The sequence below is a fragment of the Symphalangus syndactylus genome, chromosome 7 (genome assembly GCF_028878055.3).
Source record: "Symphalangus syndactylus isolate Jambi chromosome 7, NHGRI_mSymSyn1-v2.1_pri, whole genome shotgun sequence".
NCBI classification, from domain to species: Eukaryota; Metazoa; Chordata; class Mammalia; order Primates; family Hylobatidae; genus Symphalangus; species Symphalangus syndactylus.
Genome location: NC_072429.2, coordinates 36231222 through 36372379, shown reverse-complemented (window position 1 = coordinate 36372379; position 141158 = coordinate 36231222). Strand labels below are relative to the sequence as shown.

The 141158-nt window shown below is 50.9% G+C and overlaps 2 protein-coding genes and 1 non-coding gene across 17 annotated transcripts; 1 reads left to right on the top strand and 2 right to left on the bottom strand.

Moving 5' to 3' along the window:
• Positions 1 to 33099: 33099 nt before the first annotated feature.
• LOC129486158 (cytochrome c oxidase subunit 5A, mitochondrial-like) lies at positions 33100 to 38686 on the bottom strand. The gene is made up of 3 exons (XM_063643175.1): positions 38549 to 38686; positions 37877 to 37947; positions 33100 to 33770 (listed from the first exon to the last, which is right to left on the bottom strand). Exon 3 carries the CDS (start codon positions 33721 to 33723, stop codon positions 33271 to 33273), a length of 453 nt encoding a protein of 150 aa, XP_063499245.1. The 5' UTR covers positions 33724 to 33770; positions 37877 to 37947; positions 38549 to 38686; the 3' UTR covers positions 33100 to 33270.
• NDST1 (N-deacetylase and N-sulfotransferase 1) lies at positions 38412 to 111884 on the top strand. Of its 15 annotated transcripts, XM_063643167.1 has the most exons (17): positions 38536 to 38671; positions 60105 to 60276; positions 61947 to 62026; positions 74630 to 75529; positions 81499 to 81993; positions 86558 to 86645; positions 88458 to 88612; positions 89289 to 89474; positions 92824 to 92952; positions 93683 to 93865; positions 95171 to 95267; positions 96432 to 96555; positions 99003 to 99177; positions 101852 to 102022; positions 103349 to 103458; positions 105432 to 105534; positions 106894 to 111884. In XM_063643167.1, exons 4-17 carry the CDS (start codon positions 75017 to 75019, stop codon positions 107011 to 107013), a joined length of 2649 nt encoding a protein of 882 aa, XP_063499237.1. In that variant the 5' UTR covers positions 38536 to 38671; positions 60105 to 60276; positions 61947 to 62026; positions 74630 to 75016; the 3' UTR covers positions 107014 to 111884. The 15 variants fall into 15 exon arrangements, with proteins under 15 accessions (XP_055141590.1, XP_063499239.1, XP_055141593.1 ...); XM_055285617.2 differs by lacking the exon at positions 60105 to 60276 and having other exon boundaries at positions 38526 to 38651; XM_055285614.2 differs by lacking the exon at positions 60105 to 60276.
• LOC129487113 (small nucleolar RNA U13) lies at positions 97170 to 97269 on the bottom strand. Its single transcript, XR_008659234.1, has one exon. It is a non-coding gene; the product is annotated as a small nucleolar RNA U13 (small nucleolar RNA).
• Positions 111885 to 141158: the final 29274 nt, after the last annotated feature.

Here is a 141158-nt window from a genome sequence, read left to right as displayed (position 1 = left end):
TTTTAACCATTTGCATCTCTTCTGTGAAATGTCTGTAGTTTTTGAAGGAGAGGGCATTTTTGTTTTAAGTAATGAGCTTCCCAGTATATTAGCAGAGACTGGAGTATTGTGGAGTGAGTTCTGCTTTAAGAGTTGTATTAAACAGACCTCCAAACCTCACATGGCTTCATGGAGGGAGCAAGCCTTGATCTTATGGCTGAAGGCAGCCCACACAATCACCTCAGGACAAATTTTTCCATAGGGAAGCCTTATCTTTATCCCAGAAACCATCAAAGTCACTGCTTTCAAACTCCACTTTATTTAATCAACATATTTATTGTTTCTGCAGTTATTAGCTATGGGTCTTCGGGCAAAAATTGTAACCTTTCTGGGCTTCAGTTTTCTCATCTGTGAAATGGGATGATAATACTATATTTTTATTTTTATTTATTCTTTTTTTTTTTTTTTGAGACAGAGTCTCACCCTGTTGCCTTCACCTGCCTCAGCCTCCCTAGTAGCTGGGACTACGGGCACACACCACTACGCTCAGGTAGTTTTTTTTTTTTTTTTTTGTATTTTTAGTAGAGACGGGTTTCACCATGTTGGCCAGGCTGATTTCGAACTCCTGACCTCAGGTGATCCACCCCCCCCCCCCGTGGTCTTCCAAAGTGCTGAGATTACAGACATGAGCCACCACGCCTGGCCGATAATAGTGCATTTTAAAATGTATATTGAAAACTGCAGGGCTCAGTGGCTAACGCCTATAATTCCAACACTGTGGGAGACTGAGGCAGGAGGATCACTTGAGCTCAGGAGTTGGAGACCAGTCTGGGCAACATGGTGAATCACCTTCTCTACAAAAAATAGAAAAATTAACCAGGTATGGTGACCTGCACCTATAATCCCAGCTACTTGGGAGGATCACCTGATCCTGGGAGGTCAAGGCTGCAGTGAGCTGTGATCACACCACTGCACTCCAGCCTGGGCGATAGTGAGACCCAATATATATATATTTAAAATGTATACTGAAAACCTGTATCTTTTGTTTTGTTGAGACCGAGTCTCACTCTGTCGCCCAGGCTGGAGTGCAGTGGCACGATCTCAGCTCACCACAACCTCTACCTCCCGGGTTCAAGCAATTCTCCTGCCTCAGCTTCCCAAGTAGCTGGGATTACAGGTGCCCTCCACCACACCTGGCTGATTTTTTGTATTTTTAGTAGAGACGGGGTTTCACCATGTTGTCCCGGCTGGTCTTGAACTCCTGACCTCAGGTGAGCCACCCGCCTCGGCCTCCCAAAGTGCTAGGATTACAGGCATGAGCCACTGCATCCAGCCAAAAACTTGTACCTTTAGTGGGCGCTTACTCTTTGTCAGGCACTGAGATACAATCATGGCATTTGAACTGAGACTTGAAAGTAGAGTAGGAATTAGCTACGTGAAGGTGTGAAGAATGGTCTGGGCAGGGAGAATAGAATATGCAAAGGCCCTGAGGTGGGTAGGTGTTTGGAGAACTCAAGGAATTAAAAAATGGCCAGTAGTACTGGGGTGTCGTGAATAAGGGAAAAGGAATGGGGGCTGAGGCTGGAGGGGCGGCACAGCCACTTTCCGTGGGGCCTCACCTCCCTGTTGCCATGTCTGCGTTCCCCACCCCACCGCACCCCTGCACTGTCAACACTGCCAGCACAGGGGTGTGCTTACTCTCCCCTCTCAGTGCTCACACACTCAGGGAGCACTCACTGAGCACCTAGGATGTGTCTGACGTTGTAAATACTTGGGATACATCAGTGACAAAAACAATGGTCCCTACCCTCTCAGAGTCTACATTCTGGAAGGAAGGGCAGACATAATGTCTGTGTAAGCTTTCTATTATATTAGAAGGGGGTCAGTCCCGTGGAAAGAAGAAAAAGTTGGCCAGATGTGGTGGCTCACGCCTGTAATCCCAGCACTTTGCGAGGCTGAGGTGGGCAGATCACCTGAGATCAGGAGTTTGAGACCAACCTGGCCAACATGGTGAAACCCCGTCGCTACTAAACATACAAAAATTAGCTGGGAGTGGTGGCAGGTGCCTATAATCCCAGCTACTTGGGAGGATGAAGCACGAGAATAGCTTGAACCTGGGAGGCAGAGGTTGCAGTGAGCTGAGATCGCGCTGTTGCACTCCAGCCTGGGCGACAAGAGTGAAACTCCAACTCAAAGAAAAAAAAAGAAGAAGAAGAAAGAAAAAGTCAGGCAGGGCGAAGGATACTGAGGGTCTGAGGAAACGGGTGGGGTGGGTGGCTCAATTAAAGAGAGAGGGCCAGGCAGCCTTGCTGAGAAGAGATTTGAGCAGAGCTGTGAGGTGGTGAAGGGGTGGCTTGCCCCTCCACACCTTTGGGTGTTTCTCGTAGGGTGGGACGAGAGACTGAGAAAAGAAAGAGACATAGAGACAAAGTATAGACAAAGAGTGCCAGGGGACCAGCGCTCAGCATACTGAGGACCCTCGATGGCACCGGTCTCTGAGTTCCCTCAGTATTTATTGAGCATTATCTCTACCATCTCGGAGAGGGGGATGTGGCAGGACAATAGGGTAATAGTGGGGAGAGGGTCAGCAGGGAAACATGTGAACAAATGTCTCTGTATCATAAACAAGGTTAAGAAAAAGGTGCTGTGCTTTGATGTACACATACAAAAACATCTCGGTGCATTAAAGAGCAGTATTGCCGCCAGCATGTCTCACCTCCAGCCTTAAGGCAGTTTTCTCCTGTCTCAGTAGGAGATATATGTATATATGGAATATACAATCGGGTTTTACAACAAGACATTCCATTGCCCAGAGATGAGCTGGAGACAGATGCCTTCCTCTTACCTCAACTGCAAAGAGGCGTTCCTTCCTCTTTTACTAATCCTCCTCAGCACAGACCCTTTACGGGTGTCAGGCTGGGGGACGGTCAGGTCTTTCCCTTCCCACAAGGCCATATTTCAGACTATCACATGGGGAGAAACCTTGGACAATATCTGGCTTTCCTAGGCAGAGGTCCCTGCCGCCTTCCGCAGTGTTTTGTGTCCCTGGGTACTTGAGATTAGGTATTGGTGATGACTTTTAAGAAGCATGCTGCCTTCAAGCATTTGCTTAACAAAGCACATCCTGCATAGCTCTAAATCCATTAAACCTTGAACCGACACAGCACATGTTTCTGCGAGCACAGGGTTGGGGGTAGGGTTACAGATTAACAGCATCTCAAGGCAGAAAAATTTTTCTTAGTACAGAACAAAGTGGAGTCTCTTATGTCTAATGCTTTCTACATAGACACAGTAACAGTCTGATCTCTCTTTCTTTCCCCGCAAGGTGGGAGAGGGAGCCAGCCTTGCAGGTATCTAAGGGAAGATGGTTATGGGCAGAGGGAACAGCATGTGCAAAGCCTGGAGGTGGGAGTGTGACTGGCATGTTCTAGGGACAGCAAGGAGGCCAGGGTGGCTGGTATGGGGTGAGCCAGGGCAGGCAGGTGAGGAGATGTGACGAGAGGTCACTGGCGGTGGAGAGAGATTGTGTAGACCATGGAGGCCTTAGAGTTCTTTGGCTTTTACCGAGTGGAGCCACTGGAAGATTTTTTTTTTGAGATGGAGTCTTGCTCTGTCGCCCAGGCTGGAGTGCAGTGGTGCAATCTCGGCTCACTGCAAGCTCTGCCTCCCGGGTTCACGCCATTCTCCTGCCTCAGCCTCCTGAGTAGCTGGGACTACAGGTGCCCGCCACCACGCCTGGCTAATTTTTAGTATTTTTAGTAGAGATGGGGTTTCACTGGGTTAGCCAGGATGGTCTCGATCTCCTGACCTCATGATCCGCCCGCCTCTGCCTCCCAAAGTGCTGGGATTACAGGCGTGAGCCACCGCGCCTGGCCGCCACTGGAAGGTTTTAAGCAGAGGGTGACAGAACTGACTTATGTTTTAATAGGTGCACTCTGGGTGGTCTGTGGGGTGGGGTGAGGGGCAATAGTAGAAGCAGGGATGATGGTTAGGAGGCTTTTGCAATAAAGCAAGTGAAAGATATTGGTAGCTAAGATGGAGGAGGCATCGGTAGAGGTAGAAAGAAGTCACTAATATTTGGTTTTATTTTGAAAATGGGGGCCGATCGCTTTTCGGCCTTTTGGCTAAGATCAAGTGAAAATGGTGGCCGAATGCAGTGGCTCACGCCTGTAATCCCAGCACTTTGGGAGGCCAAGGTAGGTGGATCAATTGAGGTCAGGAGTTCAAGATCAGCCTAGCTAACATGGCAAAACCCCATCTCTACAAAAAATACAAAAATTAGCTGGGCATGGTAGCACGCACCCATACTCCCAGCTACTCGGGAGGCTGAGGCATGAGAATCACTGGAACCCAGGAGGCAGAGATTGAAATTGTACCACTGCACTCCAGCCTGGGTGACAGAGTGAGACTCTGTCTCACAAAAAACAAAAGAAAAAAAGAAAAAGAAAAGAAAATGAGAAAATGGATCCAACAGGATTTACTGATAGATTAGACTAGACATGGGGCATGGGAAAAGAGTGTTGTCAAAGATGATTCCAGCATTTATGGCTGGAGAAACCAGAAGGATGGAGTTGCCCTAAGCTGGGGTAGGGAAGGCAGAGAGTGGAGGAAGTTTTTAGGGGAAGATCAGATGCCCACTCATAGGCCTGAGTTTGAGCTTTTTATTACATATCCAAGTGGAGCTGTCAGAATGACAGCTGGGATAGATGAATCTGGAATTGAGAAGTGGATCAGGGCTGGAGGTGTAAATTTGGGAGTCTCCAGCATACAGATGGTATTTAAAATCACGAGACTGATTTTAGTCATGAGTCCCGCCAAGGGACTGCGTGTAGATAAAGAAGAGGCTAAGGACTGAGCGTTGAGAGCATGGGGATAAGAGAAGGAGAGAGCCAGGAAAATAAGCCATGAACGGAAATGAGAGGAGACCAGGAGAGGGCACATCCAGAAGGCAACTGGAGAAATGCAGTCAAGGAGAAGGGAGTGTGCACCTGTGCCATCGCGCTTAGAGGTCAAGGATAACAAGGGCTGAGGATGACCGTTGGATGTAGCAACATGAAATACTGGGGACTTTGACAAGAGCAGCTTGATTGGGAGGCTGGGCAGGGGGAGTGCAAAAGTGTGAATGGAGTAAGAGAGGGAGGTCCACACCTCTTGGACAGCTCTTTCCAATATTTATTTTATTTATTTATTTATTTATTTATTTATTTATTTTAAGACAGAGTTCCTCTCTGTCGCCAGGCTGGAGTGCAGTGGTGTGATCTCAGCTCACTGCAACCTCTGCCTCCTGGGTTCAAGCAATTCTCGTGCCTCAGCCTCCTGAGTAGCTGGGATTACAGGCACACGCCACCACACCCAGCTAATTTTTGTATTTTTAGTAGAGAAGAGGTTTCACCATGTTGGCCAGGATGGTCTCAATTTCCTGACCTCGTGATCTGCCCACCTCAGCCTCCCAAAGTGCTGGGATTACAGGCGTGAGCCACCACACCTGGCCCAGTTATTTATTTTTTTAATTTTTAAAATTTTGTTATTTTTGAGACAGAATCTCACTCTGTCGCCCAGGCTTGAGTGCAGCGGTGCAATCTCGGCTTACTGCAACCTCTGCCTCCCAGGTTCAAGCGATTCTCATGCCTCAGCCTCCGTATAGCTGGGATTAGAGGTTTGTACCACCATACCCGGCCAATTTTTTTTTTTTTTTTTTTGAGACAGAGTCTGGCTCTGTCCCCCAGGCTAGAGTGCAGTGGCACCATCTCGGCTCACTGCAAGCTCCGCCTCCCGGGTTCACGCCATTCTCCTGCCTCAGCCTCCTGAGTAGCTGGGACTACAGACGCCCACCACCACGCCCTGCTAATTTTTTTGTATTTTTTTTTTTTTTTTTTTAGTAGAGACAGGGTTTCACTATGTTGGCCAGGATGGTCTCGAACTTCTGACCTCGTGATCCGCCCACCTCGGCCTCCCAAAGTGCTAGGATTACAGGCTTGAGCCACCGCACCCAGCTATACCTGGCTAATTTTTTGGTAGAGATGAGGTTTCACCATGTTGGCCAGGCTGGTCTCGAATTCCTGACCTCAAGTGATTCACCCGCCTCGGCCTCCCAAAGTGCTAGGATTACAGGCATGAGTCACCGTGCCTGGCCCTCATTTTTCTTTAAATACTGAGTCTCCCTAACTTGCACAGGTTGGTCTTGAACTCCTGGGCTCGAGTAGTCCTCCCGCCTCGGCCTCCCAAAGTGCTAGGATTACAGGCGTGAGCCACCGTGCCTGGCCCTCATTTTTCTTTAAATACTGAGTCTCCCTAAGTTGCCCAGGTTGGACTTGAACTCCTGGGCTCGAGTGGTCCTCCCGCCTCGGCCTCCCAAAGTGCTAGGATTACAGGCGTGAGCCACCGTGCCTGGCCCTCATTTTTCTTTAAATACTGAGTCTCCCTAAGTTGCCCAGGTTGGTCTTGAACTCCTGGGCTCAAGTGGTCCTCCCACCTCGGCCTCCCAAAATGCTGGGATTACATGCGTGAGCCACCATGCCCAGTTCCTTCATAGACAGCTCTTGAGTTTTTCTGCAGAGGTGTGCCAGGGGGCAGATGGAGAATGGGAATGTGGGATCAAGAGGTTCTTTTTTTTCTTTTTTAAGGTTGCATCAATAACAGATATTTAAACACTGCTGGGAATAGTCTAGAAGTGAAGGAAAAACATGCCGGAGCCCTGACATTGAGCAGGTAATAGGTAAAGGCCTCTGCTGCGCATGTGGAAGCATCGGCTTTAGGCAGGAATGTGGACAGCTCACCTCAGGTGCTAATGAGGAAGGAAGATGGTGGGGGCAAATGTGGCAGCAGGAACTGGAGAAAGTTCTCATCCCAGAAGTGGAAAGCAAGCAGCTTCCTCTCAACAACCACAGGAGGTAAAAAATGTTTAATCCCTCCAGTTATAACTGAGGACACGAGTAAATGGTCAACAGCTCTAAGTGGGGCACCAGGATCTGGGCCCAAGCAGTCTGACTCCAGAGCTCAATTCTTGTAACCTCAGGTGCAGGTGTTTTGTAAATATCTGTTGATTGGATGAAGCAAGAGCAAGGAATTAGCCTGCAGCAAGCAGAAGCCAAGCCCTTTCCTGGATCCTCAAGCTCAACCTGGAAGGCCCCATGCTCCCCATTCTTGGCAGCAGCTCATACTGTCATTTGTCCAGGAGCTGTATCCCCTCCTCCCCTTGAAGGGTAGTTTGCAAATGCAACAGAGGAAGGGTGGGAAGAAGCTGTGGCTCAGAGAGGGTGAGTTTGCTCACCAAGACACACAGCCAGGAATCAGACACCAACTGTGGCCCAGGTGGTCCTGGGACTTGGAGGGAGGACCTTCTCAAAAGTCTTGGCTGCTGTGAAGCTGTCGTGGAGTCATGGGTCTGTTGCTGGTCTGAGCCCCAGAACACACATGAGCTCTAGTCTGCATGTGTAAGTGTGGCACACAAGGGAGAGCGGCGTGTGTGTTGGGGATTAGGCCAGGTGCACACCCTCCAGGGGAGGAGGGGCTACAAAAGGCCTGGAGATGGCTACCTCTGTAGCAATGCCTCTCTAGAGACCGGCAGGCTTCATCCTCCAGGGCTGTAATTCACCTGCTCCCCATGCTCACAGGACTCACATGCGGTCTGCGAGCAACTAATGGGAGCCCCTATGTGCCCCAGGACCTGTCATCTCAGCACTCGCCATACAGTGACTGTGTCAGGGCCTGCTGCCAAGGGGCTTTGTCTAGCAGGGAATATGGGCAAGAAACAAGGACAAAGTAAGGAACGGGGGATACAGAAGGCTCTGGCTTGCTCAGGGGCCTTGCTGGAGGGCCCAAAATGGGAGTAGGAGACAGCCAGGACAGGAAGAAGAGGGTGGGAGAAAACTCCCAGCTCAGGCCGGGCGCAGTGGCTCAGGCCTGTAATCCCAGCACTTTGGGAGGCCGAGGCGGGTGGATCACGAGGTCAGGAGATCGAGACCATCCTGGCTAACATGGTGAAACCCCGTCTCTACTAAAAAAAAATACAAAAAATTAGCCAGGCGTGATGGCGAGCGCCTGTAGTCCCAGCTACTCAGGAGGCTGAGGCAGGAGAATGGCGTGAACCCGGGAGGCAGAGCTTGCAGTGAGCCGAGATCGTGCCACTGCACTCCAGCCTGGGTGACAGAGCAAGACTCTGTCTCAAAAAAGAAAAAACTCTGGCCGGGCGCGGTGGCTCACGCTTGTAATCCCAGCACTTTGGGAGGCCGAGGCAGGCGGATCAGGAGGTCAGGAGATCGAGACCACGGTGAAACCCCGTCTCTACTAAAAATACAAAAAAATTAGCCGGGCGTGGTGGCGGGCGCCTGTAGTCCCAGCTACTCGGAGAGGCTGAGGCAGGAGAATGGCGTGAACCCAGGAGGCGGAGCTTGCAAGTGAGCCGAGATCGCGCCACTGCACTCCAGCCTGGGCGACAGAGCGAGACTCCGTCTCAAAAAAAAAAAAAAAAAGAAAAAACTCCCAGCTCACGAAACAGCCCGTGGAAAGGTCTTGAATCAAAGGGGACCTGGGATCATTCAGGGATTCGGGAGAAGTCCCTGTGCTGAGGGGAGGGGGTGGGTGGGAGGTAAGATCAAAGGTTGGGGCCTGGGCCTTGGGGGCGGTGGGTGAGAGGTCTCCCTCGCTCTGACCCAACGGAGGCGGATCCTCGGTTTGATCCTGGGCCCAACTCTGCCCAGTGAGGAATGTCGGGGCGGGGTCCCGGGGTGCGGCCCCACCCACGGTGCGTGGAATACAGGGGCGGAGAACGCCCGCTCTTCCCGAAGTGCCCGCTAGATGGCGCCGGATCTCCGTGCTGCAGGGAAAGGACCCTCCTCGACCCGGGCAGGTACACTTGGAGGGCGGAGGGCGGAGGGCGGAGGGCGGAGGGCGGAGGGCGGGCGCAGGGTGAGGTTTCTAAGCCCAGAAGATGGTTGGGACGTCCTAGGATGTGGTTGTGATGTGATGACGGCCTTGATATACATTCTCCCTTTGTGTCCCATCACACCCCAGGAGCTCAGATTATTATTCTCATTTTACTCAGCGGGAAGCTTTAAGTGGGATGAGGTCAGGGCTGCGCCCAGGTCACTCAGCTGGTTCAGGGTGGTGAAGTGGACAAAGATGGCACCCGGCCTCTGTGTGCCCTGCCTGTCGCAGGCCAGCTCGCAGAGGGCCTGCGCTCAGTCCATCCAAAGGGAAGGGCAGGACCTGATGGGCTGGCAGTGCCAGGGCATGGATCCCAAGTCATTTATTCATTCAGCGAGTTTATTGAGCACCTACTGTGTACCAGGCACTGGTGAGTGATAAAGCAACGGATAACACAGACATGGGTCTCCTTCCCCACGGAAGTGACAACCTAATGGGGAGACAGCCAGGCGTTATACAAATAAGCCCGCCAACAATTTTATTATTAGAGATTGTGGTAAGGGCTATGAAGGAAATACACACACCTGAGAAGGTTCCAAGGTAGGCTCACTCTTGAGGTGGACAGGGCTCAGGCGCAGGGAGGGCTCAGGAGGAGATATGGAAGCTGAGACCTGAAGCGTGAGAGGTGCAGCCATGAGGAGGGCTGGAGGAGCAGCCTTCCAGGCACAGAGGACAGCAGTGCACAGGCTGCCAAGATTGGGAGGAGCCCGAGGAACTGCAAGGAGGCGGGGCTGGGGCCAGGAGAGAGGAGAGTGGTAGGGCTGTCCCTGAGGGCAGGGGCCAGATCCTCTGGGCCTGCTAGACTCTGCCTTGTCAAGGAGTGTAGATTTATTATTATTATTGTTGTTGTTGTTGTAATATTGTTGTTGTTTTGTTGTTGTTGTTGTTATTATTATTTTGAGACAGGTCTGCTCAGTCGCCCAGGCTGGAGTGCAGTGGCGCAATCTCAGCTCACTGCAACCTCTGCCTCCCAGGTAGCTTGGATTACAGGCACGTGCCACCATGCCCAGCTAATTTTTGGGGTTTTTTTTGTTTTGTTTGTTTGTTTGTTTGTTTTTTATTTTTTGAGACGGAGTCTCGCTCTGTCACCCAGGCTGGAGTGCAGTGGCGCAATCTCGGCTCACTGCAAGCTCCGCCTCCCGGGTTCACGCCATTCTCCTGCCTCAGCCTCTCCGAGTAGCTGGGACTACAGGCGCCCGCCACCACGCCCGGCTAATTTTTTGTATTTTTAGTAGAGACAGGGTTTCACCGTGGTCTCGATCTCCTGACCTCGCGATCCGCCCGCCTCGGCCTCCCAAAGTGCTGGGATTACAAGCGTGAGCCACCGCGCCCGGCCTAATTTTTGTATTTTTAGTAGAGACAGGGTTTCACCATGTTGGCCAGGCTGGTCTCAAACTCCTGACCTCAAATGATCCACCCGCCCCGGCCTCCCAAACTTGGGATTACAGGCGTGAGCCACTGTGCCCGGCCAACTGTAGATTATATTCTGATTGCATGAGAAGGCACTGAAGAGCTTTAAGCAGGGAGCCACATATTCTGATTTGTCTTTAGAAGTCCGCTCTGGGCCAGGTGTGATGGCTTGCACCTGTAATCCCAGCACTTTGGGAGGCTAAGGCAGGAGGCTCGCTTGAGCCCAAGAGTTTGAGTCCAGACTGGGCAACTTAGCAAGCAAGACCTTGTCTTTACAAAAAATAAAAATAAATAAAAAATAAAATAAATGAAAGTCTACTCTGGCTTTGGAGAATTGGCTGAAGGTGAGCAAGAGAGGGAGCAGGAGGAGGTAGAGACAGTCATGCTGGTGAGAGGTGATGGGGGCTTAGACCGCGATGGCAGCTGTGAAGATGGAGAACAATGGTCAGATCTGAGAGATACTTTGGAAGCAGAATCTGTAGAATTTTCAGATGAATTGGATGGAGGGGTGAGGATGATTGTTGGTTCTAGGCTTGAGCAACGGGTGGATGATGGGGCTATTAACCAAGGTGGGGAGAGCCAGGGGGAGGTCACAACTTGGGTGGAGGCTGGAATCAGGCTCAGGCCCTGCTATTTTTGGAGCCTTCTGTGTGATATCCTAGTAGAAGGATGGGGCGAGCAGTTGGAGCTTATTGGGAAGTTTAGGACTGCTGATGTAACCTCAGGAGCCTCTAGGTTGCATTTTATGTCAAGGGATTGGATGAGATCCCTTCACACAGCCCACAGTCTGGCAGGTAGTGAAGGCCTCATCACTGGAGGTGTGCAGGACAGGCTAGCTGATGCCAGTTATGGCCACTAGAGAGAGGAGGCCTCTTTGAGGGGAAGTGGAACAAAATAGACCCTGAGGATGCCAGATATGAGGACTCGGTGCCCCTGGAGCCACACGGAGGAGCTGGACATGCTGGCTCTGTCTCTTTGTCTGGTTGGAGCATCCTCTCCCTTTGGCACCCTTCCCCCACTACCATCTGGCAGGGCCCAGAGACACACAGACCCTGGGATGGGGTGAGGGACAGCCTCAGGGATGGGGCTGTAATTTCAGCTGAGGGCAGGGCTCCTGAGTCTCAGCCACCTGGTGTGAGGTTCCTCTTTCCGGCACCTCCTCATGACTGTCTCAGCTGACAGCCCCGTCCCCCACAACTGCAGCTACTCAACACCTCTCAGGAGGAGGCCCAGCCCAGGGAGCAGCTCCCTGCTGTGTCCCACCTGGAAAGGCATTGAGTCTGGTGGCCCAGCATCCCTGGGGGTGGGGGAGGGAACTAGAGGCGCTGCCAAGCTTAATTAGTAGTTGTGAATCCCCGAAACCTGCATCTAGAGAGGCCCCCCAGACTTTCATCTTCAAAACCTCCCCACCAGCCTGGATGAAAGGGCCAGGGAGGGGCCAGGTATTAATAGTAATTATTAGTTTCACTAATAAGGAGAAGAAATGGGATTATCACAACGCTCAACAAGTTCTCCCCTCTTTGTCTACCTCTTTTCTCCTTCCTGTGGGCTCCTTTTTCCTTCCTCTCTTCCTCCTCTTTTTTTTTCTCTTTTTTAATTTGTAGAGATGTGGTTTTGCCATGTTTCCCATGCTGATCTTGAACTCCTGGGCTCAAGCAATCCTCCTGCCTCAGCTTCCCGAAGTGCTGGGATTACAGGCATGAGCCACTGGGCCTGACCTTTCTTTTTCTACTCTTCTCTAGGCCTTGCCACTTCCATCTGTCCTTGTTTCAAGGCCTTGGGATCTGCCTGCCTCTCTCAGTTCCCTTGCTGTCTATTGGGGTGTCTTAGGTACCAGGACATTCGGGGAACACTTGTGTTCATCTGGGTTGCCGAGGGAGAGATGTAAGGGTGAGAAAATGTTGTTAGGATGTCGGTGTCCATTCATTCATTCATTCACTCATTCACTGTTTTATAAATAATAATAATTATTATTTTATTTATTTTTTTGAGACAGAGTCTCTACCCCCTAGGCTAGAGTCCAGTGGTGCAATCTTGGCTCACTGCAACCTCCAACTCCCAGGTTCAAGCGATTCTCCTGCTTCAGCCTCCTGAGTAGCTGGGACTGCAGGCGCCTGCCACTACTGGCTAATTTTTGTATTTTTATTAGAGGCGGGGTTTCACCATGTTGGCCAGGCTTGTCTCGAACTCCTGACCTCAAATGATCCACCCGCCTCGGCCTCCCAAAGTGCTAGGATTACAGGTGTGAGCCACCACGCCCAGCCACAAATAATTATTGAACACATACTGTGAGCCAAGCACTGAATTGGTTGGGCTCTGAGGATTCGGTGCTGAATAGGACAGATGTGGGCCATGCCTGCCCAAGTCAACATCCTAGCAGGGAAGATGGACAGTAAACAGTAAACTGACAAATAGACATAAGGTCACAGAATGTGGTGCAGACTATAAAGGGAATAAATTGCAGACAGGATGGAGAGCTATGTGGGTGGCTACTTTAGGCTGGGGCACCAGGGAGGTGACATTTCAGCAGAGACCTGAATTATAAGAACTCGGTTATGAGGGAAGATTGGGAAAGGGTTCCTGACAGGAAGAATAGTCTTCGCAAGAGCCCTGAGCTTAGCATGAGGATGTGAAAGGAGGATAAAGTGGCCAGGGGTAAGCGGGAGAACCAGAGGGAGAAGGAGCGAGATGAGCTGGAGACAGGGCTGGCACCACGAGCCTGTGACCTCTCTACAGTTGCACAGGGCCCACGCTTGGTTGAATGTACCGTGGTTGCTGTCCTGAAATTCTTTTTTTTTTTTTTTTTTGAGACGGAGTCTCACTGTGTCTCCCAGGCTGGTGAGTGCGGTGGCACGATCTCTACTCACTGCAACCTCCGCCTCCCAGCTTTCAGCTATTCTGCTTCAGGCTTCTGAGTAGCTGGGACTACAGGCACATGCTACCATGCCCGCGTAAGTTTTGTATTTTTAGTAGAGATGGGGTTTCAGTATGTCGGCCAGGCTGGTCTTGAACTCCAGACCTCAGGTGATCTGCCTGCCTTGGCCTCCCAAAGTGCCGGGATTACAGGTGTGAGCCACTGCGCCAGGCTCTGAAATTCTTAATAATGGTTGAACAAAGGCTTCTGCATTTTTATTTTGCACTTGGGCCCTGCAAATTATGTAGCTTGCGGTGGTTGGGAGGTTGGCAAAATAACTGGGTGTCTGTGCATAGAGATGTGAAGGCTTCTTGGCTGGTGTTGAGTGAATGAATTAATCTGCTTTTGCAGAGTTCATCTATGAAGGCTGTCAGAGGGCCACCTTTGCCTAGACCAGGGGCTGCTGCTGTGCAGAGAGGGGTCACATTCACACATGGCCCCAGAGTGCCCCCCAAATCCTGCAGTACCTGTTAGATTCTCCAGGGCCCACTGCCTGCAGGATTCCCAGGGCTGTGTGCACCAAGCCTGAAGCAGCATCATGAACAGGTGGGTAAAGTCAGGCTTACCCCACCTCCTGCATTGGGAAACAATAACTCCTCCACCCGAGGTAGAATCTTGCCTGTGAAGGCCGGGCGCGGTGGCTCACGCTTGTAATCCCAGCACTTTGGGAGGCCGAGGCGGGCGGATCATGAGGTCAGGAGATCGAGACCATGGTGAAACCCCGTCTCTACTAAAAATACAAAAAAATTAGCCGGGCGTGGTGGCGGGCGCCTGTAGTCCCAGCTACTCGGAGAGGCTGAGGCAGGAGAATGGCGTGAACCCGGGAGGCGGAGCTTGCAGTGAGCCGAGATTGCGCCACTGCACTCCAGCCTGGGACACAGAGCGAGACTCCGTCTCAAAAAAAAAAAAAAAAAAAAAAAAAGAATCTTGCCTGTGAAGCCTCAGACTTTAGAGCCAGACAAACTTGAGTTCAAATCTGGCTTTTACATTCTGATTAGTGGATGTGACTAAGTGTACTTTATGCAGGTGATTTGCTTCTCTGAGCCTCAGTTCCCTCATCTGTAAAATAGGGATCACTACTTAGAGTTGTTGAGAGGATTAAATGAGGTAATAAGAGGAAAGCTTTTAGCACAGTCAGAACTTAGAAAATATTTGCAATAATAATAGTATTATGGCTGGGCGCGGTGGCTCACACTTGTAATCCCAGCACTTTGGGAGGCCGAGGCGGGTGAATCACCTGAGGTCAGGAGTTCGAGACCAGCCTGGCCAACATGATGAAACCCCGTCTCTACTAAAAATACAAAAATTGGCCGGGCACGGTGGCTCATGCCTGTAATCCCAGCACTTTGGGAGGCCGAGGCGGGCGGATCACGAGGTCAGGAGATCGAGACCATCCTGGCTAACACCATGAAACCCCATCTCTACTAAAAATACAAAAAATTAGCCGGGCGTGTTGGCGGGTGCCTGTAGTCCCAGCTACTTGGAGGCTGAGGCAGGAGAATGGCGTGAGCCCGGGAGGCGGAGCTTGCAGTGAGCCGAGATGGCGCCACTGCACTCCAGCCTGGGGGACAGAGCGAGACTCCGTCTCAAAAAACAAAAAACAAAAATTAGCCAGGTGTGGTGGCAGGATTAGTCAAGATCGAACCACTGCACTCCAGCCTGGGCAATAGTGCAAGACTCCGCAAAAAAAAAAAAGTATTACTTTACAATCTTTGCAGAATTGGGTAAACATTTGCTTTTGCCCCTAAATGTCTACGTAGTCATGAACAGGTCACTAAATCCTCCTGACCCTGTTTCCTCTTCTGTTCAATTGGGATGATAACAAGCTAACCCATCTCTAACTGGGATGGTTGGGGATGAACCAACAGGATCACTGGATCACTGTGGAGCTTCTTTGTAAATTGATGTGCAGGTGTGGGCTGCTTGCACATTCCAGACCCACCCCTATCTCTCCCATCTCAGGGCAGGCTTTCTCCAAATCTGCCCACCCAGAAGGAAAAGCACCCTTCAGTTCTTGGCAGTCTCTGGATTCCCAGCCCTGAGTTGCTGCTCTTACACTGGGAAGTCGGCCTGGGAGTGAACATTAAGTTCAAGGTCCCTGGTTAGGCAAAAAAAGGCTGGTCCAGAAGTTGGAATAGGGGAGGGGGAGGATGAGCTGAGTGAGGACAAAGGAGCTGGAGCCAAAATCCCTGTTGGCCTTGCTTCCTGCCTCACTCTGAGGCAGGAAGCAACCAGAAAGCTGCAGAGAATTAGTCTCTGACAAAGGACCTGAGCAGCAGTCTCGGGCTGGGCAGACCCCCACTTCATCTCCCACATACGCTCCCCAAGGCTGATTTGCAGGAGCCTCTAAGACCATTGGGAAGTCCTAAGCAGCACCAACCTGAGAAAGGGAGTCTCACCCCACAGGAGTCCCTGGCCAAGGAAGCGGGAAGCCGGGAAGGGGAGGCTAAAAGCCCCCAGAGCTGGGTGCGGTGGCTCACGCCTGTAATCCCAGCACTTTGGGAGGCCAAGGCCGGTGGATCTCTTGAGGTCAAGAGTTCAAGACCAGCCTGGCCAATATGGTGAAACCCTGTCTTTACTAAAAATTATAAAAATTAGCCAGGCGTGGTGATGGGCGCCTGTAATCCCAGCTACTTGGGAGGCTGAGGCAGGAGAATCGCTTGAACCCAGGAGGCGGAGGTTGCAGTGAGCCGAGATCATGCCACTGCACTCCAGCCTTGGTGACAGGGTAAGACTCCATCTTAAATAAAAATAAAAATAAAAATAAAATAAAAGTCCCAAGAGCCATCCCAGAGCAAGGAACAGGGGCTCTGGGGTCAGGCTGCTTGAGTCCAAGTCTAGGCTCTGCCACCAACTAGCAGTGTGACCTCAGGGTTCTGTGGCCTCTCCATGCCTCAGTGTTCCTCATCTGGAGCCCAGGGATAATAGTCATAGCTCCTGACAGTGCTGCTGGGAAAACCGAGTGCTCTGCAGTTCCCAGCAAAGCCTGATACGTAGTGAGTGCTTTAGAAAGGTTAGTTATTATTATATATTATTTTAAAAATGAGGCCACCCAGCAAGTTCTGTCAGAGTCTGCTGGATCTCCTGATAGATGGGTTCAAAGCCTTCCCTTATATTTTGGGCTGGCAGCATTCATTTATTCATTTGTTTATTCAATAAATATTTATGGAGCATATTTATGGCAGCAAAGAGTGGCAGATGGGGGCCCTAGGACCTGATTGCTTCCCAGAGGGGCATTTGAGTGAGAACTAGCATTTATTCAGCAACTATAGGCTTAGCTTATATACACTCAGATTCTTACCAGAAATGGGCATTGCCCAGGTAGAGGAGGGAGCCCAGGTGGAGCCATGGACATGGGGCCACATAGCCACTCAGTAGCAGCCCTGGGGACTTGAATCCAGGCCATCTCACTCCAAAGCTTGTGCTTTTTCAAATCTAGATTCCAGGCCTGCCTTCCTGCTGTGCCCCCCATCTCCCTCCCCAAACCAGACTTTGGCCGAGCCAGATCCCTAGAGGCCAAAGGCCAGGCTGTTTTCTGTTGCCCTCTGTGGCAGGATCTCTGTCATTTCCTTCCCAGTTCTCCTAACCATGCGGAACAACCTTGGGGCCTTCCTCCGAGGGGAAACCCAGCTTGGAAGCATCCCGTGGAAAATGTGGCTGTCAGTGACCTCTGATGTTTGTCTCTTCGGCCGCCGAGGGTCTGGGTGCCTGGGAGCGCAGCAAGGTGGGGGGCTTCCTCAATAGATGATGCCCACGACTCTCAGGAGCTTACACTCAGCCTCCCTCTGGCTCTGTAGCGTGGGACAAGTCATAGCCCCTCTCTGGGCCTCAGTTTCCCCATCTGTAAAAAGGGGAATAGGCCAGGCATGGTGATTCATGTCTATAATCCCAACACTTTGGAAGGCTGAGACAGGAGCATTGCTGAAGCCCAGGAGTTCAAGACCAGCCTCGGCAACATAGTGAGACCCTGTCTATACAAAAATTTTCTAAATTAGCTGGGTGTGGTGGCTTATGTCTGTAGTCTCAATTACTTGGGAGGCTGAGATGGGAGGATTGCTTGAGCCCAGGAGGTCGAGGCTGCAGTGAGCTATGATGGCACCACTGTACTCCTGTCTGGGTGATAGAGAGAGTGAGACCCCGTCTAAAAAAAAAAAAAAAGGAAGAGGCATGGCATGGAGTTGAGGAGCAGTAGCGAAGTTCTCACACTGGCCCTCTGACTGGGAGTTTATGTGCTGATGTCAAGTCCCCTGCCTTCTTTTCCTCTTGGGTGCTTGTGAGGTTAAAATGGGACTGTGGCTACAAAAGGGCTTTGGAATGGAATTCAGAGCTGGAGAGCAGAGCATATGTAGAAGGAAGCTGATTATTGTTGATTGAGACCCTCAGCACTTAGCTCCAGCTTCATCACACCTCACCCAGGCTGCTGCCTGTGGCCAAGTACCCATTCCCCAGACCCTCTGCAGGACCCACGGTTCCGGGCCAAGGGAGAGCCTGGGGCAAGGTTCTTTTTTTTTTTTTTTTTTTTTGAGACGGAGTCTTGCTCTTTCGCCCAGGCTGGAGTGCAGTGGTGCAATCTCGGCTCACTGCAAGCTCCGCGTCCCGGGTTCACGCCATTCTCCTGCCTCAGCCTCTCCGAGTAGCTGGGACTACAGGCGCCCGCCACCACGCCCGGCTAATTTTTTGTATTTTTTAGTAGAGACGGGGTTTCACCGTGGTCTCGATCTCCTGACCTTGTGATCCGCCCGCCTCGGCCTCCCAAAGTGCTGGGATTACAAGCGTGAGCCACCGCGCCCGGCCTGGGGCAAGGTTCTAACCAGGAGGTTTCTGAGCCTGACATGAGCATCCTGCTATGGTGTGAATGTTTGTGTGCCTCCCAAATCCATGTTAAAATCCTAACTGCCAAGGTGACGATATTGAAAGGTGGGGTCTTTGGGAGGTGATTAGGTCACAAGGGCAGAGCCCTCATAAGTGGGATTAGTGCTCTTATAGAATAGGCCCAAGGGAACTCATTCACGCCTTTCACCATGTGAGGATGCAGTGAGAGGGTGCCATCTACAAATGGGGAAGCCAGCCCTCACCAGACACCGAATCTGCCACAGCCTTGATCTCAGACTTACCAGCCTTTAGAATGGTGAGAAACAGGCTGGGTGCAGTGGCTTACACTTGTAATCCCAGCACTTTGGGAGGCTGAGGCAGGCGGATCACTTGAGGTCAGGAGTTGAGACCAGCCTGACCAACATGGCAAAAGCCTGTCTCCACTAAAAATACAAAAAAAAAAAAAAAAAAAATTAGCGCCGGGCACAATGGCTCACACCTGTAATCCCAGCACTTTGGGAGGCTGAGGTGGGTGGATCACTTGAGGTCAGGAGTTCAAGACCAGCCTGACCAACATGGTGAAACCCCATCTCTACTAAAAATACAAAAATTAGCCAGGCATGGTGGCAGGCACCTGTAATCCCAGCTACTCAGGAGGCTGAGACAGGAGAGTCGCATGAACCCGGGAGGCAGAGGTTGCAGTGATCCAAGATCGTGCCATTGTACTCCAGCCGGGGCCACAGATCAAGACTCCGTCTCAAAAAAAAAAAAAAAAAAAAAGTTTAGCTAGGTGTGGTAATGCACACCTGTAATCCCAGCTACTCCAGAGGCTGAGGCACAAGAATCGCTTGAACCCAGGAGGTGGAGGTTGCAGTGAGCCGAGATTGCGCCACTGCACTCCAGCCTGGGCAACAGAGCAAGACTCTGTCTCAAAAGCAGAAGAAAAGAAAAAAAAATAGAATGGTGAGAAACAATTTCTGTTGTTTAAAAACCACCCAGTCTATTTTGTTATAGCAGCCCAAACCATAAGACACGAAGACATATCCCAAAGCTGAGAAGTCACCCACCTGGACACAACAGCTATGGGGGGGCCTTCCTGCAGCCTCCCTGACGTTCGCCATGCCAGATTTGTGCCTCGACTTCCTCACAAGTGGGGATGGGAGAGGGAGCTTGGGAGTAGGAAGAGAAGCCTGCAGCTACCCAGGGGACATTCCTTCTGGCAGAGCATGACACTCACCTTGTGCCTAATTTGGGCAACCCCTTCTGTTCTTGGGTCTCAGTTTCCCCATCTGCACTGTGAAAGAGGCCATCACATGCCCTCAGAGAGCCCTTCTGGCTCTCCAAGCCCCAGACCGCGGGCCTCTGACTTCTGCCCTCCCCAGGCTCCTGAGGGATCCAGCCTTAGCAAATGGAGATCAGTTCTATCCTCAGGAGATTCCATCTGGGATTTTGACTCCCTGCTCCATCTGCCACTGCTGCCCCCAGATGCCCCAGAGTGGACAGAAATGAAGGGAAGGAAGCAGGGGCACACCCCCTTCCCAGGAGGACTGGAAGGCAGGACCCTCACTTCCAGGCACACATGGATGGAGAGGTGCCATGCTGGAGGGATGACAGGAGAGGTAGTTCTGCAAGGAGCATGCCCATCCCCTCTCCCACAGGCTGGCCAGATGGTGGGGGCAGCCAAGGAGGGCTCCTTGCTCCCGCCCCACCCCACAGGCTCTACAGGGATCTAGATTTCTTTCCATACAAAACGTGGGTAGAAGCCTTCAAGTGCAGATTTGAGGCTCATGAAACATTTTTTTATTTTTAATTTTTTTTGTTTATTTTTACTTTAAGTTCTGGGATACATGTGTAGAACGTGTATACCTATGTAACCTGCTTTGTTACATAGGTATACGTGTGCCATGGTGGTTTGCTGCACCTATCAACCTGTCACCTAGGTTTTAAGCCCCACATGCATTAGCAATTCGTCCTGATGCTCTCCCTTCCCCGACCTCCCAGACCCTACCTACAGGTCCCAGTATGTGTTTTTCCCCTCTCTGGGTCCATGTATTCTCATTGTTCAACTCCCACTTATGAGTCAGAACATGTGGTGTTTGGTTTTCTGTTCCTGTATTAGTTTGCTGAGGATGATGGCTTCCAGCTTCATCCATGTTCCTGCAAAGGACATGATCTCATAAGGCTTTTACACTGTTGGTGGGAATGTAAATTAGTTCAACCACTGTGGAAGACAGGAATCATCCTCAAGGATCTAGAACCAGAAATACCATTTGACCCAGCAATCCCATTACTGGGCATATACCCAAAGGAATATAAATGATTCTATTATAGGCCAGGCACGATGGCTCACGCCTGTAATCCCAGCAATTTGGGAGGCCGAGGCAGGCGGATCACCTGAGGTCAGGAGTTTAAGACTGGCCTGGTCAACATGGTGAAACCCCATCTCTAATGAAAATACAAAAATTAGCCAGGCCTGGTGGTATGCACCTGTAATCCCAGCTACTCGGGAGGCTGAGGCAGAAGAATCACTTGGACCTAGGAAGCAGAGGTTGCAGTGAGCCGAGATAGCACCATTGCACTCCAGCCTGGGTGACGGAGACTCCATCTCAAAAAAAAAAAAAAAAAATTTTTTTTAATCATTCTATTTTAAAGATACATGCACATGTATGTTTATTGCAGCACTATTCACAATAACAAAGACATGGAACCAACGCAAATGCCCATCACTGATAGACTGAATAAAGACGATGTGGTTCATGAAACATTTTAATCCGGTGGAAGCACAGTTGTAGCATTTCAGAACCTTGGTATGCTGCAGAATTTGAGAATCTCGGAGGTATAGCATCCTAGAATTTTACAAAACTGAGTCAGAGGATTTAAGGTTTCTAAACTATGCTGTCCAGCACTGTAGCCGCTAGCCACATGTGGTCATAGAGCACTGAGAATGTGACTAGTCCAAGTTGAGATGTGCTTTAAGTAGAACACACAGTGGATTTGGAAGACTCAGCACAAAAGAAAGAATTTAAACATCTCATTAATCATTTCGTTATATTAATTACATGTCAAAATGATATTTTGGGTATGTTGGTTTAATACAATATATTTCTTATTTTTAAAATTTTATGTATGTATGTACGTATTTATTTATTTATTGAGATGGGATCTCGCTCTGTCACCCAGGAATGCAGTGGCGCAATCTTGGCTTATTGTAGCCTTGACCTCTGGTTCTCAAGCAATCCTCCCACCTCAGTCTCCTGAGTAGCTGAGACCACAAGCACACACCACCACACCCCACTAATTTTATTTATTTTTTGTGGAGACAATGTCTCACTATGTTGCCCAGCCTGGTCTCAAACTCCTGGGCTCAAGTGGTCCTCCTGCCTTGGCCTCCCAAAGTGCTGGGAGTATAGGCATTAGCCACCCACTGTGCCCAACCAAATAAAATATATTTCTTATTTATTTATTTTTGAGACAGAGTCTCACTCTGTCACCCAGGCTGAGTGCAGTGGAGGCGATCTCAGCTCACTGCAACCTCTGCCTCCTGGGTTCAAGTGATTCTCCTGCCTCAAGCCCCTGACTACAGGTGCATGCCACCACGCCTGGCTAATTTTTTGTATTTTTATTAGAGACAGGATTTCACCATGTTGGCCAGGCTGGTCTTGAACTCCTGACCTCGTGATCTGCTCACCTTGGCCTCCCAACGTGCTGGGATTGCAGGCGCGAGCCACCGCAGCTGGCCTATTTATTTATTTTTATTTTATTTTATTTTATTTTATTTATTTATTTTATTTTATTTTTGAGACAGAGTTTCGTTCTTGTCACCCAGGCTGGAGTGTAATGGCGTGATCTCGGCTCACTGCAATCCTCGCCTCCTGGATTCAAGCAATTCTTCTGCCTCAGCCTCCCGAGTAGCTTGGATTACAGGCAAGGGCTACCATGCCCGGCTAATTTTCATATTTTTAGTAGAGATGGGGTTTCATCATATTGACCAGGCTGGTCTCAGACTCAGCCACCTCAGATCACCTCAGGTGATCCGCCTGCCTCGGCCTCCCAAAGTGCTGGGATTACAGGCCTGAGCCACCACACCTGGTCTTTATTTTTTTAAATAATTAGAGGAGTCATTATTTAAAATAATGAGGCTATATATCAACATATAACCTCACTATGTTGCCCAGACTGGTTTCAAACTCCTGGGCTCAAGTGATCCTTCTGCCTCGGCCTCCCAAAGTGCTGAAATTACAGGTATGGGCTACGGTACCCAGCCCTTGTTTTTTGTATATTTATTTTTTTTCAGAGACAGGGTTTTGATCTGTCACCCAGGTTGAAATGCAATGACACAATCACAGCTCACTGCAGCCTGAAACTCCTGGGCTCATGCGATCCTCCTGCCTCGGGCTCCGAATACCTGGAACTACAAATGCTCACACCATGCTGGGCTAATTTTTTTTAATTAATTTTTTGTAGAGACAGTGTCTTGCTATGTTGCCCAGGTTGATCTCAAACACCTGGGCTCAAGCAACCTTCTCACCTTGGCTTCCCAAAGTGCTGGGATTACAGATGTAGGCCACCTTGCCCAGCCAAAATATATTTCTAAATTTAATTTCACTTGTTTCTTTTTACTTTTTAAAATGTGGCTACTAGAAAATGTGACTGTTCATATGTGGCTTGCATTATTTTTCTTTTTTTTTTCTTGAGACAAGAGTCTTGCTCTGTCACCCAGGCTGGAGTGCAGTGGTGCGATCTTGGCTCACTGCAACCTCCACCTCATGGGTTCAAGCGATATTCCTGCCTCAGCCTCCCAAGTAGCTGGGATTACAGGCGCCCACCACCACACCAGGCTAATTTTTGTATTTATAGTAGAGACAGAGTTTTGCCATGTTGGCCAGGCTGGTCTTGAACTCCTGACCTCGTGATCCACCTGCCTGAGCCTCCTAAAGTGCTGGGATTACAGGCGTGAGCCACTGCGCCCGGCCAACATTTCTAATGAACTAAGCAGTTTTAGAAAATTAGAATTATATTTAGAAAATTAATTATATTTAAAATCTCAGAATCAAGAAAAAATTGTGGCATTTCAGAACTTTAATGTGACAGAATTTTAGAACCAGATTTCTAGATCATGACATCGCTGACTGTGAATTTTAGCACTAATTCTCAGAGCCTGGAAGAACTTGAGAAGAATCCTGGTCCCTTGCCCACCCAAGGCAGGGATCCTCCTAGCCCACCCTAAGCAGCGGTGGTCCAGCCTCTGCCTACCCCTCTCCATTGCTGGGTAGAGAACTCCCCCCTGACAAGGCCACTGGGTGTTTTGAATGGTTAGGGAGAGTTTCCCGATGCTGGGTGGTGCCTGCTTCCCTCAGCTTCTCCCATGCTCTCGGTGGGTTCCCACACCACCTGGGGGGGCTCACAGGACAAGCCTGAGTCTTCCTTCCCAGCAAAGGCAAGAGTGCTGGGTCCTGCCTCTCCCCTTCCCTGGGCCACTGTCCTACAGGCTACAGGCTCTCCCTTGACACCACTCTCTGCAGGTGGGCTTCAGGGACCCACACCAGGACTCTCAGCTCCTGGCAGGCCTCTCTGCTTCCCTATCCCTCGGCAAAGCTGTTCCTGAGACCCCAGTAGTGCAGGGGTCCTACCAGCTTCTCCCGATTGGTAGATTACCCTTTCTTTCCATCTGGGTGACTGGCGCCTACCTCCTGGTCTCTCAGTCCTGTCTGGTCCCAGCCCTGGGGAGATGTGGGATGAGTGACTACAGGTGCTGGGGTGAGGGGTGGCACAGGAATCTCAGGTCAATTTCAGGAGCCCCAGGTCTGCCTGAAAAAATGCTTTTTTTTTTTTCAACTTTAAGAGACTGAGGAGGAAGAAGGAAGAGGCTTTCTCATTGACAGAGTCACGAATTCCAAGGCAGTGCTGAGGGGCAGTGACTCACCCAGAGGTCTCCACACAGAGCAGAAAGGCTGGAATCAGTCAGGTGGGGTCCTGGCGGAGTAAAACTAGAGCTGGGACTTGAAGGAAAGGGGTGCTGGGACTGTGATGAGGTGGAGGGGAGGGCATTCTGGGCAGAAGGAATGCTGGACACATGACCTAGTCCCAGCCTGCCTGGATAGAGGGGTCAGAGAGTGACAGGATGGCCACGTAGGTCAATGACTGAGGGCAGCCTGGAGGCTAGTCTCGGGTGTGTGTGTGTGTGTGTGTGTGTGTGTGTGTGTGTATGAGAGAGAGAGAGAGAGAGAAAGAGAGAGAGACAGACAGAGAGAATGAGAATATCCCAGTGACCTATAGGGGAGCATTAGGTAAAAGTAACAGTAACAACTATAGTTTGGCTGGATGTGGTGGCTCACACCTGTAATCCCAACATTTTGGGAGGCCAAGGTGGGTGGATCACCTGAGGTCAGGAGTTCCAGACCAGCCTGGCCAACATGCCAAAACCCCGTCTCTACTAAAAATACAAAAAAGAATTAGCAGGGCGTGGTGGTGTGCACCTGTAATCCCAGCTACTCAGGAGGCTAAGGCAGGAGAATCGCTTGAACCCGGGAGGCGGAGGTTGCAATGAGCCGAGATTGTGCCATTGCACTCCAGCCTGGGCAACAAGAATGAAATTCATCTCAAAAACAAACAAACAAACAAAAAACTATAGCTATGCCAGGCATAGTGCTAAGCAATTTCCTAATATTTCATTTAATCCTCTCAACAACCTTATAAGGTAAATACTAGTATCCTCCTCCTGCAATAAACAATTGAAACCAAGTTAAATGACAGTAAGTGAGGGCTGACCCTTGATTCTAACACAAGACAGTCTGATGTCAGAGGCCAAGCACTGGATGGAGGGCGAGTTGCAGAAGAAGGGAGGTGAAGGCCGGGCGCGGTGGCTCATGCCTGTAATCCCAGCACTGTAGGGGGCCGGGCGCGGTGGCTCACGCCTGTAATCCCAGCACTTTGGGAGGCCGAGGCGGGCGGATCCCCAGGTCAGGAGATCGAGACCACGGTGAAACCCCGTCTCTACTAAAAATACAAAAAATTAGCTGGGCGTGGTGGCGGGCGCCTGTAATCCCAGCTACTCGGAGAGGCTGAGGCAGGAGAATGGCGTGAACCCGGGAGGCGGAGCTTGCAGTGAGCCGAGATCGCGCCACTGCACTCCAGCCTGGGTGACAGAGCGAGACTCCGTCTCAAAAAAAAAAAAAAAAAGAAGAAGGGAGGTGGGATTTGTATGGGGCATGCAGACTCTGATCATAAGTGAGTGTGACCGCATGCTTTGTGTGCTATGGGACTTATCCCTGCCGTTCCCCTTACTCTTCCCACCCCCAGCCCCAGCTCCATCCCACCCCAGATACAGCCCAGACAGGTTGGAGTGAGGAAAGGGCCTTGGAATGATAAGAATGTCCATGCCTGTTGGAGCACAGAGCCCCAGACAAGGGCTGGCCACCACACCGGTCCCAGAGCTGACTTTCCACAGGTCAGCACTGCTCCCTCACCCTCTGCTGGTATGTCTATAAGCACCTAGGAATGGCATCTGGGCTCAACTCTGGGAGTCCTTACCAGCTTCCGAGATATGCAGGATAGGCAGAGGGGAATGCTGATAGACATTCTTCCAGGTCTAGTCCCAGCTCACCTGCTGGCCACCGCTGGACTAGGCAGGCCCCTCTGACTCCCTGGGCCTCAGTTTCTCCATTTCTCTTTTTTTGTTGAGCCGGAGTCTCGCTCTGTCACCCAGGCTCACTGCAAGCTCTGCCTCCAAGGTTCATGCCATTCTCCTGCCTCAGCCTCCCAAGTAGCTGGGATTACAGGCACCCGCCACCAAGCCCGGCTAATTTTTTGTATTTTTAGTAGAGACGGGGTTTCACCATGTTAGCCAGGATGGTCTCGATCTCCTGACCTTGTGATCCGCCCGCCTCAGCCTCCCAAAGTCCTGGGATTACAGGCTTGAGCCACCGTGTCCAGCAGTTTCTCCATTTCTATAAGGAGAATTGGACGTGTTCGGGGACAGGAGAATAACTCAGAGAAACAAAGTGGGCATGTGTGTGTGTGTATGGAGTGATAGGCATGGAGAACTGCAGACAACCTCCAGGCCAGGCAACTTCAACCACCCCTTCCTGCATCACTCATTGGGAGCATTTTTGGATTCTGCTGTGCAGACACTGGGATCCTGAGCCAGCCACTTAACCTTTCAGTGTCCATTTGAACCCTTCCCCTCTTCTGGGGGTTAATCTAATGTTTTGATTTGAATGATGTCAAAAGTGTTAGTTCTAAAGTGAAGAGAATCAGAATCGCTGAATGAGGAGGTCAGATGGTGGAGGAGTGGATGAGAAATGGCCTGTGGTGAGGGCAAGTCCAGGGCAGAGCCCCTCTGACCAGCAGCTGAGAGGATGGGAAAGAACAATCCCTGGATGGCCCTTCACACCTACCGCCCTGACGGCACCTGAGCCTAGCACTCTGCTCGCCAGGCCGGACTCAGCCCTGGGCCCTGGACCAGGCCTTATCCTCAAGGGACTTTGAGCCTCTAGATGATAAGGGTCATCTAAAGACCATTTGTGCTTGGCAGTGTTTTACTTTTGTCAGGTTGTAATTGGTGCATTACAATGAACACAGTAAAAGGGGAAATGAACTGATTGACATTTATTTGTAGAAGCTGTCATCTTCTCTGTGTGAGGATTTTGTAGATCTTTTGGCCTCCATTCCTGTTCTCTTAGTCAAGCTAAATGGTCCAGGGACTGAAGAACCCAGTTTAGCCACAACTTGGCTCTTTTGCAAGGTGAGGGGATCTCCCGCAGGTTGGGCAAAGCTTCATTTTCTCTTCTGTACAATGCGGGTGAAAAAAATCTCTGCTGTGTCTACCTCGCAGGGCTGCTGTGGGGCACCAAGGAATTGGTGTACAGAATGAGAAAGTTCATTTGTTCTTTCTATTTTTTTTTTTTTTTGGGACGGAGTCTCACTCCGTTGCCCAGGCTGGAGTGCAGTGACGCGATCTTGGCTCACTGCAAGCTCTGCCTCCCGGGTTCACCCCATTCTCCTGTCTCAGCCTCCCCAGCAGCTGGGACTACAGGCACCCGCCACCACGCCCAGCTAATTTTTTGTATTTTTAGTAGAGACGGGGTTTCACCGTGTTAGCCACGATGGTCTCGATTTCCTGACCTTGTGATCCGCCCGCTTCGGCCTCCCAAAGTGCTGGGATTACAGGCGTGAACCACTGCGCTTGGTCTCTCCCTCCCTCCCTCCCTACCTTCCTTCCTTCCTCCCTTCCTCTCTCTGTTTCTTTTTTTTTTTTTTTTTGAGAGGGGGGTCTCACTCTGTTGCCCAGGCTGGAGGGCTGGAGTGCAGTGGCGCAATCTTGGCTCACTGCAACCTCCGCCTTCCAGGTTAAAGCAATTCTCCTGCCTCAGCCTCCCAAGTAGCTGGGACTACAGGCACATGCCACCATGCCCAGCTAATTTTTGTATTTTTAGTAGAGATGGGGTTTCACCATATTGGTCAGGCTGGTCTTGAACTCCTGACCTCATGATCCACCTGCCTCGGCCTCCCAAAGTGCTGGGATTACAGGTGTGAGCCACCTTGCCTGGCTTCTTCCTGGTTTTTAGAAAGCACTTTCTGGCCAGGCGCTGTGGCTCACGCCTGTAATCCCAGCACTTTGGGATGCCAAGGGTGGCAGATCACCTGAGGTCAGGAGTTCGAGACCAGCCTGGCCAACATGGTGAAACCCCATCTCTACCAAACAAACAACAAAACAAACAAACAAACAACAAAACAAACAAACAAACAAAATTAGCTGGGCGTGGTGGTGGGTGCCTGTAATCCCAGCTACTCAGGAGGCTGAGGCAGGATAATTGCTTGAACCTGGGAGGTGGAGGTTGCAGTGAGCTGAGATCGTGCCACTACACTCCAGCCTGGGCAACACGAGCGAAACTCTGTCACAAAAAACAAAACAAAACAAAACCAAAACCAGGAGGAAAGTGCTACATGTGAAATGGATTGTGCTAGCAGCACCCAGGAGTGAGGGATGAAGGTCTGGGAAGGCACAACATGCATCTTTAGGCTCTGCCTGAAACAGGAAACCTGGATCCCAAGGGGATCTTTGGGAACCCACTGGAAGTGCTCTTCAAACAGCAGTGGCACTGATGAAAGTGGTGTGTAGAAGGAAAGGCACAAGGGAATTCCGTGGAAGTGAGGGAAGGAGGCACAGAGCCTAGGTGGTCTTGGCGAATTTGGGGGCTTATGGCCCCTAGGTACTGGGAGGTAGTGTGAGTGGTGACAATAATTGCATGTTTTAGTTGGATGGACCCAGATTCCAAACGTCTTCTGCCACCCCTGTCTGTGTGACCTGGGGGAAGTTGCTGTACCTCTCTGGGTTGCTGAAGTAACAGATACAAGAAAGCAGGGTGGCATGCATCAGAGTCAGTAATTAATTGCTGTGAATTACCCGCATCCCCTATAGCAGTCTTAGGTTTCCACATTTGATATCCATTGTATGGCTGAAGTAGGGATAGCCTGCCCTTTTTTTTTTACATTTTATTATTATTATACTTTAAGTTTTAGGGTACGTGTGCACAATGTGCAGGTTTGTTACATATGTATACATGTGCCATGTTGGTGTGCTGCACCCATTAAGTCGTCATTTAGCATTAGTTGTATCTCCTAATGCTATCCCTCCCCCATCCCCCCTAGCCTGCCCATTTTACAGATTTTCTCTGCTGTTTGTTTAACAGATATCAAGGTCTGCCAGGAAGAAAATAGTCCTAGCACTTGAAAAGTTCGGTGAGTGTGTGTGTGTGTGTGTGTGTGTGTGTGTGTGTGCTGGGGGAGGGAGGGCACAGTGGGGGGCGGAGGGAAAGAGGAAACTGTTACAGCATGTGGTCAATGCTGTAATTATGGTGACCATGTTCTCCAAACCACAAATCAGGTCACGTGGTCTGACAGAGGCTATTTTCTGCCTCCACTGAAGTCCAAACATGAAATCACATGTAGTTACACATTCATTAAATCACCTTTTCTTTTTTTAAAGAAGCAAATGACATGAAATTTGGATTGTCCTTGACAAATCCTGCTATATTCCCAGAAAATCACTAGAGCTGTGACTGGGGCCCATACAGACCTCTAGCAGGAGCAAGAAGTTTTCCTGGACCAAGCGCTACTTAAGTGGGACCTTGAAGGCTAAATAGGTTTCCAGGCAGAGAAAAAGGTGGTGGCCTGGATGCCCTTGGGACAGGACTTACTCTTCCTGCTCTAAAGACAGCCCTGGCCGGGTGTGGTGGCTCATGCCTATAATCCCAGCACTTTGGGAGGCCAAGGTGGGAGGATCACTTGAGCTCGGGAGCTCAAGACCAGCCTGGGAAACATAGGGAGATCCTGTATCTACATTTTTTTTTTTTTTTTTTTTTTTTGAGACAGAGTTTCACTCTTGTTGCCCAGGCTGGAGTGCAGAGGCGTGAATTTGGCTCACTGCAACCTCTGTCTCTCAGGTTCAAATGATTCTCCTGCCTCAGCCTCCCAAGTAGCTGGGATTACAGGCACCTGCCACCATGCCCGGCTAATTTTTTTTCGTATTTTTAGTAGAGACGGAGTTTTACCATGTTGGCCAGGCTGGTCTCGAACTCCTGACCTTGTGATTCGCCTGCCTTGGCCTCCCAAAGAGCTGGGATTACAGGCGTGAGCCACTGTGCCCGGCCTTTTTTTTTTTTTTTTTTTTTGAGACGGATGGAGTCTCGCTCTGTCACCCAGACTGGAGTGCAGGCAGTGACGCAATTTCAGCTCACCGCAACCTCTGCCTCCCAGGTTCAAGCAATTCTCTTGCCTCAGCCTCCCGAGTAGCTGGGATTACATACGTGCATCACCATGCCTGGCTAATTTTTGTATTTTTAGTAGAGACTGGGTTTCACCATGTTGGCCAGGGTGGTCTAGAACTCCCGACTTCAGGTGCTCCGCCCGCCTTGACCTCCCAAAGTTCTAGGATTACAGGCGTGAGCCACTGCACCCAGCAATTCTTTTTTTTTTTTTTTTTTTTTTTTTTAGAGACAAGGTCTCACCCCGTTACCCAGGCTAGCGTGCAGTGGTGTCATCATGGCTCATTGCAGCCTCCATCTTCCAGGCTCAAGTGATCCTCCTACCTCAGCCTCTCAAGTACCTGGGACCACAGGTGCACAACACTATGCCTAGAGTATGTATGTATGTAGAGACGGGATCTCCCTATGTTACCCAGACTGGTCTTGAACTCCTGGGCTCAAGTGATCCTCCTGCCTCAGCTGAGCCACTGTGCCCAGCCTCTGCAAAATTTTTCTTTTTAAATTAGGTGGCACGTGCCTGTAGTTCCAGCTACTCAGGTGGCTGAAGTGGGAGGATTGCTTGAGCCTGGGAGGTCAAGGCTGCAGTGGGCCATGATCACACCACTGCACTCCAACCTTGGCCACAGAACAAGACCCTGTTAAAAAAGAAAGGAAGAAGGGAGGGAGGGAGAGAGACAGAAAAGTAGCTTGCTGGGAACTGGTGGTGCTGGCTAAAGTAGGCAACAGTGTTTGTTTTCAGTTACTTTTCACTTTTATTGTTCCAAAGACCAGCCCCAGCCTCCTAGGAAACAAAATTGTTACATACTAAAACAACGTGGTTACACTGCACTGTATCTTCCTATGTATTACAGCACTTTCTCACAGTGGACTGTATAGTTTTTGAGGACAGGAACCACATCTATCTTATTCATCTCTGTGTCTCCCTATTTCTCTTCTGCCACCAGGATGGTGTGAGGAAGACTATAGAAGAGGCACTAATAATTGTTGAATGAAGAGTGAAGTACCATTGATGGGCATTTTGTTAGGTAGACAGTGTCCGCTGTTTCATGATGAATCCGTGAGCTTTCATTTCATCTGTTTATTCAGCAAGTATGTGCTGGTTGCCTACAATGTGCCTGGTGCTGTTTGGGGCAATGGGGCTCAGGGCGTCTGAGACACACACAGTCCTGCCCACATGGAGCTCACAATCTAGAGGGAGAGAGTGGCAGCTGACAGGTAACTATGAGGGTGATAAAGAGGGAGATGTGAAGTGTATACAGGAAGCCTGGTTTGGATTAGGGTCTGAGGGAAAGCCCAGGAGGAAATTAAGTTTAATCTGAGACCTATAGCTGGGTATGGTGGCATGTACCTGTAGTCCCAGATACTAGAGATGCTGAGATGGGAGGATTGCTTGAGAACAAGAGTTCGAGGCTGCAGCAAGCTGTGATCTTGCTCACTGTACTTCAGCCCAGATGACACAGCGAGACCCTGACACATAATTAAAAAAAAAAAAAAAAAAAGGCTGGTAATCCCAGCACTTTAGGAGGCCGAGGCAGGCAGAGACAGGCAGATTGCTTGAGCCCAGGACTTCAAGACCAGCCTGGGCAACATGGTGAAACTCTGTCTGTATAAAAAATTAAAAATTAGTTGGGCTTGGTGGCATATGCCTGAAGTCCCAGCTACTTGGGAGGCTGAGGTGGGAGGATTGCTTGAGCCTGGAAGGTCAAGGCTGCAGGGAGCCGTGATCACACCACTGCACTCCAGCCTGCAGGAAAAAAAGAAAAAAGAAAAAAAGAAATCTCAGACCTAAAGGATCACAATGAATCATTCATCTAACATTTAAGCAGTCAACCCTCTGTACCCACAGATTCTGAATCTGTGGATTCAACCGACCATGAATCGAAAATATATTTTTAAAAATTGTCTGTATTAAACATGTACAGACTTTTTTTTTGGGTCATTATTCTCTTTTTTTTTTTTTTTTTTTTGAGACGGAGTCTCGCTCTGTCGCCCAGGCTGGAGTGCAGTGGCGCAATCTCGGCTCACTGCAAGCTCCGCTTCCCGGGTTCACGCCATTCTCCTGCCTCAGCCTCTCTGAGTAGCTGGGACTACAGGCGCCTGCCACCACACCCGGCTAATTGTTTGTATTTTTAGTAGAGACGGGGTTTCACCGTGGTCTCGATCTCCTGACCTCGGGATCCACCCGCCTCGGCCAAAGTGCTGGGATTACAAGCGTGAGCCACAGGGCCCGGCTGATTGGGTCATTATTCTCTAAAAAATAGAGCAACTCTTTGCATACAATTTACATTGTATTAGGTATTATAAGTAATCTAGAGATGATTTAAAGTATATAGGAGGATGAGCATAGGTTATATGCAAATACTAAGCCATTTTATATCAGGGATATCCACACATTTTGATATCCATGAAAAGTCCTGAAATCATTCCCCCATGGATACTGAGGGACACTGTAACTGTACAGTGCTTGTCCTGTAACAGATAACACACTAAGGGCTTTACATATTTAACTCATTTAATTCTCACAACAGCCCTGGGAGGTATGTTGTACTATAATTATCCACACTTTAGAGAGGAGGGCTGAGCACAGACAGTTTGAAAAACTGGCCCGAGGTCACACAGTTTATATGTGGCAGAGTCGGGATTCAAACCCAGGAAGCCTGGCTTGAGTCCATACTCTATTTTATTTATTTATTTATTTTTATTTTAAACTCTAATCCCATGGCATATTATGGCATCCATACTCTAAATGGGAAATTAGGTAAAGGGGACGGTGGAGTATACTGCTGAGGGCGGTGGAGCCAGTAAGGCAGGACAAGGCAGATAATTTATCCTGGGAACTATGGGCCATTCTTGTGGTTTTAATTAGGAAATGGTCATGATGAGGTTGCAATAGAGTCAGAGAGAGGGAGACACACAGTGAGGAGGCTGTAAACATGGTCAGGGCAGAGACTTGTGCAGCTTGGACTAGGGTGGTAGTGATAAAGAAGAGGGCCGGGTGCAGTGACTCACACCTGTAATCCCAGCACTTTGGGAGGCCGAGGCGGATGGATCACGAGGTAAGGAGTTCAAGACCAGCCTGGCTAAGATGGTGAAACCCCATCTCTACTAAAGATACAAAAAAATTAGCCGGGCATGGTGGCGGGTGCCTGTAGTCCCAGCTACTTGGGAGGCTGAAGCAGAGAATTGCTTGAACTCAGGAGGTGGAGGTTGCAGTGAACCAAGATCGCGGCACTGCACTCCAGCCTGGGCAACAGAGCAAAACTTCATCTTTTTTTTTTTTTTTTTTTTTTTCAGTTCAAACTCATTTCCCTTTTATTAAAGTCCAAGTTACCATTACATGGCTTGGTACTCAATAAAGGAAAACTTGTTCAAATAAGGTAATATGTTATCATCAGTATTTCCAGGTAACTGTTCACACTCAAGTAGCAATGTCAATAAATCCTTGGGGAAGCCCATCCATGGGGTTTACACTTTGTCAAGGCCCAGTTCCTCCGGAGTGGAGATTCCCAGTTCATTTAAAGTTGGTCTAAGTTCCTGGATGACATAGGGGTAGATTTCCTTATGAGGTCCTGCTTTGTCCTTAACAGTCTCTAGGATACGAACTGTACTAGCAAAATCATTTAACTGTCTGCATGCCCGCAAAGCAGCATCAATGATTTTGGGCTCTGGAACCATATCATAGGTAACAAGTGTGTTTATCCCTTTACGCAATTCCCAGGCATCTATATCTGGCTTGTTGAAGTATGTTACCCAGCGAGCATCAAACTCCTCATCTGTCTCCTGTGACCCATGGGAATAGCAGCGAACTGACTGGATAGCTGCGGCGGGGCCGGGGGTCCGGGCGGAGTGCAGGTGGCCTCGAGGGCCGGCCCAGGTGGTTGCGGCCACAGCGCAGCGGCGGAGAGCGGCGCCCAGCATGACGGCGATGGCGGCGCGCAGGCTGAAGACAGAGAGCAAAACTTCATCTTAAAAAGAAAAGAAAGAAAGAAAGAAAGAAAAGATGGGGTTGGGTTAGAGAAAAAAACTGGACATAGGACCTATGGGACTGGCTCATGGATGGGATGTGGGGACGAGCGGAGCGTCAGGTTTTAGGACCGAACATGTGAATTGGACACACAGGAGGAAGAGAAGAAGCAGGTTGGTGAGTTCAGCCTTTGACTTGTTGGGTTGGAGCTGACTTTGGGACAGCCAGCGAGGATGTGAAGTGGGTAGTGGGAGCCACCTGGGGTCGAGGATGGAGTCTAGGCAGGGGGCCCCCTCAGCAAAAAGATGGTCCTGTGGAGAGGGAGGAGCCAGGCCCTCGAGCAGTCTTCCTCAGAACCTCCCAGGGTGTGGTTAGAAATGTAGGTCCCATGCTTCACCTGTACCCATGGCAGCCACCTCCCTGGGTGGGGCCCGGGCCTCGCCTCCTTATAGGTTCTCCAGGTGACAATGAGTTGGAAGGATTTGGGCGCAGCTCGGTGAAGAGCAACTCCCAAGACCTGAGAAGATGAGCAAGGGCTGCCAGAGACGTGGAGTCGCCCCAACTCACAGGCTGCCTCCAAATGCTGTGGATCTGCCACTCCCCTAGTGAGCCAGGGGAGCTCAGCTCCCTGACCTGACTGGCCTGTTGGCTTCCCGCCCTTCCCTTCCACTCCACATTCCCACAGGTTACTCTTATCACCTCTTTCACCTGTCTGCTCATTCTGGCAGGCCCTCAGGATAAGGTCTAGTCCGTGGACCTTATCACACACAAGGTCACTCATCATCTGCTCCTGACCAGCTCTCCAGTTTTCTTGCTCATTTTTTCCTCCCTGCTTCCTCCATCCCCTTCCCCCATGCAACACTCTGCTTTTCCTGAGCCTTCCATGTGGCCTTTGCACGAGTTGTTCCTTGTGCTGAGAATGTCCATCTCCCCACCCTGATCCCATCCATTCTTCCTGACCCTGCTCAGAATCTGCCTCTCGTAAAATCTCCCTCAATATGCTCCCCTCTGGCCTGGCACAGTGGCTTATGCCTGTAATCCCAGCACTTTGGGAGGCTGAGGCGGGTGGATCACTTGAGGTCAGGAGTTCAAGACCAGCCTGACCAACATGGTGAAACCCCATCTCTAATAAAAATACAAAAATTAGCCGGGCGTGGTGACAGGTACCTGTAATCACAGTTGCTCTGGGGAGGCTGAGGCAAGAGAATCGCTTGAACCCGGGAGGTGGAGGTTGCAGTGAGCTGAGATCTTACCATTGCACTCCAACCTGGGTGACAGAGCGAGACTCCATCTCAAAAAAAAAAAACAAAAAAAAACCCAAAAAAACAAGGCTCCCCTCTCTTCCTTAAGCCACAGCATTATACTATATCTCACCAGCAGGCTCCACCAGCCTCTGGACATAAGGAGGGACATGCAGGTCATCTCCAAACAAATATGGACACTTCTTGGGAGTGCAAGCTCCTGTCTCAACTCTGCATCTACCTTACCAGGAGCACAGTGCCTGGCACAGAGAAGATGCTCACAGGGCCTCATGTAGCTGGAAGGGACCCTCTAAGGCAGAAATTAGCATGACAAAGATCCAGACCATCTTCAAGGATTTTAGACTGCTGAGCACAGGAACACATTACCAAGGAGAATTTGCTGGTCTATGCTGATTACCCTCATAAAACTGGTAGAGTGACAGGACCACGTTCTAGGAAGTCACAAGCCTATCTCTGTATGTGGCCTGCAGTTTGGGCTTGTGGCCATCACCATCAGGTCCAGTCCTATCTGACTATACCCAGTCTAAAGATGTCACATGGTCACATATGGAAGTCAGAAGCTTGGTCCAATCTCCCAGCATCTCACTTTGTTAAGGCCTCCACTTCTTTCCCCCTCTGAGATATGAGTAGGCTGACAGAAAGCCCCTTTCTTCAACACAAGGAGGTTGGCTTTTGGAGGAAACAGGAGTCTGTCCCACCCTTACGTGTCTGACTTGGCTTCTCTGTCCTCCTTTGCTTTGCTCTGCTGGCTTGTATATTTTTTGAGCTTTGTTCCTACAGTTAGATAATCTTGAGCCTCTGAAGGTCCTTAGGATTCCACCAATCCACTGTTTTCCAAATTTGTCCCAGCCTTACAGATTCAGGGACTCCAGGGGCCTGGCGATCTGCATCCTTAGCAAGCCCCTTAAGGGATTCACTCATCTAACCCCACCCACTCTTTTTTTTTTTTTTTTTTTGAGCCAGAGTCTCTCTCTGTCACCCAGGCTCACTGCAAGCTCCGCCTCCCGGGTTCATGCCATTCTCCTGCCTCAGCCTCCGGAGTAGCTGGGACTATAGGCGCCTGCCACCAGGCCTGGCTAATTTTTTTTTTTTTTTTTTTTTTTGAGACGGAGTCTCGCTCTGTCGCCCAGGCTGAAGTGCATTGGCGCAATCTCGGCTCACTGCAAGCTCCGCCTCCCGGGTTCACGCCATTCTCCTGCCTCAGCCTCCCGAGTAGCTGGGACTACAGGCACCCGCCACCATGCCCGGCTGATTTTTTTTTTTTGTATTTTTAGTAGAGACGGGGTTTCACCGTGGTCTCGATCTCCTGACCTTGTGATCCGCCCGCCTCGGCCTCCCAAAGTGCTGGGATTACAAGCGTGAGCCACCGCAGGCCTGGCTAATTTTTTTGTATTTTTAGTAGAGACGGGGTTTCACCATGTTAGACAGGATGGTCTTGATCTCCTGACCTGGTGATCCAGCCGTCTCGGTCTCCCAGAATGCTGGGATTACAGGCGCGAGCCAGCGTGCCCAGCCTTTTTTGTTTTTTGAGACAGAGTCTCACTCTATTGCCCAGGCTGGAGTGCAATGGTGTGATCTCGGCCCACTGCAACCTCTGCCTCTCAGGTTCAAGTGATTCTCCTGCCTCAGGCTCCCCAGTGGCTAGGAGTACAGGTACGAACTACCACACCCGGCTAATGTTTGTATTTTTAGTAGAGACAGGGTTTCACCATGTTGGCCAGGCTAGTCTTGAACTCCTGACCTTGTGATCCACCACCTTGGCCTCCCAAAGTGCTGGGATTACAGGCATGAGCCACCACACCCAGCCCCCCCCTTTTTTTTTTTTTTTTTTTTTTTTTTTGAGACAGAGTCTTCCTCTGTCACCCAGGTTGGAGTGCAGTGGCATGGCTCACTGCAACCTCCACCTCCTGGGTTCAAGTGAGTCTCTTGCTTCAGCCTCCTGAGTAGCTGGGATTACAGGCACCTGCTACCATGCCCAGGTAATTTTTTTTTTTGTATTTTTAGTAGAGATGGGTTTTACCATGTTAGCCAGGCTGGTCTCCAACTCCTGACCTCAAGTGATCCGCCCGCCTGAACCTCCCAAAGTGTTGGGGTTATAAGCATGAGCCACCACACCCGGCCTTGTATATTTTTCGAGCTTTATTCCTACAATTGGATAATCTAAAATTTTTTTTTTTTTGACATGGAGTCTTGCTCTGTCACTCAGGCTGGGGTGCAGTGGCACGATCTCGGCTCACTGCAACCTCCACCTCCCAGGTTCAAGTGATTTTCTCCTGCCTGTCTCCTGAGTAGCTGGGATTACAGACATGCGCCACCACCCCCCGCTAATTTTTGTATTTTTAGTAGAGTGGAGGGTTCACCATGTTGACCAGGATGGTCTTGAACTCCTGACCTCATGATCCACCCGCCTCAGCCTCCCAAAGTACTGGGATTACAGGCGTGAGCCACTGCACCTGGCCCAGTTGGATAATCTTGAGCCTCTAAAGGTCCTTAAGAATCCACCAATCCAGTGTTTCCCAGACTCAGGATCTCCAGGGGCCTGGTGATCTGCATCCTTAAAAGCTTCTTAAGGGATTCACTCATCCAACCCCACCCTGCTCATTTTACAGGCTAGCTCATGGATGGCAGAAAGCCCTCCACTGGGAGCAAGCCGATCCGAGCGCCAGCCTAGGCTCTCATTAACCTGCCAAATCATCTCATCTCTCTGAGCCTCATTCTTCCCATCTGTTTAACGGGAACAACCACTGTCATCCTGCCTAATTTGCAGAGTCCTTGGGATGGTTAGAATAACAGGGGTGGGGGGTGGGAGGCAGGCTCAGCGGGAGATTTGCACAAGGTCATTTACCTCTTCATCTGCTTGTTTTGTGCCAGGAGAGAGGATTCTGCTGGGAACAACTTGTTGGGAAAGATGACATTCTAGTAAACAATGAAACCAGTAAATGAACCACATAATCACGATAAAGGCGTTTTCGAGAGTCAGGGCAAAGGTGTGTGTTGGGGGAGGGAGGGTCTGTCCAGGAGGGGTCACTCTGGCAGGGCACTGGTGGTCGGGGAGCTGTCCCAGGAGGTCCTGGAGAGCTGTCACAAGCCCAGCAGTGGAAGAGCCTGGAGGCCCTCTCGAGCCCAGCCAGAGCGCTCCCAGGGCCCTCGGAGCCGCCGCGGGCGCGGGTCTTTGTCTCCCACATTCTCTCTGCTGCCTCTCCCGACCCCCAGCGCTGTTTCGTCTCTGACCCCGAATAACTTGTTGGTTTCCCCCCGGGCTTTGTTTCCTGGGGGTCACCGCCTGGGGGACGCCGGGCAACCGCCCCGGCCCTCGTGGGTCCTGCATCTGACACCCCCTCCGGCCCCCGCCCCCTACCCGCTCGGAGATAGGGGTCAAAGGCAGCCCGCGTCACGTGGTCGCCGAGCAGCACCGAATCGGCCGGGAGGGCCGAGGGAGAATCCGGGTGGAAGTCGAGAAATCCAGCCCCGATAGCAACGCTCGGTCCCGCCCCGGCCCCCGCCCCGGGGCGCTCACCGCACGCCCGCCGACCGCCCCGGCCTCCGGAGCTCGTCTCTGGCCAGCACCCACGCGGCATCACGGGATCGAACCCCGCTCCCAGCGGCCGCGATTCGGGGAGGTAGGCGCTGGGCCGAGGAGGTAAGGGGAGACGGGCTTGGGGGCTCTCGGCGCACGGGTACGCCCCTCTGGGCTAAGGGGCGAGGCAGCGCGCCCCAACCTCCAGTCTCCAGGGTGACCCCTCCCCCCCGCGGGACGAGGGTGAGGCTGCGAGCTGCCCCGGCGCAGCGCCGGGCCGGGACTGGGGGCTGGGCACCGGGAGGGAGCGGGAGGGGGAGGAGAGCGGGCGGGAGGAGGCGGCGGCGGCGGCGGCGTGGAGCGCGGGTGGGAGCGGCGGGAGGCGGCCGCGAAGGGGTTAACCCTGGCCCGGGCCGGAGCCCGGAGGCGCATGCACGGCCCGGGGGACCCAGGCGTCCCGCTCCTCGCCGGGAGCGCCCCTTCCCCCGAGTGGCGCCCCAGCCGTGGCAGGTAAGAGGCCGGGAGGGCCCGGGCCTGCCAGTCCCCTGTCGCCCAGCCGGTGGGGCCCGAGCCCGGCGTGCAGGCCGCGCGGGGCCCCCAGCGGCCGCCGGCGCAAGTTTGGTGCGGGCGGGCGCCGGGCGGGCGGGTGGAGTCTGCCGGGCCCCGCGCGCGGGGGTGGGAGGACAAAGGGTAGGGGGCCGCGCGGGGCCGGGGGCAGGCTGGGGTGCGGGCGAGGGCAGCGCGGCAGCTGTAGGTCACGGATAATGTCACTCACGAGGAATGCCCCCTCCCCCTCCCCTGCTCCCGAACAGGGGAAACTTTTGTCTAGCGAGGGAGGGGGTTAGAGGCCGGGTCCTGGCTTCGCGAAGGCTGAGGCAGCCGGACCGGTTTTCTGCGGGCTCTGAGCGGCCTGCTCTCTAACTCCCCTTCTCCCTCAGGGTCTCAGGAGCAAGAAGTTCTCCCTTTGCACGCAGCTCTTTAACGCCCTGGGACAGGGGTGAGGAGGGGGCGCCGGTGGGACGGGTGGGCTCTAGGACCGGCCGGGAATCCGGGGACTGGCCACTTGGCTTTTTGCAGATTCGAGCAGCCCGCTGTGCCCTGCGAGGCTAAGGGAATACAGAGCCCCACCCCCTGAACGATCCATTGTCGCCCTCCCCACCCAGGAGAGCTTTCAGAATGGCCTGCGGGCAGTTTTGCCTCCAGGTCTCTTCAGAGCGACCTGGCTGTTTGTCAGTTTCCAGCGGTGTGACCTTGAGTGGGTTCCCTACATTCCCCTAGCCTCAGTTTCTTCACTTGTAAAATGGGGAGAATAGTATTTGCTAGAATAAGGATGAGAGGAGTGTGTGGTATTTCAGTAAATGGTGGCATGCTTATATTCAACAAGTACATTTCACGTTTACTGTGTGTTAGGCGCTGGACGAATTCATTGCTTTACATACATTCTCTCATTTAATTCTCCCACATTACTATTAACCACATTTTACGGAGGGGCAAACTGAGGTGCAGGGTTGTAAAGGTCACACAGATAGAAAGTGGTGGAGCTTGGGTTTTACCTCCCTCTCTCAGCCTGTGTCTCAACCACAGATCTCTACAGTGTCTTGCTGTGACAGCTCACAGTTTACTTCTCCTTTTTTTTTTTTTTTTTTTTTTTTTTTTTTTTTTACAACTTTGGCCTTGTACAGTTTCATTTTCAGTTTAAATTATGGGGACATCTGTCCTCTTCCTCATTTTTCCCACCTGCAGGTAATGCTGTCTTCTGCCTGGTACTTGTTCCAAGTGAGGTCTTGTGCCCTGGCTCTTGTTAGCATGGGCAGCTGGAGCAGGAGGGATGTCAGTTGGAGACTGGGCCTGGAACTCCGTAATGGTCCAAGTGCTGTTGCTGGCTGCTGGGTCTATGGCAGTGCGGGTGGTGCAGGGAGAAGCCCGTCTCCCTGGCTCTGACTGGAGACAGCTGGTGGCTTTGTCAACAAGCCTCTCTCCCTACCACCCAGGGACAGCCGAATCTTTACTTTTCATTCAGACCAGGTTACTTTCAGATCAGCAGGGGGCAGAGGTAGGGCAAGGGTGTTCTTGTGTAACTTGGCCATGGCAGGGGTTCTCATTGCTAACTAATAGATGGGTCTGGATGCCCAAAGTCCTTGAGGATAGTAATAGTGTCAGGATTGCAGAACCCTAATGGAGAATGCATGTGTGTACAGGTCCCTGAGCCTAGCTAGCTCAGTATTGGGCACCCTGTAGGCCCTCAGTAAATATCCCACAAGTGAATGTGTGAAGTGGCTTAGACTTCTGCTGGCTTTCACACCCTGGGCTGGCCCAATCATTTGGTGGGGGGTGACATCTTATGAGTACTGATCAGGCTCTGATTGAGGTCCTTGAGTAATTACTTTAAAAATGGAAAACAAATTGCAATTTAATTAACAACATCTTAAATCTAGGGCTGAGAGAGAGTGTGGTGGGTGGGGGTAGATAATGAGAGAAGTTCTTGGGGAAGGAAAGTTTGTGCATTTCAGCCTGCTCCGAGGGGTGTTCCAGCACTGTGTCTGGGTTTTGCAGGGTTTGTAGGCTTTTTGAGGGCCGTGGGAATAGGGGGCCCTCCTGGGCTGATAGTTCAGCTTGTAGGAATAAATGTGGAAATTCCGTTGCTTTGCTGGACATTGAGGGGTCTCAGAAAAGCAGGGCATTGAATGGAGGAGTTGGAAGGCTGACTCGTCATATGGTCAGACTGTCCTTGTCATTGTGGTCAGAGCAAAAGGAAAGGCCTCTGGGGGAATCAACAAGTAAAGGGAGGGCCCCAGCAAGCAGCAGAACATGGATAGTGAGCCTCCTGTCACAAGGAGGTATGCGAGGAACAGTTTTGTAATCACAAGTTGAGGATGTGGTCAAGAATTTAAGATCATAGGCTGGGGGTTGGCATCTGACAAACTCACAAATGGGCTCTGGTCTAGGCAGCCCAGAGCTCTCTCTGCCCTGGGCTTTGGACCTGCTTGGCCGTGCTTTGGCCGCCCTTCCATGCTTTGGGACCAAAGCCAGGCCTGCAAGTCTCTAGAGGCTGGGCCGACTTCTACTGGCCTGGAATTTGGATTTGAGTATAGCTTGAAATATCTGGACTGTTTGGAGGACTTGGACATTCTTTACTTGAAATGGAACATTAGGGTAATTTGTGAAATGTGTATGGAAAATGTCTGTGGCTGAGGGTGACAGGGGACATGAAATGGGGTGCAGTCCTGCTGGATTCAGGAGAGGCTGTTCTGATGGGGGACAGAAGACAAGGATTCAGATGATGGCTATGGGGCAGGATCTGATCAGTTATAGATGGGTTTTGGAAGGTCAGCGGAAGGAAACGCTTTCTGCTTATTAATGTCAGCAAGGCTTCCTGGAGGAGGAAGTGTTTTCGAGGGTGCAGACTGCGGGAAATGGGACAATAGGAGACAAGATTAGGTCATGGGGAGCCTGCAATGCCCTGCTCAGGAGTTTGGATTTTATTCTGTAGCCTATAGAGAGGACAGAGGGTTGTAAGTAGCTCATTGACTTGATGCCTGTTCCTGTGCCTTGTGTCAGGCACCATGCCAGGCTCTTTACAGACACCCCATTGAAATCTCACAATACTCTGCAAAGTAGCTGCTGCTGCTGGTCGCCTATCCCTGCCCCATTTTCAGATGGGGAAATAGAGGCTCAGAGGGGTGGAGTCACTTATAGAGCTGGAATTTGAACCCAGGCCTGAACTATTTCTGCTTTACTGTGTTGCTTCTCAGGGGTCTTTTGACCAAAGATGGTAGCAAGACTGGCAGGGTTAAGACCAGGCCAGAGATTGCGCTCATCATGGTCCTGCAGAAAGCTGACCACAGGCTGACTCAGGCGGTGGACTGAGAGGGAAGGGGGGAAGCTGCAGGACTTTGTAGCTGTCTTGGCATTTGGGATCGTCACAGGTGGTCTTAAGGTTTGGGGAATAACCCTTAAGGGGCAATATTACTGCTTTCAAATCCTTGAAAGGCCCTCTACAGGTAGGGGGCATAGTCTTGTCCTTCAGGGTTCCTGAGGATGGAGAAAGCAACAGGGGTGACAGCTCCAAGGAAGCTAGTCCGGAAGTAAGCTGCCCAGAAAGAAGGCGAGAACAGCATGGCTGAAGGTATGCAAAGAGCCTGGAGAGCTGCAGAGGCGGCAAGAGGATGCATCAGCAGGGGCAGGCCTGGGTGGCCACTCTCAGTTCCCTTTTCACCCAAGAATCTCAGCATTTGGATGGTGCCCGGCCCACTTCCACCCCCTGTTTTCTCATAGCTTTGGAGCTGCCCTTCCTGCACATCCTGGGGAGTTCCATATGGCCTGGCCTGCAGAGCTCCACTGGGAGAGTCCTTGCCCTTTGGAATACACTCAGTCCAGCTGACTGTCAAGGGGCCCTTTGGGGATGTCTGGAGCAGTGGCCAGAGCTGGGCTAAGGACTGTGCTTTCACAGAGGATTTGAACCCTCTGCTTCCATTTCTCATCTGTGAAATGGGGTCAGTCTCTTTTTCCTCACCTGTGAAGAAATAAGGCTAAATCATGAATCAGGCTGAATCAGTAGGGCTTAGGGCAAAAGGGCTGGTGAGTTTGTGGATTTGAAAGTGAAGATGCGGGGGTTGTGCCCCTCCTTCCCTGCAGTGGAGGTTAAAGGAGGCCCTCTTGGTTTCTGGGGGTCACCAGCAAAGTTGCTTTCTCTGTCTGTGGGGCTCTTACAAAGCTCTGCCTGGCAGCTTTTGTCTTGGAGGTGTGGAGCTCAGTGGAAGAGGTGGATGTTTGGGGGGCAGCGGTCCTGGACCCTGTGGCCTCAGGGCTAAAGCCAATTTGCCATCAAAATCCTTATCTAGATGGAGGGGAGTTTGTGCTAAGTTGCCTCCTGGCCCTTTTTATTTCTAGTCACCTTATTTCTTGAATACAGATTGGATTAATCTAATTTTAAAATGTGCATGACGAATGAGCATTTGTTTATTTGAGGGCAATGTATGGGAAGTGCCTGCTGTGTGACTGCAGGGCCCCCTCTCCCACTCCCCCTCAACCCTCAAGCAGAACTGGCCTCTTTCCCTCTCCCTGGCTGTGCTCCTGACCCCTCCTGCCTCTACAAATCTGCTCATGGTGAAAATGCTGCACTCCAGTCACTTCCCCTTGCTCACCCCAAAATCCTCCCTACCAGTACCCAGCTCCAGGGTCACCTCTTCCATGCAGCCATCCCTAATTCTCCAGAGCTGGCATTGCCTGCTCCCTCCTTTACATGTGTAGAACCTGTTACCTGGACCTCTCATGGGCCCTTCAGCTCCTAGCTTTGAACTCTAGCTTCCTAAAGACAAGTCTCATCTCCTCTAGGCTCTGTGCTCTGGAGGCAGGGGCTGCACATGACCGATTTCCAATGGGGGTGGGCAGTGTTGTAGAGTGGAATCAAAAGTCCTGGGCTCAAATCACCATTCTGCCGCTATTAGTTGCGTGATCTAGGGTAAATTACCTAAATTTCCCTGGACATCAGTTTCCTCAACTTCACAATGGGGATAATAATAGTTCTGTTTTGTTAGGGAGGTTAAGGAAATCAGTGCTTTGACATAATAAGTGTGCAGTAAGTAGAAGCTATTCAAAGATAACAGTTGTTATGATTATTGTTTGTAGCTAGAGGGGATCTGTCCTTTTAGAGATGAGAGAAAGAATCCCTGGAATTTGAGTTTCTGCGTAATGGCCCGAGATGGCATGTGCAGATGAGGAAACTGAGGCCTGGAGAGATAGAGCAATTTGCATGGCATGTGGGAACATCTGGTCTCATCTAGGAAGCTGGACAGGATTTCTTTTCTTCGTTATGCCTCTGTTTTTCCTCTTCCTTCCTGTCATCAAGCCTAAGGTGCTCAAGTTCCATGGGCTCAATCTCCTCCCTGGTAACCATGTTGAAGGATGTCTAAAGATTACACCAGATAAATTGGGCTGGCGGCCCTGTGGCTATCCTCGTAACCAGGGACGCGTACCCCAGACTGCATGGGCTGGAGCTTTTTGAGGCCTCCCACCCAGTCTCACTTTGCCTGGGAAGGGGGAGAGGATGGTGGCAGAGACAGGTGACATGGGCTTGGTCTTGGGGCAAGTGACTAGAAGATCCAGACAGAGCAAAGGTTGAGAGCCAGGCTCTGGAGCCAGGTGGCCTGCGTTCAGGTCCCTGCTGGGCTGCTTCCTATGTGTGAGACTTTGGGCAAGCTGTTTAGCTCTTCCTCTGTACAAAGGGGATGATAATTGTCCCCATCTGACAGGATTTAGAAAGATAACACACCGTGAGCCCAATCTATGTGAGTTATCATTATTATTGTAGTTGATATTATTGACTAAGGAGCTCATTTAATCCTCACAACAGCAATGAGAGATAGGCACTATTATTATTCCCTTTTAGCAGATGTAGCAACCAAGGCTTAGAGAGGTAGGTGGCCAGCCTGGAGAAGTTTAGTCCCAGGGGATTACAGTCAGGGCCCACTGCTTTCTGAGGGGTTGCTCTGGCCAGAGGAGGTAGACTTGTTGTGTGAGGTGCTGGAAGGCAAATCCAATGGGTGGATGGGCCAGGAGAGGCTGACTTCAACTCAGTGTAATGAGGAGACTTAAAAAAAAAAAAAAATTAGAGCAAGCCAAGATGGAAGGGATTGTGTCTGCAGGGAGCGAGCTCCCTGTTTCTGGAGGTGGGAGCAGAATCCTGGAGCTCATGTGATTAAGATGTGGTGGGGATTCTGGCCTCATTCAGACCTGAGGTCTGGCTCCACGAGGGAGGGCTTGGATTTTTATCATCCCAGGCTGTCCAAGGGATTGGCCTGTCTGGGCAGGTCCCAGGGTGGCATTAGGTGGAGGTTTGCTATAGTCATCACTGCACAGCAGCCACCTCTGGTTTACACCACCAGCCTTGCAAGTATGACCTGCCCAGGCAGAGGCCAGATGAGGAGAAATGAGTGTTGTCATAGCAGAGCCTTTACTCATGCTGCATCCTCTGCCTGCATTCATTCCCTCCCCCTCTCCTTATGCCTGGGCAACTCCTGCTAATGCTTCTATGAGTGTAAGCACCATCTATTCATGGAAGCTCTCCCTGATCCACCTGCAGGCTAAGTCAGTGGTTCTGAAAGTTGGGTTCTGGATCAGTAGCATCAGCATTACCTGGGAACTTGTTAGAAGTACAAATTATCGCCGGGCGCGGTGGCTCACGCTTGTAATCCCAGCACTTTGGGAGGCCGAGGCGGGCGGATCACAAGGCCAGGAGATCGAGACCACGGTGAAACCCCGTCTCTACTAAAAAATACAAAAAATTAGCCGGGCGTGGTGGCGGGCTCCTGTAGTCCCAGCTACTCGGAGAGGCTGAGGCAGGAGAATGGCGTGAACCCGGGACGCGGAGCTTGCAGTGAGCCGAGATTGCGCCACTGCACTCCAGCCTGGGCGAAAGAGCAAGACTCCGTCTCAAAAAAAAAAAAAAAAAAAAAAAGAAGTACAAATTATCTAGCTCTATACTGGACCTGCTGCTGAATTAGATACCCTGGAGGGTGGGATTCAGCAATCTGTTTTAAGAACCTTCCTGCTGATTCTAATGCATGCTGATTTTTTTTTTTTTTTTGAGGCAGAGTTTTGTTCTTGCTGCCCAGGCTGGAGTGCAATGGTGCGATCTCGGCTCACTGCAACCTCTGCCTCCCAGGTTCAAGTGATTCTCCCGTCTCAGCCTCCCAAGTAGCTGGGATTACAGGTGCCTGCCACCATGCCCAGCTAATTTTTGTATTTTTAGTAGAGACAGGGTTCCACCATGTTGGCCAGGCTGATTTCGAACTCCTGACCTCAGGTGGTCTGCCCACCTCGGCCTCCCAAAGTGCCAGGATTACAGGCATGAGCTACTGTGCCTGGCCACATGCTGAATTTTAAGAAATACTAGGATATATCATTAAAAAAAAAAACTGATGCCTATTTCCTTGGGCTCTCTTGTTTTCAGCATATTCAGTCACCCAGCAGATGTGGGGGACCCAGAGTAAAGCCCAGGTTCTCACCACCCTGTCTTCAAGGAGCCCCCATCTTGTAACAGCTCCCTATCCCCCAGGAAACAATCTCGTGACACAATGATGGGATACAACAGAACCCCAGCATGATTATAGGAGCCAGTGCTGGGGCAACATGAGGAAGGCAGGATTGGGGAGCTAGAAGCGCAGGGGAGATTTTGTGGGTGGCAAGCATGGGTGCCAGGGACATGGCAGCTCTCTTCTGGGGCTGGGGCCAGGGCAGGGGTTGGGCAGAGAGCATGGGCTCTGCCTTGAAGAATAGTGTGCTTAGGGCCGGGCGTGGGCAACAGAGGAAGACCCTGTCTCTAAAATAAATAAATAGGCTGGTCATGGTGGCTCATGCCTGTAATCCCAGCACTTTGGGAGGCCGAAACGGGTGGATCACCTGAGGTCAGGAGTTTGAGACCAGCCTGGCCAACATGGTGAAACCCCATCTCTACTAAAATACAAAAATTAGCTGGGCATGGTGATGGGTGCCTGTAATCCCAGCTACTTGGGAAGCTGAGGCAGGAGAATCGCTTGAAACCAGGTGGTGGAGGTTGCAGTGAGCCGTGATTGTGCCACTGCACTCCAGCCTGGGCAACAGAGCAAGACTCCATCTCAAAAAAAAAAAAGTATAGTGTGCTTAGGTGTGTATATACACACGTGTGTGTGGTGTGGGGGCACACATGTGCGATTACAACGGCCATATGTAGTCTGAGAGGGCTGAGTGGCCTTAACTTCTATCAATCCAGTGGTTTTAAGCATCTCAATAATTTTTTTCCTTTTGTTTTGAGACAGGGTCTCACTCTGTCACTGAGGCTGGAATGCAGTGGTGCGATCTTGGCTCACTGCAACCTCTGCCTCCCAGGTTCAAAGGATCCTCCCACTTTAGCCTCCTGAGTAGCTGGGACTATAGGTGTGCACCACCATGCTCAGCTATTTATTTGTGTGTATTTTTTGTAGAGATGGGGCTTTACCATGTTGTGCAGGCTGGAATCCAACTGAGCTCAAGCGACCCTCCCACCTTGGCCTCCCAAAGTGTTGGGATTACAGGCATGAGCCACCGTACCCGGTCAGCATCTCAATAATTTCTTTCTTTCTTTCTTTTATTTATTTTTTTTGAGACAGAGTCTCACTCTGTTGCCCAGGCTGGAATGCAATGGTGTGATCTTGGCTCACTACAACCTCCGCCTCTCAGGTTCAAGCGATTCTCCTGCCTCAGCCTCCCGAGTAGCTGAGATTACAGATGTGTGCCACCACACGTGGCTAATTTTCGTATTTTTAGTAGAGACGGAGTTTCACCATGTTGGCCAGGCTGGTCTCGATCTCCCGACCTCAAGTGATCTACCTGCCTTGGCCTCCCAAAGTGCTGGGATTACAGGCGTGAGCTACCGCGCCTGGCCTCAATAATTTTTTTTTTTTGAGACGGAGTCTTGCTCTGTCACCCAGTCTAGAGTGCAGTGGCATGATCTCAGCTCACTGCAACCTCTGCCTACTGGGTTCAAGTGATTCTTCTGTCTCAGCCTCCCGAGTAGCTGGGACTACAGGCACACGCCACCACGCCCAGCTAATTTTTGTATTTTTACTAGAGACAGCATTTTGCCATATTGGCCAGGCTGGTCTTGAACTCCTGACCTCATGATCCACTCGCCTCGGCCTCCCAAAGTGTTGGGATTACAGGCGTGAGCCACTGTACCCGGCCTAATAATTTTATTTTTTTTGTTTTTTATTTTTTGTGTGTTGGAGTTTCACTTTTGTTGCCCAGGCTAGCGTGCAATGGTGCAATCTGGGCTCATTGCAACCTCTGCCTCCCGGGTTCAAGCAATTCTCCTGTCTCAGCCTCCTGAGTAGCTGGGATTACAGGCGCCTGCCACCACGCCTGGCTAATTTTTTTTTTTTTTTTGAGACGGAGTCTTGCTGTGTCTCCCAGGCTGGAGTGCAGTGGCGCGATCTCGGCTCCCTGCAAGCTCCGCCTCCCAGGTTCACGCCATTCTCCTGCCTCAGCCTCCCGAGTAGCTGGGACTACAGGCACCCGCCACCGCGCCCGGCTAATTTTTTGTATTTTTTTAGTAGAGACGGGGTTTCACCGTGTTAGCCGGGATGGTTTCAATCTCCTGACCTCGTGATCCACCCGCCTCGGCCTCCCAAAGTGCTGGGATTACAGGCTTGAGCCACTGCGCCCGGCCCTAATTTTTGTATTTTTAGTAGAGACAGGGTTTCATCACATTGGTCAGGCTGGTCTCGAACTCCCGACCTCAAGTGATCTGCCTGCCTCGGCCTCCCAAAGTGCTGGGATTACAGGCATGAGCCACCACGCCCGGCCTTAATAATTTTAATGATGATGATCATAATTGCTGCTCACATTTATTGACAGCTTATAAATGCTTGCTGGGCACTTCCATGTCACCTTATCAGAAGTAATCCCCAGGACAATCCTATAGGTAGGCACTATCATCACTATTATTGTCCCCACTTAATAGATGAAAATACTGAGGCCACACAGCTATAAGAGGATAGATCTAAGAATTCTATGGAGAGATATAGAGTGCTTAAAGGCATGATCTCATTGGAAGGAGAGCAGTAGGGGATTGTCATGGAGTGTTTGTATCGCAGGCACAACTTACGGCGATTTTCTAAAGATGTCCCCAAATATATATTTTGTCAAATGAGTGAATTAGGCTTTGGAGGAAGGTGGATGGGATTGTGTTGGGGTGGTTAGGGCTCCAGCCTCCAAGCTGGGGCTTCCACTGCAGACATTGTTGTTCTCCTGTTTTGTGGATGGGCTATCTGAGGCCCAGAGATTCAGTTGTGAGTTCGAGGTTCCACTGCTAGGGCAAAAGAACAAATCAGAGAGATAAAAGTGGATCTCTAACTGGGCATGGTGGCACGTGCCAGAAATCCCAGCTACTCGGGAGGCTGAGGTAGGAGGGTTGCTTAAGCCCAGGAGTTCAAGAGCAGCCTGGACAACATAGTGAGACCCTGTCTCAAACAATAAAAAAGGTAGATCTCCTTTGGTTCTAACAAGAGGGGATGTGAGATTCAAGATCACAGCCCACTGTCCACTCTGCTGTCTTTTCCTGCCTCAGTGTCCCCAAGCTGCTGCCCAGGAGCCCAAGGGTGGGCAGTCTTTCTCTGACAGAGGAACCCCTTCACTTCACATTTAGGGGATTGAGGCCTAGTGGAGCAGGGACTCACCCACGGCCACACGGGGTCAGAATTACTGTTGAGGCCAGAACCCAGAATTGTCTCAGTTCCAACCAGGAAGGGATTTGTTTCCCAAAACCTGTCCCTACCCCACCCCTTCTTTGGCAGGCTGAGTAGCCGTCGCCCTCAGGGTGGCCCAGAGCAGTGCTGGGGGTAGAGATGAAGGTGCCTTATGAAGAGGCTGCCAAGAAGGGGTGGGGCAACTTCCAAGAGGAAGAGCACCAAGAAGCCCAAACCCCAGACGGAAACCAAATGTATTTTCTGGGCCCTGAGAGGATATTTGGAACAATGGAGGTGGGATGAGGGAAGTTAAAAAGGGCTTCTTAATATCCTTAGAAAAAAAAAATACAGGCTTTAAGTTTGACTTTTGTTTCTCTGAAGGATGTTTGTGTAACTTTCTGAAGGCAGGATCCCAGCACTCTGTGAAGCTTGTCAGATGCTGTTGTGTTTTTTTGAAATTTTTATATTTTTTTGAGACAGAGTCTCGCTCTGTCACCCAGGCTGGAGTGCAGTGGCGCGATCTTGGCTCACTGCAGCCTCCATCTCCCGGGTTCAAGCGATTCTCCTGCCTCGGCCTCCCGTGTGCCACCCACACCCAGCTAAATTTTTTTTGTATTTTTAGTAGAGACGGGGTTTCACCATGTTGACCAGGCTGGTCTCGAACTCCTGACCTCAGGTGATCTGCCCACTTTGGCCTCCCAAAGTGCTGGGATTACAGGCATGAGCCACCACGCCCAGCCATTAGGTGCTGTTTTTATAGATTCAGGGCTTTGAAGCTGGGAAGGACTCGATCAAGTAGTCTTCTCACTTTATAGTTGGTGAAATGGAGGCTGAAAGGTTGGGGGCCTGCTTGAGGTCACACAGTGAGGCAGCCGAGGTCTTGGATCTTCCTATGTATTGCAAGAGGCTGTCCATCTTGACTTACCACCTCCTGGGACCTGGCTGGCATGGGGGCTGGGCAGTCGCTGATGAGGGGTTCCCTTCAAAATGCTCATTGCTGCTGGGGATAGGGTAGGGCCAGGTCTGGTTTTGGGCGAGATGAGCCCACTGGTGGGGAGAAGGCTGAGATGGTGCACCTGGTAATGCCACCCCCATCCAGATGCCAGGCCCAGCTGTGCACCGTCTGCCCAGCAGCTGGGAGCTGTGAGTCACACCCAGTGGATACAGAGGCGCAGGCCATTGTGTGCCATGATTCATTCTGTTCTCCCAGCCCCAAAGGGATGACGAGGCCCTGAGCACCGATCCATGCCCACGCCTGCCTGTGGATGAAAGCTGATATGACGAGGCCCAGGGGACCTGAGGGAGTCAGCTCCCTCTGCTACCTCCTGTCTCTTGAGTATCCTGTGATCGTGACCTGTCCATTTCCACCAGTGCAGGGGTCCGTGAGCCCCCAAAGGTGCAGTGTGTTGTAGGCATTTCTGTGCTTTCTTTTTCTGAAGAGTTTATTGGTTTCATCAGATCATCAGAAGGCTGGGTGTCCCTGTGGAGTGCTGACGGGGGGCCGTGTGCACTGCGGGCTTGAGAAATGGTGGCAGCGTGGTACAAGTAGAAAGTAGCCTGGTAGCAGTGTAGCATCCTGGGTCAGAGTGTGGTCTTGGAGACGGGCTGTTGGCTTCTGAGCTGGCTTCTCCACTTAGGAGCTGTGTGACATTGGGTAAGTTACTTTGTGCTTCCTCTGTAAAATGGCAATAACAGTATTTATCTCATGGTGTTATAGTTAGACTTTTAGGTAAGTTAATGTTTGTAAAGGACTTATCTCGTGCTTGGTACAAAGTAATCATTTGGTAAAAGTTTGCTGTTGGTAGTTCTAGCTCTGCTATGAATTTGCTGAGTGATCTTGTAAGTGCCTGATCCTGGGGTCTTAGTCTCCACCCCTGGCTCCGCACTCTGTGTTGGGCTTTCTAGGAGCTGCAGGACCAGCTTAGAGAGCAGGAGTGGGCAGGGGGGGTGGGGGAAACCCTTTCTGCATTCTGGGACTCCCTAGCCCAGGCCATCCCTGGCTTTGTCCTGAGGCAGGGTTATGTAACCAGCCGGGTCTGGCCAGGCAGGGCACGATTCTCAACCTCCTTTTGTCCCTCCATTTTCTCTTCCTCTCCCTTCCCACCACGGGGCTGTTGTTAGCTGACCTGTTCCTCAAGCTCCAGGGATGAAATCGGACCCTTGCTATTCTGCCACCAATTGATTTAGTTTAGTCTGGAGGTTTGCTGGGCTGGCGGCCCCTCCTCCCACTACCTGGGGACAGCGCTAAACTGATGCCTCTATGCCTGCTTCATGCCTCCTTTTAGGGAGGAAACGCAGGAGTCTAGATGGCTTGGGCTCTTGGTCCAGCCTGCCAGATTGTAGGGACAGGATGTTCCTGCCCATGGCCTCTGCAGTTCTACAGGTACACCCCACTCCCTACCCAGGATTCCTTCCCCAGAAGAGCCTTCTCCATCCTTGCAGCCCAGCACCAATGCCTTCTCTTCTAGGAAGCCTTCCCAGGTACCTCAGCTGCAGGGAAGTTGGCCTCTACTGAGCTCCACAGCGTGTTCTCTGTCCCTTTTAAGAAAACAGAGGTCACAAACTGGCAGGCTGCATTTGCCCTATGGGCAGATTTTGTTTGGCCCATGCCAGATATTGAGCTGGTTGCCAACCAGACGTTTTACATAAAAACTCAGACTTCTGGCTTTATTTCAAAAATTGGAAGATAGGAAAACCTTGAGCCTACATTCTCCAGGGGTCATTGCTGGAGGTGAGGCATGTACACTTCACCCCATCCCCAGCCAGCCATTTCATACGCATACATGATCTTTCTGGTCACTGGAGGCATCTGAGTTTGCAACCCTGTCCTTAAGCCATGAACCACTTTCTCTCCTATATTGTTCCTTTGTGGGCTCTTCTAAGGCAGCGGGTGTAGGGGCTGTGGGCTGAATCACCTTTGTGTCCCTTGAAGCATGGAAGCATCGGAGCATCATGCTTAGGCTTAGGACGGTGTCCCCAGTAGGAGCGTAACAAGTGCTTCCTGTGTGAAAGCAGGTGTGGCCATGGTCTATCCCTCCAGCTGTGAAGGTTCCATTTGCTAGAGGCCTCTGGGTCAGCCTGCTCTGTGACCCTCGAACCCTCCCCCAAGATAAGCTCTGCCTGCTTAGCCACTGACCCAGGCGGCTTCTTAAGCTGCAGATAACAGTCCCTGAAAGGGCAGGCCCCACCCTGCAGTGTAACCAAGGAGAGGAGCATCCACCTGCAGCTGTCACCGGGTCTCACTCTCATGGTGGGCTTGGAGGAGTTTAGGGAGGGAAGGACTGTGCTCAGCAGCCTTCAGAGGGTATCAGGTCCAGACCTCTGTGTGCTGAGGCCATTGGGGTGAAGAGGGGGTGTGGACCAGTTCAGATGTTTACTGGCCTGGGCTTCTTCTCCATTAGGCCTCTCTGTGCTTTCTCCTCCTAGAGTATGTTACTTTATCCGACAGCTCCCTTGTCCAACTGTCTGTCCAGCCAAGGTTTATTTAACTCTTTCAATTGAAATCTTTTTTTTGTTTTTTTTTTTTTTTTTTTTGAGAAGGAGTCTCGCTCTTTCACCCAGGCTAGAGTGCAGTGGCGCGATCTCGGCTCACTGCAGGCTCTGTCCCCCGGGGTTCGCGCCATTCTCCTGCCTCAGCCTCCCGCGTAGCTGGGACTACAGGTGCCTGCCACCTCGCCCGGCTAATTTTTTTGTATTTTTTAGTAGAGACGGGGTTTCACCGTGTTAGCCAGGATGGTCTCGATCTCCTGACCTCGTGATCCGCCCGCCTCGGCCTCCCAAAGTGCTGGGATTACAGGTGTGAGCCACCACGTCCGGCCTTGAAATCTTAAGTATTCCCTAGGTCCTCCTAAGACGTCTTCTCCTGGAAGAGGTTTTAGCTGAGAGTTTGTAATTGTTGTGGCTACAGGAAAAACCTGGGAAGCTTGCAAAAATGCATGCAGATTGCTGCCCCCACCCCCTGCCTCCTGCTCTGATTCATTCTAGGGTATAGCCTCCCCATCCTGAGAACATTCAGACCAGGGGGTCTATAGACCACTCTTCAAGGACTCTGTCTTAGTGCATGGAGCCCAGGGCTGGTAGGGAGGAGCCCTGCGTGGCTGTTGTGCTGGGCGACATTAACCATGCCCCTTTCTCTCTCTGGGCTACTCTTTTGCCCCCGTGCCAATGTTCTGGGCTTCCCCAGTTGTTGTGGCTGAGTGCAATGTGAGCTATCCTTGGAGAGGATAACACAGAGTGGATTGGGGCAGGTGCCAGTGTCTGGGTGGGGTGAGGGCTGCCAGTCCTGGCCCCACCCTAGCCAGGCCCAGAGGAGTTTCACATTCACATTAGGGAACAGGTCAGGAGAGGAGGCAGACTGGAAGCCTGGCTCAAAGTGGGCAAGTGCTGTGCCCCTGGTATCAGGACCCACAGGGAAAGCCTGGCCTGGGTGGCCCAGTGACCTAGCCACAGGCTGAGGGGCTCTCCTGCTATGTGGTCCTGTGGCAGGCAGGCTGAAACATCAAGTGCAGGCATGAATAAGCCATTTACAGCCGGGTAAACTGAGATACATAGAGGGAAGACACTCTCCTAATGTCACATGAGTGGGTGGAAAGCCGGGCTGGGACCCCGGGTCTTCCAATGCTAGGCAAGGCCACACTCTTCCATCTCCACCTCCCTCTGCAGGGCCAGTGGCAGATCACCTAGCTGGGACAGTCATCTGATTGTCTATGACGACCTAGTTAGGGCCTGGAAAAATGAACCATCATCACAGCCACCCTGGAGGCATGGAACCGGTTGGGTGTGCAAATTACCCCTCAAACATACTCCATCCCATTTTTTGTTGTTGTTGTTTTGTCTTTCCTTAAACTGTCTGATGGGCCAGCTGCCTCTGTGCCTGCTTCTGCCTGGCACTAGGCTTCGTGCTCTTCATTCTGAGAACAAAGCTTCCTTCTGACAGTCCTCCTGCTGACCACAGGAAAAGGGCAAGCTTAGCACCAGCCTCTCTCCTCTGCCTCCTCCTGCTGGGAGCATGGGGTAGGCAGCCTTGGGTGGATGCTGGAAGGGCTGTGAAGGTGGGTGGCGGCAGTCCAGTCCACATTCCCCCTGGCAGCCCAACTGTCAGGACTCAGAAGTTCTCCCTCATGGCCAAAAGGAGAGGCCAAGGCACCGGACAGGGACAAACGTAAAGTCTTGTCATCCATTGGTTCAAGCAGTCAATTGGCCTAGAACAGAACTGGGGATTTGGCTGGGAATTGGCCAGGCGAAAACCCTCAGGGTTTTAGCTGGCCCAGGTGGAGTCTTGTATCGGCCTCTAGCCCCTGGTCTATAGGGGCTGTGTAAGCCTAAAGGTGTGTTCAGATGAGGGAGACAATAGTCCCTCATTCAGTATATTTGTATTAAACATCTACTTTGGTCCAGGCTCTTTTCTAGAACTGGGATGCAGCAGTGAACAAAACACATGGAGACCCTGTTTTGGATGTGGGGCTGACATTCGAGTGGCGGGATGAAATGAACAGCCCAAAAAGCTCACTATCAGGTGGTGAGATGTGCCTGGAAGAAAAATAAAGCTGGCTTGTGGGTCAAGAGTGTGACTTGGGGGAGTGACCCTGCCATGTCAGGTGGTCAGGATGGTCCCTGGTGAGGGGCAGTAGACTCTGGGAGGGTGGCCCATGGGAAATTGAGGGAAGAATTTTCCAAGCAGAGGGAGCTGCAGGGCAAAGGCGCTGGAACTGGAGGGTACGGGTGGCCAGAGGCAGGGCTGGAAGAATGAGAAGATGGTGGAGGAGAGGGGCCAGAGGGCGTGTGGAGACAGGCAGGGCCTCTTGGCCCTGGGGAGGACTTTGTTGTTTGAGTCTGAGTGGAGGGGAAGCTGTTGGCAGGCCCGGTGTGAGGACTGACTGGTTTGGGTACACATTTTAGAGAGACTGCTGGGGGTGAGGGTGGACACAGGATGACTGGCTGGGAGGCTGCTGCAGTCTTGCCACGAGAGAGGTTGGGCGGGTCAGTGGTGGGTGGGGAAGGCGGGGGAGCAACCAGGGGTTGGTTCTTCTGGATTTATTTTGCAGGATGAGCTGATGGGATTTGCTGATGGATTAGATGTGGGGTGTGAGAAGGGAGGGTTGACCACAAGGTTTCTGGTTTGAGGAACTGGAAGGACAGTTGGACAGTATTGCTATTTACCAAGACAGAGAAGGCTGCAGGACAGGCAGGTTTGGGGAGAGCAATTAAGATTTGGGGTCAGCAGGCTGGGTGTGGTGGCTCACGCCTGTAATCCCAGCACTTTGGGAGGCCGAGGTGGGTGGATCACGAGGTCAGGAGATCGAGACCATCCTGGGTAACACGGTGAAACCCCATCTCTACTAAAAAAATACAAAAAATTAGCCGGGCATGGTGGCGGGCACCTGTAGTCCCAGCTACTTGGGAGGCTGAGGCAGGAGAATGGTGTGAACCCGGGAGATGGAGTTTGCAGTGAGCCGAGATCATGCCACTGCACGCCAGTCTGGGTGACAGAGCGAGACTCTGTCTCAAAAAAAAAAAAAGATTTGGGGTAAGCTGTGCTGGGGTGGGGCCTATGCTGGTGGGGGAGGGGCATGGTGCACATGGGTGCTGGGTCCTGCATGTTCCTGTTGCTGTCAGGAACAGCAGCACGGATTGTGTGAGGGGCCCCAATGCTAGGAGTCTGTTCTGTAAGAACAAATGTTTCCTAGTCCCTTCATGTCCTTTTCTATCTCTGCAAACCTCCCTCTGCTTTTCTCTTCCTTTTGGACAGAGGAAAAAGGCAGATTCTGAAGCCTCATTGTCACTGTGATGGTCCTAGCCTTTCTGCCTGGCACGCCTCCTGGCAGGGAGTTCCTTCCGGGGTAGGTGAAGTAGGGGGCGGAAGGGTGGGGTAGAGGTTCAGGCCTTATCCTGGCTCTGCTACCAACAGAGCTCTTTGCCTTGGTTTCCCCTCCTGTATGGAGAAGGGTTGAGGTGGCCCCAGGGATCTGAGGGTGGCAGGGAGTATTTGAGGAGGCCACATGGTACAGTGGTTAAGAATCTGGGCTTGGGGTCAGGCAGGCGTGGGCATGAATCCTTGCCTGCTGCTTGGCTGTGAGACTCTGGACAAGTAACATAACCTCTCTGAGCCTCAATTTTCTCATCTGTAGAAATGGGTCAATGATAGTACCTGCCTCACAGGGTTACTGTGAGGTTGAATGAGGAAATGTCCATAAAACACTTAGTGCCGGGTATGGTGACTCACACCTGTAATCCCAGCACTTTGGGAGGCTGAGGCGGGCAGATCACCTGAGGTCGGGAGTTTGAGACCAGCCTGACCAATATGGAGAAAGCCCATCTCTACTAAAAATACAAAATTAGCCAGGCGTGGTGGTGCACACCTATAATCCCAGCTACTCAGGAGGCTGAGGCAGGAGAATCGCTTGTAGCTGGGAGATGGAGGTTGCTTGGGAGGTGGAGGTTGCTTGTGGTGAGCCGAGATTGCACCATTGCGCTCCAGTCTGGGCAACAAGAGCAAAATTCTGTCTCAAAAAAATAAACAAACAAACAAGCAAATAAAACACTTAGCAAGGCCCTGGCATATAGCACACCTAGTTAACCAAGGCCTCTGCTCACAGTGACCCATGCAGGCAGGCAGGTAAGGGGCTTGGCCTAGTGAGTGGGAGGAACCGTGGGAGGTTATTGAACAGGAGCATGCCAGGCATGTGTTTGATGGGGCAGCTGTGGGTGTGGAGACTTGGGCTGAGTTTTCTTAGCAAGTCCAAGAGCCCCTTCCACCTTCCAGAGTGACAGCTGCGGGCTGGCCCTAACGGATCATCTTCCTTTCCCTAGCCAAGGGTCTTCACTGGCTTGACATGTGCAGCCTCTGTTTTGCACAGGTCCCTTGGGGTGGGGTGGTCATTTTCCTTAAGGCCTCCTATAGGACCCCTTGTCTCTATATCCCAGTGGCCAGCCTTAGGGAAATGTGAGGGAAGGGCTTTGGGGGTGAATGAATCAAAGGGACTTAATTTACTTGTAGGTAGGGCTCTGGACAGAGCTGGTGGGTCAGGCGGAGCCTGGAGTGGCAGTCCACTGGGCACTGGGAGTGACCTCGGTTTCTGGTCTGCATCCAGGCTGGGTGGTGCTTGCTCCAGCAGAGCCGTGGAGAGGTCGACAATGGGCGGAATGTGGCCCCTTCAGAACCCACACTTCACTGGTGCCCAGGCATGCCAGCCAAGCCCTGTGCTTCTGCAAGCCTGTTTCCCAGCAGTTGAGCTGTGCCAGGGCAGCCAAGGACATTTCAGAGTCCCCAGGGCTCATAGCCAGGCTGTCACCGGGCATTGCTTATTTTCCCAGGGCCCAAGAGTCTTCAAGGATGAAGGGGGTTCTGGAGATATTCCAAGGACTTTTCTTAACAGCTTGGTAAATTGAGGTCTGGAGAGAGCAAGGCACTTGACCAAGGTCTCACAAGGCTGCCTCCCTCATATCTGTCACTCCCCTCTGTTTCCATGTCCTCTGCACAGACTCCTGGCCTTCTGCCTGGATATTTGTAACAACCTCCCTCTTGTGGGCTCCCTAAGAGCTTTGTTTGTCCTCCGTTATTGTAATCTTGCCATAATCTGCCAGATGCGCACACTGTTTGATGTGTCTACCTCCCATCCCCTCCACTGACTGCCTGTGACAGAGTCTCCCCGACAGAGCTGTGCAGCATGAGGTTTAGGCCCCAGGCTCTGGAGCCAGTCTGAACTCTGTTTGGATGCCAGCTCTGCCCCTTCCTGGCCTGGTGACCTTGGGCATGATACCCTACTTTTCTGAGCCGCTGTCTCTGTGAAATGAAAACAGTAGCAATACTTAGTTTATAGGAATGTCAGGACAGTTAAATGGGATAACGTGTGAAATGCAGAATACAACACCTGGTACCAAGTAAACTCTCAGAAATGGTCATCATTTTCCCAAAGGCCCATCAGTTGGTTGAACTGGAAAGTCGTGAGCATGGAGGAGTAGACCCAAGCTTGGACTGGGAGGCAGAGGATGTGGGCTCCAAGTTCACCTCAAATACTGCGTTCCTGTGTGCTTGTTGGGAAGCCACTTATTCTCTGGAAACCCCACTTTCCTTTTCTGAGAAAGGGGGAAGAAATCCCTGCTATACTTTAATAAAGTTGGCATATGATGCCACAGCAATGCCTGTGAAAATGCTTTGCATCTGTGTAATGATTTAAAAATGGCACAGCGGTGGCTGTGGTGTGCTGATGGCGATGAGGGCATTGTAACCACAGTGGTGGGCAGCTGGCCGGGCTGGAGGCTGGTTCATCTGTGGAATGCCCAGTGCCCACACAGACTTCCCCATCCCCGCCTACCTGCTCCCAGCTGTCCACCAGCCTGCCTTCACATTAGCCCCGGCATTATATGCTAGAAAATGTGGGAGGTGCAAAGAGCTGATGGCATTTCCCCAGCCCTGGTGGGTTTTCTGTTATCTGTGGCTGATGCCATGGAATGTGGGGATTAAGAACCAGACAGACGCTGGTTCGAATCTCAGCTAAGCACTTCCCAACGGGGGCCTTAAGCAAGTTGCTTAATCTCTATGGACCTCAGGCTCCATATGTGTAAAATGAGGCCATGATCAAGTAGAGGCCAAGCATTTAACAGAGAGCCCAGAACATAATGGCATAATGGTTGTATAATGTGTATTCTGCCTGGAACGTGGTCACTGACAACGTGGTGACTGACAGGTTATTGATGGCAGGGAGCTGGGGCCACTGTGCCCATTTCTGGGGATTTGCTGCAGAGGTCGGTTATGCTCCCTACAGAATAACCCAGCTTAGATTTAGGAAGGTCTTTGGAATCATATGGCATGATTCAATTTTTTAAATTAATTTGTTTTTTAAAATTTTATTTTTTTTATTGATGGGGTCTCGCTGTATCTTCCAGGCTGCAGTGCCTTAGTGCAGTTGTAGCTCACTGCAGCCTTGAATGCCCGGGGTTCCAGCAATCCTCCTACCTCAGCCTCCTGAATAGCTGGGACTGCAGGCTCGTGCCACCATGCCTAGCCTCATGATTCTGTTTTATGTGACCAAACTGAGGCTGAGAAAGGAGTGGTACTTGCCTGAGGTCACAGGCAGGTTGTGTAAGGCTGGGCCTAGGATGAGGCAAGTGAGGCATCTAAGTGCAGCGTCTCAGGAGGTGCCTGCTATGTGCTTGCACATTGTGGAGAATAAGAACCTTTGTTTTTGAGAGAGGGTCTAGCTGTTTCACACAGGTTGGAGTGCAGTGGCGCTATCTGGGCTTACTGCAGCCTCAACCTCCTGGGCTCAGGTGATCCTCACACCTCAGCCCTCGCATGTAACTGACTACAGGAACACACCACTACGCTGGCTAATTTTTGTAATTTTTTTTTGTAGATAAGGGGTTTTGCCATGTTGCCCAGGCTGGTGTTGAACTCCTGATCTCAAACCCCTGGGTCAACCTGCCTTGACCTCCCAAAGTGTTGGGATGACAGACGTGAGCCACCGCACCTGGCAGTGAGCGCCTTCTTAAAGGCTCCTTGCTGGCCTCACCTGAGCCTAGTCCTGGGTGAGTCCCTGATCTAGGACTGGAACCCTGGTCTCCTGGCCCCATGAACTGTTCTGGACCCCTGTGAGGTACTTTCTAGAGTCTCGCTGAGGCCCCCTATTCCTCTTTAAAAGGAGCCTCTGTGAAGTAGGTCACCCAGTGCTTTTTGCTCCACGTTTCTGTTCTCTAGCTGTTGTCTGTGTCCTAGAGAAAGCCGGGCCTACTTGCCCCCACCTCTCCCCTCCTCCTTCTCCCTCCCCCTGCCAGCTGCGCCTCCATGTAAGTACTTTGAGCCCCTTAACACCCCAAGGCGTGTTGGTGGCCAGCTTTTGTCTTGATGACAAGCCCCAGCAAGTCTACAGGGACTGGCTGCTTTCATGTGGGCCCTCGGTGAAGCCTCCTTGGTCTCAGCAGGCCCTGTGTTGTGCCCACCAGGCCTCTAGGAGATTAGGGGCTCCAGATGGCTCAAAGCTTTTCCCTTCCTCTGTGTTATCCCTAGCCCACCTGGCTTCCGTCCTCACTGGCCACGGAGCTTGGGGGATTTGCAGTCTCTCCAAGGCTCTGGCGTCTTCCAGAGTGGGCTAGTCTTGGGGTGTCCATCTGAGCCATTCTCTCTGTCACCACTGCTGGGCCTGCCTGCTGGGCCTTAAGTGACTTCTTGAGAGGTGGCCAAAGCTGCTAATCCCTGGAAGGGGCTCCTAGGATTTCCCTGTGGCTAGCAGGACCCTTGGCCACCCACGTGATGTGACATGAGGAGCCTGGAAAGCCAGCCCAACCTCCATCCTTAAGCCCCACATATAAACATACCATTTTTTTTTTTTTTTTTAACTGCAGCTCTCAGAGCCTGCAGTTCTATCGTTGTCAGGTTGCCTTGTGCTCTCTTTGGCATCCTCTAAGAAGGCAAATAACCTTTTCAGCTGGGTGCTTTTAAGCATTTGCTGTCAAGAAGCAAGCCGTGGCCAGCCTGGCCCTTTTCCAGTGTTCTCTGTGACCGTGGCCAAGTTGCTTCTCCTCTCTGGGTCTCGTCTTTGTAAGACCCTTTTCAGCTCTAGCACTTTGAGGCTCCAGCATGGATTCTTACACCCTCCACACCTTTGCCGGTCACCTTTCTTCCTCCTCTGCAGGGTGGGGCACAGGGAAGGGCCTGGCAGCTGAGCTGGGTGAGGCCAGGGGCCAAAAGCCAGCATCGTAGACACTTCCCACCAGCTGGGCATACCAGTCCTTCGTCTTCTTCTCAGGACAGGTGGGGAAACTGAGGTCTGGAGGGGGAAGGGCCAGGGCTGGAACCAGGACCCAGTTATCCTTATTGCCAGTGAGCGCTCCTCCTGCTGTTGGCTGCTACCTCTCTTGAGAGGGTCAGAAGACCCACTAGCACGATGGTGAGGGGCATGCTTTTTCCTTTCCCATGGAAGGCTCCTCCAGGCAGGGCTTGGGTGAGGCAAGTGAGGTGTCAGTGGTCCCCTGGGCACGGGGCAGAATCGGAAGAGGACATCCTCTTTCTGAGGTTAAGGAGGTAGGGGCTGGAGGCCTTGACAAGGGAGGTGGCATGAAGGGGCGTGGAGGTTTCTAGGAACGTGGTTGGTGGCGCAGGGTGCTCTAGGGCCACCTCCCTCCCTTGCTTCTGCCTTCCCTTTCTCCTGGGGAGGGGACTGGGCCAACAGTAATGCCATTTTTCCTGGCCCTGGGATTAGGTGCAGCCGTGTTAAGGAGAGGACGTTCGAGAGGGCGTGGCGAAGTGAAGAGGAACTGCACGCCACTGCCTGGAGCTCCGGTGGGTCTGGTCATTCTCTCTCTGGCTCCTGTCCCCTCTGACCACTGTCCCTGGCCCCCTGCCCTGTCCAGTCCTTCCAGGTCCATCTGAGTGTGTGTGTGTGTATGTGGTATGTGTGTGTGTCCCCAGGAGGGACCTGGGGGTACAGGATGGCACTTGAGCCTGGCACTGGGTCCTGCCTTCATTCCAGATCAGAAGCAGCTCCCGGAACTGCCTCAGGGAGAGGTCTAGGCTGACCTGGCAGATTCCTGATGGAGGAGAAGGAGGAGGAGGCTGAGGGATGGGAAGGAAGGGCTCAGTTTCTCCTGTGGCTTCTCCAGACAGCTAGGCATGTCCACAAATCCACCTGAAGCCAGCAGGTCCAAGAGTTTAAAGATTTACTTCAGGGCCACGGGGGAAGCTGGAATGGTGAGATCCCACGGCTCTCAGATGTTGTGTTTGTGGCTTTGGTCCTGTCTAGACTATGAGAGCCATGGCTTGTCAAAGCCAGAGGGGCCCCTAGAGAATTTCCATGTTCTTAACTTGGCTTTTGATGGGGGCCAGTCACAACCACTCTGAATTTGTGTGTCTGGGGAGAGAATCTGCTAATAGCCATCACTAGATTCTCAAAGGGTTCTATAACCCCCAGAAGGTCACAGACTTCTCCTCTAGTCTATACCCCTCACTGCAGTTGCAGAAACTGAGGCTCAGAGAAGGGAAGGGACTTGCCCAGAGACTCGCAGGCAGCGATGGAGGCTGTGGCACCCCCCGCCTCTGTCTTCCTGCCAGCATTCTGCCTGACCTCACAGGCTGGGGGAGCTTGGCTCATTCAGGGGACAATGACTGTCATCCCCTGAGTGTTCAGGGCCTCGGGAAGGACTGGGAGGCTGTTGCGGTTTCCAGGCCTGCGTGGATTTTGGCTTCTTCATCCATGAGATGGAGGCCCCTGAGTCTGCCTGTGCCTTGGAATCTCTCAGGGTATATCTGAGGCCTGGAGTCAGGCATGCGGGAGGGTGGGGGCTGGTGGTGACCCACATTTCCCAGCTCCTCTGCAGGGGAGGCGGATAGGGGAGAAGCTCAGGGTGTGATAAAATTGTTTTTACTTCACTGGGCATAAATGACAAATAAGTGAGGGTTGGGAAGTGCCTGGTAGAGCGCCTGGCACATGCCAGGCTGTGAGGTGAGGTGCTCACCATTGTCCTTTGCGGTGCCCTGCTAGCTGAGATCTCCTGCTTCTGACCCTCGCTCCTGCCTCTTCCTTAGCATGAGGCCTCTGCCAGGGGCAGGAGGTGGCCCCCCCCTTTTTTTTTTTTTTTTGAGATGGAGTTGAGCTCAGGCTAGAGTGCAATGGCGCCATCTCGGCTCACTGCAATCTCCACCTCTCGGGTTCAAGCGATTCTCCTGCCTCAGCCTCTGGAGTTGCTGGGATTACAGGCATGTGCCACACACCTGGTTAATTTTGTATTTTTAGTAGAGATGGGGTTTCACCATGTTAGCCAGGATGGTCTCAATCTCCGGACCTTGTGATCTACCCGCCTCAGCCTCCCAAAGTGCTGGGATTACAGGCAGGGGCCACCGCCCCGAGCTGCCATCCCCCTTTCTTATGTTGGGGTGTCTGATGGGGGCGTGAGGACCCTCTGGCTGAAGTCCTGCCTTGCTGGGTCCCATGGTGCACCTCTCTGCAGTGCAGGCTTTCCCAGGAGGCTGAAGCTCAGCTAGAGAAGCCGGGTCAGCAGCCCTGGGCCTGGTCACCTCCAGGAAGCCTCTATCCTGGGCTGCAGACCTGGCTTGGGAGTGGTGTGGAAAGCAGGACTGCAGAGGGGTCACGAACAGGGGCTGTGGGGTGGGCTGGGAGGGGCATCCTAGCTCCACCTCTGCCTAGCTGTGTGACTTAGAGCAGTTACTTGCCCTCTCTGAGCCTCCATTTCCTTGTCTGTAAAGTGCTCATAGCAGTGACACCTCTTTCAGGGTGTTAGGATTGAGCATGGTGGAGCAGGGAAGGCTCCTGGCACAGCCCCAGATGTTCTCGGGAGCTTAATGTTGGCCACCAGTAAGGGAGGTTATGATATGTCTTGGGATATGCTGCTTTGTTCCTTTTGAGTGTCTGTGATCTGAGCCTAAGGAAAAAATAGTTCTGGATGGATTTGACTCTGTCATAGGCAGATTTGGGGACAGGGTGGGCAGAGAGCCCCATTTTGGGAAGCTTTGTGGCCACTGCATAACATTCTATGTGATGGGCGTGACAGCCTTGGTGTGCGTGAAGAGCCTCAGTGGGACTGTCAGGACTGTCCCGTCCTGGACAGGAGGGTGGCAGGTGACCTGCCGTGTTCCCCACACAGCCCCGCCCCCAGGCTTTCTGGTATGTTTGCTCGGTAAGCCCTTTTTTTCAGAGCTGGTACAAAGGTAAACTCGCAACTCAGGCCCTGCTGGAAGAAGGACACATTCTCAACAAGTGAGGTCTAAGTTCCTGAGGTTTTCTGTTGGGCCTTCTCTGCCAGGGAACCCAGAACAGATTCACAAGTTGAGAACCAGGGAGTGAACCAGTAGTGCTTAATGCTTTGTTTCCTTGTTGATTGACGGATGATCTGTGGGCTACTTCCAAGAAAGATCACTAGAGGCTGCTTGTGATACTAAAACACATATAAAATGGATGAAAACAAACACAGACAGAAAACTATTCAAAGGGAATGGAGAATGGGATGTGCAGGGCATCTGGCAAGTGTTAGCTGTCTTAGGTGATCACAGAGGGGCTGTGGATATGGGGGATGAGGGGCCCAGGCTCTGGAGCCCAGCAGCTGTGTGCTGAAGTTCCCATTCACCTCCTTATTAGCTCTGTGGGCTGCAGCAAGTGACTGGCCTCTCTAGGCCTCAGTTTCTCATCCGTATAATGGGGGGAATCTAGGTCATGATGCTGTGGTACGGTTGAAATAATGGCATGTAACGCAGACATGGCATGTCTCATAAATGGAAGTTAATGTTATTAATGCATTTAGCTTGGAGATGCCGTGTAGCAGATTCACAGAGGGGAAGGTAATTGGCAAGGGCACAATGCTCTTGAGTACCTGCTGTGGGTAGGAGACAGCTTGTGCCTTGGAAAGCTTTCAGTGAAGTTGGGAGCCCCACATTCTAGTTGCAAGAACAACTGATACCTGGTGTTGCATAGTGGGATGTGGAGCAGGGGAGCTCAACCAGGACTTTAGAAATCCAGAGCAGGCTTGTTCACCTCCCTGCTGAGGCTGGCATTGGAGGAGGAGAGACAGGGTTTTAATGGACAAGCAAATGGACCAAGGTACATGAGAGTGGGGCACACCAGACGGCACAAGGCTGGGAGGTCCTTTCCTCTCTCTGGGTCTAGGTGTCCCCAGGGGCTTACTGCAGGGTAGACTGCTCTCTGTGGCCCTGCGACTCTGAGCCAGACCTCCAACAGTCTCTTTCCCGGTGGTGGCAGTCCTGGACTCTGGGGTGACTGACAGGCGGCAGCTTGGCTCCTGGCCACGCAGCACTGTGGAGGTGATGGGGGCTGGGGCATGTAGCAGATTCCAGCAGAGGAAGGGATTTGCTTCTGGTCTCGGCCTCCCAGGGATGTAATCACGCTGGAGAAACTCCTGCACAGCTGGGAAGCAAATGTGGAGGATTTTCCTTGCTGAGCTGGATGTGGTGGGTGGGGCAGGCTGTGGTAGGGTGGCTGGTGGAGCTGGGAAGCTGTGGGGTGTGGCTGGGTGGGGGGTGATGATGTGACTGTGCTGGGGGTGTGACTGGCTGGGAGGGGCTGGATCAGCTATGGGGAGTGGCCCTGAGTGCATGTAGGGCTACCTGTTCCTCAGGCGTGCAGCCACTACTACACCCTCCCCTGCTCAGGTCCCTGCCCAAGTCCAGGTACCCATTCACATCCTTCTGAGGCTGCTGGCAGAGCTCTTTCTGCACTGACCTCTCAGCCCCCACCCCATGTGCATGTGGCCCAGATGCCTATGATGATGCCATTCGAGCCTGTCGTGTGCATGTGAGTGTGGTGTGTGTTGGGGGGTGCGGGGAGGGATGTGTGGTCCACAGAGGGCATTGTCAAGAGTGACCTAGGCTGGAAATAAAATGTGGGCTGGGTGAGCATTCAGGGCTGTGGGCACCTTCCCCCATTCACTGCAGCCATGTCATACCAGAGACATAAAACCTTGGGTTCCAGAGACCTCTAGAAACCCTTATGGGAAGGTCATGGTCGCCACTGCATTCTCAGTGCCTAGTGGCATGCTTGGCACCTAGTGGTGCTCAGTAAATACAGGATGAGGAAACAGGTCGTTTGCTTGTTCCGCACTCCCAGAAAGATCTCGAACCTCCTTCCTGGATCCCATTCTCTTGCTCCTTCCCTCTGGCGTCTGCCTGGCCTCCCTTCCTCTCTCTTTCTCAATTCACTACTAATTTGATACGTGGCCTTGGGCCAATTCCTTCCTGAGCCTCACTTTCCAAATCTGTTACTGAGTAATCATTTTATTAGCTTATATTACCATGTGCCAGGCACTGAGCTCAGTGTTTTACATGCCTCATCTCTCTTTGTCTTGGCAGCTGCCCTGCAAGATAGATAAGTAGTATAAACCCCATTTTAGAGTTAGTGAAACTGAGGTTCAGAGAGGTTGAGAGATTTTCTCAAAGGTCATGAGGCTGGTAAATAATGGAGCCAACATTCAAGCCCCAGCTGGGTGCAGTGGCTCCCAGCTGGGGCTTGAATTACCTGTAATCCCAGCACTTTGGGAAGCCGAGGCAGGAGGATTGCTTGAGACCAGGAGTTCAAGACCAGCCTAGGCAACATAGGGATACCTTGTCTGTATTAAAAAATTAGCTGGGCATGGTGGCACACACCTGTAGTCCTAGCTGCTTGGGAGACTGAGGTAGGAGGATCACTTGAGCGTGGGAAGTCAAGGCTGCAGTAAGTGTGATTGTGCCCCTGCACTCTAGCCTGGGCAACAAGAAAGACACTGTCTCAAAAAATGAAAATATGCTGGGCACAGTGGCTTGTGTCTATAATCCCAGCACTTTGGGAGGCTGAGGCAGGTGGATCATTTGAGGTCAGGAGTTCGAGACCAGCCTGGGCAACATGGCGAAACCCTGTCTCTACTAAAAATATAAAAATTAGCTGGGTATGGTGGCGGGCACCTGTAACCCCCTCTACTCAGGAGGGTGCGGCTCGAAAATAGCTCGAAGCTTGAACCCAGGAGGGGAAGGCTGGAGTGAGCCTGCGCAACAGAGCAAGACTGTTAAAAAAAGAAAGAAAAGATTCAAAGATTCAAGCTCAAGCAGGCTAGCTCCAGTCTGGGCCTTTAACTGTTATGCTAGCTGTCACCACTAGAGTGAAATAGAAGGGTGTGCACAGCCCTTCCAAGGAGGCCTGCTGGCGCACAGTAGGCACTGTGTACGTGTGAATTGGGTTACTGGGCACAATTCACCATGAAAGGCATGGCTTGCTCAGTCTCCGTACCTGCTCTTACAGAGCTCTTGGTCTCATTCCTGGAGCCCACCCATTCATCACAGGCCCAAGCTGGACCCCCTTCCCTGGTCCCAGTCTCTGGACAGCTTGCTCCTATAAGAAGGCCCTTGTACCTCTGTCCCTTTTCCCTTATGGGTCCGGGGCAGCATTTTCAGGTGGGGATGTTAGATAGAGTGACTTCAACTCCAGAGCAGTGGCCATGGTTACCGTGGTATTTCCCGAAAGTGCAGCGTTGCCATGGCGTCTCCACGACGACCAGAGCATCTCATTCATTATCCTCAGCACCTTGGCAGAGAAAGCTGGGACTAGGGCTAGGGGAGTGCAGTGGGAGGCTGGCTGAGGGCTGTGGGCCACTGGCCTTTGTGGCTGAGGTTCCCCTCATGCCCCTGCCTACCCCAAGCCAAGGTTCCTCTGCAGGCTCTGGAGTTATTTCCCACCCATGGGGTCTGGGTTCACATTTCAGCTCTGCCACTGAACATTGTGTGATGTTGGGCAAGTGACTTAACCTCTCTGAGCCTTATTTTACTCAACTGTAAATGTGGATAACAATATTAGTTGTAAGGATTACATGAAATGAGGTATAAAAAATGCTGGCTGGGCGTGGTGGCTCACACCTGTAACCCCAGCACTTTGGGAAGCCGAGGTGGGTGGATCATCTGAGGTCAGGAGTTCAAGACCAGCCTGGCCAACATGGCAAAACCGCATATCTACAAAAACTAGCTGGGCATGATGGTGGGTGCCTGTAATCCCAGCTACTTGGGAGGCTGAGGTGGGAAAATTGCTTGAACTTGGGAGGTGGAGGTTGCAGTGAGCCAAGATAGTGCCATTGCATTCCAGCCTGGGTGACAGAGTGAGACTCCATCTCAAAAAAAAACCGAAAAGTGCTTAGCACAGTGCCAGGCTCATAGTATGGCAGTATTCATAATGATGATAATTATAATGTTGTTGGTGTTATTTTTATTGTAGAAACCCTTGGGTTTCAGGGAGGAATGAAAGACCAAACTCAAAGTCAGGAAGGAAACCCATTTGAGTTAAGATTTGGTGGTTTCCATGTGACTGTGGCAAGTCACTTCACCTTGAAGTCTTTGTCTCCTTATCTGTAAATTGGAAATAATAACAGCTGCTCATTCATTTGTATCCTGAGTATTCAATAAGGACCTGACCCTGGGAAAAGTGGGAGCTTCCACGATGAATCAAACTTGTTTCCTGCCCTTGAGTGGCACCCGGGCATCGAGGGAGGAGGAAGAAAGGACACTGTTTTGTGCTGAGGGCTCTGTGTGCTGGGTGCCGGTGAGGGCCTGTGCAGAGGTCAGTAAGCCCTGGTCCTGCCCCACAGATCTGCAAGCTACAGGAGGTGGAGCCATGTGCAGGAATGCCCGCAGTTTACTCTGCACAGACCACATGCTCAGGTGCACCCAGGGGCTGGGCAGGAAGCCAAATGAAGGAAAGAGGTTGGCTGTGAGACTGTACACAGAGATGCTGATGGTGTCAACTGCAAGATACAGGGCCCATTTGAGGCTGGCACTCTAAGTTCCTCAGCTGATGGTGGTGGGTGAGGATGTGTGCCCAGTGTCACCAGAACTTGCCCTCTTTAGAGACAAGTTAGAAGTTCTGACTTTTATGTAAAATCTCCTGATTTAAAAATGTTGCTAACGAATCCCAAATTAAAGAAAAATACTGTGCAAGCCAAAGAGCACAGTCTGCATTTTGTTTGGGCTCCAGGGTCCTGGTTTTCAGCCTCTGCACCGTGGAGTGGGGATGAGGCGGGAGCCTGAGGAATGAGACTTAGGAGTGGGAGAGGGGGCAGTGGTTGGTGATGACTTCAGAGGGGTCATGACTTTGGAACCGGGATCTTGAAAGATACGTAAGTGTCCCAAGGAGTCCGGGGAGGCATTCCAGGCAATGGGAATTTCATCAGCAAAAGCCTCAATGCTTCCCCAAGATTGGTGACTGGCTGGGTGAGGCTGGAATTTAGGGGAAACTGCTGGTGATGTCTGCAAGGCCCAGCAGGCCCAGGGTTGTGGGGGTCATTGAGGCCTCAGCCCCAGCTGTCCTTGAGGCCTTGGTGGCTGCAGGGGGATTAGAAGCCCCTCAGTTATTTACCCCTTGAGCCACGGGAGTTCTGGGGTGCAGGTGGGTGAGGAGGGCCTTGGGTGGAGGGTGGCAGCCTCTGAGTGGATTGCAGAGGGGCTGTGCTGGAAGCCCCCTTTGCCAGCCAGCTGAGTGGCCGGCGCTTTGCTACAAAGCAACTGGCTTCCCCCCACCCACCCCCACCCCAGGGTATTTGGCCTTCTCTGAGGACAGGGGCTACCTTGCTCTCCCTCTGCCCTGGGTTTTGCCATGGCCTTATCTTTAGCCTCTTGGCTTCTATCCAGCTAGCCAGCCAGCTCCCAGTAAGGGCCACAGCCTCAAAAGATAGGGCTGCTTTTCAGGCATGCTGTGAGAGGAGGACAGCAGCCCTGGCTGCCTGGCCCTCTGTGTAATAAGTGTGTCTGGTACCTGCCTGCCTCAGCCCTTGCTCTCCCTCTGTGAAATGAGCTGCCCTCCCCTGCCTGAGTCCTGGGGCTGTCAGACTCTCAAGAGAGGAATGAGCTTGAAAGTGCTTCGTGAGCTAAGCTGTGATCCACATCGTGAGGGATTGTCGTAAGTATGTTAAATAAGCAACAGGGGTGTGTGATAACAGCAGCTGTGTGCCAGGCGTGGTTCTGAGCATCTTATGTATCAACTCATTTAATGTTCACAACCTTGGGAAGTAGGTAGAATTTCCATTTTACATGCTAGGAAACTGAGGCACTGAGAAGTTAAATAACTTGCCCAAGATTACACAGCTACTAAGTGGTGGAGCTTAGTTTTGAATCGAAGCCACTTGGCTCCAGTCTGCACGTGTAACCTGTAGGGTCCATTAATCTAGGACTTTAGGTCTGTGGATGGGTGGCGGGGAGGCTCTGAACTCCTTGAAATTATTATGATATATATATTTTTGAGATGGAGTCTCGCTCTATTGCCCAGGCTGGAGTACAGTGGTGTGATCTCACCTTACTGCAGCCTTTGCCTCCCAGGTTCAAGTGATTCTCTTGCCTCAGCCTCCCGAGTAGCTGGAATTACAGGTGCCTGCCACATGCCTAGCTAATTTTTGTATTTTTAGTGGAGATGGGGTTTCACCATGTTGGTCAGGCTGGTTTTGAACTCCTGACCTTAAGTGATCTGCCCACCTCGGCCTCCCAAAGTGCTGGGATGACAGGCGTGAGCCACCACACCATTATGACATTTTCTAGCGTGTGTGTGTGTGTGTGTGTGTGTATGGCTTTATTGTTTAGATTTTTAGTTTTACATTCACAGCAAAATTGAAAGGAAGATACAGAGATTTCCCATATGCCTTCTTCCCCTGTACACACGCACAGCTTCCCCCATTATCAACATCCCCCACCAGAGTGGTACTTTTTTTTTTTTTTTTTGAGGTGGGGTCTAGCTCTGTCGCTCAGGCTGGAATGCAGTGGCACAATTATGGCCACTGTAGCCTTGACCTCATGGGCCCAAGTGATCCTCCTGCCTCAGCTTCCTGAGTAGCTGGGTCTACAGGCACATGCCCTGACACCTGGTTCATTTTTTTTTTTTTTTTTTGTAGAGATGGGGGTCTTGCTATATTGCCCAGGCTGGTCTTGAACTCCTGGCCTTAAGTGATCCTCCTGCCTCGACCTCCCAGTCAGGGGACTACAGATGTGAGCCACTGTGCCCAACCCAGAGTGGTAAATTTGTTAGAACAGATGACCCTGCATTGACACAGCATTATCACCCAGAGTCCATAGTTTACTTTCGGGTTCACCCCTGGTAGTATGCATTCTGTGGGTTTGGACAAATATATAATGACATGTATCCACCATCGTTGTCTCATACACAGTAGTTTCACTGCCAAAAAAATTCTCTTTGCTCTGCTGATTCATACTGTCAACCCCCAACCTCTGGCAACCATGTGCATTTTTTTAATGTGCATATTTTTTATGTCTGAAAAATGTCAGATTCCCACAGGGGTTCGTGGCTCCCACATTCCTGAGACTCTGAGCTGCATCATTCACACTCTGAAAGGTTGTTAATCTGACAGAGGGTCACTGACCACAGCACTCAAGCCTGTGAGGAGTGGCTGGTGGCTGCTCTCCTCTGCTTCCATGGGATTGGGTGGCCAACGTGGGCAGGACGCCATCAGGGCATCCCCACCTCCTATCCACTGTGCTTCTGTCCTGGACCTAGGCCAAGGGGTGGGGCTGGGCTTCGGCCACAGGCTGCCCTTATTAGTGGTAAATGGGACACCTGGGTACCTTGAGTGTAAACAGGACCAGTCACCCCAGCCTTCCTGGCTCTGCCCAGGACACCTCCTCCTTTTTGCCCTGCTCTCAGCTAGAATTGCATGGAGTCCCTGGAAAGTGCCACACATGTTCTTATCTCCAAACTGTGGTATGTGCCATTTCCTCTATCTACCCCTGCCCAACCCTTACTTTTTGTTCTGGTCGGCTTAGGTACCCTTCCTCCAGGAAGCCTTGCCGGTCCCCTCCTTCCCCCTGCCAGAACAGTTAAGGACCCCTCAGTTCTCCCAAACACCCCTCCCATCCCTGTCTGTCACACTTGTCCCCCTGCATTGCAGATGCCCATTTTCTTGGCTGCCTCTGGTTCCTCAGGGTACTGGCACTGAAATGTAGAATATCAGAGGTGAAGGAGCCCCCAGAGATCACCTGCCCCAACCCCCTTCTAACATGTAGGAAGCCCAGAGGGAGCCACACAGTGCATCATGGCAGAGCTGAGACCAGACCTGTTGTCCCAGTCACTTCCTCATTTCACAAACAAAAATCGGAAATAAAAATCACCCAGAGATAATCACTGTTAATGGTTTTTTTTTTTTGCATTTAGCACCAGTTTCTAGCCTATGCACAAAAATATTTTAAAAAAATTGTGACCACACGTACAAACTGTTTTATAAATGTTTTTGACTTTGGCAATACATATGGTAATTATATTTCTATGTCAGTACATGTCCTTCTTCAACCTATTGTAAATGGCTGCCTAGGATTTCATCATATGCCTGTATTATAATTTTTTTTTTTTTAGATGGAGTCTCACTTTATCACCCTGGCTGGAGTGCAGTGACGTGATCTCAGCTCACTGCATCCTTCGCCTCCCAGGTTCAAGTGATTCCCCTGCCTCAGCCTCCTGGGTAGCTGGGACTATAGGTGTGTGTCACCACGCCCGACTAATTTTTGTATTTTTAGTAGAGATGAGGTTACACCATGTTGCCCAGGCTGGTCTTGAACTCCTGACCTCAAGTCATCCGCCCACCTCGGCCTCCCAAAGTTCTGGGATTACAGGCATGAGCCACCACGCCCGACCCTTGTGTTATAATTCCTAAATACAATCTCCCATTGTTTGGGATTTGCTGTTATAAGCAGCACTAGGATTTGTGTTCTTGTGGAAAAATCTTTACACACTTTTGCAGTAATACCTCTAGGATAAATTCCTGGAAGTGCAGCTGTTGAGTCTGGAGCATGCTGTACCCATGCTGAGCACATCATATAGTCTTGGGGCTGGAAGGGATTTCAAAGATCTTTACCCTCTAGGCTGGGCCCAAGCCTTGAATTCCCTGCTGGCCTCTTTAGCCCTGGCTCTTACACCTTCCATCTAGACCTGGGCAACTCTCCTTCTAGCTTTGAGCTGCTGTGACTGATAGTTGCTCCTTGGGGGCCAGGCGTGGTGGTTCATGCCTATAATCCCAGCACTTTGGGAGGCCAAGGCGGGTGAATCACCTGAGGTCAGGAGTTCAAGTCCAGCCTGATCAACATGGAGAAACCCCATCTCTACAGGCGTGGTGGTGCATGCCTGTAATCCCAGCTACTCAGGAGGCTGAGGCAGGAGAATCACTTAAACTGGGAAGGCGGAGGTGGCGGCGAGCCGAGATCGCGCCATTGTCTAGCCTGGGCAACAAGAGTGAAACTCCACCTCAAAAAAAAAAAGGAAAGAAAAAAAGAAAGTTGCTCCTTGGGTTGCTGGGAAATCTCACTTCTTGTGACTTCATTACTATTTAAGGGAGACTGGAAGGCTGTGTTTGGGGTTGCTGTTTGGGATGAGAGAATTGGGGCCTTTGTGTCGTGTATATGCATCTTCATTAACTTTCCAGTGAGATGAGGACAGGAGGCGTGGCCTGGGTGCGGGGGGTTCAGGCTGAGGGGGAGGCTGGAACCCAGAGTTATGGCTGCCTGGGTGGACAGAAGGTCCAGGGCAGGGGAGGCCTCCCCTCTGCATCCTGTGGTGGCAGTATGGCGATCCTCAGGAAGGCTGTTTGGTCGTCTGTTGTCCTGGGCTGCTGTGTGCACCTGTGGGTACGTACCCCGAGGATGAGAGATACCTGGTTGCATTAGGGGCAAATATGACATCTACCATGTTTCTTGTGCCAAGCTCCTCAGACACATTTACTTAACACTCAGCTACAGCCATGAGCTGCAGGGGTGCTGGTGTTACAGATGAGCTCACTGATGCTTGAAAGGTGTAATGGTCACCTGAGGCCTTCTCACACAGCTAAGGCACACATGCCCTGCAGCCTGCTAATGAATCCTGGCTTGGCTTCATTCTGAGTCTCCTTTCCTCGGATGGAGACTCAGTCTTTTCGTCTATCAGATGGGGCTGCTGGGCTCGTTCAAAGAGAGCAACGGGTTAGGAAGGGAATGGAATATGGCAAGGATGTGGTATTCAGTCATGATTTAGAATTCTACCTCTAGTTCCCAGGCTGTGCAAATGTTTATCATCTCTCCCCATCCTTCCTGCTCCTGGATTTTTCTTGGCCTAGCCTTGGACTCCGATAATGATCAAAAATAGCAACTCCCATTTGTAGATACCATATGCTAGGTACTGCTCTAAGTCATTTATAAACATTGTTGGACTTAATCCTCCAACCCCTCATGAGATGGGTTCATATTATTTATTGTCTGCCCCATTTTACAAGTAGGGAAACTGGGGCTCAGAGATATTAAAGAGCTTGCTCTAAATCATGCAACCTTGGTTCGGCAGCCGTATTTGTATTTGGGCACTCCTAGGTCAGCTCCTGTGTGTCCACAGTTAGCTGAACCCTGAAGCCCACACTCTGACGCTCCTGTTCTCTCCACTCTCCACAGCCTTAGTCCCGTGGGCCCCACGGAGTGAGCGGCATGCGGCACCCCCGGGCCTGCCCAGTGTCCTCTGGCCTGCTGCCCTGCAACCCCAGAAGGCCCTGACGCCCTGGGGCACTTCTGCTCTGCACAGGACCACGCGGGGGTTTGCCATGGTGACATAAAGGGGCGCGGAGGAAGGAAGGAGCGTGACCAGCCTGTGGACTGCGCCCCTGGCTGGGAGGAAGGACTGGGGGCCCAGATCCTCCACTCCCAGTGCCCCACAAGGGCCTCGCTTCCTAAGTCTCTGTGAATTTGTTGGTCAGTGGACGATTCTCGTGTCTCCTCCTGTGTGGGGCCTTGGGGTAGCCAGGGCACGCCGGGCCTCCAGCGGCCAAGGTCTCGGAGGCCAGGATGCCTGCCCTGGCATGCTTCCGGAGGCTGTGTCGGCATGTATCCCCGCAGGCTGTCCTTTTCCTGCTGTTCGTCTTCTGCCTGTTCAGCGTTTTCATCTCGGCCTACTACCTGTATGGCTGGAAGCGAGGCCTGGAGCCCTCGGCGGATGCTCCCGAGCCTGACTGCGGGGACCCACCGCCCGTGGCCCCCAGTCGCCTCCTGCCGCTCAAGCCTGTGCAGGCAGCCACCCCTTCCCGCACGGACCCGTTGGTGCTGGTCTTTGTGGAGAGCCTCTACTCGCAACTGGGCCAGGAGGTGGTGGCCATCCTGGAGTCCAGCCGCTTCAAATACCGCACAGAGATTGCGCCGGGCAAGGGTGACATGCCCACACTCACTGATAAGGGCCGTGGCCGCTTCGCCCTCATCATCTATGAGAACATCCTCAAGTATGTCAACCTGGACGCCTGGAACCGGGAGCTGCTGGACAAGTACTGTGTGGCCTATGGCGTGGGCATCATTGGCTTCTTCAAGGTACACAAGAAGCAGGGTCCCTGAGCAGTTCAGAGCCCCCTCTGCAGACTCATAGCTCAGTGCCTGACGTCTCATCTGTGAAATGGGTGTAATGGTAGCACCCGCCTCCCGGGTTGTTGGGAGGGTTAAATGAGTGAGTATATGTAAAGCACTGGGAGCGTGCGGTGCCCACTGCCTGGCATGGGCTTTGTAAGTATTAGTGGAGCATGCCAGGGGGATCACCTGCTATGCATGGGGTCCAGCACACAGCAGGTGCTTGCCTAAAGGAGGCCACAAGGATAAGTGTGAAGTCGGAGGGGCATGCTCTGCTAGGTGCCCCAAAACCTGTCAAGGCAATCTGCCCTAGGAGGGCCTGTGCACCCATTTTTCAAATGAGCAAACCAAGGCTCCGGGAGTTAAGTTACTTATGCAAGGTTTTGCAGCCTGTAAGTGGAGAAGCTGAGATTTGAACCTAGACATAGACAGTTTGGGGTCTCTATCCCATGCTCTTTCCTCTTGGTGGTGGTGGAGTATGGCGTTAATATACCTCCTGACCCAGAGCCATTTTGTGTGAGGAGAAAGGAGAATGAAATCCCACTGGCAGATGGGGAGTTGTTCTGGGCCTTATGGGGCTCCCAGAATGACCGTCAGGATTGGGGTCCTTGCAGAAAGGGTGTCACAGAGAATCTGTCCTTGGCGGGGGGAGGTTGGGAATGGTGGGCGGGGGATCCAGATGCTGTGGTCAGAGAAGGCTGACCTGCAAGATGAAAGCAGACATTAGCTGGGACTCTAGTTGGATGTTTTGGAGGTGGCAGGGAATTTGTTACTTCATTCAACAAATATTTACTGAGCACTCACAGTGTTTGTGGTCCTGTGCTAGCGGTGATCGAAGTGGACAAAGTCCCTGCTGTCATGGAGCTGGCATTTCAGTGCTGTGGGAGTGGGTGGGTGACAGGCAGTGAGCAAATAAACACAGGATGGGGCAGGTGTGATCAGTACAAAAAGAAACAAAGCAGGGAAAGGACACAGAGGGTAGTGGGGGTGGGAGCTTGACATTATTTTAGGAAAGTCGTCTTTGATAAAGTGACCTGAAATAAATGAGGGGAGGAGCCGTGTGGCTTTCTGTGCAAAGAGTCTTCCAGGAAGAAGGGATAGTAAGTGCACAAGTCCTAAAGCAGCCTCTTGCTTGGTGTGAGCCAGGAGAGGAGGAGCGGGAGACGGGTCAGAAGTGGCCTGTGTCCACTGCGGGGTGCCCGTTTGTGCCAGGCCTTCCTAGTGCACTTGTGCACTGGGCCCTGTCTCCTGGAGGGCTTCTCATGGCGTGTTCTTTCACACCCTAATACAGCAGGAAGCTCTGCCACTGAAAGGTATTGTGAGCCAAGAATTTGAAGGCCCTTAGAAGTCCTGCAGTAGAGCAACCAGTGAGATTTGTTCTCAACTGGCTTGATCACAAAACCTTTTCTTTTACAGAGCACCCTCCGGGGAACGCTGGCCTGGTTTATGGCTTTACAATGACATCAAGTCAGACTATCTCCATTGTCTGTTTTTCTCTTTTCTCTTGGACTCTGTACCCTTTCCTGCCATGAACTTCATTAAGTTCTATTCAGAGCTCCAGGCCTGAAAAGCGTCAGGAGGCTGACGTTTATTGAGTGCTCACTCAGTGCCGTGCACCGTCTACATGCGTTGTGCAGATTCACGCACTTCACACCAAGGCAGGTGACCAGCAGCCTGATTTAAGATAGGAGGAAACTGAGGCAAAGGAGGATAAGCAATGTGTCCAAGCCTACACCTCTGATGAGTATAGGTCTGAGATTTGAACTCAAGTAGTCCTGCCCCAGAGGTCTTAGTCTTAACCACGATGTCATGAGTCCAGGAGCCTCACATACCATTTATTCAGGAGAAGTGGCATCAGAGGCCACACCCAGTGCACAGAGCTCCCACAGTCTTTGGGGACCAGGCAGTGGGCTGTGGTCATTGGGCATAATTGGTACAATGGAGCTTGGGCGCTGTCTGGCCCCAATTCCTTGCTCTGCAGAAGGTGAACAGGAGGCCCAGCGAAGGGTGGGGACATGTTCAGAGTCTCATTGTGGGGCCAGTGGTAATTCCAGGACTTGGTGCTCTCTTCCTACCCTGTTGCCTAGGACAAGACTATCTTTGGTTTTGAGCAGAGGCCTGTGATTTTCTGCTCAAATGCATGCCCCCTGGTGGTCAAGGCACATCTTTCCACTCTTTCTGCAAGACCAGCTTCCCCGCTGTGTGCTGGGCTTGCCAAGTGAGGATTGTTTGTGGGCTCCAGGGATCTGAAGACTCATTTTCCAGTTCCCACTGATGCTGGATGCCCAGGGCAGTGTGAGAACAGGGACTTAAAAGTCCAGACAGATTCAGATCTCTCTGTCACTTAGAAACAGAGTGACTTTGGGTAAAATGCTCAACTCATCTGCAAAGTGGGGCTAATTACAGCTCCTGCCTCACTGGTGTGTGTTGAAAACAAGACAGTGGGTGGGGAGCACTGAGCCCATTGCCTGGTACTGGAGCCACTCAATAGATGGTAGCTATCATGCTTTGTTATCTCCAGGTTCAGTAAACAGCAGTGGTAACACTGTGTCTGTCTTGTGGCCCTGACCAATGTGTGCCCCTGTGGGATCCTGGAGGGTGGGAATAGGGTCATCCTCATCTGGATCCCTACTGCCTGGCACTGTCATGCCTCAACCTTGAAGTTCCAGGTGACCTGGGGCTAAACACATCCTGGCAGGGGTCTGGCAAGGAGTACCTGACCTCTTTCATTAAGCACTTACTGTGTCCCAGTCACTGAGCTTGGTGCTTTGCAGGCATTTCATGGCTAATTCTCACAGCTATCCTGTGAAGTAGGCACTTTATTTTCAGATAAGGACCTGAGGTTCAGAAAGTTAAATGGCTTGTCCAGAATGACATAGCTACAGGTTGAGTGTCCCTTGTCTGAAATGCTGGGGACCAGAAGTGTCTCGGATTTTGGAATGCTTGCATTCTACTTACCAGTTGAGCATCCCTAATCTGAAAATCTGAAATCCAGAATGCTGCAATAAACATTTCCTTTGAGCATGACCTTTGGAGGTCACATTGGTGCTCAAAAAGTTTTGGATTTTGGAGCATTCTGGATTTTCAGATTAGAGATGCTCAACCTGTGGTAAGTCATAGAGCCAAGATCTGACAGTCCAGCTTGTTGTTTCTAACCCAGCCACAGGAGCAAACGGACTGACAGGGAGCCTGAGGCTCAGAGAGGAGATGTGGGATTCCCAAGGTCCCCCAGGTAATGGTGAGGTCTGTGCTTGGCCTCCACCTCTGCATTCCCGAATCAGGGCTTCTCTTCCCTCTGCCTGGGGGACCCCATTGGAAGATTTGGTGTCTCCGGAGTGGGTACTCAGTGGTGAGGAGCAAGAGGGATTTCCACTGCTGTGTGGTGAGGCCTGCAGTGAGGCCAGCCTCTCGGTGCTGAGGCCCTCCATTCCCTTCTTGGCTGGTTCATTTCATTGCCAACGGATAGGCCATCAGTGACTTGGCTTCCTCCCTTCCTGGATGGCTGGGCAGCTGACTGAGCCTCCAGCACCTGGCAGTCAGCTCAGGGTCGGGACTTTGAAATGGGATCCCTCAGCACCCGTGGTCCAGTGTGGCATCCCAGGCCTCAGCAGGCGATGGACAAGGCCTGAAATGTCTCTGGCCCCTACCGCTTTTGTCCCCACACAGCCCAAGTAGTTCCCATCCTTGGTCAGGGCTGTCTTAGGAGTCGTGAGCAGCCTGGAGCTGGGGAGGTAGCTGAGGACTGGGCTGTGCGCTGGGCCTCAGCACCCGAGGCTGGCTCAGGACAAGGTGGGGAGGTACTCTTGATGTTTGGGGAATCACATGCAGGCTACTTAATGTGGTTTACGAGGCCAGGGCCCTGCAGAGCCTTTTTGGGAATTAGAGATGAGTGAAAGGCACTCTTCTGGACAGGTACAGCTCTGCATGACCTGCGCACCCCTGTGAGTGCCCCCTGAGCAGCTCTCCTGGGGGCCCCACACATGACCCCACCTCCCTCTCCAAACTCATTTTGCTTTGCCCTGCCCCACTCACTCTCCAGGCAGCAGCCACATGGATCTTTTTAAAATGCAAATTGGAACCTGTCATCCTTTGATGGAGTCTTTGAGGCCTTCCTGCTGCTGCTTCAATCCTCCAGCACCTTGCAGGCCTGGCTCCAGCTGACCTATCTGCCTCATCTCCTCGTTTCCCTCTTGGTCACTCTGCTGCCTTCTTGCTATTCCTTGGTCATGCTGAGGCCTGTCCTACCTCAGGGCCTTTGCACTTGCTATTCTTGGCCTCTACCTTTCCCTTTGTTTGTGCTTATTTGTTCTTTAAATGTTAGCTCAAAAGTCCCTTTCTCCAGGAGACCTTCTGAGCCCACTAACTGTGCCCAGTAATCTAGTGTTCCACAAATATGAACCTCCTCTGTGTAGCATGTGCCACACTGAAGTTTTATATTTATTCCTGTGATTTCAGTGAATGTCTCTCTTCCCTCCTTGATTTTAAGGTTCACGAGAGCAGGGGCCATGTCTTTGTTTTTCTCACTGTATCACTGGCACTTAAAACAGTGCCTGACACAGCAAATAGTTGTGGAATGAACAGATGAAACCTGTATTGAGCATCTATCATATGCCAGGTACTGGAGAGCTGGCTGTTCCTCTTTTATTCCTTTTAAAAATCCAGTTCTGCATTAAATTGTGTGTGTTCCTGCTGGGTATCAAGCTGGGCACCAGGGGTCCAAAGGTGAAACATCATAGCCCCTAACCTTAAGGGGTTGCAGGCTGGTGGGAGATAGAACGCTGAAAATAAAATATTGCAGCTGAGGCTTTAACACGGTCTCAGGAAGGCCAGTGCAGAGAAGAGGGTATATGCATTGGGTATGAATTATGAGCAGGAGTTTGTCAGGCCAAGAAGACAGAATGGAATTGGCAGAGGAACAAGGACAAATTGTACCATATTCAGGGGCAGGTGGCTGAGAGGGTGAGGAAGGTCATGAAGGAACAGGGGCTGTGAGCCTAGGGAAGAGGGGACTGGGGCACACCATCTTCAGACTTCCAAGGAGCTGGGCAGCCACATGCCTTGAGAGAAGGGAGGCAGAGACTTCACCACTGATGGCAATGACCGGGCAGGCACCATAGTGAGGGAGTGGCCTCTGGAGTGCTAGGGGCGTATGGGGCACCCCCAGCAGAAACCTCCTCTTTGAGCGTCTGCATTGGCATCCACGCAAGATGTCTCCTGAAGAAAAGGTTGCGTGGCCAGAGCCAGTTTGGAAACCCCAGGCAACCACGCCTAATGGTTAGGTGTGTGGGTGCTAGGGCTCGACCTCTTGGCAGTGATTCATAGCTCCTCTGTGCTACCGAGGGCAGCATGCCCCTCCAAGCCTCGGTTTCCACACCTGTGAAGTGGGATACGCAGGCTGCTGTGAGGACTGAATGAGCAGTTTCTCATCATGCCACAGGCCATATTCTGAGCACACTGCCGGTATTGATACTGATCATCCTCTACCACTCCTGGAGTTATTTTCTGTTCTTAGCCACATTTTACAGCAGAAACTGAGGCACAGAGAGGTAATATAACTTGCCCAAAGTCAGGCAGTCTGCAGGATTCATATTCTCAACCGCTAGATTTTCTTCTGTGTGGTTTAGCCTGTCTAGGCCTCTGTCTGCTATGTGTAAAATGGGTATGAGAGCAGTGTCTCCATCATGGGGTCATTGGACGGTTAACAGCATTCCTGTCTGCAAAGTGCACAGCACCTAGTGCCTGGCTTTGGTAAGTGAGTCATGTGTGTTTGTGAGTATATTATTGTGCAGGGTGGAGCGCAGGGCCAGGGTGGTGAGCCCTCCATGAATGCTGGTGAATATTGATACCACTGTTATGATCCACATGTGAGAGACTGTGTCCTTTGGGGTTCTGGATGTGACAGTTCTATTCCCCTTCCTGCCCCCCATTGACTGCAGGCCAATGAGAACAGCCTGCTGAGCGCGCAGCTCAAGGGCTTCCCCCTGTTCCTGCACTCAAACCTGGGCCTGAAGGACTGCAGCATCAACCCCAAGTCCCCGCTGCTCTACGTGACGCGACCTAGCGAGGTGGAGAAGGGTGTGCTCCCCGGCGAGGACTGGACGGTGTTCCAGTCAAATCACTCCACCTATGAGCCAGTGCTGCTGGCCAAGACGCGCTCGTCTGAGTCCATCCCGCACCTGGGCACAGATGCCGGCCTGCACGCCGCCCTGCACGCCACTGTAGTCCAGGACCTGGGCCTGCACGACGGCATCCAGCGCGTGCTGTTTGGCAACAACCTGAACTTCTGGCTTCACAAGCTTGTCTTCGTGGACGCCGTGGCCTTCCTCACGGGGAAGCGCCTCTCCCTGCCATTGGACCGCTACATCCTGGTGGACATTGATGACATCTTCGTGGGCAAGGAGGGCACACGCATGAAGGTGGAGGATGTGAAGGTATGGCTGGGGGTGCCAGACCAGGCAAGGCAGGCGGGGCCTGGCAAGCTTCAGCCTTCAGGTGCTCCATTGTGGGTGTGCCCTGTCTGCATCTCCCCTGTGCTGGGAGTTACTTAAAAGACAGTCTCACTCTGCTTCCTATCCTGCTAGTTGGTTTTTATTAATTGTCTTATTAGAAGCAAGTATCATTTAAAACTTGATTGAAGCATTGGCCAGGTGTAGTGGCTCACACCTGTAATCCCAGCACTTTGGGAGGCCGAGGTGGGCAGATCACTTGAGGTCAGGAGTTTGAGACCAGCCTGGCCAACGTGGCGAAACCCCATCTCTACTAAAAATACAAAAAAAAATTAGCCAGGTGTGGTGGTGTATGCCTGTCATCCTGGCTACACAGGAGGCTGAGGCAGGAGAATCGCTTGAACCTGGGAGGTGGAGGTTGCAGTGAGCTGAGATTGTGCCACTGCACTCCAGCCTGGGTGACAGAGCAACACTCTGTCTCAAAAAAATTTAAAAAACTTTATTGTATTGAAGTATTGAATATAGAGGAATTTTGCATCTGGAATGTGGAGTTTAAGTTTGTATAATATGTATGGAAGAAGACATCCGGACAAAGATGGGAGCTGTACAGTGCTGTTTGTCCGCCTTTAATTTAAATATGATTTTTAACTCTTAAAAATGTTTATGTTAATGTCAGAGCGCCTACAAAACTCTTAAAATAAGGATGAAAGCTTGAATCATGCATGAGGCAGATTTTAACTGAGGTGTAAGTAGACAGTGGAATGCATGTGTTTAATTCAAAAAAGGTTTGCTGGCCGGGTGTGGTGGCTTGTGCTTGTAATCCCAGCACTTTGAGAAGCCAAGGGAGGAGGATTGCTTGAGCCCAGGAGTTTGAGACCAGCTTGAGCAACATAGGGAGACATTGTCTGTACAAAAAATAAAACATTAGCTGGGTGTGGTGGTAGTCGTCCTGTAGTCTTAGCTATCTGGGAGGCTGAGGCAAGAGGATTGCTTGAGCTTGGGAGGTTGAGGCTGCAGTGAGCCATGATTGTGCATGGCATTCCAGCCTGGGCCACAGAGCAAGACCCTGTCTCAAAAAAAAAAGTGTTTACTAAACAAAACTGTGTAAAAGTACTTTGCAGGACCACAAGATTTTACACACACGTGAACTGTCATTGTGACAAACAGCCTACAAATTAAGACCATTAAACAATCTTTAAAATACAGTTTTCATCTACTCACTGTTTTACTTAAACTTATTCGCAAAGGAGATGGCATCCTGGTGTAAATAGGAAATCCGGATCAGTTGCCATAAATAGAGGGCAACCATAACAATAAATCCAATGAAAACAAAACAGGGGGATTAAATTCTAGAGACATTCTGCTGTCTGCTGACAGCCTGTCCTCTCTTATAGGAGATTAGCAAGTGTTAGAAACATATTAGCACCAAACCCAGGCTTGTCTTTGATGTTAGCAGGAGGCTTTAAAAAGAGACTTGTAAGAGGAATTCTGAAATCTCTGGTAGGGGTTGGCCCTGGGGCCTGGAAGGAAGGTCCTGGTGGCGTTCATCGCCCTGCCTTGGTCAGGAGTGAACTTTGCTCTTCCTTACACCTCTAGAGAAGGGCAGAATGGATGACATTCGGGAGCAGGCACTGTCTGAGGAGTTAAGACCTAATTTGAGTCGAGTCCCATGCCTAAGCCTCAGCTATAAAATGATGAGATGGGGTAGATGGGAAGTTTTCAGGCTATTTCCTGGTGCCCCAGGGGTCTCCCATAGGTGCCTGGATAGCTGGGGTGGGGGTGAGGGGGATGTTTTGGTGCCAGGCTCAGCCCTCCAGGCTCCACCTCAGTTGCTCCAGCGGTGCTGCTTTGCGCTGCTTTTATGCATTGTGTTTCCTCCTGAAATTCCATTCTCTTAAAGGCTTTCCTGTTTAAAGAACGTTTTAGCCTTCCAGTCTAAGTCTTCATGCAGTGCCACCACCTGCCTCTGGCAAGGTAGATTGCTCTGTGTTCTACTTGAGGGGTTCTTCCAGTGGCCCAAGCTCATTTTCTCCTGCAGGAACCTAGGTTCTTGCTGTCTGTCCAGTGAGTTCTGGAGAGACTGTGGTCCAGGGTCAGGTTGAGGCTGAGGAGATCAGGTTCCTGGGCTCACTGTGTTCCTATAAGCCCTGAATTTCTCTCTCTTATTAATTTTCCGTATTTTAATTTTTTTTTTTTTTTTGAGATAGAGTCTTAGTCTGCCACACAGACTGGAGTGCAGTGGCGGGATCACAGCTCACTTAAGTGATCCTAAGCCAAGCAATCCTCCCATCTCAGCCTCCTGAGTAGCTGGGATCACAGGCATATGCCACCATACCCAGCTAGTTTTTTGTAGAGCCCAGGTTTCGCCATGTTGCCCAGGCCGATCTGAAACTCCCGGAGTCAAGTGCTGTACCCACCTCGGCCTCCCAAAGTGCTGGGTTTATAAGCATGAGCCACCGTACCTGGCCCTATTTTTTCTATTTTTAAAGTGAGAGGAATGATAGCAGTTTGAGGCCATTTCTGTAGAACAATAGAAATAGAAAAATAGGATACAAACCAAAAATGCAAATAGAGGCACCCTCTTTTACACACTCAGCTCAATTCAGATTGCAAAGTGCTTCTCCAGCCACAATCCTACTTGCCTTAAACATTTTTGTGAGTCAGAAAGGGCAGAGGTTTTTTTTTTTTTTCTTTAATCCCAAGCACAGCCTACAACAGAGCCCTTCTTTCAGAGACATGAATGTCGCCTCATTAGCTTGTACAGTACTGGCTGTACAGCACAATTTAAATAATACCAATAGCAGCTGCCTATTCAGGGCTTGGTGAGTCCTTGTGCTTAGCCCTTTCTGGCTGTTGCTTCATTGGGTCCTTACAGCAGCCCTGTGAGGTGGGTGTTGTTCTGAGTCCCATTTTACAGAGGTGGGCACTGAGGCTCAGGGAGTTGAGGTAACTTGCCCAAGGCCACACAGCTGGAGCATGCATGTCCACCAGGCAGTGCACGGCCCTGGTAAGATGCTGGTGGTGACTACATTGCCTGGGGAGGGCCAGGACTTTTAGTTTGTAAAGTGCTCTGATAGCTGGCTCTTACGGGTTTCTTTTTTCTTTTTCTTTTCTTTCTTTCTTTTTTTTTTTTTGAGACGGAGTTTTCTTCTTGTTGCCCAGGCTGGAGTGCAATGGCACGATCTTCGCTCACTGCAACCTCCGCCTCCTGGGTTCAAGCAATTCTTCTGCCTCAGCTTCCCGAACAGCTGGGATTACAGGCTCCTGCCACCACACCTGGCTAATTTTGTATTTTTAGTAGAGACGGGGTTTCACCATGTTGGTCAGGCTGGTTTTGAACTCCTGACCTCAGATGATCTGCCCGCCTCAGCCTCCCAGAGTGCTGGGATTACAGGCATGAGCCACCGCGCCCAGCGGCTCTTACAGGTTTCTGAGCCACTTTGTGGCTCATGTGTCCTAACCCCAGAGTACACCTGTATATTTGTTTCATAAGTCAGTGTCCCTTCATTGACTTGAAAAGCACTGGGTACGCAGCGCATGGGAAGACTGCACTGGTGGGCGCACAGTATCCCATCCTTGGAAAGGTTATGGCCCTTTAATATCAGCGTTGCATTCCATCAGCAAAGAGAAATCCTCCACATTTGATAGATGAAGACACAGGCTCACAGCGGCAGTGACCACAGACATAGCATTGGCCACCATTTTTCATCACTTACCAGATGTCAGGCAGTTTTACTTACAATATCTTTTTTATAATTGTTTAATCTTTTTAGAACAGGGTCTTACAGTTGGACCCATGTTGGATTCTAACTCTTGGGCTCAAGCAATCATCCTGCCTTAGCCTCCCAAATAGCTGGCATACATGCGGTTATCTTACTTGATTCTTGCAAGAGCCTTATGAGGGAGATATTATCATCCCTGTTTTACATTTGACAAAACCAAGGCCTAGAGGAATGTGAAGCCTTTTCAAAGACACATAGCAGAGCTGGGTGGGATTCTAGATTTTCCCTTGCCAGAGGCCTGGGGGATGGCAGCATAGGGCTGGCTTCAAGAGTATGTGATCTGTGCAGCCACACAGAGCCCCATGCTCAGAGGGAGCCCATTACATGGTTTAATGCCTGATGTTGCCTTCTTGACGTTGTTTTTTTTGAGACGGAATCTCGCTGTGTCACCCAGGCTGGAGTGCAGTGGTGCGATCTCGGCTCACTGCAACCTCTGCCTCCCAGGTTCAAGCGATTCTCCTGCCTCAGCTTCCCAAGTAGCTGGGATTACAGGCTTGTGCCACCATGCCTGGCTAATTTTTGTATTTCCAGTAGAGACTGGGTTTTGCCATGTTGGCCAGGCTGGTCTTGAACTCCTGACCTCAAGTGATCCACCCGCCTCAGCTTCCCAAACTGCTGGGATTACAGGCATGAGCCGCCACGCCGTCCTTGACATTCTTTATCATTTTTGAACAAGAGGTTTCCACGTGTTTTCACTGCCCTCAGTGGGAGGAGCAGGGAGCTCCTGGCTTTCCCTCACTCCTTCGTTTCTCCCCTGCCTGTCCTAGGCCCTGTTTGACACACAGAACGAACTACGCGCACACATCCCAAACTTCACCTTCAACCTGGGCTACTCAGGGAAATTCTTCCACACAGGTAAGTGGGCTTGCCCCTGCCCTCACTGGCAACTACCAGGACTCCTCAGCACCCAAACCCTCAAAGCACCCATCCACGAGGGCAGCAGGTGGGCTTACTGGCCCACATTAGGGGCAGAGGTGACCCTTTTGCCCCCGTGGAGCCAACAGCCTACAAGAGCAGTCACAGCCCAGGCAGAGGCCATCTGGGGACAGCAGCAGCAGCAACAGCAGCCGCTTGTCCGTCCCTGTCGTTTCGGGCTGTGCAGGCCCAGGTGGGGCATCTTCTCCCTCTTGCCTCTCCCTCCTATCTTTTACAATTATGTGTATTATTTCTGCTTATAAAAGAAGCTGGCTGAATTTTAAGAACATTACAGAAACATGTAGCATAGAAAGTGAAGATGCCCTGTAATTGTACCCACCTCGGATGACCAGTGTCCTGGGTTTATTTTAGAGTCCTAAGGGTTGAGGGTGAGGGCTATAGGTTGCTTGGTGCACACTTTCCTTCCTCTTTGCGGCTCTCTCACTTGCTGTCCTCTCCTCATCTGCTGTCCTTCAGGGAGTGGGCAGGAAGGAACAACCCCTGAGCTGGTCATCTGCAGTGACCATTCCCCCTCACTGCCTTCTGCCCAGGCCTCATTGAGACAGCGTCTCTTGAATTCTAAGAAAACCATTTAGTCAATAATTCAGTAGATGGAGGAGTATATGCAACATAGCCCCAAAGCCAAATAGGAGTGATCCTGGGTTGTCTGTCTGTATTTTTTATATTCTTTTTAAAATTTTTTATTTATTTTTGGCCGGGTGCTGTGGCTCACGCCTGTAATCCCAGCACTTTGGGAGGCTGAGGTGGGCATATTATTTGAGGTCAGGAGTTCAGGACTACCTTGGTCAACATGGCAAAACCCTATCTCTACAAAAAAATACAAAAATTAGCCTGGTGTGGTGGCGTGCTCCTGTAGTATCAGCTACTTGGGAGGCTAAGGCAGGAGGATTGCTTGATCCCAGGAATTCAAGGCTGCAGTGAGCTGTGATCGCACCACTGTACTCCTGCCTGGGTGACAGAGTAAGACTCCATCTCAAAACAAAAAGAACAAAAATTATTTATTTTTAGAGACAGGACCTCTCTCTGTCACCCAGGCAGGAGTACCGTGGTGTGATCACAGCTCACAGCAGCCTTGAACTCCTGGGATCAAACAACCCTCCTGCCTTAGCCTCCCAAGTAGCCGGTACTATAGGTGCATGCCACTATGCCTGGCTATTAATATTTTAAAAATTTTTGTAGAGATGGGGCCTCGCACTATGTTGCCTAGGCTGGTCTCAAACCTCTAGGCTCAAACGATCCTCCCACTTTGGCCTTCCAAAGTGCTAGGGTTTCAAGTGTGAGCCACTGCACCTGGTTGTTTTTTATATTCATAACCCTTAGTATATCAGAGGTGGTTATAGTAATATGTCTGAGATAGAGGGTCAAACATCCTGTATATATACAAAGAGCTTCCATAGATCATTAGATAAAAGACAAGTGACCTGATTTGGATCATTGGAATAGAATCAGAGCAGGTATGTCAGAGGTAGAAGAAACCCTTGAGATCATTGACTCCAGACCCTGATTGTGCAGATGGGCCCAAGGATCTAGAGAGCAGGTAGTCTTGGCCAAGGTCCCCCACTGAGTCAAGGGCACACTCTAGAATTCAGGGCTCTGGGCTGGGGCTCTGTCTGCTCCTGTGCTGTAGCCCAGATAACTCTTTCAGTCAGCTCCTGGGTAGGCTGTGGCCCTGCTCTCCCATCCCCAGGCAGAGGCCCAGTGGGCGGGTCTGAGCTGCCTGTGCTGCTGCAGGTACTGATGCTGAGGACGCTGGGGATGATCTGCTGCTGTCGTATGTGAAGGAGTTCTGGTGGTTCCCCCACATGTGGAGCCACATGCAGCCCCACCTTTTCCACAACCAGTCCGTGTTGGCCGAGCAGATGGCCTTGAACAAGAAGTTCGCTGTCGTGAGTAAGATTCCCTGCAGGGCAGAGTGGGGCGGGCTAAGGGCTGGGCTAGAGGTCCAGACTGCTGGCCTCTTGCTGCTTTTGCAGTCTGCTCTGACGGATTTTTACTAACACCTCTGGGCCAGGGCCCAGGGAGAGCTGCCTTTATAGCCACTGTCTCCTTGAAGCCTCAAGAGAATAACCCCTTTACAGACAAGAAACCAAGGCTCAGGGAGGTCACACCAGCTACTAAGAGGTCCAGCTGGGACTTAAACTCAGGCCATTTGTTTCCTGCACCCAAGCTCTTACTAGAAGGGGAGGCTCTGGAAAGCTGGAAGAGATGCTCAATGAGGAGGGAACGAGCCCTAGATGCTAGGTAGAATGAAGAGAAGGCAGGAAAGGCCCTCATCCTTGTCCCTCACTACAGGGTACTTGAGTCCTTTGTGCTAGAGGCATGTGCACCGGACCGAGTCAGGAGACCTGGGTTCTAATCCCAGCTCTGCCAGTTGTCCACACTGAGATTCTGGGCACATTCCTTGCCCTCCCAGGCCTCAGCTTCCCACCTTACCATGAAGGCTCAGACCAGCAGCCATGCCAACCTAGCCTCTGATTTCTCTCTCCCATTCTACAAAGGGGGAATAAGGCCCAAAGGGGAAGGACCCCTATGCTCACCCTGGCCTGGTCATCCTCTCCCCAGGAGCATGGCATTCCCACAGACATGGGGTATGCAGTGGCGCCCCACCACTCGGGCGTGTACCCCGTGCATGTGCAGCTGTACGAGGCTTGGAAGCAGGTGTGGAGCATCCGCGTGACCAGCACGGAGGAGTACCCCCACCTGAAGCCAGCCCGCTACCGCCGTGGCTTCATCCACAATGGCATCATGGTGAGTGGGCCCCTGGAAGCCCAGGAGGTGGCAGAATGGAGAGCACAGTCTGTCGTGTGTGTGCACACATTGTCCTGGGAAGCATGGCTCTGGTTTGCTGGCTTAGGGGTTGCAGATCAGCTTCTGCTGCCTCCTCTGGCACCCGAGGCTCTCTGTCCTAGGGAAGGTGAGCTGCCACTCTGACCCCTTTCATGAGCTCTTTCTTAGCTTTTGTGACAGAGGATCAAGGAATAGTGAGCATTCTCGAAAGAGGTTTCTGATGAGGACGTGGGACAGGGCTCTGTTACAGTCTTTTTACTGATTAAAAATTTTTTTCTTGGCTGGACCTGATGGCTCACATCTGTAATCCTAGCACTTTGGGAGGCCAAGGCAGGCAGATTGCTTGAGCCTAGGAGTTTCACACCAGCCTGGGCAATGTAGTGAAACCCCATCTCTACTAAAAAAGTACTAAAAAAAAGTATGCCTGGTGATTAGCCAGGTGTGGTGGTGCGTGCCTGTAGTCCCAGCTACTTGCAGGGCTGAGGCAGGAGGATCACTTGAACCTGGGAGATCAAGGCTGCAGTGAGCCAAGATTGCGCCACTGCACTCCAGCCTAGGTGACAAAGTGAGACACTGTCTCAAAAAAAAAAAAAAATTTTTTTTTTCCCTGGGGCTTCTACCATGCATCTATCCCTTTTTTTTTCTTTCTTTCTTTTTTCTTTTCTTTTTTTTTTTTTTTGAGACAGAGTTTCACTCTTGTCTAGGCTGGAGTGCAATGGCACAATCTCAGCTCACTGCAACCTCTGCCTCCTGGGTTCAAGCAATTCTCCTGCTTCAGCCTCCCGAGTAGCTGGGAAGACAGGCATGCACCACCATGCCTGGCTAATTTTGTATTTTTAGTTGAGACAGGGTTTCTCCATGTTGGTCAGGCTGGTCTCGAACTCCCAACCTCAGGGGATCTGCCCACCTTGGCCTCCCAAAGTGCCAGGAATTACAGGCGTGAGCCACCGTGCCTGGCCTCGCATCTATCCCTTTCCTTGGCACTGGGGACACAGAAATGCACAAAATGGAGGAAAGTTCCTGCCCTTGTAGACCTGACATTCTAGTGGCGGGAAGCCAGGGACCCTGAACGTTGGGACTGGCTGAAGCCATGGCAGAAGAATATAAATTGTCAAGATTTCATGGACATTTATCACTTCCCCAGTCAATACTCTTGTGATTTCCTATGCCTGTCTTTACTTTAATCTCTTAATCCCATCATCTTCGTAAGCTGAGGATGAATGTCGTCTCAGGACCCTGTGATGATTGTGTTAACTGCACAAATTGTTTAAACAATATGAAATCTGGGCACCTTGAAAAAAGAACAGGATAACAGCGATGTTCAGGGAACAAAGGAGATAACCTTAAAGTATGGCTGCCTGTGGGCCAGGCAGAACAGAGCCATATTTCTCTTCTTTCAAAAGCAAATAGGGGAAATATCGCTGAATTCTTTTTCTCAGCAAGGAACATCCCTGAGAAGAGAATGCGTTCCCAAGGGGAGGTCTCTGAAATGGCTGCTTTGGGAACGTCTGTCTTTTTATGGTTGTAGAGAAGGGATGAAATAAGCCCCGGTCTCCCATAGTGCTCCCAGGCTTATTAGGACGAGGAAATTCTCACCTAATAAATTTTGGTCAGACTGGTTGTCTGCTCTCAAACACTGTCTGCTGATAATATGTTATCAATGACAATGTGTGCCCAAAACTTCATTAGCAATTGTAATTTCACCCCGGTCCTGTGATCTCACCCTGCCTCCATTTGCCTTGTGATATTTTATTACCTTGTGAAGCATGTGATCTCTGTGACCCACACCCTATTCGTACACTCCCTCCCCTTTTGAAAATCACTAATAAAAACTTGCTGGTTTTGCAGCTTGGGGGGCATCACAGGACCTGCTGACATGTGATGTCTCCCCTGGACACCCAGCTTTAAAATCTCTCTCTTCTGTACTCTTTCCCTTTATTTCTCAGACCAGCAGACACTTAGGGAAAATAGAAAAGGGCCCACGTTGAGTATCGGGGGTTGGTTTCCCCTGATACATGTGTAAAGTATACAGTGGTCAGATGGTGATGAGTGCCACGGACAAAGTTAAGCAGGGAATGGAAGGAAGGAAGGCTGGCAAGAGGGGAAGGCTGGCAAGAGGAGAAGCTGGTTTAAATAAAGTGGCTAGGTGGGCCTTCCTGGATAAGCCACCCTGCCACATGAGGAAGAGCACTCAAGGCAGAGAACAGCAAGTGCAAAGGCCCTGAAGCCGGCTGTGCTGGCTGTATTTGAGGGCCAAGTAGGAGGCCAGGATGGCTGGAGGGGAGTGAGGGACGGTGGTAGATGAGGTCAGGGTGGGTGAGGGACCAGATCGATAGGGCCATGTAAGGCCAGCCATTGGATGGCCATGGGCTTTTAGGCTGAGATGGGAAGGTTTTGAATGGAGCATGATCTGACTCATCTTTGAAAGGGATTTCTATCATTCTGGCTGTTGTGAGGAGCAGAGACTGTAGGGGACAAAAGTGGCAGCAGGAAGACCAGTTAAGAGGCACTGCAGTCTTCCAGACCAGAGGTGGCAGCAGCTTGGACCAGGGCCCAATGTTGGAACGTGGCCATACTCTGGGCTTAGAATAGTTAGGCCCGTGGTTAGATGAGTTGGATGTAGGGTGCGGGAGGAAGAGAGGAGTCCAAGACGACTGCAGGGTTTTTAGCCTGAGGTGCTGGAAGGATGAGTTGTCATCAGTTGAGCTGGGGCAGCAGTGGGTAGGCAAGGTTTGTACATTTGTCCATCAGTCCATCCACCCATCCACCCACTGACTCAGCATCAGGCCCTTGTGCTGAACTCCAGGCACTCCTTTAGGTCCTCAACCTGAACTCCAGGGATGAGGTGGTGACAAGGCAGGCCCATTCCCTGCTCCCTTGGAGCTCACAGTTTCATGAGGGGAGACAGACGACAAATGGCTAAGCCAGTGTGTGACAACAAGTGTCACCAGGTGAGGTTCTAATGTTGCAAGGGGGCTTGCAGAACATGTCTGGGATTGCTGCTTCAGAGAGGGCCAGGCAGGGGCCGTGGCTGCAGCAGTCCCAAGTTTCCAGAAACATTCCCATTCTGTTACTTTGAGGCCTGCTCATTTTGTGCAGAGATTAGCAGTGAAGTTTGTAAAATGGCAAGGGCCTGTAGTTCACCGGGGGGAACGCTGTGCTGTAGGCTGCACCCAAGGGTAGGGGCTGTGTGACCACATGGAGACTGCCTTTCTGAGGAGCAGCTAGGCCTTCTTCCTCTGAGGAAGAGTCCTCCCACCACCCTCATTCCAGAAGGCATCATAGCTCCTCTCCCCCACCCCCTCCGCAGGTTCTCCCACGGCAGACCTGCGGCCTCTTCACACACACCATCTTCTACAACGAGTACCCTGGCGGCTCCAGCGAGCTGGACAAGATCATCAACGGGGGCGAGCTCTTCCTCACCGTGCTCCTCAATCCTGTGAGTGCTCCACAGCCCATGGCTGCTGGTGAGAAGGGGCTGCTGCACAGCCCGTCTGCAGCTGACACAGGCTTCCTGGAGCCAGGAAAGGGCGGAGAGGCATGAGTGAGTGCCTGGCAGTTGGGAGACCCCCTCTCCAGCACTGGCCCTGTCCTGCCTCGGCTGTGTGACCTTGGCTAAAGAATCTGAGCGTGCTTTTTTTTTTCCCTTTCCTAATCATGTACTTTAATACAAAAGTGTTGGCATTTTTATGCATGTTCCGTTTCAGTCTTTGCTCATGTGTGTATACGCACATACACAGATAAACACATATATAAACAGCATTTGAGTTTTCTAGGTCTCGCTTTCCTTATTTGTAAAATGCAAACAATTACCTCTACTTTAATAATATTAAATAAACTTCAAGTGGTGGTTGTTATTCAGCTCTGTGGGCTGAGTACTCTTTATCTTCCATGCACCCCACCCCTAACATTTACAAAACAAAACCCAAATAGCTCCCACGCTGGGTCTGCTTTCCATTTCAGGATTGTAATATTTGGGGTCAGTCAGGCCTGGTTCATCTGTTGCCTCATCCAAGTACTTGCAGCGAGTTTGTTGACAGCCCCAGCATAACTTCACTGGTCATCAGGAGCCTTGCAAGCCGAGGCAGGGTCAGAAGGGTCAGAGTTGGCGGTGAGGGTGGCTCAGACACTGATGGGCCCTGCCTCTCTCCTCCCCTCCCCTGGAGCAGATCAGCATCTTCATGACGCACCTGTCCAACTATGGGAATGACCGCCTGGGCCTGTACACCTTCAAGCACCTGGTGCGCTTCCTGCACTCCTGGACCAACCTCCGGCTGCAGACATTGCCCCCTGTGCAGTTGGCGCAGAAGTACTTCCAGATCTTCTCCGAGGAGAAGGACCCGCTCTGGCAGGTGGGAGGCTGGGCAGCCTGGGTACCTTGCTGCAGGGATGGAATGCCACCACTCACAGGCATACACTCCAGATATGGACTCACGGCTCAGCCATCATGCCCTCACAGTCTCGCTTGAATGTAAACTCAGGTCCCCATCTACTTACCAGCATGGGTGCATTCACTCCTTTGCACACATGCATGCTCATACATGTACATACCTCCCCACGCAGACCTACATACACGCAGTCATACATAGCCTTGGAAAAAACAGTGTTAAAAAAACGAGTGGGCTGGGTGCAGTGGCTCACCCCTATAATCCCACTACTTTAGGAGGCCAAGGTTGGTGGATTGCTTGAACCCAGGAGTTCAAGATCAGCCTGGGCAATATGGCGAAACCCTGTCTCTACAAAAAATACAAAAATTAGCCGGGCATGAGGGTGCGCGTCTGTAGTCCCAGCTACTCAGGAGGCAAAGGTGGGAGGATCAATTGAGCCTAGAGGTTGAGGCTGCAGTGAGCTGTGATCACACCACTGCACTCCAGCCTGGGCAACAGAGTGAGACCCTGTTTCAAAAACAAAAAACAACTCCAAGTGAACACAGTGCAGACGAAGTATAGAAAGTGACTGCCCTGTCTTGGTCAGACTCTTAGATAATCTCTTGTATCTCTTCTAACTCCAGCAGGCTCTGAGCGGGAAAAGGGATTGATGGGAGGGTTTGGGGGCCAGTTTTTGGGAAAGTCTGCTCCTACGGGCTTTTAAAAAGTGGAAGCAGAAGCTGGAATTGGTGACAGTCTCATAGTTCAGACCAGGAGTCCACAAACCATGACTCATGGGCCAAATCCAGCCTGAGACCTGTTTTTGTAAAGAAAGTTTTATTGGCAGACAGCCATGCTCATTCTTGTATGTACCGTCTATAGCTGCTTTCATGCTATGACGGCAGAGTCAAGTAGTTGCAATGGAAACTTCCATACCCCAAACCTAAAATATTTACTAAACACTTACCAAAAGATTAATTAAACTTTATAGGCAACATTTCTTGACCCTCTGGTTCAGATGCAGCTTGTCCAGTTAAATTCAACAAGTGCTTATGAGTTCCAGTTACGTGCTAAGGGGCATTTTGCCAGCTCTTTGGGGGACATGAAACTGACCAGAAGTGGAGCCTGTCTGTCAGTGGCTCAGTGTCTGGGGGTGGGGATGTGACAAGGACAAATGTAGCGTGTAGGTATTATGCCTGTTGGGCTGTAAGGGCCACACATCCATGTGCAGTGGGAGTCTGCTCACTGGGTTCTGGGGCACCCCACACATCCCTTCCACTGTTGTTTTAGGACCCCTGCGAGGACAAACGTCACAAAGACATCTGGTCCAAGGAGAAGACGTGTGACCGCTTCCCAAAGCTCCTCATCATCGGCCCCCAGAAAACAGGCAGGTCTCTCTGCTCTTGACCCAGCTTCCCCAACTGCCTGCTGTCTCAGCCACAGAATTCTGAGGACTGCCTCCCTCTGGCCCCACTTCCGGATAATTTGCTCCCTCTTTCCCAGGAAGTAGGAGTGAAGTTGGAGTGAACACAAATTGCCTGTCAGTATGGAGGGGAAAGAGGTGGAGGAGAGGCCTGGAGTTCTCCTATATATCCTGAACCATAGCCTCAGTGAGCTCTCCCTGCATTATCCTGGGAGTATCCAAGTCCAGTCAGAGAAGCCCAGATCAGTTGCTCTGCTAGTTTTGAGTAATGCCAAGCAAAACGGGTACAAAGAGGACAGTGATCAATTAGCCATGTCTGCCAGAGGTGCAGCAGGGAGAAGCAGTGACATGATTGCTAAGCATTTGTCATCCATACAACCCTGCAAGGCACAAATGGGCACTCCCATTTTATAGACAGAAACTCAAGGTTCAGAGAAGTCAAGTGACTTTCCTTAACATATTCAGTTAGGTAATGGCAATTCTAGGGCCTGAACTCTGGTCTCTGTGACCCTGAAACATACACTCTTAATCGCCAAACTCTATAGCCTCCTTCTCTTCTGGGCTCTCTCATTATAGCATGTAAACCATAGACTTATACCACAGAAAGTGAATGAACTCGCTGAGGAGGAGGTAGGGCAGGGTGCATGAGTGCACAGAGGTAGATAGGAACAAGATTTTTTCGTTCTTTAAGAATTTCACATTAACAGAGCTGGAGGGTGACAAACTCCCTTTTCCCTGAGCTCCTACCAACTGCCATAGGACAGAGGCCCAGAGCTGGAAAGGACCAGCTCTTCTGGGATGCTGAGGGGACAGCAGTCAAACGTGGCTACCAAAGTGCAGTGGTGAGGCGGATTCTGAGGCCAAGTCCTTGTTTAGTGAAGAATGCTGTGATAGATTAGCGATATCTGCAGTAGGTACAGGAGTTGCGGTGTCCACATGCGTGCCGTATATTTGCCACCCTGGATTTAGTAATTGCTTCATTGCACAGAGGAAGAAGCTAAGACCAGAGAAAGGCAGAGACCTTCCCAGGAGCCCCCAGTGGGTCGTGGGGAGCTAGGCCCAGAACCCAGACTCTATTTTTTGGCTGGGGGCTGGGCCCTGGGTCTCAGGTGTCTACCCTCCCCACAGGCACCACTGCCCTCTACCTGTTCCTGGGCATGCACCCTGACCTAAGCAGCAACTACCCCAGCTCTGAGACCTTTGAGGAGATCCAGTTTTTTAATGGCCACAACTATCACAAAGGCATCGACTGGTGAGTTGGCCTTTCTGTCCACAGCAGGACGGGAAGGCCATCCTGGGGCCTCCCGGGAGTCTGCTGTGGACACAGCAGGAAGCAGCTGGAGCTTGCTCACACACAGCTGTCATTCCTGTAAACAGGGACAAAGTGCGGTGACCCTTGAATCATGGTGTGACAGTGTTGTCATAGACAGGACACTCGATGAGGAGGCCCTTTGCCCCTTTGCTCTATTGCCTGCAGTCAGATGCTGAAGTCCAAGTCCACCCCTCCTTTGCTTGCAGAAAAACATCCTGAGCCTTGGGGAGGAGAAGGGTTTGCCCAGGGTCCCAAGGTCTGAAATCCAAATGTTCTGGCCTTCCTCACTGTGTGTGGCTGACTGAAGCAGAGGTTCTTGCGGGCCCTTCAGGGGCAGGTTGCTGGTCTTTGGGCATCACCTGGGGAAGTCATTAAGATTGCCACTTCCCACCAGAGCCTGCAGAGGTTACCTTTGTAGAGGTTCCCAGCAGAGGGTACTAGTAGAGGTTCCCTTAAGGGTGTGGGGGCCAGAGCAGAGATGGTTTTACTCTCCACCTTTTCAGTTGGCATCTTTCTCTATTTGCCTTTTTTCTTTCTTTTTTAAAAATTTTTCACGTCAGGCAGGTAATGTGCCGACATCATAACAAGGTTTGAGGTGGGTACACCTCACATGTTTGTGAACACCCAATCATCACGTGCATGGACTGCAAAGTTTGCCTTTTTAAACCTTGTCCATGTATTACCATTATTTATTATTTTTATGTCAGTGGGTTCCCTGGGTGGAGAGGTTATGGGCCTTCTGTCTGTTTTTTGGTATTTTTCTGTGCATATTTCTCTTTTTTATCTGTGTATCATTGCTCTGTCTGTCTGCCTTTGTATCTGTTCATCCATCCATCCATCCATCCACCCACCTACATTTCTTTTTTTTTTTTTGAGATGGAATCTCGCTCTGTCACCCAGGCTGGAGTGCAGTGGCGTGATCTCGGCTCACTGCAACCTCCGCTTCCTGGGTTCAAGTGATTCTCCTGCTTCAGCCTCCCAAGTAGCTAGGACTACAGGCGCCCACCATCACACCTGGCTAATTTTTGTATTTTTAGTAGAGATGAGGTTTTGCCATGTTGGTCAGGCTGGTCTTGAACTCCTGACCTCGTGATCTGCCTGCCTTGGCCTCCCAAAGTGCTGGCATTATGGCGTGCGCCACCGCGCCCGGCCCATCTACCTACATTTCTAACATCTCCACAGTCTCTTATCTAAAATCTATTGTGGTCAGATGGATTATTGGAAGTCAACATTTTTCAGATTTTAGAAAGGTAATGTGGTGCGAAACCATATATTTAGTAACATCTTCAGCGATGCCTGGGGTAGCACCCTGTTAGCAAATTCATTAATATGTCTGTAGCAAAGTATGTGAATATTTACACTAAATAAGAGGAATAAGTCAGGTTTTGTTGCCAAATGGCTTTGCTACAAACCTAGGAAACAAAGCCTGTGTTTTCAGAGCTTTCTCAATTGAGATATTGTAAACAAAGGATTGTGGACATGCAAAGAAAATTCAGAAAGATGAGAGAAAGCGTGATTCCTTGGCCCAATTCCCAAGAGCTTGATTTTGTAGGTAGGTCTAAAGTGGGGTGCAGGAATCTAGCAGGCCCCCAGAATACTCTGATGATGCACATCCTTGGGACCAGCCTAGAGCAGCCCCACCTCACAGGATAGGATAGGGACCCTGTACCTTTCATGAGAGTGGACTTTGCTTCTTACAAGCCCCAGAAGTTGGACCCTGATTTTGCATAGGTAGGTTCCCCTGGGAGGGTCTGGAGTGTTCCTTTGGTTTCCAGAGGTTCCTTCATCCAGAGGTGGCCATTGCTCTGGTGGGATATGGGCATTAGTCTGGAAAGCTGTGCTCACCCACAGCAGGCTGGGGAGGGGTTGTGGGTAGCAGGAGATCCTGGTCCACAGTGACGGCCTAGAAGGTGTTCCCCCAGGTCAGGAAAGAAAGCCCGCCCTCTAGAGTCCCCCTCTGCTCTGTGCCAGCCTCCCTGGGGCAGTCCTGGAGCCGCTCTGAGCCCCAGCTCGCCCCCTAGAGGCAGAGAGAGTGACAGCCCTGGCAGTTAAGCCTGGAGCAGCTGAGGGGGCGGGATCCTAGAGTTTAGGATTGAGGGGCATTACCCCCTCCCCATGACCTGCAACTGACGGCACACCCACAAGTCTTCAGATCCTCCCGACTCCAGAGTCTTCTGGAAAAGGAACGAATTTGAAACAGGGAGGCTGCCGAGAGGCCATTCCCCTCCAGAATCCCCACTGGAGGCAAGTCCTTGTTTGGTTGGGAGCAAAGCGTCCTGCTTGCTCTCTGAGGACATTCTACCCCAGTGCCTCGCCCTTGTGCTGCATTCCCCTAGCCCCCTCCTCTTGAGTTTTGTCTGTGAGCCCCCTCTCTGGGCTTCCTGCAGGTACATGGAATTCTTCCCCATCCCTTCCAACACCACCTCCGACTTCTACTTTGAGAAAAGCGCCAACTACTTTGATTCAGAAGTGGCGCCCCGGCGGGCAGCAGCCCTCTTGCCCAAAGCCAAGGTCCTGACCATCCTCATCAACCCCGCGGACCGGGCCTATTCATGGTACCAGGTGAGTGGGGCTGGGGTGGAGTCCCTGTGTAGGGAACGCAGGACTCTGTCTGACACTCAGTTACTCACTCTCAACAGATATTAGTAAGCACCTACTGTGTGCCAGCCCTGAGCCAGGCGCCTGGAGCGTGGTGGTGGCTGAGAATAGAGTCCCTGGTGGAGGTGACAGGTGGAAATGGAAAGCCAGACACCGGCTAACTGTCCACCTGCCTAGTGTCATGCGGGGTCCTGCCTCTACTTCTGACACTGACAAGAGGTGGAGGCTGGTTACACCTAGAGGAAGCTTAGATTTGGTGAACAGCGATGCAGGATCATACTGACTATAACTTCCTCGCTGGACGCGGGTGGGAGTGGGAGCTCATGGAAGGACAAGACACAAGACTGCCATTCACAGTGGAGAAGGCGGGCACCTGACCAGGTGAGGCAGTTACCTGGACTGTGATACATGGAGAGGGTGTGGATCCAAGCCCCTGTATGGGACATGTATGAACCAGAGCTGTCTTTCTTTTTTTTTTTTTTTTTTTGAGACGGAGTCTTGCTCTGTAGCCCAGGCTGGAGTGCAGTGGCCTGATCTCAACTCACTGTAACATCCGCCTTCCGGTTTGAAGTGATTCTCCTGCCTCAGCCTCCCAAGTAGCTGGAATTACAGGTGTGCACCACCATGCCAGGCTAATTTTTGTATTTTTAGTAGAGACAGGGTTTCACCATGTTGGCCAGGCTGGTCTCGAACTCCTGACCTCGTGATCCGCCTGCCTCGGCCTCTCAAAGTGCTGGGATTACAGGCATGAGCCACTGCGCCTGGCTGAACCAGAGCTCTCTTTAATGCCTATGGCCTGACTTAATTTCCTGCCTGCCAGCCCACTGAGCCTGCAGGAATGCTTTCAGGCCTTCCCTGGTGGAGTAGGGGGAGTCCCTCCCCTGGCTGCCAGCATTCCTGTGGTTATGCCACAGAGCCAAGCACTGTGATTCAGAAGTGGCGCCCCAGCAGAAACCACCCTGTTGTCCAGGCCGAGGTCCCGAGCATCCTCATTAACTCAGCCGACCAGGCCTGTGCTTGGTGTTGGGGAGAGGGTGGGGCCCTGGGTCTTAGCCCATGGTTGCCAGAGAAGTGTCCCCTGTCCTGGCTGGGACAGCCTCTTCAGGCCTGGCCACTGTCATAGTTTCCACCCTGCTTTGAGGCTCTTTTCTCAGATGTGACAGTGGCTGCCTCCCGCCTGGGACCTCACGGTCTCCCGCAGGACTGGTACCTGCCTCCTCTTTGCTCCCATGGAAGTCTCTCCTCCTGCCAGTTAGCCCTGATATCTGCTTTCCTGTGGCTTTTTCTTTAGGAGAAGAAAACTGAGAAACACTTGTCAAGTGTTTCTGTTTTCTGCCATGCCATGTGCCCCCGCCTCCTGGCGCTGTGCAGGGAACGGGCAGTCTGCTTTCATGGGGGAACGTAGGGTAGAGAGGGAGCCGCCACAGGTTGGGTCAGTCCCTGTTCTGCACTGACACTGCTGTACATCTGCCACCTCACTGGAGAGTCACAGCGGGTTTCTAGAAGGCAGAGGAGGGGTTTCACATTCGTGTCCCCTTCTCAAAGATGAGAAAACCAAGTTTCAGCAAGTTTCACATGATGGCATTTGAATCCAAGTCTCTAAATCTAAGACCCTATTCCTTTTTCTGTCCATGATCAAGAGGGGTAAAGGAGAGAAGGAGAAGGGATACTCATTCTCCCCAGGAGGACCTGGGAAGATGTTGGAGGAGAGGAAGGGTGGGGGCCTGTCTCAGAAGGAGGTTGGGATGAGGAGGAGGCTGCTGTGCACCATATTGCCCCGGCCCTGGGCTGTATGTGATCCTCAGGGGAGGGGGTTGGTGGCTGGGGGATAGTGCCTGTTGCACAGGTGCCCGAGCTCTGGCTTTCTGGACTTAGTGAATTCTGCAGATTCGGACCTCCCATGGCATTATTTTAAGTGGTTCAGACCAGCCAGTCTCCCTTTTATAGTTCTTTCCCAATCCTTCTGATTTCCATAAAGGAGAAATGCTCACTTTAGTGCAAGTGGTCTTATGTCCTTTTTAACATTGCCAACCTCCGCTTTCAACAAAGAGAGCATATTCAGGGCCTGTTGCAGACATTTGTGTCTGGCTGGAGTTTGAGAACATTGCTTTGTTTTTATTGCATTTATGAGTGGTTGCCTTCTATATATGACAACAGTGCAGCGGTGTGATCTCGGCTCACTGCAACCTGCGCCTCCTGGGTTCAAGTGATTCTCGTGCCTCAGCCTTCTGAGTAGCTGGGACCACAGGCGTGCACCACCATGCCGGCTAATTTTTGTATTTTTAGTAGAGACGGGGTTTCGCCACATTGGCCAGCTGGTCTTGAACTCCTGACCTCGAGTGATCCACCCACCTCAGCCTCCCAAAATTCTGGGATTACAGGCATGAGCCACCATTCCTGGCCTCAGGAAACCCTGATTTAGTCCAGCTCCCGTATTTCAAAGATGGAGAAGTTGGGGCTCTGGGAGCAGTGGCTTCCACTGATAACTGGACACAGTGAGAGGCAAAGCCAGGACTCAGACACAGAGCTCCTGGGTCCAGCTGAGGATCTTCTGGCCACCTTGTGGGCTGCTATCCCTCTAAGGCCACTTCCTTTGTGTCCTCCATGTGGCATGCTGACCCTCTTTCCTTACCTGCAGCACCAGCGAGCCCACGACGACCCAGTGGCCCTAAAGTACACCTTCCATGAGGTGATTACGGCCGGCTCCGATGCATCCTCAAAGCTTCGTGCCCTCCAGAACCGCTGCCTGGTCCCCGGCTGGTACGCCACCCACATCGAGCGCTGGCTCAGTGCCTATCACGCCAACCAGGTAGCTGCTGTCCCTGACCCTTGTGAGGGCAGTCGCAGTACTGGCTTGCTGTGGTTAGCGGAGAGCCTCCAAGTCTTTCTCACCAGCCACGGGGACAGATATGCCCTCCTTGGAGAGCTAGACCCTTGGGTCTATAAAAAGATTTTATTATTATTATTATTATTATTATTATTATTATTTTGAGACAGGGTCTCACTCTGTTGCCCAGGCTGGAGTGCAGTGGTGTGATCTCAGCTCACTGTAGCCTCGGTGTCCCGAGCTCACGCAATCCTTCCACCTCAGCCTCCTGAGTACCTGAGACTACAGGTGTGAGCCACTGTACCCAGCTAATTTTTTTTCTTTAAGAAACAAGGTCTTACTATGTTGCTCAGGCTGGTCTCAAACTCCTGGGCTCAAGCAGTCCTCCCTCGGTCTTCCAAAGTGCTGGGATTACAGGCCTGAGCCACTGTACCTGGCCTAAAAAGACTGTAGACCTGTTTATCCCAAGGTTGATACATGAGAACTCCCCAAGCCTGTGTCCCATCACCACAGACCCTGTAGCCCTAAAGGGACCCAGACAGCCCTGAGGCAGGCAGGTGGGAGCGAGGAGACTGGGTGTGGTGATGGAGGGAGAGCCTGATTGGAGGGGCAGGCAGGAGCCCAATCATACCAGGCTATTTATTTATTTATTTATTTAGAGATGGAGTCTCGCTCTGTCTCCCAGCCTAGAGTGCAGTGGCACGATCTTGGCTCACTGCAACCTCTGCCTCCCAGGTTCAAGCCTTTCTTCCACCTCAGCCTCCCAAGTAGCTGGGATTACAGGCATGCGCCACCACGCCCAGATAATTTTTGTATTTTTAGTAGAGATGGGATTTCACCATGTTGGCCAGGCTGGTCTTGAACTCCTGACCTCAAGTGATCTGCCCGCCCCAGCATCCCAAAGTGCTGAGATTACAGGTGTGAGCCACCGTGCCCGGCCATGCCCAACCATACCAGGCCTTTTAGGCAAACTTGTGGAGTGTTTGAGCAGGAGAGTGACATGGACTGGAAGCTCAGAGAGAGGCCAGAGAGGGATGTTTGTAGGGACCTGAGGGGCAGGCAGGGTTTTGGTGAGAGCTTAAATTCTAGGAGAAATGGCATTGGGCAGCAGAAGCTTGTAGAAAGCAGGCGTGAGACCACAGAGGCCTGAGCTTGGGGATACCTGCCCTTCAACAGGGGAGGAGGAGCCAGATTCTAGAGGGTGCAGGGTCCCATATTTATAAGCAGGCCCATTCCTGCTGCTGTGGCTGTTGCCCTTGTTTGCCACCGAAGTCAAAGCAGATCCCGATCCCCTTTCTCCCTTTCCAGATTCTGGTCTTAGATGGCAAACTGCTACGCACAGAACCTGCCAAAGTGATGGACATGGTGCAGAAGTTCCTTGGGGTGACCAACACCATTGACTACCACAAAACCTTGGCGTGAGTGTTGCCTTTGCCTTTCTGCAGGTTATTTCCCTGATAAGGCACCTGGGCCAAAAAAGCCAAAGGCTTGAATAATTATGAGAGAGAGAAGTTAATTAGAGTCAGCAAGTATGAAAAGTTATTAATATGACTTAAGTCATATTGTTAAACGTATCACCTTAAGAAAAAGGGAGGTGATGAATCTGTTCTACTCTGGTCAGACCATCATGGGGTGTTCTCTTTGGTCTGGGCTGAACATTTTCAGAGTGTTTTATGTAAGTAAATTAGATCAGTAATGAGCAGCCCTAATTCCCACGAGATTTTCTTAGCATTAGCTTTTTTTTTTTTTTTTTTTAAAAGACAGGGTCACTGTTGCCCAGGCTGGAGTGCAGTGGCGTGATTTTGGCTCACTGCAACCTCAACCTCCCAGGCTCAAGTGATCCTCCCACCTCAGCTTCCTGAGTAGCTTGGGACCGCAGACATGTGCCACCATGCCTGGCTAATTTTTGTATGTTTTGTAGAGAAGGGGTTTCACCATGTTGCTCAGCCTGGTCTCGAATGATCTGCCTACTTCAGCCTCCCAAAGTGCTGGGATTACAGGCATGAGGCACCGCCCCCGGCCAGCATTAGATTTTGACTTATGATTTCAGGAAAAGGAAACACAAATGTTGTTGACAGTTAATAACCTTACTCACTCAGAACCTGGTGCAAATGCGTTGAGAACGCCCTCCCACTATGAGTAAGGGCCTGCCCGCATTGCATGGGCTCAGAGCTAGGAAAGGCTGCTATGTCACAGGAGTGCTATGTCACAGATAAGTGACACACTCAGCTGGATGATGGGACCCCAAGAGAAGGAGGAATCAAGTCACCCTCCCTGGCTCCATTCTTGGGAAAGTTTTGCAACAAGAATATTCCATCTTCACTGTCGTGGGAGTTGAAGGGAGAAGGGAAGTCAGTCCTTCACCGTGAGGGAGAAAGGGCCACCTGCTGAGGCTGTGGGCCATGGTGTCAGAGATGCCTGGGTTAGGGCCCCACATCCATTTCCTCAGTCTTTCAAGCCTCACTTTCCTCATCGTAAGTTGGGGATAAAGATAGTAATCCCTGCATCCTGAAGGTCACTGAATTGGATGAAAGCTTCATGTGGGGCTCTTAGCTGAGAGCTTGGCATGCACTAAGTGCTAAATAAATGGTAGCTGCTGTTGTCCTTGTCATCATCATCATCACCATCATCATCGTCATCGTCAATACCTATCCTGTGACCCATTCAGAAATCTCTGTTCTCTTCTGCTATTCATGGGAATTCTGTTTTCTTGATGCCCTCATGCTCAAGAATCTCCTCATAGTTCCTGATCCAGGGCTAAATTCTGATGTCAGTATTCCTCCCTTCCCATAACAGCTTCGGATCTCATATCCCAAAAATGCCTTTGAAGACAGGATGATGTTGGCAGTCTTGCTGCGTCATTTCTGAAGTTTACTCCAAAAAATGAAACTCTCCAGTGATAGGCATGCTTAAGTGCAGCTGTGGATACTGCATGTTTTGATAAAGATGAAATTTATTAAAAAGCAAAAGAACCTCCACTAAACACCCCTCTCCCCCAATGATGCTGGGAGGGGTAAAGAAGCCTTCTTGGGTTTAAAAAAAAAAAAAAGTTACTCAGCATTGAGAATGCCAGAAAAGATTTCCCAGAACATTGAAGGATGGGAAACTGTTCATGTTGTAGATTGCTGAAGCGGCTGTGGCTGCTCAGGCTGGAGAAGAGAAGACTCAGAATGTGCGAGCTGCCGTTTGCCGGAAGTAGGACAGGCACATTTAGTGCAGCCTAGGACACATTTGATCCCACAGATGGCACATAGCTTCTGACAGTCCACGTGGGTTCAAGAGCAGTAGATTCCCTGGGCTCTGCCATTCCTGGGGTCCGTGAACATGGCTTTAAGGTCGGAAGTGGGTGGGCTGACCCAGCTCCCATCCAGAGACTTTCCCACCTCCACAGGTTTGATCCAAAGAAAGGATTTTGGTGCCAACTGCTCGAAGGAGGAAAAACCAAGTGTCTGGGCAAAAGCAAGGGCCGGAAATATCCCGAGATGGACTTGGATGTAAGTGGTAGACACACTACCTGTAGCACCTGCATAAGTATAAGGGGTCCCTGTATGGGGTTGAGGGCGTTGTCTTTTCTTTACCATGCACTCAGCACGTTCACGGCCTTAGCATTTCTTGGACAGTATTTGTAAGAGGAGGAAACGGGGGCTGGGACATGGTGGGTCAGAACTGATTTCGTCAAACAAGTGTTGGTTACCTTCTACTAAGGGCTGAGTGCTGTGGGGTTTTGAGGATGAGCCAGACATGTTCTCTGCCTTCAAGGAACTCCTGGTCTTGGAGGGGTATGAGTCCCAACACCGCTAAGTAGAATACAGGCAGAGAGTACTGTGCGTAGTCAGAGAGGGCACACGAGTGCTATGGGAATTCAGAACAAGGGGATGTCACTTGAACCTGAGAGGGGTAAAAAAGGCGCTCCTTAAAGGAGGAATGGGGGTCTCCAGAGTTGCGCCTAGAAGGATGAGATCCATTTTATAGGATTTGGACTTATGGAATGGGAGGGTAGGTAAGAACAGCATGTGTAAAAACATAGGGGGAAAAAAAGAAATTTTAAAAATATATAGAAAAAGGGTCACAGACTGGGGGTCTTGTTACTTCCTCCTTTTCCTACTTGCTTTGTTTTTTTTGTTTTGTTTTGTTTTTGAGACAGGGTCTTGTTCTGTTGCCTAGGCTGGAGTGCAGTGGCATGATCATGGCTCACAGTAGCCTCGACCCCCTGGGTTCAAGCGATCTTCCCGACTCAGCCTGCCATAGTGCTGGTATTATAGGCGTGAACCACCGTGCCTGGCCCTGGCCCTGCCCCGCCTTGGGTTTTGATTATTAATTCTCTCTCCTCTCCCTATCAGAAGAATTTTGACTTAGTGAGCTCTATTTTGATGCTCCTGCCAACTGGGAGTTCGCTATTGGAGGCTACCATTTAGAAGGAGATTGTGGATAAATAAGATGTGTATGGGGGGTGGTGCCATCAACATGGTGGGTTTTTTGTTTTTTTGTTTTCTTTTGAGACGGAGTTTCGCTTTTGTCACCCAGGCTGGAGTGCAATCGCGTGATCTTGGCTCACTGCAACCTGCACTTCCCGAGTTCAAAAGATTCTCTTGCCTCAGCCTCCCGAGTAGCTGGGATTACTGGCGCCCACCACCTCACCCCGCTAATTTTTGTATTTTTAGTAGAAATGGGGTTTCACCATGTTGGCCAGGCTGGTCTTGAACTCCTGACCTCAGGTGATCCACCTGCCTCGGCCTCCCAAAGTGCTGGGATTACAGGCGTGAGCCACCGCGCCTGGCCGAGCATGGTGATTTTTAAAGAGGAGGTCACTCTTAAGTCAGTATGCAAGGTCTGAGCTTTCCTTCCCGTTACAGTCCCGAGCCTTCCTGAAGGATTATTACCGGGACCACAACATCGAGCTCTCCAAGCTGCTGTACAAGATGGGCCAGACACTTCCCACTTGGCTACGAGAGGACCTCCAGAACACCAGGTAGCCTCGGCCACCACAGCCAGACTGAACGTTTGTGACAGCTGGAACGTCCCACCACACGCTGAGCCAGACTGAGCTGCAGAGTGGGAAGCTGGGCCAGGGCAGCTGCGCGCTTATGAGCAATACTCTGTGGAGGCCTGGTGGGGCCGGGGGAGCAACCAGGCGGGTCTGCAAGCACCTCGGAGCACCCACTGCTGGGTCTGCGGCCTATGGGACCTCCCTCGCCAGCAGAGGTCCATTCCATTCCCAGCCGCTCCTGGGGAGGCTGCTTCCTGGTAGGAGGGAGTCCATGAGACTCTTTTCTGTCCCTCACTGTGTTCCGCCAACCGTCCCCTCTCATCACCCATCACTCCCTGCTTCCACAGGGCGCCCCTCAGTATTCGCTGCCATATGTCCCTGTCCTCCAGGCTGTAGGGGAGGAGAGCCTGGTGGGGGCATACAGACTGGACATTTCCCTGTTTCGAGCCAGGCTCTTCCAAGGGGCCAGCTGGGTCCCCGGAGTCAGTCCTAGGCTGGATGGGAGGGTGGCCACCTCGAGAGGACTCCCAGCCTCCACATCTGGTTCCTACCTTCACATCTCACCCTCCCGTTCTGGGGAAAGAATCTCTGGTTCCTACAGTATCCACACCATCCTCAAGGCTTCCCGCAGGGCGTTGGGGCACTGCCTTGCCATTGGGCCCAGTTCTCTGGGCCCCACCTGCACCCCTTTCTTCCCCCCTGGGATATGACATGTGTGGTGTTTCCTGTGGTAAAAGACTGAGGCAGGCCAGGGGTCTGCCAGTAACATGTTCCCATGTACAGACGCGGTCCCCACACCCTCCCAGCCTCAGGCCCAGGCAGACGTGGGCGAGCTGGTGAGACTGCCGGCCACAGCTTTGCTCAGCCACCTGTGGCCGAGGGCTCTCAGAGACTCCTTTAACCTCCCAAATACTAAGAAGCTAAAGTATTTTAATATTTTGGTTTTTTTTTTTTTTTGGTGCCAGAGTTTATACCCTGGGTGCTGGGGTCGCACTGTGTTATATATATATATAATGTGTATATATATATATATATATTCTATTTTTTTGGTTGGGTTTGTTTTTAATTCAGTCTTACAAAATGGTGGTAAGCCCCAGTCTCAGGGGGCGCCCTGTCTTAGAGCTAGAGATGAGGTGGCAGGGAGGGAGGCTGTGTCCTCAGTGGCCTGGGGCTGAGCAGACAGTAGGAAGGGGCCCTCCCCAGTGCCGTGGCTGCTCTGGGGCTACCCTAGGTGAACAGAGGTGGTGAGATGCGCAGGGAAGACCAGCTCTCTCCAGGACATCGGGCTGTGTGAAGTCCAGTGACCTTGAGGGGATTTTGGCCAAGGGAAACAGCCAGGGCTGGGCTAGGAGAGCTGGGGTCAAAAGCTGGCCCACCCACTCTCCCTCACATGGTGCTAGGCTGGGAGCTGCCCTGAGAGCTGGGATGCCCACCAGGGCCCACAGAACTGTCTCCATGCCCTTGTAGACAGTGGGATCTCTGGGCTGATTTCTGGTTGGGGTCTGCTCCTACCCCACCCCGTTTAACAATGTGAAGTGACTGAGGCTGGGGTGCCTCTCCCTGGCCCCCTCCAACTGCCAAATTCTGCTTCCCTCTGAACCCCAGGAAATACTTTCTGGAGAGCCTTGTCTTGTTCAGAAAACTCTAGCATCTTGGGGCTGGAAGGTCCTTTGACGGGTATGAAACAGGGCCAGAAAGGGGAGGTGGCCTGTTGGGCCGACGTCATGGAGCCAGCTGGCAGCAGGGCTGAGCGTTGAACCCGAGGCTCCCAGTTCCAAGTCCCGTTGTGCTCCTCTTCCAATGCCACACTGCCTCTGAGCCCATCCTTGGGACCCTACTCTGTGCCAGGTTCCTGTCCCTTCCTCCGTCACACCATGGTCATTCCAGGATATGGGGACAAACCACTCCTTCCCAGCCAGGGTGCCTTTGAGCCTTCTCATTCCGAGGTCTGCGTTTGCATCCCTGTCGTGTTCTCCCTCAAGGGGTCCTTCCCCAGCCTGTGGGGACCTGGGTCTGTTCTGAGCTGATTCCCTTTTCTCCAGTTCTCTGCTGGGATGAAGAAAGTTGGACACTCAGTGGGACCAGCTGCAGGTGGTTTCACTGTGTACACAGCAGTGTCCCCATCATGCCTCCCAATGGGGCCTGCAAGCCTGGGAACCTTGGGCATCGTTGGGCCAGCAGGATGAGCAGCAAAGGGTCTGAGGACAGGGTGGCATGTCTGCTTGTGCACTTATGAAGACTTGCCCACACCATGGAGCCAGGGGCTTCTAGAGAGGGGCAGTGACTTCCAGAGTCCCATCCGTCAGTGAGGGGACTGGGCTGCGGGATGGGTGAGGATCTTACAGCTCCCAGGTTCTGAAATCTACCCTCTGGGCCTGGAGGCCTCTCGCAGAGCCTGGAAGGCAGGAGAGGTGGGCTGGCCTGGGGCAGGAGCTCCACTTCTCTCTGCCTCTGGCTGTGGGAAGGAGCAGGCGGTTGGAAATCCTGTGACAGCAGAGATCTTCTGGATTGTTGCCTGGACCCTTCTGCAAGCCTGGGGACTGGACCTGCCACATGTTCCAAGTCCTGCCTAGGTCGCTGCTGCCACTTCTCCTCCCACTAACAGACCTTTCTTGAAGACCCACTAGGCCCAGACACTGCCGGGACTTGCAGGTATGGGGGGTAGGAGAGGCAGATAAGCTGCCTGAGGGGCTGTTGGCTAATGGGTACACGGACACCCCCTCCCAAGAAGAGAAAGCCACAGATGAGTGGGCCAGCAAGGCCAGTCTTCAATGTCCACCAATTCACTCTAATCATTTGGCCAAAAAAAGGAGAGAGAAATAGCTGAAATTGTTCAGGTGGCTCCACCGTCTATTCTGTGGTCCCCTCCATGAGCCTTTGCCCCAGGGTGGGTGCAGGTGCTAGTATCACCTGCAGCTGCCTCAGTCGTTCAGGGTTCCAGAGCCTTCTGTGGTGGAGCATCCTGCTGCTTGGAGGATGAGTCTGAAGTTTAAAAATGGGCCTTTTCTGAGCCCCCCTGATGAGCAGTCAGTGCTTCTGGACCCAGCTAAGGAAGCCATCTGTTCCCAGCAGAGGAGAGCTGCTGCGCTGACCTGCAGAGTTTGGTGGTCCCAGCACAGAGCTGTGCCCACGGGCTTGTTAGTGGGAAAGCAAGTACAACAATGTTTTACCAAACATTTAATTATGAATGCCCACTCCCCAGCATCTAGATATAAAATTATTAACATTTTGCCACATTCATTTTTCTCTCTCTGTGTACATATATGTTCTCTGTCCTAATTTAAAAGTACATTGCAAACATCATGAAACTTGATCCCTGAAAGCTTCAGCCTGCATCTCCTAAGAGTTAGGGCATTGTCCCACACATTGGCCCAGTATCACAGCCAAGACGAGAAGTCATTTCCCAATGATGTCTGCTATCTAATCTGTATTCAAATCCCCCCAATTGTCTCCCAGGTAACTTATGTCTAGTTTTGGAATCAGCATCCAGTCACGGTGCACACGTTGCATTTTCTAACTATGTTTTTAAAACCTCTTTGAATGCTGAAAGGTCTTCCCTCGGCTCACTTTGAGTTTTTAAATGACACTGTTTTTGAGGCCCTAGGCCTGCTGTCTTGTTGAAGCCCCACATTCTGAATTTGTCCAATTGTTTGCTCATGGTGTCGCATAACCACTTCTTCTATCCCCTGTACTTTCAAGGATAATTTAGGCTACTTGAGATTTTGCCTTTTGTGCTGACTTGACAGCTTCACTTCTGCCTAAGATGCGCCTCCGCTGTCACCTGTACCAAGTGCCAAAACAGCAGAGGGGCCAGTTAGAGCAAGAGCTCTGGGGGGGCCTGGAAAGGCTCCCTAGAGAGGGCCACAATATCTGGGCCTCGGAAGGAAGGACACAGGACTCTGGAAGGAAGAGGCTGCATGCCTGAAGGCTGGGCCTTTGACCCTGGGGATGGGCCACAGGGCACCAAACACATCATATGTCTCTGTCTTTCTATTTTGGGGTCCCAGGGTTTTCATTTCCTGGAGGCCCGTGGTCTGTGTGCACTGGAGCAGAGCCAGGCTCTCGGTTGCAGCAGGGAAAAGCCTACATGGGGAACTGCCTGCCGAAAGCTGTGGTGTGAGAAGAGCCCTGGCTGGCGGCAGGAGCTGTGAAATTTCATCCCAGCCGGGTGCATTTGGTAACTGCCTGACCATCTTCCTCCCAGGCCCTCAATTTCTTCATCTGTAGAATGAGCAGATAGGGGCCACAGCAGGGATTTTCACACATCAAAGGAGGCAGCTCTGCTCTAGTTGATGTGAGGATGGGTGGTGGGGGGGTGCCTAGACCCCCTGCTGCCCAGGCCCTTGAGGCAATACTGGGTTCCTGGCTTGACAGCTCTGGGCTGGCTGCCCTTGCCAGCTCAGACGGCTGGAGAGTTTTCAGCTTCCCCAAGGGATGGGCATAGGGTTTTGTGGGGTCAATGCCAGGAACCTGGGGGTAACTGGCTGTGTTTTATCCTAAGAAGTTCATCCCTCCTGCTCTCCCTCTTTCTGGCCCTGGAGGAGAATGAGGGAGGAGAGGGTTTTCTATGACCGTGTTAGCTTTTATTATTAGCAAGAGGGCTCCTTTTGTAATTTGTGCATGAAATTCATGTCATTTCCTGGGAGAGGAGAGGGCTGACTGGAGAGGGTGGGGGGCACATTGGGGGAGCAGGCAGAGATTTCCTTCCCTTGTAGGGGGGTGGGGAGAGTGGGTGCTACCCAGTTTGCCTGATGAGCGCTCTCAAACCAGCCGTTTTGGGTTGTGTTAAAGGTGAGACCTTCCTCCATTAATGTACAATCTCGAACTAACTGCTAATAAAGTGGGGTTCTGTTTGTACACCTTGGTCCTGTCTGACCTTTTTGCAAGGCCTGCAGGGAAGAGTGGAGTAGGGGTGTTTTCATGCATGACCAAAGCCCGCTTGTCCCTGCCACCTCAGGCATGCACACGTGCCCACATGTATGCACACACCTATACACATGGTGACTTGGTCAACACAGATCATTTTCACTGGGTTATAAATGGAAGATTTCCCAGATACAGCAGAGGCCTATCCCGGGGCAGCCACAGGGGGCATCTCGGATGACAGGAGCCCTCAGACAAGCTGGATTGCTCAGAAGCCCTGGGGGTCGGGCACTGGACCGAGAAGAGACTTGGGGACTGGAACCATTTCTGCTAATAATGTATATTGTAGCTGGGGGCAAGCCACTTTTACTGTTTTATCCCATTTCCCTCACTTTTACCCGCATGGAGGGAGTTGGACTCCGTGGCCTCACTTGAAGAACTTGCCTAAAACATGAAGATTCCCGGGTCTACTTCCAGAGATTCAACTCCAGCAGATGTGGGGTGGGGCCCAACATCTTTAAGGAGCCCTCCAGTACACTGAGGAATTTTTAACGAGCCCTCCAGTACACTGAGGCAGCCAGTGTAACTCTGGCTCAGAGTGGGAAACTCTGGCTCAGATCCATGGTTCCTATGGGTTCTAATTAATACGGAGAGCCCCACTGTCCAGGAAAACAGGGTAAAACAAATGACTGAAGCCCTCACAGCCTAATTGAGGGCCAGACTCGAGATTGGCCTGGAGAAGGAGAGTTCACAGGTAGGGAGGGGCCCAGGCCAGTGTCTGCAATGCAGTTGATCAGACGTGCTCCTTCAGAATCCCCTTGGGAAGCTTTAAACAATATACATTCCTGGGCTCCCCCAAAATCTGCTCACTCAGAACCTCTGGGGTGGGACCCAGTACTGTGTACTTTAACAGACTCCTTGGTGTTCAGGGAAGTTTGGGAACACGGAACCAGGCCACCATGTATGTCAGAGACGGTACCCAGAAATGTGCACAGCTTCTGAGGGGCAGAGGAGGGGCATGCTGGGGACGCAGCTGGGCAGTCCTGCTTCCCAGGACCCAGTATGTTCAAAGTGAACGTACCACAGTGCCACCTCTGATGGCACAAGGGCAGCACCTGCAGAGCCCTCTTTGGAGTTCGTCACCTGGGAGCTTGGCTTGGGTCAGGTGGCCCGCACCAGCAAGAACACAGCTGGAGGCTGCATGGACAAGAGCAGATCCAGAGGCTGGTGCAGAAAGGTGACTGTGCCAGCTGAGGGGTCAGCCTGCAACAGGGATTTTTGAATTTAAATACAGCTGAGATTCTGTTTTGAAAGAATCACTTAATTGAAAACCAGGTAAAGGTGGGGGTGCTCTGTGGTTGGAGTGGGAGTGAAGCTCTGGACTCTTCCCAGCTCACCTCCTCCCTGTCTCTCAGCCTATCTTGGAACCCTAAGATTTCTCAAAACACATTGTGAAAACCCAGCCCAGTTGCTTCCAGAGGTCCTAAAAGTCCTGCAGTTCTAATAGGCTGAATGAATAGCAGCCCATCAGCCCCTCCTCACCCCCCGCAGGGATGTCCACCCAGGAAATCTGGTGCCCCAGGAGTGGTTCGGGCTTCTAGAGGTGGGGAGTTCCCTTGGAGAAGCCTGGATCATGCGTGTAGGGCAGTGTGTTTCACAATAGCAAAACGCTGGGAACAACCTAGATGTCCATCCACAGGGGCTCAGCTAGGTAACCTCCAGTGTATCCATTCACTGTAATGATGGTTCAGTTGAAAGTAATGAGCTCAGTTTCCAAGCCCTGCCAGGGAAGTTTCTATGACAGACCTATACAATGTGACCATCATGGAAAGAGAACACTACAGTTTGTATTTTTCCTGGGGTTGTAGATAGACGTATGTCACATCAAACTGATATTAGGGGAGGAAAGACTGAGAAGGGGAACTTTCAAAGGAGACTTCAGCCTTGGCTGAAATATATATAAGACAAGTATAATGTATTTGTATATCATTTGTGGAATGAAAAAGTCTTAATGAAAAATAGAAATGGACAAAGCAGAAAGGGGGACTCCAAGCAGCTAGACTTACACGACGACGCGATGAAGGCCAACACTGCTTTACCCAGCCCTTAAGCTCCTATGGAGTTAGGATCTGGAGGAGGCCTAGGTGCCGGTGATGAATTTCTTGCCTTGCTGCATTTATCCTAAGCATTCGTGAAGACCCTGAGCTGAGGAGCCTAACCTTCCTGTGACTATAGGCCAGTCTCAACTCCTCTCTGGCCCTGGGAGCTTAGCTTCCCCGAGCTGACAGACGGGGGAGCTAGGGTTAATATCACCATTGCTGGAACAAATTGACACCATGTGTCTCCCGATATGATGCAATGGGAAGGACCCAGTGCAACACCTGGGAAATTCCTAACAAAAACACGGGACATGAATCCAGCCAAGGGGAACAGACAGACACATCCGTATTGAGGGACATTTTGCAAAATAACTGGCCTGAACTCCAACAATGTCAAGGTGATGAAAGATACAGAAAAGCTGAGAAATGGTTCAGGATTAAAGGATACTAAAGAGATGTGGTAATCAAATGCCATGTGTGACCCTGGAGGGGTCCTGGACCATGAAACAATTAGCTATAAAGGATACCATAGGGACACCTAGCAGAATGTCAAGATGGACCGTGTGGATTAGATAATACTATTCAACCGATGTTCAATTTTCTGGTTTTGATTATTTTACTGTTATGAAAGAGTATCTAATGAAGTGCATGTGAGGTATTAGTTTTATTAAATTACTTTTGCACCAACCTAATATTTAGGGGTAAAAAGGAAGAAATGGAACTGAATTTTGACTCCTGTTCTTTCTCTAGTAGTACTAGATGATAGGTACTCATCAGATGCAGTCCAAAAGGTGTCCACCAGGGGGCACTATTATCCTAGCCTCTCACAGTGTAGTCAGCACGAATGCCTCCCGGGAAGACCGGGCTGGTGGTTAATGGTGGTGGGGCAATAATATTATCAATATTAACATCAATAAATTAAATAATATAAATAAAAAGTATTTCTTATCCTGTCAGGCAGACCCTCTGCTTATCAAGTGCTATCTTTAAAATTTTTTATTTCTTTTTGAGACAGTGTCTCCCTCTGTCACCCAGGTTGGAATGCAGTGATCTCGGCTCACTGCAGCCTCAAGCTCCTGGGCTCAAGCCATTCTCCCACCTCAGCCTTCTGAGTAGCTGGGATTACAGGCATGCACCACCACACCTGGCTAATTATTTTGTATTTTTTGTAAAGATGGGGTTTTGCCATGTGGCCCAGGCTGGTCTTGAACTCCCGGCCTCAAATGATCCTCCTGCCTCAGCCTCCCAAAGTGCAGGGATTACAGGCATCAGCCACGTTGCCCGGCCTCTTTTAATCTTCATAACAATCCTCTGAGGTAGGTATTATCATTCCCATTGTATATTTGAGGAATTTGAGTTCAGAGAGGTTAAGTAACTCTGCCAGGATCACAGAGCTGGTAGTATTGGTCCATGAGACTCCACAGCCTGGAGTCCACTAGGCTGCCCTGCCCCCTGGGCCTGAGGCTGGGAATGTGTCCTGGCACAGGAAAGTGCCATGACCATGAGGCAGAGTGGGGACAATTCACCGAGCCTGGCCCTGCCCTTTTTAGGGCTGGGGACTGGGTGATCCTGGGAAGCTGTTAAAGGTGCCTAACAGTATGTGTACCTACAAATCTAAAACAGAAGTACAAACAGGGAATGGTGCGAGATGTATGTCTCCTTCCACTCCCTGACCTTTGTCCTCCAACTCACTTCTTCAGAGGAAACCACCATTAGCAGTTTCTGTGGATCTTTCCAGAAATTGTTTTACATATACAAACAGTTGAGTGCGCATGCACGCCCTGCTGGTGTGTACCCTCAGGCTATTCTGCACTGTGCTTTTCCATGGGTGCCTCTGGTCAGTGGGTGGAGGGTATTTACTGCTCTGCATGGCAGCAGATGGAGGGCTCCTCTGCATGGGTACTTGGAGAAGCTCTGCTCTATTACACCTTTCAGGGAGTGGGGGTAAAAACTGGAGCTTGAATTCCTTGGCCTTTGCCCCATTCTGGGGTGTTCTCCCTTGGGAAGGAATAGGATGTGCAGTACAGTAGTCAGAATATGCACAGCTGGGTAGATCTGTTTTCAAATACAGGCTCAGTATTGGCTGTGTGACCTTGGTCAAGTACTTCATGTCTCTGAGCCTCAGTCTCTGCTTTTGTGAAGTGGGGATAGTCACAGGACTGAGGTGACAGAGATGTTGTGAGGAATGAAGAGACAGTGTCTGGAAAGCCCTCAGCAGGAGGCTGCTACACAGTGAGTGCTCAGTGAAGTCTTTGCCAGTACCTGGTATCACACACATACAGACCCCATTTCTGAGCCTGAGCCTGGGGGTGGCACTGCCACCTTTGTCCTGAGGCAGATCAGGATGGGCTGAGGAGTCAAGCAGCCCACTCAATGTGGAAACTCATTACATTTGATTGTTCTTCCTGGAACCTTGAAATGGAAGTGGTGGGTGATCTGAGGCACTGAGAATGACCCTTCAAAACACACACACACACAACACCAACTTCACAGGAAAACAAGGAACACGAGAGACTGCTATAAGCAGCTGCACGTTAAAAAATCAGATGCTCTGGATGCAATGGACAAATTCCTAGAGGCACACAAACTACCAAAACTGACTCAAGAGGAAATAGAAAATCTGAATAGGCCTGTAACAAGTCAGGAGATTGAATCGGTAATCAAAAAACTCCCAGCAAAGAAATGCCTACCACCAGGTGGCATCATCAGTGAATTCTACAAAACATTTAAAGGAGAATTAACATCAATCTTTCTCTTAAACTCTTTTTTTTTTTTTTTTTTTTTTTTTTGAGACGGAGTCTTGCTCTGCCACCCAGGCACCCAGGCTGGAGTGCAGTGGTGCAATCTTGGCTCACTGCAAGCTCTGCCTCCTGGGGTCACGCCATTCTCCTGCCTCAGCCTCTCCGAGTAGCTGGGACTACAGGCGCCCGCCACCACGCCCGGCTAATTTTTTGTATTTTTAGTAGAGACGGGGTTTCACCGTGGTCTCGATCTCCTGACCTCGTGATCCACCCGCCTCGGCCTCCCAAAGTGCTGGGATTACAAGCGTGAGCCACTGCACCCGGCCCTTCTCTTAAACTCTTACCAAAAAGCTAAAGAGGAGAGAACATTTCCCAACTCATTCTATGAGGCCAAGCATTACCTTGATACTGAAACTAAGACTCTACAAGAAAAGAAAATTGCAGGCCAGGTGCAGTGGCTCATGCCTGTAATCCCAGCACTTTGGGAGGCTGAGGCAGGTGGATCACCTGAGGTCAGGAGTTCAAGACCAGCCTGGCCAACATGGCAAAACCCCAACTCTACTAAAAATACAAAAATTAGCCAGGCATGGCAGCATGCACCTGTAATCCCAGCTACTCGGGAGCTGAGCCAGGAGAATCGCTTGAACCTAGGAGGCGGAGGTTGCAGTGAGCCAAGATTGTGACAGTGCAGTCCAGCCTGGGTGATAAAGTGAGAATCCATCTCAAAGAAAAAAAACAAAACAAAAAAATTATATGCCATGATCAAGTGGGTTTTATCCCAGGAATGCAAGGGTGGTTCAACATATGAAAAGCAAAGTGGGGCCGGGCGCGGTGGCTCACGCTTGTAATCCCAGCACTTTGGGAGGCCGAGGCGGGCGGATCACGAGGTCAGGAGATCAAGACCACGGTGAAACCCCATCTCTACTAAAAATACAAAAAATTAGCCGGGCGTGGTGGCGGGCGCCTGTAGTCCCAGCTACTCAGAGAGGCTGAGGCAGGGGAATGGCGTGAACCCAGGAGGCGGAGCTTGCAGTGAGCCGAGATCGCGCCACTGCACTCCAGCCTGGGCGACAGAGCAAGACTCCGTCTCAAAAAAAAAAAAAAAAAAAAAAAAAAAAGAAAAGCAAAGTAATGTACCACATTATTAGAATGAAGGGGAAAAAAACCACATGATCATCTCAACTGATGCAGAAAAAGCATCTGACAAAATCCAACACCCTTTCATGATATAAACGCTTAACAAACTAGTACTAGAAAAGAACTCTTTCAACATGATAAATGCCATATGTGAAAAACTCACAGCTAACATAACTTTTTTTTTGAGACAGGATCTCGCTCTGTTGCCCAGGCTGGAGTGCAGTGGCACAGTTGTGGCTTACTGCAACCTCGACCTCCCAGACTCAAGCGATCCTCCCACCTCAGCCTCCCAAATTGCTGGGACTACAGGCATGTGCCACGCCTGGCTAATTTTTTATTTTTGTTGTAGAGACAGGGTCTCGCCATGTTGCCCAGGCTGGTCTAGAGCTCCTGGGCTCAAGTGACATCATTCTTAATGGTGAAAAACTGAAAGCATTTCCCCTAGGATGAGGAACAAGACAAGGATGTCTGTTTTCATAACTTCTAGTTAAGATTAGAAACTTATACTCAACACAATACTGGAAGTTCTAGCCAGAGCAATTAGGCAAGAAAAAAACAAAAGGCATCCAAATTGGAAAGGAAGAAGTAATACCATCTCTACTTATAGATGACATGATCTTAATGCCTAGAAAACCCAGAAGAATTCATACACATACACAAACTATTAGAGTTAATAAGTGAATTTTGCAAAATTTCAGGATCAAAATCAATACACAAAATCCATTGAATTTTTCTATACACTATAATGAACAATCCAAAAAGGAAGTTAAGAAAACAATTCTACTTATGATAGCATCAAAAAGAATAAAATATAGGCTGGGCGTGGTGGCTGACACCTCTAATCCTGGAACTTTGGGAGGCCGAGGCGGGTGGATCACCCAAGGTCAGGAGTTTGAGATCAGCCTGGCCAACATGGTGAAACCGCATCCCTACTAACAGTACAAAATGAGCTGGGTGTGGTGGCACATGCCTGTAATCCCAGCTACTTGGGAGGCTGAGGCAGGAGAATCACTTGAACCCTGTAGGTGGAGGTTGTGGTGAGCTGAGATCGTGCCGCTGCACTCCAGCCTAGGCAACAAGAGGTAAACTCCTTCTCAAAGTAATAATAATAATAAATAAAAATAAAATATATAGGAATAATTTAATCAAGGAGGTGAGAGACTTGAATACAGAAAACTATAAAACATTTCGTGAAGAAATTAAAGATCTAAGTGAATGGAAAGACATCCCATGTTTGATTAGAAGACTTAGTATTGTTAAGGAATATACAGATTTTTTGCAATTCCTATCAAAATCCAATAGGTTTTTTTCCAGAAACGAAAAAAAAATTCCTAATATGAAAATTCCTAATATTCATGTGGAATTACAAGAGACCCAGAATAGCCAAAACAATCTTGAAAAAAAATGACACAGTTGCAGGATTCATGCTTTCTGATTTCAGAACTTACTGCAGGCTGGGCACGGTGGCTTACACCTGTAATCCCAGGACTTTGGGAGGCCGAGGTGGGTGGATCATCTGAGATTGGGAGTTCGAGACCAGCCTGGCCAACATGGCAAAATCCTGTCTCTACTAAAAATACAAAAATCAGCTGGAAACGGTGGCACATGCCTGTAGTCCCAGCTACTTGGGAGACTGAGGCTGGAGAATCACTTGAACCCGGGAGGCAGAGGTTGCAGTGAGCCGAGATCGCACCACTGCACTCCAGCCTGGGCAACAGAGTGAGACTCTGTCTCAAAAACAAAGCAAAACAAGAAAACAAAACTTCTGCAAATCTACAGTAATTATAAGCGTGCTACTGGCATAGGATAGACATACAGACCCTGGGGTAGAATTGAGAGCCCAGAAACAAGCCCTCACATCTATTGCCAATTGATTTTTGACAAGGGTGCTAAGACCTTTCACTGGAGAAAGAATAGTGCTCCAAAACCTGGATATCACATGCAAAAGAATGAAGTTGAACCCTTACCACATACCATATGCCAAGACTAAGTGAAAATTGATCAAAGACTTAAATTTAAGAGATAAACTTAGAACTATTAGAAACATAAGTGCAAATATCTATGACCTTGAATTTGGTAATGGTTTCTTAAATATGACACGAAAAGCACAGGCGACAAAGAAAAAAATAAATTTGTCTTCATTAAAATTTAAAAGACTTTTGTTTGTCAAAGGACACCATTAAGGCCAGGCACCGTGGCTCACACCTGTAATCCTGGCACTTTGGGAGACCTAGGTGGGTGGATCACTTGAGAGCAGAAGTTCAAGACCAGCCTGGGCATCATGGTGAAACCCCATCTCTGCAAAAAATACAACAATTAACTTGGCATGGTGGTGTGCCTGTGGTCCTAGCTACTTGGGAGGCTGAGGTGGGATGACCCCTTCAGCCTGGGAAGTGGAGGTTGCAGTGAACCAAGACTGCGTCATTGCACTTCAGCCTGGGTGACAGAGCAAGACCCTGTCTCAAAAAAGAAAGAAAGAATAAAGGACACTATAAAGAGAGTTAAGAGACAATCCACATAACGGGAGAAAATATTTGCAAATCATATGTCTCATAAGGGCCTAATATCCAAAAAATATAAAGAACAACTCAACAACAAAAAGACAAACAATCCAATTAAAAAATGGGGAAATGACTTGAATGGATGTTTCTCCAAAGAAGACATACAGTGGCCAACACACTCATGAAAAGGTGCTCAACACATTAGTCATTAGTGAAATGCAAATCAAAACCACTTCTCACCTACTAGGATGGCTATAATTTTTTTTTTTTTTTTTTTGAGACAGAGTCTTGCTCTGTCACGCAGGCTGGAGTGCAGTGGTGTGATCTCGGCTCACTGCACCTTCCACCTCCCGAGTTCAAGTAATTCTCCTGCCTCAGTCTCCAGGCATCCACCACCAGGCCTGGCTAATTTTTGTATTTTTAGTAGAGATGGGGTTTCACCATGTTGGCCAGGCTGATCTGGAACCCCTGACCTCAGCTGATCTGCCCACCTGGGCTTCCCAAAGTTCTAGGATTACAGGCATGAGCCACCACATGTGGCCGGCTATAATTTTTTTTTTTTTAAGGTAAATAAGTTTTGATGAGGATGTGGAGAAACTGGAACTCTTATACATTGCTGGTGGGAATGTGAAATGGTACAGCTACTGTGGAAAACAGTTGAGTGTTTCATCAAAAGGTTAAACAGTATTCACAGTAACCAAAAGCTGGAAAGAACACAGTGTCCATCAATAGATGAATGAGCAAATAAAATGTGGTATATAATACAATGGAATATTATTCCACCACAAAAAAGGAAGGAAGAAATTCTGATACATGGTACAACATAAATTAGCCTTGAAAACATTATGTGAAATAAAATAAGCCAGACACACAAAAAGACGAATATTGTCTGATTTCCTTTATACTAAATATCTAGAATAGGCAAATTCATAGAGATAAGAAGTAGGTTAGAGGTTACCATGGCTGAGGGGAGAGGGAGGATGGGAGTTATTGCTTAAGGAGCACAGAGTTTCTCCTTGGGTGATGGAGAATGTTGACAATAGATAGTAACGATGGTTGTGTAACATTGTGAATGTACTAATGCCACTAAATTGTGCACTTTAAAATGGTTAAAATGGCAAATTTTATGTTATATGTATTTCACCACAATAAAAATACATATATGGCATTCAAGGCAGCTCTGTTTTCTTAAATTGAAATATAATTTACATACACAAAATAATACTTTAAAGTGTATAATTCAGTGGTTTTTAGCAAATTGTGCAACCATCACCACTATCTAATTCCAGAACATTTCATCACCTCAAGAAGAAACCTCATAGCAGTAAGTGGTCATTCCTCATTCTTCTCTTCTCTTAGGCCCTGGCAGACACTGAATCACTTTCTGTTTCAATGAATTGCATATTCGGAACGTTTCCCATAAATGGAATCCTTCTTCCATATGTGGCCTTTTGTACCTGGTTTCTTTCACTCAATGTGCTTTCAAGGTTCATCCATGTTGTAGCTTGTGTTAATACTTCATTTTTAATGGCTGACTACGATTCCATTACTGGTATGTTTGTTTATCCATTCATTGGTTGTTTCCACTTTTTGGCTATTGTGAATAGTGCTGCAGTGAATACTCATGTACAGTTATCTATTTGAAATTCCTTTAGGTATAGACGTAGGAAGGAAATGCTGGGTCATAAGGTAATTCTATGTTTAACTTTTTCAGGCACCACCAAACTTTTTGCCACAGCAGTTGAATCATTTTGCATTTCCACCAGCAATATACAAGGGCTCCAATTTCTCCACATCCTCACCAAAACTTGTTTCTTTCCACTTTATTTTTTTTTGAGACAGAGTCTCATTCTGTTGCCTAGGCTAGAGTGCAGGGATGAGATTATGGCTCACTGCAACCTCCTCCCCCCAGGCTGAAGGGATCCTCCCACCTTGGCCTCCTGAGTAGCTGGGACTACAGTTGTGCACCACCACACCCGGAAAATTTTTGTATTTTTTATAGAGACAGAGTTTTGCCATGTTGCCCAGGCTGGTCTCAAACTCCTGGGCTCAAGAGATCTGCCCACCTCAGCCTCCCAAAGTGCTGGGATTACAGGCGTGAGCCAACGTGACTGGCCTTATTATTATTATTATTGTTGTTAGTATTATTTAAGAGATAGCGTTTTACTCTGTTGCCCAGGCTGGAGTGCAGTGGTGTGATCATTGCTCACTGCAGCCTCTAACTCCTGGGCTCAAGTGATCCGATCCTCCCCTCTCGGCCTCTCAAAGTGCTGAGATTACAGGTGTGAGCCTGGCCTTATTTTCCTTTTTTTTCTTAAATTATAGCCATCCTAATGGATGTGAAGTGGTACCACATTGTGGTTATGATTTGTATTTCCCTAGTGACTAATAATGTTGATTATCTTTTTATGTATTTGGTGGAAAATTGTATGTCTCTTTGGAGAAATGTTTGTTCAAGTCTTTTGCCCATTTTTGAATTGGCTTGGGGAGATGTGACCTGGATCAGGGTTGACTTGGCCTCAGGGGCCCCTCTGGAAAAGGAGATTCTGATCTTGGGGTCAGAGTTGGAACTTGCCACTCTCCCCTGCCCATGCCTGCCTCATGTGATCCCAGATGGGGGAACTGGGAAAGTCACATGGCTGGGCCTGGTGGACGGGGAGAGTCTCCCCCAGGTAGGTGGGGGGAGTCCCAGGCTTGGGCTTTTCCTCTGGGGCCTTGGGCCAGCTGCCTATGACATGGGAGATGTGCTCTCTGGTCCCCTGGCCCAGGCTGTTCAGCACACTGCCTTTTCACAGTGCCCAACAGAAAGAGCCCCTGACAAACCATATGGCCAGAAAATGGTTCCCATATGATTTGTACCTCTACTGCCTCTGCGCTTCTCGCTTTTGATCCCACCATTCCCTCCATATAGCCTGTTTGTTCCTCTCCTGTTCTTTCCATCACCTGAATCCTCCCCATCCTTCAGAGTATCCTTCTGTGGTCCCCTTCCTAGTTCTGCTTTAAGAGGTTTGCTTTTGCTCCTCTGGGCTCCTCCAGCATCAACCCTTTGGGCTGTGCCACCTGAGAAGATTCCAACATCCAGCACTGAGCTCAGATGGCTGATATAGGGGTCTGGACCCCTCACTAGGTGATGAGCTTCTCAAGGGTCCCCAGTCCCATCAGGCCCCAAGCATAGGGTGGCACCAGCTGCCTGGCAATGACTATACCCTGTGTTGGTTGATCAGACACAGGACAGGATGTGAAAATCATGGGTGTTCCTTCTGCCCTACATCCAATCCACAGACACTGGGAGCTCTGGGCCAGAGGTTCCCAAACACCCACCTGTAACAGACTTCTAGCCTCAGAATCCACCAGGCAATTATTAAAAATTCAAATCTTCAGACACTACTGTCCTAGATTCTGATTCAGGAGCCTTGGGAAGGGCCCAAGAGTCTGTATTTTACCAAGTTCCCCAGTAGTCCCGTTATGTAACCAGGTCTGGGAGCTTCTGGGGCTGGCAAATCTTAGTCACTTCAGTCCAGTGTGCTTTCTCCCTGCCCTCTCCTGTGCCAGAAGGTTTGTTTCTAGGGTGGAAGATGGACATGGATCCCTTCCCCAGATGACCCTCAACAGCCCTATAAATCCCCTCACACTCAAATCTCCCTTCTCCTCCATTATAACCTTTTTGGAGGCTCATTCCTTTTGCCTGTGGAATTCATAGGCTTTAAGTCTCCCTTCTCCCAGGAGGTCTTCCTGGCTTTCCTCCACATACTCTCTGATCACAGATATCCAGAGATGGTCGTTAAACATTTAGAAACATAACATTAAAGAGGCTGATATAAAACATATAATATGTATGGGTTATGGTATAGATAATTTAGTTACAACATTTGTTTATATTATCGCATAGTATATATTTTTATTACAGACAGATACGTTACAGGCATTTAGGCCTAGTGCATAGATTTATGGGTGGGTCATGATGTAGTAGAGCTGAGAAAGCCCATCTAGTCTGTTACTTCTTTTCTTCCCCATTTTCAGATAGGTAAATTGAGGCCCAGGTGCATAGGTAATGGGGCTCAGGTGCCTGAGAATCCTTGGCCCCCAGACCCCTGCTCACTTGCATGTAATCTCACTTAGGTTTGTGCAGACCCTCCATCCCCCAGTTCTCTAACTAGTGGTGCCCACCTGGCTCCTGGCAGCTCATGGCCTAAGGAGGACAGGCAAAGGGCAATTCCTCAGTGGCCAGCCCAGCCCCCATCTGCCCCCCAGTGTGGCCAGGGCCCATCTGCACAGCTGCAGTTGGTTACCCAGCTGTTTATGGGTCTCTGCCTCTGGTGTTTATAGTTCCGCCTTTGGGTCTGCTTTGCATCCTCACTAATGAGAACAATGCCCCAGGAGGCGGCGGCGGGTGGTTGGGGGACCATTGGACGCTGAGCGGTGGGCTGGGCCTGTGTCCTTGCTTCTGCCTTGCCTGGTTCTAACGAGGATTTCAGGCCCTTTACAAGGACACAGGAAGGACAGCAAGGTGGCCCATATGAAAGCCAGTGGGAAACAGACATGCCTAGGTGAGGAGCGAGGAGGCGAGAAGGCTAAGAATGAGTTTGCTGTGACTTAGGCACTCAGGGCAGGGGAGAGCTGGGGCCAAATCTTTCCTTTTAAGAAAATGCATTTTTTTCATTCATCACAAGAGTTATAAATCTCCATCGTGGAAAATTTAGAACATACAGACACATAAGAAGAAAATCTAAATGTCTGTATCCCACCACCCTGGATAACCATGGTTCATATTTTAGGATGTTTCCTTTCTGTCTGATATATAAAGATGTTTTTGCAGAAAGGAGAATATGCATACACTGTATTTTACAAACCCCCTTTATTTTTATTTTTGTTTTTTGAGACAGAGTCTTACTCTGTCACCCAGGCTGGAGTGCAGCGTTGCGATCTTGGCTTACTGCAACCTCCACCTCCTGAGTTCAAGTGGTTAGATTCTCATGCCTCAGCCTCCCACGTAGCTGGGACTATAGGTGTGTGGCACCATGCGTGGCTAATTTTTCTATTTTTAGTAAAGAGGGGGTTTCACAGCCGGGCACGATGGCTCATGCCTGTAATCCCAGCACTTTGGGAGGCTGAGGCGGGTGGATCACCAGGTCAGGAGATGAGAACATCCTGGCTAACACGGTGAAACCCCGTCTCTACTAAAAATACAAAAAATTAGCCGGGCGTGGTGGTGGGCACCTGTAGTCCCAGCTACTCGGGAGGCTGAGGCAGGAAAATGGGGTGAACCCGGGAGGTGGAGCTTGCAGTGAGCTGAGATTGCACCACTGCACTCCAGCCTGGGCGACAGAGCGAGACTCCATCTCAAAAAAAAAAAAAAAAAAATGCAAATAGGCAAATGTAAGAAAATGAAAATCACCCATAATATGGAAATAAGCCCATACATGATGTTTATAATATCTGTTGCATGCTTAGTCTGTATGTCTGTCGCAGGCCACACAGTGTGCTAAGTGGCTAGTATGTCTGTAGGTACAATATTATCCCAATTGTACAGATGGCCACCTCTAGCTTTTTAGGTTTGGTGAATGGCCCAAAGTCTTTTGGCTGCAAGGGGGCAGAGGCTGCCGGAGGACCCGGGCCTCCAGCTTCCAAGTCTGCACCCTGAAGCACCCCTCATTCTACATCCCTCAGTTTCGTTCACTGAACTGCCTGGAGGTTTTCCTCTTCCAGCGTAAGATGTTATAATTTGCTTTGTTCACTTACAGATAAATTGTGACCATCTCTCGGTGTTGTTAAATAACCCTCTTTATGGAATTCCATTTTATGGATGTATCACACTTTATTTAATTGTTGAATATGTGGGTTATTCTAGATATTTTTTAGTATCATAAACAAAGCTATGTGAAACATTTTTGTGGCTTAACCCTTGAGAGTGTTTATAGTTATTTCCACAGGGCTGTTTCCCTAAGGCCCCTCGCTGACCCATCATACCAAAGGGCAGGGGGATCAGGGAGACCCTGGGTGGGGGGAGCACCCAATAAGGTGTGCTCACCCGGTTCTTAGCTGGGCCAAGTCAGCTTGAGGGAGACATCCTAATCTATGTAGAAGACAGCAGGATGCCTTATTCTTTCAACAGTCCTCTAGAAATGGTCTCAGCTGAGTTCAGAGAACCACTGAAAGGCTGGGAGCTTAGCTTGGCAAGTGACACCCATGTGGGCGTGTGAGTGCAGCCCCCGCGGCTCTGCAGATAGTTGAATTTGAAGAGGAACGAGAGAAAACCAGTCTGCAAAGGTGATGTCCCCATCTCCAACAGAGGAAAGAGGATGCAGTCCTTCCTCTGCAGAAATGGATTCTGAAATTGGAGCAACTCCCAGAAGTCCCAGAGCTCTGCTCCCAGAAGTGCTCCAGGGGCTGTTCTGGGGGTGGGTGGGGAACAGAGGGGCTTCACACAGTCATCCTAGTGCATGGGGCTCGGATCACAAGTTAGCCAGGGTAGAAAAGGAGAGGGTCCCAGGCAGGGGGAAAGATGAGCACGGCCTGGAGATGAGAGACAGAGCCAGCACTGCGGAGGAGCTGAAAGCCTTAGTCTGCAGGGTGGAGGTTAGGGGCAGGGGTGCAGCAGGGGTTATAGGAGTCTGCACTTTACCCCACATGACAGGACTGCCATGATGGCTCAGTGAGGAGAGGCGTGACAAGGTTTGGGCCCTCCCTTGATGTTTTCTCCCTCCCTCCCATAATTTCTCAGACACCCAGGAGCCAGGCTTGGTGGGTGCTGGGAGAGTGGCAGGGAGGAGGACACGGGTCCTGGGCCCTTGGGATGGGGCCTTCGGAGGCTCTGTGGGAGGGAAGGGAGGCCGAGCAGGGTTGCCAGTGAGGGAGACAGCTGTGTCCACTGCAGGCCCGAGGAGAAGGCATTCTCTGCTCCCCCAGGGAGGCTGCCCACTGCCAGCCACCCCTGTGGGAAATGGTGCTCCCTCGACGGGACACAGGGTCGGTGGAGTTGAGGCAAGAGCAGGAGCAGGGCTCTGCCTCTCCCTGGCTGTGTGGCCATGGCCTGGTTGCCTACCCTTTCTGAGTCATAGTTTTGTTCTACATAAATGAAAACAATCATAAAAGGAGGATTAGATGAGATTATGCATGAAACACCCAGGTGCAGCACCTAGTAAGTGCTCAATAAACATTAATTAGTACTGTCTGAAGCTTTGCCTGCCACGGAAGGAGGCGAGGTGGGCCCTTCAAGGAGCTGAGGTGTGCCCCTCCAGCACTCTTTGTGAGGTCCTTTGAAAGGTGGAGGGAGCAGCAGAGGCCCAGGCCCTGGAACTGAGGAAACCAGAGTCAGCCGTAGATGCCACCCCTAGCCTCTTTGGAGGTCAGCCACCTCGCTCCAAGGTGAGTTCTCTCCACTCTTCCATTAAATCAAATTGTGAGTCCCCTGCCGCTAGCCCTGGGCTGGCCTCTAGGTACAAAGTGCATACTATGTGTCAGGCCCACACTATGCACCAAGCACCCTCAGATGAAATCCTCACAGCCCCCCGTAAAGGGCTCCATTTATACGCAGGGTGGGGCCCAGGCTTAGAGAGGTTCTGCGAGTTGCCCGGACGCAGACTGTGGGTGGCAGAGCCAGGCTCCCCGCTCTCTGTCTGGCCACAGACCCTGGCACATGACTGCTGTGCTGGGCTGTCCCCGTCTGTCCCCCTCACCCCCAGCCTGACCCCCACATGGGGTCCCCTCACACTCCTCCCTCCCTGAGGCTGCCCCACCTGGCCCATCCTGGCCCTGCCGTGGAGGTGAGCCCTGCGGCGCTCTCACAAGGCGCCATTCATCCAGGCAGGCTGCTGATTAAAACCATGTGTGGTGTGGCCAGCCAAGGTGGCGGCAGCTCCGGAAGCCAGGCCTGGCCTGGGGCTTGTGGGCCTTGAGAGGGTTGGGGGAGGGATCTGGCTGACCCACAGGCCTGGCAGGCTGGGGGTGCTCTGGGGCGGGACTGACCTCCCCAAGCCATGTACACACACCAAGGAGATTCTGAGCTGTGATTCTGACTCCTAGGCCCAGGCTGGGGATGTGGGAGGCAGAGAGGATCCCTCCAGGTGAAGGTAGGGACCGGGCTTGGAATGTCTCAGACCCTTGCAAGGCCCTTTTCAAGGCTGCCTGGGAAGGGCAGGCCCTGTCTATGGGGTTTGGTTACCGAGGAAGGCTGTGTGTGTGTGTGTGTGTGTGTGCGCGCACGCACGCACATCCATGCATATGTGCTGAAATCCACGCAAGGTGCCTCTGAGTTCTTGGACTCATGATCACTTCGGGGTTTCCTAAAGGCAGTTGTGTGCAGTGGTTAAGACCATGGGCTCTGGAGGCACAAGACCTGGGTTTGAGTTCCACTTCTGCTGCTCCTGGGCTGTGTGACCAGAGGCAAGCTGCCCAGCCTCTCTGAGCCCCTCTCCTCATTCACCAGATGATGATGGTCAATGTGGTTGAGCAAAGGTGGGGCTACATCGGCTGGGTAGGCTCTTTGCTCATGGCTGGCCTTGAGGACGGGCCATCCCCAACCCCCAGCCCCAGGACCCCTAAGTCGTTTGGCTGTCACTCCTGACCTTTGAGTTGTGGCTTGTCAGGGAGCTGGGAGGGTGCTAAGTGTGGAGAGTCTGGGTTTCCTGAGGCCAGTTAGCAGAGGTGAGCAGGGGATAGGAGAGGTGATCAGGGTGAACAGGGGAGAGCAGGGGAGAGCCAGAGAGAGCAGGGGAGAGCAGGGGAGTGTGGGATCTGCAGCCGGTGTGAGGTGTGGCTGAATTAGCTGCTCCTGCCCAGGCCAAGAACAGAGTGAAGCATTGTTCAGGGGCTGCCTCCCCTGGCATTGAGGGCTTCACAGGAAAGGGTGGGCAGGTGGGCCGGGCCATGGCTTGGACTGACCACAGGCTCAGCTGTGTTGGGACCCTTTGGGGGCCTGTCTGTCAGGAGGCATCCTGGTTTCCCCAGGAACACATGTTCTACTGGGCGATGCAGGCCCTCTGGGAGGGAGGCCATTTGAGGGCATTTGGTCCTAACTGAGTAGCCCCCATGAGATACCCTCAGCACCTTCTCCCAAGAGTGGGAGTAGTCCCAAAATAGGAGCTCCCTGGAGCCAGGGGTCCTGAGATTCTACCCTGTGCTCCAAGGCCAGGGCCCCCAACCTCAAACCTGGAGAAGCCCTGTCCCTCTTTACACTGGGTGATGCTCAGGCCCGGAGGGAGGGGTGCCTGTATCACACAGAGAGCTCCTGGGCAGAAACTCAGCGTTGTCCTTTGGGGTGGACTGCTTAGGGAGGGGAGCGAGCATAGGCTGTTGTGAGGAGGGGCCTAGAGCTGAAATGGAACAGCCTCCACCGCCCAGCCGTGTGACTGGGGCAGCCACCTGCCCTCTCTGAGCCTCTGTGTCCTCCAAAAGCAGAGAAGAGAGTCCCACCACAAGGGCCTCTATGAGGGCTGAGAAGGTGGGTTAGGGGTTCAGAGCCTCAGAGTGGCTCAGGCTGAGCTCTGGAGGCAACCCTGGCTTCTAACACCAGCGCTCCCCCTGGCCAGCTGTGTCACTTTGGGCAAGACATGTTCTAAAAACATCTTCCCATGGGATTTTTGGGGATACAAATCAGCTGCTATGTAGTCATGGGCTCACCATCACACTCAGCAGGTGTTGTGATGGTCAATGGCCAGGCTATGGTCACCAGATATTCAGTCGGGCACTGATCTAGGTGTTCTGTGAAGGTATCTCGTAGATGTGATTAAAGTCCATAATCAGTTGACTCTTAAGTAAGGGAGACCATCTGAGATGATCTGGATGAACCTGATTTAAGTGGTTTGAGGCCTTAAAAGCAGAGCTGAAGTTTCCCTAAAGAAGAGAAGTTGTGGACACCAGCTTCACTGTGTGCTGTGCCTGAGGGTTCCAGCCTGCCCTTCTGGACAACCTGCCCTGCTGTGTTAGTCAGGGTTCTCCTGAGAAACAGAACCAATAGAAGGTGTGTGCATGCATGTGTGCACGTGTGTGCATTTGTGTGTGCACACGTGTGTGCATGTGTGTGGGTGCGTGCATGTGGGTTTGTGTGTGCATGCATGTGTGCATGCGTGAGTGCATGTGTGAGTGTGCATATGTGCACATGTGTGCATGCGTGTGCACATGTGCATGTGTATGTATGTGTGTGTGTACCTGTGTGTGCACACACATGTATTTATATAGATAGATTTGTTATAAGGAATTGGCTCCCCCGATTATGGAGGCTGACCCATCCCAAGAATAGCAGTTGGCAAGCTGGAGCCCCAGGAGAACTGAGAATGTAATTCTTGTCTTGAGTCTGAAGGCCTGAGAAGCAAGAGAGCTATTTCAGTTCAAATCCAAAGGTAGAAAAAGCTAATGTCTGAGTTCCAAGGCCAGCAGGCAAAAATAATTCTCTCTTACTGGAAGGAAGGTCAGCCTTTTTGTTCTTTTCAACTGATGGGATGAGGCCCACCCACATTAGCGAGGGCCATCTGCCTTTAGTGATTCCCATGTCAATCTCACCCAGAAACATCCTCATAGGAGAACCCAGAATAATGTTTGACCAAATTTCTGGGCACCGCATGGCCTAGTCAAGTTGACACATTGACACATAAAATTCACCATCACACTTATGCATTTCAGACTCACCTAGCCAGCTCCTACGATCACGATCACGTAAGCCAAGTCTTTGCAGTAAATCTCTTACTATACATCTCTTACTAGTTGTGTTTCTCTGGCTGAACCCTGACTGACACACATAGTGAGCTGTGATAAGAATAACAATCGCAATTATCGCCTTTTCTGAGAAGTCCCCAGCAGTAGGTCTGCATGTCGCAGGCCCTTGGCAAGTGCCAAGGAGTCCCATTTTATAAGCAGAACAGAAGTCACAGCAGTTTCGGCCAGGCGCGGCGGCTCACGCCTGTAATCCCAGCACTTAGGGAGGCTGAGGCAAGTGGATCACGAGGTCAGGAGATCGAGACCATCCTGGCCAACACGGTGAAACCCAGTCTCTACTAAAAATACAAAAAATTAGCCAGGTGCGGTGGCAGGCGCCTGTAGTCCCAGCTACTTGGGAAGCTGAGGCAGGAGAATCACTTGAACCGGGAAGCGGAGGTGGCAGTGAGCCGAGATCGTGCCACTGCACTCCAGCCTGGGTGACAGAGCAAGACTCCATCTCAAAACAAGAAAAAGAAGTCACAGCAGTTTCTTCCATGACTCCAAAGGGCTCTGGGCAGCAAGGACATGTCCCGTCCGAAGTCCCAGCACAGACGGCCTCACGACCCCACCTACACTCCATAGCACAACAGAGCTGGCTTCTCTGGGTGCCAAGTATGCAGAAGAGGGACGGCTCGCATAGTTCCATTGCATGCCAGGCCCTTTGCCACAAACTTCACCTATTAACCAGTCATCTAATCCTCACAATAGAGCACCGAGGTAGCTACTGATGGCGGCAGCGGCCCGTCTGGAGCAGCCGCTGCAGGGACATCAGCTGCAGTGGGGGAGGCACATCAGCTGCAGTGGGGGAGGTACTGCCAGGGCTGCGCGTCCTGCAGAGCCAGAGGGGGCCAAGAACAGGCAGGAGCCCCGCCCCTACCAAGTCGGCAGGGTGGGAGCCCATGCTCCCAGGCACAGCCGCAGCTCTGGATCAGGGCATCCCTGTGTGCTCAGGGGCCTGGGAAGTCCCCCTCCCCATGCAGGCTCTGATGTACCTGCTCCTGCTCCCTGGCCTCTCCCTGCTCCTGGCACCTGCTGTGATTTTGGAGCAAAGTTGTGGCTGAGCCCAGGTGCTGTCACAACCCAGCTAGGTGTGCATGCATTTGAGGTGGCACTGACACACCGGCACCCCCACCACCTTGACCTCCTCTGGACTTTGGGCACCGATAAGCATGGGAGGAAGGCCAGGGACGGCTGAGGGCAGCTCAGCACTGGCCTGTTGGCACTCCTTGCCATGAACAGCCTGAACACCATGGACAGCATGTTGATGGCAGAGGCAGACAGGTCCCTGGGCAGAAAGGGGCAGGTCCCTGGTGAAACTCCACCTTCAAGCTAGGGATGGCCTGAAGACTGGGTGCTGGGCTGCCTATTCTGGGTGAAGTCCACAGCCCAGCCCAGAATGATAACTAATGGTGCTTTTTCCAGGCCACCTATGGCTGCCCATGGATGAATCAGCAAGCACTTTCTCCCTTCTAAGCCCATAGAAACCCAGACTCAGCCAGACTCACACAGATGTCTGGACTACCAGCTGCGGGAAGGAGCTGCCTACTGCGGGTCTTCTCTCCACTGCGAGATGAACACTTGTCAGGATGACCTGCCTGCGGGAAGGAGCTGTCCACTGTGGGTCTCCTCTCCACTGAAAGATGGACACATTGGGACAGCCTGCCTACAGGAAGGAGCTACCCACTCTGGGTCTCTTGAGGGCTGTTCTGTCACCCAGTGAAGCTCCTCTCTGTCTTGCTCACCCTCCAGTTGTCCACATACCTCATACTTCCTGGACACAGGACAAGAACTCGGGACCTACCGAATGGTGGGACTGAAAGAGCTGTAACACCAACAGGCTGAAACATGCCCCCCACTTGCCATGTTGCGGGTGGTGAGGAGAGAGGAGCTGCAGCCCTTCAGGGAGCCCAGACCTAGGGGCTCCCTGAGCCAGGGCTGTGACACCCTCTTTGGGACTCGGGTTTCTGGTGTCTCTAAGCTTCCAGGAGCCACTATGTTCCCCGGTGCCCACAGTGGAAGCTGCTTGCAGTACATCTGGTTCAACTGCAGCTTCACACAGAGCCAGCCCCTGTGCCAGTGCCTAGAGCTGCCCACCCCACGACAGCTGGCACACCTGGCTGTGTGCAGTGGCCACTGTCCTGATAGCTCCGAGCCTCCACTTGTAAAGAGGTTTAAGAGCAATAGTGACGGGTTTCTTTTATGTTTCCCTCCTTTCCAAGATGGTAGTGTGGGTCTACTTTGATCCCAGTTTGAATTCCAGCTTTCAACCTTGAGTTTCTGATTCATCTTTGTATCTTGGGTACTTGGCATGGAGTAGGTGTCCAATAAATTTAATTGTCACATCTTTTTATCTGGGCCTTCATTTTCTCAATTATACAGTGGGGATCCCGATATAGTCTTGGACTTTCAGGTATCTGACAAATTGTTTTTTTTCTTTCTTATTTTATTCTTGCCACTTCCCTTGTGTAGACTCTCTTCTCTGCTAACACCATTCCCACCCCTCGTTGGGTGGAGGAGAGGAAAAGGAGCCATAAGAAAGGAAGGGACATAGAGAAGAAAGGGGCTCAGATGAGGATGCCTGCCTCTTCTACTCCACATGTTCTGGGAGTTCTAGTCAGGGTAATTAGGCAAGGAAAAGAAAAAGGCATCCAGATTGGAAAGGAAGACATAGGCTGGACCTGGTGGCTCGTGTCTATAATCCCAGTGCTTTGGGAGGCCGCCAAGGTGAGAGAATTGCTTTAGGCCTGGAGTTTGAGACCAGCCTGGGCAACAAAGCAAGACCTCACTTCAACACAATAAAAAAAAAATAAGCCAGGTGTGATGGTGTGTACCTGTCATCCCAAGCTACTCAGAAGGCTGAGGCTGGAGGATTGTGTAAGCCCAGGAGTTCAAGGCTGTGGTGAGCTGTGATCACACCACTGCACTCCAGCCTGGGTGACAGAGCAAGACCCTGTTGCTATAAAAATATACGTAAGTAAACGTAAAAGAAAAAAAGAAAGGAAGCAGTAAAGCTATCTCTAGTCACAGATGATATGATCTTACACATAGAAAATCCTAAGAAATTCACTAAAAAACTATCGGAACTCATAAATGAGTTCAGCAAGGTTGCAGGATACAAGATTGATATACAAACATCAATTGTATCTCTACACATTCACAATGAACCATCCAGAAATTAAATTAACAATTCCACTCACTGCAGCATCAGAAAAAATAAAATACGTATAAATAAACTTAACAAAATAAATGCAAATTTTATACTCTGAAAACTACAAAACTGTTGAAAGAAAGTAAAGATTTAAACAAATGGAAAATACTATATATTCCTGGACTAGATGACTCAATTAACATTGTTAAGATGGCAGTACTCCCAAAATTGATCTACAGATTCAACACAACCCTTATCAAAATCCTAGCTGATATAAATTGTATAAATTGACATTCTAATTCTACAATTCATATGGACTTTCAAGGGATCCAGAATAGTCAAAACAATATTGAAAAAGAATACAGCAGGAGGACTCACACATTGAGATTTTAAAGCAACTGCAAAGCAACAGTAATCATGACAGTGTGGCACAAGGATATGTATTTATCAAGTCTAGAGTCTAGAAATAAATCCATACATCTATGATCAACTGACAAGGGTTCGAAGAAAGACCATTCAGTGAGGGAAAGAATAGTCTTTTCAACAGAAGAAAAGAAAGAGCTTGGGCTTGGGAATCTGGCAGATTCTGCCATTGTCTTGCTGTGTGACTCTGAGCAAGTGGCTTAACATCTCTGAGCTGAAGTTTTCTCATCTGTTAACATGAGGATGGGAGTGCTCATATCATAGGCATAGACACTTGAGATCTCCTATGTGAGTGCTTAGCAGAGCAGGCCCCTTGGGCAAGTGCACGAAGGCAGAGGAGTACTATGGGACTCTGCTAGTGGCCGTTAGGGTCGCTCCTTCCAGGACCCCCAGGAACCCCTTTCCCCAGGAACAGGCAGGGTCGGTGGGGCTTGAGTGTGCAGACGGGGCTTGGCGGGGTTCTGCGGGTTGGTAATAAATGAACAGGAAAGGAGATTCCATTACGCAGGAATGTCTGGGGAGGGGGTGGGGAAGGAGCCGGCTCCTCTCCCAGCACCCGCCAGCTCTGCGGTCCTGATTGATGTGCCTTGCACCGCGGCAGCGGCGGGCCTGGTGGAAAGAGGCCCCTTCACTCACCCTTCCTGGAGCTAGGCCAGCAGCCAGATGTTCCTGGCCTTTGGGGAGCTGGGGTGGGGGCAGGGGAGGCCGGCAGCGGGCCAGAGGGCAGCTGCCCAGACAGCGAACCTCTCTACCTCCTTCCCCTCAGCAGCTGGGCCCAGGTGGCGTTGGCTGTACTGCTGACCTTTGGCCGATGACTGTGTCTCCTGGACTTTGGCTGTGTTCAGAATTGGGGGTGGGGTACTCACCCACCCTGTCCTGCTGGGAGAGGCACACAGCTGCCTAGGAAAGAGCTTTCAGCTCCAAAAAGGAAAATGTCCCACCTGCCCAAGGTTCTTGTGTTACCCTGGCCAGAGCCACAGGGGGAGGTGTGACTGGCACCTGAACCATCCATGGAGGAGGAAAATCCAGGTTGAGGCCCCTGGGTGAGTGGTTTCGGAGAGGGTCTGAAAGCAGATTCTGGACTTCTCAGAGAAAGTCCCTCCAGCAGGTGCTGAGATGAACCCGAGGCACATTTCCTCATGAGCTCCTCTCAAGTATGGTGATTATAGCAGAGAGCTGCAGGCCACCATCTCTAGCCCTTTCAATGGTTTTATTATTATTGTTGTCTTATTTTTTTTAAGAGACAGGGTCTCAAACTCCTGGCCTCAAGAAATCCTTCCACCTCAACCTCCCAAAGTGCCGGGATTACAGGCATGAACCACTGCACACAGCCAATGATTTTTTTATTAAACACATAACAACTAGAAGAGAATATAACAAAAAAGAGAACTAAATATCACCCCAAAATTACCATGTAAAATGACTAACTGCCAATATGTTGGTATCATTTCTCCTATTATTTCTATCCTGGGTCTACGTAGTATTTATGTATGTTTACTTTTCAGGAAAGTGGGCTTATCATACCCATCTAGCTTTGTTGCGTTCCTTCTTCTACTCAACACCAGTGGTGCACACCTGGCCATGTTAGGAAATGCAGATCCACTTCGACCATTTTAGGGCCGTTCCATTGTATAGCTGCCTGATATTGTCGAGCTTTTAGGGGATTTTCAAAATGTCCCTTGAATGGACAATGCAGCATTGAATCTCTTGGTACCTGCACCTTCGTACACATGTGAATTATTTCCCTGGGATAAATGGCAAGAAGTAAAACTGCTCAAAGGGTAAACCTATGAACCAACTGAACTCGCACACGCAGGCCCTCATTCTTCCCTCTGCTTATGTCCTTCCCTCAGAGCTGCCCGCGATGTCCACCGTGCCCCCACCCCACCTTGGAAGGTGGTTAGTGGTACTGCAAGGCCCTTCACCAGGGGCTGGGGGTGGGCACTCTGGCCAGACAAGTTTGGCCTGGGAGCCCAGAAATATCTCGCCCCATTGATCTCTCTCTAGAGGGCATCTCACATGGCGGGGAAGTCCTGGACTGGAACAGAAGGGACCTTGGCCAGGTCCTGTCTAGTCCACGCTTTACCCATTGGGAGTGACGGAGGGCCAGTACCACAGCCTCCTTCAGTTTAGACAGTCTGTGAATGACAGCAGGTCCTCTACAATATGCCCACTGCAGGGACTTCTGCAACTCACATGGGGACTGTGAGAGGCACAAGGGCAGGATGTTCATGTCATGGGCACTGCTCCAGGCAGGGGCCTGTGCAGTGACAGCCCAGCTTCCTACCAACAGACTGGAAACCCTGGCCAGGGCAAGAGCAGCTCAGCCCTGAAGTGAGCAACTGAAGAAGACTTGGCTGCTTCTCTTTGAGGACAGGGATGTGTGACAAAGAGGCATGAGCTGTGACTGCTCAGAGAAGGCTAGAGGAGTAGAATGGACTTGGGTGTGACCTCTCAAGGCTTCCTGGAACCCAAGAATCCCAACTGCACGGAACTAGCACCTTTCTTGACATTCACATGCAGACGCTCATTTAACTTTGCACATAAAGTCAACTACTACCAGCAGCATTCTCTACCCTACACACACACACACACACGCACACACACACACTCTCTCTCTCTCTTTCTCTCTCTCTAACTAAAGACTGCACCTTCATTGCCTCACACATGCAGATCACATTCAGACGCACAATAATAATAATGTAGTAATACTTTTAATAACACCTATTGAGCGTTTACTACATGCCAGGCCCTTCCCAGGCATTGTCTAAGCCTCCTTTCGTTAGCTTCATTGCAAGGATGAGAGAAAGTCACTTGCCTAAGGTCACAGAGATGCTGAGCAGAGGAGCCCCACCCTCAGCACACACTCCCTTCCCACCACTCAGACACAACCTGGCCCCCCAACTCCCTGCACGCTGCCTTCCTGCCCGGGCTGCAGTAGCCGAGTGTTCACCACATGAACCCCCCACGCCTCACCCAGCCCTTGGTACACAGTGGAACAGACCTGGCTTGTCCAGATTCAGGCAGCTAGAGACACAGTAAGCATAATAAACACAGGCTGTAAACCACCTTCTTGGCTTGTATAGATGTGGAGTTTTCCCCAGACCTGCGCTTCTGAACTGGATGGGGGGCAGCCCCTTGCCCCTGTCCCTGAATCCTTTTTCTTTCCCTCTTTTTCCTTGCCGGCCTCTCCCTGTTCTCTCCTCCTTTGCTCTCTCAAGCCACTGGAGTGCCTACCTACTGTGTGCCTGGCACTGAGGTCGCCACTGGGCCTGTGGTGGGGTGGGTAGCTCAGGTTCCCATCCTTTGGGAAACTGAGCGCTCATCCCATCATGTGAGGCCTAGAAGGAGGGGGCTTGCTCAGGTCACACGAGGAGGGAGCGTAGAGCCAGGCCTCACAGTTGAGGCTCCCTGTGCCCAGGCCAGGGCTTTTATTTGGGGAGACAGCACAGGCCACCGGGAGCACTAATGGTCTAAGGTGGCATGTGTTGCACTCCAAATACATGGCTCAGACATGGAATCCTAAGGGAGTTCAGAGTGGCCCTGACATGAGTTGTATCTTCCATGTGCTGGGTGCTTGTGTGCACCAGGCCCTTTACATACATTCTCTTATTTAGTATTCCTGATAACCCAACAAGTAGATACTATGATTATCATCTTTCCCCCATTCTACAGACAAGGAAACCAAGGCACACAGCCGTCAAGACTCAAACCTAGGTCTGTTTTCTCTAAAACCTCAGCTCTCCCAGCAGGCTGACCTGCCCTGGATGAGGAAGGGACTGGGGCACCCAATGGATAAAGGCTTTGACGAGGAGCTGGGGTTTCAGCAGACCTTGAAAAGGATGGGAGGGGGACATCCTGGAAAGTGGGCACTGTTCGAGCCAAGGTATGGAAGCCGAAACATACCCATTGAGCCCTGGGACCAGCGAGGTGACAGTCCGATCAGAGGGAGGCTTTTGGCCAAGGGAGCCATTTGAGCTCTTGGCATCCTGCCGTTTCTTCCTTGGAGGAAGGGCTGACAGGTGAGCCTGGCCCAGGAACCCAAGTCTGGGGAGCTCTTGGAGGCTCTGCCAGGGTCGGCCCCAGAGGAACTTGGGAGGCCCTGAGCTGGGCAAAGTTCTCCTTGACATCATAAACCAGGCCCCATGGAAGGAGGAGCCAAGAGGTTCCTAGTGGCTGTGCCACCCCCAGTGAGGGACGCTGCCAGGGGCCGGCACAAGTACCAGGCTCTGAAGGTCCTCAGGATGCATTAGCATCAGGTTCTCTGCTGTATGGCGCAGCTGCAGGCCAGCATGCGGGACCGGCAGAGGTGAGTGCCAGGCAGAGGCTCCCCTCGGCCTTGGCAGACCTGGTGGGGCTGGAAAATCGGGAAGGGAGAAGGGAAAGCTCATGCTTGATGGCTGTCTCTCTAGGGCGAGGCAGCTGAGGCCAGTGCTGTGATAAGCTCGTTAAACCGGACTCACCTGCCACTTCAATCTCCCTCTCCTTGTCAAATGCCTTCTCATCTTTCGGGTCTTAGCTCTAGCTAGTCTTCCTCAGGGAAGCCCGCCCTGATACCTAACCCCCAACCCCCACTATAAACTGGAGATACGGTCAAACTCCAGAATAGCACTTCAAAAACTGAGGCTTTTCCTATGCTGGGTAGGTAGGTGGATAAATAGACAGATGGATACAAGGATGGGTGGATAGAAGGATGGATGGATGGATGGATGGATGATGTCTGGGCAGAACTTTAGTTTGTTATTATATATTCATTTGTGGAATTATTTGATTGATATTGTGCCCCTTCTAACTGCAAGCCCTGAAAGGGTAGCAGTTGTGTCTATCATGTTCACCAGACTATCCTCAGGCCCTGGAATATAGTAAAAACCTGAGAAATATTAGTTGAACAAGTTGAATGGATGCTTGAGTGGATGTGGATGGGTAGGTGTATACATGGATGCGTGGATGCATATGTGGATGCATGGATGAGTATGTAGATACATGGATGGATATATGGGTGCATGGATGGATATATGAATTCATGGATGGATATATGGATGCATATATATATATGTGGATTCATGGATGTATATGTGGATTCATGGATGTATACATGGATACATGGATGAATATATGGATACATGGATGTATGTATGGTTGCATGGATGAATATTTGGATGTATGGATGGATATATGGGTACATGGGTGGATATATGGATGGATATGTTAATGGATGGATGGATGGATGGATATAGGGATGCATGGATGGATATGTGGATGTATGGATGGATATATGGATGTGTGGATGGATATGTAGATTCATAGATGAATATGTGGATGATGCATGTATGTGTATGTGAATGCAGCATGTAGGTATATGTGGATGCAGGGATGAAGATGTGGATTCATGGATAGATATGTGGATTCATGGATGGATATGTGGATGCATGGATGGATGGGTGAGTGGCAGGATGAATGAGTGGAAGAATGTATAGAAGAATGGATGCTGGGTAGGTAGGTGGATAAATAGGCAGATGGATACATGGAGGGGTGGATGGAAGGATGGGTGGATGGATGTCTGGGTGGAACTTTAGAATGTTAGACTGTTAGAATGTTCATAATCACGAAACTCTAGAATGCTAAAGACAGGTACCTTTTATTTATTACATTGTTAAAATAAAGCATAGCATTATAATTAGAAGGGACAATTAAGAGCTCAATTCCCTCTTATAGGAGATGAGCAGATAGGCTCTGAGAAGTGAAATCGATGTGTCCAAGGCCACACAGCAAATTAGGTGTCCACAAATCTGTTTTCTCACCACTGTGTGAAACAGCCTCTGGAAAAGGGGTCAGAAGGCTTTGTTCAAGTCCTGTCTCTTCTGAGGTTTCTGTGTGACTTGGGACAAGTTACTGGGACTCCATTTTCTCTTTAGAAGAAAAGACTGGGTCTCTCCCAGGGGCAAGATCTAGCTATTCCCTTGCATTTTTGGGAAGGTCAGCCTTGCTGAGCTGTGTCGGATATCCCTCCCCATACCTTTCTCAAAGCCCGGTAGAGTTGTCAGGGTGGACGCCAGGCCCCTGGGGGTAAAGTGAAGTGATTTTACAATGAGTCAGTGTACAGTATGAATTTTTTTAGTTTCAAAAAAGTGTGAAAACATGGTTCCATATTCCATAGAGGATAGTCCAAAGGCCTCAGCCTGACTTTATGGACCCTGGGAGCTTCTGGGACCTCCCATTCTGGTCTGAGGACCAACCTCCAACTCCCTCTTGAGCCAGCCTGGCCACCGGCCATATCTCCGTGCATGACTTTCCGCTCTCTGGTGTGCCCCGGGGGGTCGGCGGAAGCTACGTGTTATAAAAGGGCCCTTAGTGAGTTTCTGGCACCACATAACCTCCCTGGAACTTTCTCACTACCCTGGACTTCTGCAACCCCAGCCTCTGAAGCTGGGGGTGTGTCTGCCAGGGGGAACTTCCCCTCCCCCAGAGCGAGCCTCAGGCTGCCTGTCCCCACCCAGAGGAAAAGGGGCTCCACATGTTGGGAAGGG

Coding starts and splice junctions, on each gene's coding strand:
- LOC129486158 (XM_063643175.1), bottom strand. CDS start 33,723: ATGCTGGGCGCCGCTCTCCGCCGCTGCGCTGTGGCCGCAACCACCTGG.
- NDST1 (XM_055285615.2), top strand. CDS start 75,017: ATGCCTGCCCTGGCATGCTTCCGGAGGCTGTGTCGGCATGTATCCCCG. Junction 81,994..86,557: donor TGAAGGTGGAGGATGTGAAG/GTATGGCTGGGG, acceptor TGCCTGTCCTAG/GCCCTGTTTGACACACAGAA. Junction 86,646..88,457: donor AGGGAAATTCTTCCACACAG/GTAAGTGGGCTT, acceptor GTGCTGCTGCAG/GTACTGATGCTGAGGACGCT.